A 144179-nucleotide genomic window follows, 5' to 3' on the forward strand; every position below is an offset into this window, starting at 1 on the left:
AACGTCACAGTTCACTGGAAGTTCACTTCACCCTGATGAAGTTTCAGCTCCTGTGTTTTTATTTTTTGTCAGTTAAAGGAGCTTCAATCAGAGCTTCCAGTCATTCAGAATGTGCCCATGTCAAAGCAACAGTTTGTTGGTGGAAGCATTTTTCTCTTTGTTTGTTTATTTTTGGATGTTTTGTCCATTCTGTCATAGACCCCTTCATGGCCTACATCATTGTGACATCACAACATTAGCTGGAGATAAACACTGTCACTGTCAACCAGGAAAATATCGTCTTGCTGTATTTTTTTTGGGGCCAAAACAGAAAAATCAAAAACACTTACTTTTTTTTTCTAACATTTTATCACATACCGTCCACTGTCAGTCGTAGACGACTTTGGTTTGGCTTTGGTGATTAAAAGAAAGGACGCATTAAAACAACGTGCACACTTGATATCAGGTCAGATTAATATGTAAAGCATCATCAGTTTCAGCCTGGATAACGTTATGTGTTCGAATAAACCTGGTTGAAATAATGTTAAGTTAATTCTTATTTAGGTTAGCTAATGCTAGCTGCTAGGTAGCGCAACATTAGCTAAGTCTTTCAGGGGTGTCCAAGCAGAAGTTGCGTTTACTATGTCACCCTCCACAGTGGTTCCACTTACTTCTTGTAATATCTTTGTTGGAGAGGCTTCACCTGGTAAAGACAGACCAGACTTCATCATTCATGAGTGAGAGTGGTTCAGTGAATATAGTCCCGTCAATCACAGTCAACTTTTTAAAATAACAGTCTCGGTCTCAGAGAGTGAGTATATTAGTATATTCTCTAAAATATACCTTTTCCTCACGATTCTCTCCAAAACAGCCCGTTGACACAAGCTACCCAGCGTCTACAAGCTACAGTGTTTGAGATGTTTTGCATCCAGTTAAGCCCCGCCCCTCAAAAAAATGTCACACTGTTTCCAAACCGTGAAGGGGTCTATTAAATAGTCATCAAATTTAGATACCAGACCACGTGTATGATTGAATGATGTTTGGTGTTTTTTTCCATCAGCTGTGACTACTGAGGTAGTTTACCACCACCAGGATGCGACTGTGTGAGCGAATGAATAATGTATCCAATGCAAAGCGTCTATGAGCGTCTATGATAAAGTGCTATACAAAACCGATACATTATTTAATGGGGTTAACTTAAAAAAACTATGTTCATAACTTTGATAACTAAGCACAAGACACCTAAACATTTATTTCAAATGACGTGAAGAAATAGTTTGGAACAACTTTAGTTTTATGAGTTATCAACTTAAATTATCGTTAGCAAATATTAAGCAAGTCTGTCTTTTGGTTAGAAGTTGTTGGAACTTAAAAACACTAATGGAAATTGTTGCATTTATTTTCTTTGTTGAGCCAAAAGATTTGTATTAGACAGGCAGACAGATGAAATAAGTGAATTGAAATAAGAGAATACATTAAAAAAAAAAAGGAATGTCCATAGTGTTATCTGTCACATACAGACGAGGAGTTGAGCAGGCGTATGGCTTGAGGCAGGAAAGATTTTCTGTAGCGTTTTTTGAGACAACGTTGTCTGATTTTCTTGGAGAAGGAGCTCCGTTGTCTATCTATCATCTGGTGGAGAGGGTGGTCAGGTTTATCCATGTCTGGTAACTGTTTATAGTCTTATTGCAGAAGAAAGCCCATCGATATAGACGTTTCCAACATTATGTTTGTCATATCCATAACTTAAGTATAAAAACATTTTATTCCATTATTCAGATAGAAAACATATTAAACACCTTAATCCATCACACTTATAAAATGATGCAGTAGTCTTGAAAACTGCCTCATTTTCTTGCAGCACAAAAATAAATCGCATCATAAAAAAAATATCAGCTGAAAAATCTGTTTTCCGAACGGGAACAAAATGTTTTCTGGCTGCAGATAACGTTGAGATCAAATCAGAAAAAAAAATCATTTTTCTGTGTAAATGTTTGTATAAAAGCAACACTTCAACCTCCTCACTGTTTCCTCACAGATTCACAGATTTTCCTCAACACCAGCCGCGCACCAGACGTGACAGACTCCGTATTTATCTCAGAAAACTGCTGTAAAGTAAGATTGTCAGTTTTGTCACATATTGTCTGGGGGAAAAAAAAAAGACTCCTTCCTCTGGGGTTGTACCTCAGATAGATATAGATGACAGGCTGCACCGTGAGAGTACGAATGCTGTTTTGAGACTGTATTCCTGGCGAGGATATATTTATGTTTGCTTTGGATACGGTTTAGTGCCTTTGCAAAAATAAATATATATATATAATGGAACTCAAAGAAAACGTGCTGTTGAGTATTTCTATCTGTGGAAGGTGAAGTGAAAACCAGGCCAAGATAGAGACGGAGAGAGACACGTCGAGAAATGGGAGAGACCAAGATAGAGCTGGGGAGTTAGAGGGATGTGAGGGGAGGTATTATTTATTTTGATTGAGAGAAATGGATGATAGACAGATAGGCAGAGCCGAGAGAGGGAGACGGTTGGTGGAGAAAAAAGAAAAGGCTGATGGAAAAAGACGTAAACGCTCCCGAACTCTTCATCGCCTGTTAAGGCCAATTTTTCTTAACTATTTCTTCTATTTGCTACTTCCTTTCTTTGGCTTTGTCACTTTCTATGGCCGTATTTTTATTGCTTCACACTTTTGTGTTAATGAGATGTGAAGTTTGACTTTGAAAGCATCACTTCCTGCATCCTTTTAATGATGAAAGAGCTGGAAACTACAGATCCTTTTATTTCTTTGGTGGTTAGCACTGATGGCTCTGGGTTCCAGACTGGGGCCTTTCTGTGTGGAGTTAGCATGTTCTCTCCAGGTACTAGCTGTGGGCAGATCAATACTGACATATCAATACTTCTGATACCAGGTCTTCATGCTCTAAAATCGACTCTCAAATCAAAATATTGATACTTGTGATACTTCAGTCATTGGAGGTAATGTAGGAACACAGTGGAAAGTTACTAAACTACTGAGTTGTGGCAACACAACAAACCTTGTGAAACACCTCAGGTTAAACCACAACACAGAATACAAGACATTTATGATGAGGACAGAAGAGGAGAGAACAGGGTCACAATTAAGATGCAAGGTTTCATTTTATAATGAATTTGAAACGGCGTTTTCACATATTTTGTATGATTGTGTCTCTGTTTGGTTTTTCTGTTGTTGTATTAGCTCGACTATATAGTAAATGAGGCCACTACCTCAATATACTTCAGAGTTTAAAATACATGAATAAATTACTCTGATGTCTTGTATTCTTTATGAAGCTATGATTTGTAATACACTACTTTTTAGGTTTACTAGTCACATTAGGGTGGATTTACACAACGTGTCGGTATCGGATCATTATTGCTGATACCAGTCTGAATCAGTATCGAATCAGGAAGGAAATCGGTGATATTATCAATCCCACCTCAGATCCTGCAGAAGAGAAGTGGTTATAGAAAATGTGATTTAGCGATTTGTTCCAAACATGCAAATGATATGAGAAAATAAACAGAAATGACAATTTCAAAAAAAGAACTAACAGTCGAAACAATCTTAAAAAAAAAATACGAATGAATACAAATAGAAAAGCAGTGCAGTTATTTATTTCCTTCTTTGTTTTACATTACAGTAAAATTACAGTTCATCTTTTAAAAGTAAACATTTAATGTGTTTTCTGGCCATTAGCAAATCACCGATCAACTTTAAGCGTGCCTAAATGTACAGTTAAATGAGGCAAATGGAGGCTGGTGGAAATATGGAGCACTACTCATGACGGACAAATATCAGTACAAATGTACTGATATTGCTGCAGCAGAGAGGGCGAGGCGTGAAGGGGTCAGGGGGTGCTGTTGGTCCAGTGGAGAAGATGAATGAGGTAAAATAGGGAATGAGAGGGAGAGTGGAAATGTATAAATTCGAGAAGAGAAGGGGAGAAAGAGAGATGGGCTGGTTGCTCTCTGCCAGCTGCATTGGATTTTCATCATTTCTTTTCCATTAGTCTCTATAGTAACTCTTTCAGCCGAGACCTGAGCTGAACTTTAAAAAGAAACACAGACAACATTAAATTTCCATCGCCGGCTCATGCATTTCTCAAAGCAACATTTATGAGTTCAAATTGAGGCGTCTGAATTTTTGAAAGCACATTTCAGGGCCGTGCAATACTCTGCGGGGTATTTCTGATGATTCAAATCCGTCTCCAGACATATTTTTTTAATCTCAACATTGAATCAAATCACTTTGTGTCATTTAAACTGATGATTTGTTCCATTAAATCAAGTCGGATACAGTTCCAGAGGGAGAGACTCGTTTTGCTCATTTATTTTGGTTCTTTGGCTCCAGGAATCTGTGAATCTGAACGGCCAGACACTTCAAGCAGACAGCAAAGGAACTACCGGAAGCAACAGCCAACTTCACCTCACTCGCGAGAAAAAAAAAAGAATTTTTGCCTTAATCCGACTTTAACTGGACAACATACTGAAAGTGCACGTAAACGTGTTACTCCGACTAAAATTGGAGTTCTCCTTATCTGATTCAGACACGGAGATAATGAGATTGGAAACAGATTTTCTCCGGCATGTATACGACTTAATTGGACTTAAACTAGACAATACGTGTGCACATGCTCCACAACTGCTGGTTGGATGCAGAAGAAGAAGAAGAAGGTAAACAGAGCCGGTAGAAGAACCATCTGAGGGATAGCGCCATCTATCTGCACCATAAGTAGCGCACAGATTAAAAAGCAACACTATTATCCATCTCATTTTTGTTCGAAATGCTGGTTGGCTGCATGAACAACTCTTGTTTATTATTTGATGTAATAGGTCAAACGGAAAGGGGGCTGTATTAACCTGCTGAAAAGACACAGATCGCCACCTAGTGTGGAGGAGGAGGACATGTTCCCGTCAGTTATTCCGTTTTCTCTGTTGCATGTGAACTGGGACAAGGACCTCATTCAGAAAGTTGAATTTAGAGCAAACTTGGCAAACTCTGAACTCTACCATAACTTCCATCTCTCACATGATGCATTCACTGACATTAAGGACAAAAAAAAACATGCTTCACAACCACAGCAACAATGTCAACTAATAGAACTGAACATAAACATATGAGCTTATCAGTACTGTTCCCTGCAGACATGTATGCCTATATAAGTGGCACTGTCAATAGTGTTCACTTCACAGGGTGTTGTAAGAAAGGATAATGTAGCCAGGATTCAAAAAAAAAACATTGTATCTCTGAATACTTCCATAGCAGCTAAAGGTCTAATAACTTTAGGCAATGAAATTCAAGAGCAAGTCATGGATTCGTCTCTCTGTCACCACAGGGCATTTGGTGAAGTTGTTAACTGAATCTTAAGTGAAGTATTTCCACACACTTGATGAACCGCTGCTAGCACTACAATGACCCTTCTTCTTCCACAAACCCCTACTCTGCACACAAGAAAACATCACACAGAGGAGTGAGATGGGTAGTATACCCCACTTCATAGTCAATGATATGGTGATTCCAGCAGGAGAAAACCATATTTCAGGAAAATCTTGCGACCATAGTGAAGCCTCCAGTGGGAGGAGATCAAAAAAGCAGCAAAAAGAAAGTGAATATTGTCTCTATATTCACCAGGCTGCCAGAAACACTGCTCAGATTAAATGCTAATGTCTCTGCTGGTTGACATTAAATGTTGATGTAACATTTGAGGCCAGTCCCAAAGAATTAAGCAGGTTGTTCTATGGAAGTACATCTTTTTTATCTTGTTGCACAGTTAATAGGATACAATGATACTGAGATGTAAGTGTTAATAGTACATTTTGGAGGATAAACATTTTCTATGTTAATTTTAGAAGGACAGAAGCAGCACTTACTTATTCATTAAATTCAAGTTGAATCATGCCAAAAAAATATTCATCACTGAGTTCCATTCTTCGATTTAAATTTCCACCTTCCACCTTACATGATGCTTTGAAAGCATCTTGTCTTGGGAATAGCTCGCTCGCCCTGATTCAGAATCTGCTGAGCTCCTCTGAGGACTGAACATCCGGCAGTCAGAGCAAGACATCACACGTCAGGGACAAGTGACAGCGGAGCAGAGACATATCACGTATATGGCATCAGAGCACAACACGCACTGACACATGGAAATGGGACGACGGGCCCTCAAACTGTGGCATCTGGCTGACGATAAGCAGAGGAGGAGGTCGTGAATCAAACTCTGAACGGGGAGAGAGGCATATGGTCAAACAAAGGTTGCATCAAAATTGACAGCTGAAGCACGGTGTCTTGATGTGTGTTCAATGCACTCCATTACAATTGTCCTGGGCGGTACAGTGGTGTGGTGGTTGGCACTGCTGCCTCACAGCAAGAAGGTTCTTGCTTGTAATCCTTGCTTGTTCTCTCCGGGTATTCTGGCTCCCACCCACCGTCCAAAGACATGCTCGTTAGGCTAATTGGTGACCCTAAATTAGCCGTAGTGCAGCTCTGCAGTAGATCGTGGCAATTCAAGTGTTTCCACCACTTGATGCTTGGAAACCGCGTCCATACGAGTAGATCGAATCATTCAGGCAGGAAGTCCTTCGTTGGAAAACATGAGTGGATCTGTGTGATTTTCAAAGTAAAATATTATGTGCAGACTTTTACTTAAAAACATCAACATGTCTTTCACATAAAGCAAAGTTCAAATCATAAACTAAAATGAAGTAAATGGCTCCTATGGGCAGTTCCTCTTCTCTTCTTCTAAATTTCTTAAATCATTCTGTTGCTTTAATGCCCTTCTTCCTTGCCAGCCATTCAGGTTCCTGCAGAGGGATCATGTTATAGTCATGCTGTGTTCATGCCGTATGGGCAATCTATTATTGTGTGACGTTTGAATCCTGCCACGATCTTGTGCAGCCTGAGACCTGTCAACGGAAAATGAACAACTGTGCAGTTGGAATGCCTTTACTAAAGCCTCAAGCAAGGAAAGGGATCGTTTAATTTTGGACTCTTTGTAGACGTCTGTGACACTTTAGCGCAAAAACATAAATTATGCATAAGTAAGGACCTTCTGAAAGTCTTGCATGAAGCATTATGAACAATCCCTATAACCACTATCTGCACAGGAACAGGGAACCTTGAGACACTCTGCTATAGCAGGGGAAGTATCTTCCACGGAGAAAAGAGGGTTGAAGGCCAAGATCAAGGCAACACAAAAATTAATTGGGTAAATGTCGGATCTATAGAAGTACAGCAAGCAAGACTGCAAAGTAAAAACTTAATAATTCTGGGACAATACTAGGAAAGCATGGGAGGGGCATCACACAACGCTATATATTTTTTACTGCAATCTTAATTTTGTTTCTATATTTTTATTCTGCATTTTATTTCATTTTTATTTTTAATGTTCTTATATCTTACTATGTTTTTATATGTCATCGATTTCTATGTATTTATTCTTATTTATTTACACTGATCTTTTATTATTTTAACATATTGTTATTTAATGTGTCCTTTTTACAATGTGCACTAGTCTTTGCGTCCTTTTTTTGTTTTTGTTGTTTGTTCCACTTATTTATATATTTTTGTCAATTAAGATGTCCAGCACATTGGATGGCATCCACTTGTTCTGAAAGGTGCTATATAAATAAAAGTTGACTGATATTGACAGATACTAGACTGATAACGCCACAGTGACCTGAAAACAGACTTAGACTTAGCTAAACATGGGAAATTGCTTGGTCACTGTAGTTTAGTTGCACATAAAAAACACTCTGAAGATCCACAAGTAAAAAGAACCTGATTAAAATAAAATAAAATCTCAGTAAAACAGTCAAAAAAAAAGAAAAAAAGTTTGACATCCACTGCTTCCTCAGGTGCCCCCACTCCTTCTTCCTGTGTGAGTGATTGTTTGAGTGGAAGCAGGTGTGTTGCAGTCGGAGCAGATCAACACCACCTGTACCTCATCACAGCAATCAAGGTCTCTACATATACCCAGGTCTGCCGCTACCTCCCTGCCGGTCCAGCTGGACCTGCTACCCTGGCACTAACGGCACCTGTCTAATTTTCAGCCCTGCTACTCCAACCTTCACCCAGAGCCCAGTTTGTTCCCAGCTCCCTTCAGTCCTTGTGTCTGCGTCTGGGGGTCAATTGTTAGATGCCCCACATAGTGAAGTACTATCAGGTGTTCCAGTGTCAGAACATGTCACAAAAAATAATCAGTTAATTATTCCTTAGGGCCATACTTTATTGTACAGTTTGTGCTGCTCCTTGTCCGTCCTTGTTGTAATGCAGAGACCTTTCATTATCATTTGCAGATTTAAATTTTTTTCCTCCACCAACTCTTTTGTAAAAGCACAGCTGGTGCAGACATAAGTATTCAGGTATCATTAAGTGCAATAATTGCATCTGAGAATATACCACAATCAGGCTTCATGTTTTTTTTTTGTTTGTTTGTTTGTTTGTTTTGAGTTGTTCCTGAAGCATTTTTGTGTGGAGCTGGAACAGATGTATATTAAATTAAGTAGAACTACTTCAGTAGTATACTTAAATATTAAAATGCTCTCTGTTCTCGACTGGAGTGTTATTTTATTTATTTATTTTTTTGTTTTGTTAAGTTTAATATTTTACTACGATACATTTTTATGTGTTACTCCTTACAACTGACCTTTCTCAAAACCCCGCCCCCAAACAGCCATCATCCAATCACACATCTAGCAACCGTTACTATGTAAACACGGTCCATTAAGCTGCCGACCTCCGACAAACGGAAAGGTGGAGCGGTGTGGTGGGACACTAGGTACAGTCATGTTATTCCCAACAGGAGCGGAGCCTTAAGTGGATTAAACATTGAGGAAGGACCCACTCCAGCTAAATCTAAGAAACTAAACAAGCTACATACGTCTGCTCCAAGGTAAAGCTAAAATGGGCTAAAGCCATAGTGATAGCTAGCTAGCTAACGTCAAGCTAGCAAGGCGCTCATATATAGAAAACTGTATATCAAAGTTATGGTTACTGTTGGTGAATATTAGTAATATTAGAGTCTAACGTTAGTTAACTTAATATTAGCTAGCTAGCTAGCGAGTTCACGTTAGCTACCTAGCTAACTTTAGCTAACTTTGTAACTTCTCAATGTCTCAATGGTGGGAGCTCTCACTAACATTATGTTTCATCAGTTTACGGCAAAGTTGAACATAGCGACACAACAGGCTAGTGACTGTACGTACATGTTCTCTATCTTGTACATTTTTGTCCTTGTGCTGCTGCTACAATCAAAAGTATTGTGAGTTCATTAGACTTAACATTTGAAGTAATATAAACAATGATATTCAAACTTTTGACCTCTTTCTTTAATAACTACAAAACACAATACTTGTACTTTTACGTTCAGTACTTGAAGTAAATATGAAAGTAAACTACTAGTAAAAAAAATGTTGAATACTTTAGTACTTCTACTTAAGTGTGGTGCCTAAACAACACTTCAACTTTTACTCAAGTCACTTTTTTGATAGAGTACTTGTACTTTTACTCAAGTCTGGGTCTCTATAGTATTTTATACCTGGTCAGATGATCAATGTTCCTGTGGTGTACCGGTATAAAATGAGACCTCAAAACATCAATTGCCCATCAACTCTGGGTAATTGCAAATAAAATATCTCTCTTATATCATATGACATTTATAGAAATAGGATTATTTTAAATGTTGCACCACGTATTTCAAATGTGCCTGAGACCTTTATCTACGTAAACTACAGGCTACTACTTTTTCTCTCTAATTACTTCTATTTATATTTTCACTCGTGGGTTGTCGCTGTTGTTTACGTCGTGATGCAGTCTGGGTGATGATGTCAAATGTTCCCTCCGCTCAGTTTGGTCAATTCACTGGTACCGTAGTTATCGGGGTCCAAGCAGCGAAGCTGCATGATGAAAGAGGTTATTGTTATGGGGGGGCCTCAGAGTAGATCATAAATATGCAGGCAGTACAGGATCCCAAAAAGGTTGAAACCACTACATTATAACTGGTATTTAATCCACTTGAACACATGGTTCGATCACATAAATGTCTGACCTTGGGTGATGACGCTAATGATGTCAGGAGTTATTTAGTCCCTGCAGCCTTCAGCTGAGCCCACCAACACTCAAACCAGGGCCTTGTTTTAGAAATACTTTTCAGATTTTCAGTCTGATCTCTTCAGAAAATAAACTGCACCAATGCATTTGCGACAGGCTATTTATTTGTTTGCTTGACTTCTGCATCTTGAAGATGAAGCCCAGTATAATTGCAATCCTGTCACACACCACGGAGTGAAAGAGAGGTGAATAATGGAGTCATTTTCCCCTTCGTGCATTGTTTCTTTTGGACAATTATCAGGTTCTGTACGCCGAGTGACTGTGAAATAGTCAGATATCAGCTACATGTAAATGTGTTGTGGAATTTGTGTGTCTCTTAATAAAAATTAAATGAGGTCTTAACCCATATTTTTCTTCTCTTGCAACCCAAACCATAGATGCTTCCATATTATTATTTAAATTAAATCTAATCCAAACAACCATTGCAGCTTTTTATTTTTATTATTACATTATTTATTTATTTATTTTACTATCAATATTCAAAGTTTCTTTGGTTTGAGGGATCCAGGACCTGAATAGAGTCATGTCACATACACCTGTATGAATCTTGGTTTAATGCAGGGACCTATTTATTATCATTAGTTGTTGTTGTTGTTGTTTTTTTTTATCTCTCCATCCACCAACTCTGAGCATTTTTTTTTATTTGATGTGTGCACTTTTTGAATCACTGACTGTCAAATCAGAGGTGGAATGACTGATCTTCAATGAAAAGGTAGTAGAAAGGACCCTGACACAGTCAGAGCTCGGTGCCAGAGAGAAGACACTAGAGGACATGTGCTAAGTGCATCGTCCCAAACAGGGAGCTGGTTCCAAAGGAGAGGAGCCTGACAGCTGAAGGCTCTACCTCTTATTCTGCTTTTTAAAACTCGAGAAACCACAAATAGTCCTGCACTTTGAGACTGAAGTGATATTTGGGACAATATGGTACTATGAGGTCTTTGAGGGCCTTAAGGGTATGTAAGTAATTTTAAAGGGAACCCATGAAATGAAGAAGGTATGCATTGACACCATGACCCCCTGACTGAAAAAAACATGGTGAAATGTATCAGTAAATACAGCGAGACCAGGGAAATGTGGATTATCAGATCAAATTAAGGACAATTGGACTCGACAATGATCCATACGAACTAGTATGGATTTAGAAAAGTGGATTAGCCTCAGTTTAAGTCAGTTTTAGGTAATTTCAGTTATGATAAATGTAGTTAAATAAAAGATGCTAACGCTAAGAGCTTTACTGAGAAGTAATGTTAGTCATACAATACTGTAGCATCTATTTACTTTGGCTTTCAGGAGCCTGTAACAGTAAATCTGACTTCTTTTCAGATTTACTGTTGGTTCAGTCAGTTGCCCAACAGCTCTTAATATTTTGTTTAAATTAATTTTACAGTTTGACGCTGTTAAAGCCTATGATTCAAACTAATGCTGCTAATCTCCAAGGTCACGTTTTGCCACTCAGTGGCCGTAACCACAGACACTTCAGCTAGCTGGATACTCTCTATACAATCTGGGCTGCTTTTAAAAAGCATCTGGAAAAAATATCTATCTACGTGAACCCTCACTGGTCCCTTGTTGATAGATTTTGACAGTCTTTTCATGATAGATGATTTCTTTCCTGCTGGTGATCCAAGTCGTCGCTTCTTTTTGGAATCATCCATGTTCAGCCTGTAACGTGTGTTCTGTATGGCTAGGTGTGGAACTCTGTACAAACTGTAAAGCCTTCATTCCTACCTTGCACATAATTTGTGCTAAACAAATAAACTAAGACTAAACTAAATAATCACACACAACACGAGTGTTCATTTAGCATTTAGTGCATTAATTGGAATCTGAGAAAACAAAGAGACTTGAAAACTTCCAGGGGAACTTTCTGGATTTACAAATCGAACTGTGTCAGTTCCCCAAAGTTTATTTTGTGCTAAACAAGCGTTTGAGGGGCTTGAATATTTAATTAGAAACTGTCTCTCATCAGGTTTGTGAAGCAGGTTTTGATCTGAGGTGTTTTAATCCTTGGGGCAAACCTGTCAAACTGCAAACGCTTTTCATTTTGCTGATTGTAACCGTGTGTAACTACATTAAAAGTGTTACATTTTTCACGTGGCGAATCCCCCGTTTTGCAGTTGCAGTTGTCAACTTTATCAGTTCCTCCGTGTTCTCGCAGCGTTCCCCACCTTGAAAAGCCCTCCAGCTTCACTTGGTGTCAGAGATCCTGTGAAGGTGATAATTCATTTAACTCTGGTGCTTATTAAGACGCCACGAACAAGAAAAGTTCTCCGCAGAGTAAATTAATCCAACCACATCTCTCCCTCTCCTTCCCCTCCTCCTCTGTGAGAGACTCCCCTCTGAAGAAATAATCATTTCCCCCTGCATTGATATGCAAGAGCCGTTGTGTTTGTGTGCTGGCAGGCAAATGGAAAATGAAAAGAAATGACTTGTATATGAATTGATGGACAGACTCTCACAGCGTGAACAAAGACTTGTATACTTCAGTCTGTCAGACTGTTACATTGACTGAATGGATTCAGATCTCTTGGTCATATTAATAGCGGCCTCAGTATACACTCACTGGCCACTTTATTAGGTACACCTTGCTAGTAAGAGGTTGGATCCTCTTTTGCCTTCAGAACTGCCTTAATTCTTGGTGTCATACTTTCAACAAGGTGTTGGAAACATTGATCAGAGATTTTGGTCCATATTGATATGATAGCACAGAGATGGTATTCTGCATTCCTTGGTTGGAACCAGTGGTTATTTGAGTTACTGTTGTCTTTCTATCATCTCCAACCAGTCTGCCCATTCTCCTCTGACCTCTCACATCAACAACTGTCGTCACTGGATATTTTATCTTTTTCAGACCATTCTCTGTTAAACCCTAGAGATGGTTGTGTGTGAAAATCCCAGTAGATCAGCAGGTTCTGAAACACTCAGACCAACAACCAGACCATGTTCAAATTCTCTGATGCTCGGTTTGAACTTCAGCAAGTTGTCTTCTACATGAATAAATGAATTGCAGCCATGTGATTGGCTGATTAGATATTTGTGTTAACAAGCAATTGAACAGGTGTACCTAATAAAGTGGCAAGTGAGTGTGTATTAACCTATTACTTTAAACTTTCATTTGCACACTGTAGCCAAGCAAAGCTATGGAGCTTATTAATAATAGTCAAAAAGATGTGTCTCCATCTCTTATTTCTGTGCTCCTAAAAAAAGAAACATATATTCAGTATTAAATATTTAAGCTTACATATATTAAAAATTAACGATAAGTACAAATGACTAATGACTAACGATTAAGAAAACATATATATCTGGAAGGCTGGAAACCCACAGTGGAAGTCAAATGTTTTCTGGAAAAACACTGAATTACTGAGTGCACTTAAATAATAGATAAATGAATAAAAACTCTCCACAGATTGTTCATTTAGGGAAAATATTTAAAACTTGATTCTCAGGGGGTTTCTAAGCTGCTGGGTGTAAAGTTATTTTAATACTTATTTCCCAGTGTTGGGTTATTGCTTCTTTTTAATGTTTGCTAATTGCCACGTATTGAAAGGGTCAAATTATCGTACATTACGAGATTTTTGGGATTATTGATCGCACAGAGGATGATATTATCTTACAAACATGTTAGTTATCGTACATCTGCAACTTCCCAGCGTTCAGCCACAGTTTGCATTTTTTCCATTGGTGAGTTATTGTAGTTCAAATACCACAAGTTCTTTTTTTTTTTTTTTTTTTTTTTTTTTTTTATCCACAGGCAGATGTTTCGGCCTTGAAGGGTTAAAGCATCAAGACATTTCCTTGTAGTGTTTTTGTATTTCTTCAAACTTGGACAAGAAACCACACAAGGCCGCTCTCACAGAGTCTTTTGTATTAGTCAATAATCGTATCAAGCTGCTGCAGATGTAGTATTATGGTCTTGAGAGGGATATGAACCACGAATAAAAGACCTTATAGAGGGTATGAACGTGATGTCACTAGTGGAAGTCTCCGTGGTTACAGACACTGAGTGGCAAAAAGTGACAGATGAACATGGATAATAGCAGCATTAGCTTGAATCACAGGCTTTATTAGAGTCTAAATTGTAAAGTTAAGTAAAAGAGCTGTTATCTGATTGACTGAACCAACAGATTTGAAAAGCAGTCAGAGATATATCTTATTTTTTTTACAGATATCTGCCAAAGAAAAGAGAAGTAAATGTATCGCTGCATTAGAAGAAACAACTGGAATCCAGACACAGAAACCTGGTGTTGTGGTTCACATTTAGTGTCAGGTTATATTAATTTATACTGTATTTTTTAGATGAAGTCAGACCTTAAGTTACTTCTTAAGATACGTTCTTGGAGGACTGTCAGATAAGTTTGTGGATGTTGTTGTTTTGGCGTAGTTATGAACGTTAGCACCTTTTATTTAGATGCTAACAGACCAGACCAGACCACCAAACAGACCAGAGGGCCTCCTGGACGCTCCTCGTTGGCCTCCTGGTGAACACTGAAAATGAAAAACAAAGCATGGTGACATGTTCACCATTTCACCGACACGTACTCACCTGTGCATGGGCTGAGAATAATGAATTCCACTCACAAATGCCAGCGTACCTTGATTGAAATCCTGGCATGATACACTCGTGGATGCACACTCGAGTGACTGATGGCCTTTCATGTGCCTTTTATACTTATCAGCATCTCACACACACACACACACACACCACAGATATGATGGAAAACCTTTGAAATGCAAAGAGCTCGATCTGACCTGCAACCCCTCCCTCTCTCAACGACGGCCGTGCGCTGATTCGACTTTGATTGAAGTATCGTGCCACTGATGAGCTACGATAGCCTCAGATGTACAGCAAATGTACCATGAATGATCCAGTTCTAATTCCAGAGAGGTGGAGTGAAGAGAAAGTGTCATGACTGGCAGGGAGGCAGTGGAGCCAAGAGGAGGAAGAGCTGGAGAGTTAATCTGCTGCTGTACCAGGTTCCAGTGTTTGAGGCTGTTTGAAGCTGCAGAGGTTCTCAGAGGTCCAGCTCTGATGCTGGGTGATAAGGTCCGACTCCGAGGCTCAGTGAAGGCGTTCAGGTTCACTTCAGAGCTGTAGAGCTGAGGTCAAGGCTCCGTTCTACAGTGAGTCATGGCTGCAGTGAACACTGCGGATGTAGTGTTGTTATTTAGAATCAATCTTCACATCAAAATATCCAAACAAAGTCCACTTTCACAAGAAATATTCATACTTTTATGTCACTGAATCTATAATCGGTATCACAGGGAAATGCCTCCACGCCTGAGACAGATCTCTTAAATTCAGAGAGGCAGACAGCATCCAGGTAGATAGTGAGGCTTATACAACTAGATCATGTAAACATGAATTCTACATTCTCTTTCCCAATTACATTCTATTTGTTTTTGTTTGTTCTAACCTGAAGACCTTCGTCTAATTCCAAAAAGAATTTAAGTCAGAGCGACTGTTCTTATTTTAATTTTTGTTTCTTGTTGATTTGCACAGATTGTCTTTAATTGCTCTGATTAAAGTGAATTCTGATATGTGGCAGCTTGTTTAGTTCTTATGCTGAGGTATAAAATACATTATTCATAATGTCATGGGTAGAGGTAGGTTGGAAGCTCCTCTCCTGCCTGATCCACCTGGATTGAGTTCACCTGCACTGGTTGCACAGCTGCAGCCGATCAGCCAATCAGCCTGGGTTAGAAAAGCAGACTGAGTCCAGCAGCTCAGATGTGTGAGTGACACCGGAGGGTAAACACCTTCAGTTTGCTCTCTCGGTTGTGTGTGTAGTGTGTGTTGGTGTGGGTTGATGTGGGTTGATGTGGCATCTTTATTTTGTGAAGAGGTTTATTTTCTCCTAACATCAAAACAGTAATTCCTCCTCTTAGTGACTGTTTTTTGGGCCTTTCTTTGTTCATCTGTCCTTTTGATAGATTTAGTGGGCGTTTGAGTTTGACTCCATCGCCAAAAGACCCAGTTCCATTATTTGTTTTTAGTTTCCTCATTGCGTCCTCAGTTTGTGATTTAGTTTGGGGGGGAAACGTAACAATTACATTCACAAATGTTCATTGCAAAAGTCATATTTTCTTATGGAGGGTATGCATGTGACATCACAGCTACACTGGAGATTAGATCACAGGCTTTAACAGCGTCTAAATTATAAAACTAATTTAAAAAAGGTGCCAAAGAGAAGTAAATGTATCACTGCATTAGAAAAGAAACAAGTGGAATCCAGGCACAGAAACCTGGTGTTGTGGTTCACATTTTGTGTCAGATATTAATTTATGCTGTATTTATTGATGAAGTCAAACCTTAAGTTACGTTCTGGAGGGCTGTCAGATCAGTTTGTGCATCTTTTATTTACCTGCATTTATCATAACTGAAAGGACCTAAAACTGAGACTAATCCACTTTTCCAAATCCACACTAGTTCATATGGATCATTGTTGAGTCCAGTTGTCCTTAATTTGATCTGATAATCCACATTTTTCCCGTTGAGGCTTTCTGACTTTTTCAAACACAGCAGAGGTGGATCATTCATTCATTTTCTACTACAGCTGCTTGTCCTCTGGACGAGAGGCAGGGTCCCCCTGAGTACTACCCCCCCGCCCTGCTTCTCACTCCCTGGGTTTATCTTCCATCATCCATCTACCCCCGTCCCTTCAGCTCCTCCCATCGCTCCATCCATTTCCCTCCTGTCCTGTCTACCATTACCGCATCTATTAAGGCGTGGTCTTTGTTAGTGGACAAGCCATTAGCTTTAGCTCTTAACCCGGTGACCTCTCGACTCTGACAGCTCCAACGCCGTGTCCTCATGACTTATGGCTGATGTTACCACTTGAATATTAAACAGTTTGCGTACACGATCTCCCATGAGCTCACCAGCTCCACTGAAGGCAACAAAATTCAAATGAATGTCCAGAATACTGCAGGCTTCCACACACTTATCACCTTGGAGTCAATTCAGTTTGATACAAGCAGGTTTAGATTGAAGAAAGTTGAAGTTCACATACGAGTTTTTGCCTGGTCACGTTGTACCATCCTCCCAGTGAGTTTAGAGGCTTCTTGTCGGTTCATGTCAAACTGCAGCTCCTCTTTAGAGTTGTCAGCCTTGCAGAGATTTATTTTGCAGTTTGACAGATTGCACTCTTGACAGGTGCCATTAAACCTTATCTGAGGTTTCCTCAAAATCCCCACGTCAGATAAGAACTTTAAAAAGGTCTCGACATTTCCCTGTTTTCACTGGCTCATACGGGAGCTTCCAGATGAGACGTTCCCATGCCAACTTTAGTTTTTTAAGTTAAGTTTTTTTTTTTTTTAAGTTTGTCTAGTATTAGTTTTTTTATTTATTTTTTTAATCAAGTTTCACGTCAGCTAATGGCAGACATACATTGAGTTCCGAGACATTTCAACGCTGCATCCACTAGAGGGTGCCAGACACAGAGAATTATCCCCCTGCACTGACTTCCTGACTACCTGCCTGTGTGACTTACCCACTGCTAAAGCCTGACCTAATGAATCACATTACTAAGGCCAGTAGTGTAATTACTGACCAGATGGTGCCTCTTTTATTTTCTTTTTTTAACTCGGGTGTGGACTGAGTGGGCTTGAGTGGACGGCAGCAGAGTCAGCAGAGTGGACTGGACAGAAATTCAATGACATGAAGTGAACTGTACTGGACTCAGGTGAGCTGTAATGAAGAGGCAACGAGTTGGGAAGTCCCACGATCCGCATCAATGGTGGCGCGGCTCCCGGAGCCGAGATGACAACTCTACTGTGCTGTCAGGAGGCATTAGGTCACATTAGTGTGTGTGAACACAGAACAGAAGCAGAAAAATAGGGTCTGATATGTGGTGTATGGACAACGGTGCAGCAACACGGCTCTGTGGCGACTCAGTGTATTTTTATATGCACAATATTTCTTTTACCTGTCTCTTTTTGGAGCATAGTTCTCCCCAAAAATATGAGTTTTTCAATTAATGATAACTCGTATTTCATCTTGATTAAGTGATATGACAAGACGTGTTTACATACAAACCTTGAACAGAGCAGAACTCATGTGGAAAGTGGTTCTGCCAACAAAACAAACAAGCAATATTTTATTTTTATTTTTTATTGACGACACTGAATCGATTCAAGATGTCTCCAACTTTGCCGTCTGCATCGATCCCAGCCTGGTTCATCTTTTTCACTTTTTTTTTTCTTTTTCTTCTGTGCCCCCTTATTCCAACCACATAGAACCCAGCTTATTAAAGGTTTACACCAGACCTCTAAATCTGACTTATTAACGTTCATGTAAACACAGCAATTATCCAGCACCCACCAGCACTCAACACGTGTCTAGTATCAAAACAAAGAGGCGTCATTTCTTCCTACCTGAATTTTTATTATTTCTGCAGATGTGTGCACAACAAGACAAATCAAGACAATCGATAGCCCTTTACAATAACTGAAAGGTACCCAGAGTGCTTTACAGCAAAGCCATAAAACAATACATAATATACAAGTACAAATAAAAGTGCTGCAAGGTGATACAAGCCTTCGAGAAATGCATAGAAAGGAGCAGACAAACTAAGAACAACTTCAGAAACAGGGCCACCCTGGTCAGAATCGAACGTCAGTCTAAAAAAGTGGGCCTTAAGCTTCGATTTAAAAAGGCTGAGTGCAGTAGTGGCGTAGCACGTACTTCAGTGGAGTCCGTGCAGGTGAAAAACTGATGTGATGTCACGTGTTTGCACGTGCATTATATTATATTAACCGTTTGCATTAATGTTGGAAAAATCCAGGAGAAGGAGGAAGGTCGAGTACAGAGACATCCAACCTGCAGCTCCTTCGTTGTGACTAGTTGAATTCCAATATGGCCGACAGCCCGTCTCTCTTACAAGGTTGTCTCCATTCGAGGACAGGATCTACTGTGTAAAAGTACTTAAGTTATTGTAGTATAAAATGTAACCTCACTATCGTCAGCTGATTGTGTACTGACTCCTTGCTGCAAGACTCCAGTGACTCTGTCATTCTTAATAAAATTTCCGCAGCAATTACTGTTGCAGGAGCAATAGTCCGACAAAGACCGAAAGAGCTAATGAGGCGACAATTAAAAATTCAGAAGAAATCTTTTTATTTTTCTCCTTGACTCATAGTTTTATGTCTGGTCACATTTATGTTCTATTATCTTGAGACTCTTGGACAAAACAATTTCCCTGCGGGGATCAATAAAGTGATCTTGAATCTTGCTCTTCGGTCTAACTACGACCATTTGCGTCAGCACCGGTGCTGTAAGATACCGAGTGTTGGATCCATTTCTAGTTAAATGGTAAACATAAAATAAGATTCCATAAGAAAATTCATTCAGAACGATGGAAACGAAGGTTGTTTGGTCCTGATGTGTGGAGAAGCTTTTAATAGACCAGTCAAGGTGCTCGGTCATTGTCGTTTCCCTGAGTGACTGGAAAATGAAAGCCCAGCGACAGCCTGGCGACTTCTCCTAACTCCGGTGGCACAGAGGCGCACATGCCGAGTTCAATGTGGTTTATTTACTGGAGACGTGACGTCTGCTGCAAACCTGCGATCCGAAATGAAACGTGTGCGGCCTTCGTTATGGTGGTTTAAATATGCAAAGTCTCACTGAGATCAGGACTTTAAGGACCTTGAAGAGAGAAGGACAATAAATGTCCTTTAATCTAATCTCATGGCGTGGTAATAAAGTCTGAGCTGGCTGTCTAATATTGGCCGCTGCAGGAGGGCGAAGGAGAGACGAGGAGTGTGTCTGCTGGGATTAGCTGAGCTGTGAGGACTTGAGTTTGAGTTTTTTTTTTTTTTTTTTTTTTTTTTTAAATAAGTGGATATATTATTATCGTATAAACTCGTACGTGGTGCAGTCATGTCTTTGTTTAAGGACGTATTTGTGTGTGTGCATGTGATGCTTCAGCCAGAGCCGCACTCCATCAGAGAGAAGACGAGTTTACTGAGAGTCTGTGTGCAGAGAATGAAGGAGTTGGGGAGGGAACAGACGGCTCCGAGTGTCACTCATGAGTCTTTAACTGTGAACGCAAACGATGAGTGAACGTCTCAGCGTGAGGCTGTTATTGGGTTTGGGTCGACTCCCCGCGGCAACGACGCGTGTGAAGAAAACAAATTAAACGTCGGCATAAATTTGTGTGTGACCTTTTACTGGTTCAGTTATAAATTATTTCAGACCTGACTCTAGTTAGACTTTTTACCTGTGTGACTCGGATCGGGAATTATTCATGACTCGATTCAGGAAAGATTGAAAGTGCTTCCTCAGAGAGTCGAGTCTTGACCTGCGCAGGCTTCAAAGTCAACGAACGCTGAACCAATTTGAATAGAGAAACTTAAATCACAAAGAAAACTCTGATCTCAATGGAGACGACATGGACCATGAACTCTGACGATGTCATAAGAGTTTATATTTTATTCAAAGGGGAAACGTTAAAAGCTGTTACATAGCATTTGTCTTGTGCATTGTCCAGGTCTGTGCAGTAGCTATGAGCAGCTAATGTAGCTAATCTGAGCTGCAGTAAAACGTTAGCGGTAGATGGAGGCATGTTCTTGTTTTTCCATCTGTCTTTAAAATAAAAAGACAAAATAGTCGCAGTTTGCACAGAATAATGTCCTAATAAAGTTGGCAACAAATATGAATATGGCCTGAATATGATTAAAAAAAATCTCCGTTTTTGCTCGAAGTCTCGGGAAACAACATTGGTTGTGTCCGTTTTGTGTTGGTTTAATAACATCGTACTCAAGGTAACTGGTGACATTTGGTCGCAAACTCACACAAACCCAAACAACTTGGAAATAAAGCTTTTAAGAAATGACCTGAACCTCTGCACATGTAGATTAAGGGTTCGCATAAAGTTTTTAGTGGATGACTTTCATTTGTCTCCATTTATGCTGATTCTGTTCATTTTCTCACGAAAAGAAACAAAAGAAAAGTCAAATGGAAATGAGGGGGAAAAAGAAAACTAACTTTGCGAGACCAGTTTGTTCTTTAAAGTGAACGACGTCGGGAACAGTAATCACACAATTACAGTCGGGTGAAATGAATTGAAGCTTTGTAAACTTTGGCACAGAACCAGAGAATTCCCTTGAAATTCTCCTGCACAAAAGAGGCCACATCAAAACACTTTAAAACACGAGAGCGATTCCTAAATTGCAGGAAGTGAAAGCAGCGTTTAATCGATAGCACTTCACGTTTGGTGAAACAGTTTCATTGTGGAGTCGGACTAGAAGCACTCAACACACACTCACAAAAAAAAACGTCAATTTTAAGCTGCACCAGTGTTTGTCAGAGATAGGAAAATGCACTTTCTAATAACTTCAACTAGTAAATGAATCCTGAGAATGAATATTCTGGAAGGTCAGGTTTTCCTTTTAGGTGTGTGACACTGCGATGTATCTCTGCACCAATTAAAATCTGTTAATTAACGAAGGAGTTAACGAGCGCGGAGCTTCACAACGAGGTCGTTAACCGGGCTGTGACTGGAGAGTGAGCGGACCAGATCACTTTTCTGTGTCGGTGCATGTTTATTTGCATGTGTGCGTGTTTAAAGGACCACGGTGGCGTCATACGTGACCGCCACCACCTGCAGCGACAGACGGCGGGAGCACGTGTAGTGACACCTGACGGAAGGTTAAGAGCTGTGAACGCTCTCCACTCACAGACAGAAACTCATTAACAGGAACCGTTTAAAGAATCAAAAGATTCATCAAAACATCAGAAATAGATGCAGGAAGAATGTAAGAAAACATGTGAAGTACCTTTACTTGCATTTGAAGCTAATTGTTGAGGCTTGTGTTTGTATTTTGTCTTATGTGTTTTTGAAACCATAGCTCCTAAAAACACCCCGACTCACTTCACATGATCTTCATTAGCTGCTGGAGTTTGTCGAGCTGTCGTGGAAAAGAAAAAGCTCCGGTTTCCATTTTGCAGAGCTCCCTATGAGGCCTCATCGTGGGTTTGTTCTCGGTAGTACTAATCAGAATCGGCTTTATTTTGTCAGCTTCTTATTGCGCTCAGCATTGAAGTAAAACGAGGAGGAAGAAACATTTAGGAACAAAAAGGGGGATACAACGATCAGCCACAACATTATGACCACTGACAGGAGAAGTCAGTAATATTTAAACCATATTTACTTTGACTGCTGTAAAATATATCAGATAAATATTTGTTTTGTTTTTGCTTAAATCTGTTAAACCAAATATTAAAAAAGAAAATCAAAATTTTATCCCTTTAAATGTAATTTTATTTGATTTTATTATTATTTTTTTAAAAAAAAGGTCAGATATGGGGAAAAATTCACACAAATGACCTAATTTTCAATATAGGAAAAACTTATTGGAAACTGTTTTTTTTTTTTGTTTTGTTTTTTTTTGTTTTTTTTTTATCCAGACTGTCATCACAGTCCTGGATATGTCAAAGATTAGGAACATCATTGACTTTTATACATATTTAGTTTTTGTGCAGCATCAGATTTTCATTAAAACTTCCTCTCCTGCTGTTTTTGCCCCATTGACTCCCATTATAACTACATTTATGAGTGAATGCACAGAAATGCCACTAAATAACAACGCATTTTACAATTTGTTCAGAAGGGTTCAAATTTGGCAATTTTACCGTTGATGACCAAATCTCACCAATTACACATTGCATAGGCCTGTCGTATATAAAGCTTGCTTTCTGTATTTGATATAATATCTGTATTTGCCCACAGTCTATTCATTGACCTATTGAAAATGATGAAATCATATTTTCAAAACTTATGTAAAATTAAGGTTCCTCACAGAAAAAATCATTGACATTTGGATGATACACGCTGCTTTGTCTTGGTCGGAGAGGAGACATTTCTACTGTACATGATCAGCATGTCGGTTTGAAGATGGTTTGCTGCCAGCTAGTGGCCACATGCGGAAACTGCACCTTTTTTAACATTTGTTCATTTTTCACTTGTGCTCATTTCTGACAGTGAGGCTGCAAATACATTCACATAATACATTCTCTGGCACCTTGGTCCTAACAGTTTTTTTTATTTATGCACACGGAAAGTTTTGACCTATTTTAATTAATTATGTGAAAAGTATAGGTTTTTATTTTAATATGTTTATGTTGTTTTGCATTATACATGTATAACGACATAAAGGCTTTCTATTCTGACAACACACATACACAAGGCAGCACAAGCTCACACAGCTTCTTTCTGTGGTGTTACAGTACAGATTTTACATCCACGTAACCAAATGGTTGCATAAGTCACACAAGTTCACAAAAGTTCAGCTTCAGATCTCAAACACACACACAGACTGGAGGTCCAGCCTCTAGTGCAGCAGTCTGTCACAGATGTGCCTGAGCTGAGAGGCCGAAGGCTAAAAAACATTCAGACGTTGAGTCTCTCATCTGGCTGAACAGGAGGCCTTAAATGGGTCAGAGGCATCGCAGACCTGAACACACACACACAGAGCAGAGCAGCCATATTTCACTATTCATAGGTCACATTTTACACATTCTTTGCTAGGCATCTTCAGAAAACATTAAACACTGTCTCATTTGTCATTTAAGTGTCTGAGGTGAAGACGTGGATGGTGTTATTCTCCATAAAGTGAAAAGTAGCAGCTGATAGCGTCTTTATTCTGGTTCCTGTCATCATCAATTATCAGCTGCTTTTACATTGATGTGTCAGAACATGTGATTTTCATTTTGCACATCCTTCGATAAGTGTGTGTGTGTGTGTGGTGTAAATATAGTGAGTCTGGAGGGAAGGAGTCGGTTCAGAGCTCCGGGTCCCTTCAGGCCTCGGCAGCGTCTGCCAACTCGATGTGGCTCCCGGGCGTTTCTCTCGCAGGAAGCGGCGAGGAAGAGGAAGCTGCCGTTTAGCATCCTTCTATTTTTACGGAAACACTTCCAGAGATGCAATTTAAAAACAAGAGCTTCCTTGTATTTATTTATTTATTTATTTTTTAATAGGACATGAAGTGTGAAGGATTCTGAGATGTGTTGGTCGGTTTAAGCTGGATCATAAGCTTCATGACTTTTTATTAGAGGTGTCTCCTTTGTGAGGAGGGGAGGTTATTTGATTCTGACCAATCACTGTGACCGACACATTTACCTGTTTGATGTCATGTCTATAGTCTGGAAGCACTAGCGTCTTTATTTAATCTCATCTCATCTTCTGTACCAATTAATCCTGCACTAGGGTCGCGGGGTTGCTGGAGTCTATCCCAGCTGGCATCAGGCGACAGGGGGGGTACAACCTGGACAAGTCGCCAGCCTATCGCAGGCTTTATTTTATTTATTTTTTAAAATGTATTTATTATTTATTCTGAATGCATGTATGCGTGTTTTGTCTGTTGTCTTTTAATCCAACTCCAAATAGATGCTCACTACAAATGTCATTGCATGTCTCTTTTGCAACGACAATAAAGGCATTCCTGATTCTGATTGTGACGGTAGAATAGATGCCCTAAAATGAAGCCAAAGCAAGTAGAGCTCCCCCTGGTGGCTGAAGGCTGCAGCATAGGTCAAAAGCTCCACCCCCTCAATGTCAGTGGGTGGGACTTTGGTTAAACTAAAACACTAAAATACATATAAATATAGTTAATATATTGTTGACGCATGTTCAAGTGACTTTTTTTTTATTGCAGTTTGTTTTAGTTTGTTATTTGATGCTATAGAAACAGCTATGACTAGCAGTTGCCATGCCAACCGCTCTGTACAGCGGTCCGTGAAAGTTGTAATAGATAAATAAATACTGCACAGACTCAGGCTCCAAACTCAACCCTTATCCCCTTTAGCCGATGCAAGGAAGTCACGTCCAATTAAACTTTAGTTTATTGTGATTCTCCATTAGTATTAATTTATAGTGGGTGGATGACACAACGATTACTCCTCTTCCTCATATGGCGTTCATGACATCACTCAACATTTTGCTCATTCATTTCAGGATAAATTCAGCCTTTTCTAACCAGAAGTCCCATCTCCATTAAGAAGAATAAAAAAACGCCCTCTTTCATAGAGCATGTATTTAGGTTCTAGACGTGGGCTCCTGCATTCACATGGAATCACATGGAATCTGTGAGCTACTGGTGACGACCAGGAACGTCGTGTACAAACACAACGGTGGTCATGTCATGGAAACACAGATGCAAAGAGGCGACTCTGGTCCACTGGAGCCTCAGGCAACACACTGCACTCCACTTAAGTTTTTGACTCGCAGCGATAACTTCTTTTGATTTTCAGTTTGGTGCGGTTGTTGAAAAGTGAGCCACTTTAAAGTTTCTCAGACCTCGAGGGCGTCCAGCTGCACCTCTGCCACCGCAAGGCAACAGTTATGTAACGAATGGTCATTTGAAATAATGTAGGAATGTGGTGTAATTTAACCTCCTGAGACACAAGCATTTGTTTGGAATGCATCTTAATTTCCTTCAGGTACGATTAGTTGGGATTAGAAGGACCTAAGAAGTGTATATATATAAAAAAAAAAAGCATCATCTTTGTTTTTTAAATAAAACACAAGGATTATTTCACTATATACTTAATTCATTTTTAAATTTACATCCCCATATGAGGACGCCAAGTCTCAGGGGGTTAAAGATGAGGTCATTGGGGGATATCGGCATGGTTCTCAGATGTTTTATAGAAGTGAATGTATGAGGTTGTGCATAACACCAGCTCATATGGAATTTTCTTGAAAACACTGCAAACACAGCTCACATTGATTTAGAGTAGCATTGTTCAACCAGTCAGTGGCCAGTAGGTATTATGACACAACTTCACAATACAATTAATTACTGCGATATTATGATATTGCAATATTCTACATAGTTTACTGATAAATTGTCAGATGACAGTGATATTTCATTGAACAAATTTAGTCAAAAAACAATATTAATCCAAATGATCTATTTTCAATTTATGTATTGTACATATTTATTGTTCACGATCAACCCAAAACATGACTTTTTCTTCTTTCTTTTGAAATCGTTTTTAAGACATTCAATATCGACATTGTATTGGAGAAAAAATTTGCGATATATTGTCATATCGATATTTCTTCCCACCCCTACGATGCATGATGCAATGATGAAATGATCTGGGCAACTGACCCACGGAGAATTGTTACTGTACCTGGTCAGATGTGTACTTTGATTTGAAACGGTACTTGTGCAGCAAGTCATGACACTTCACAATCAAACTTTAGTTCACTGCCAACACTTTAGACTCTGCTGGAATGTAATACAAATTGGAAAGACTTTGTGCAACATTTGTTTTTTTTTTATATATTTCCAAATTATTGTTTTGTTCTGTTGTTATTGCTGTCACTTTATAGAATCAACAAAACTATTTCCTTGAAGGATTAATAAAACATTTTGATTCTGACTGATTTGCTCCTTTTTGGAGCCTCAAGTGGCCACTCGGTAAACTGCAGTTTTTTCCACTTGACATGGGCTTCATTGCTGAGACCAGGAGTTTGGCAGTTGATCTTACATTTACAGCAACAAAACTATTTCCGTGACGGATTAATAAAGTATTCTCATTCTGACTGACATGAACACACACTAAGGAAATAACTAGACAGGATGGACATTTATCAGAGTTCATCATGTCTTCCTCAGACCCTGACACACCCACCTCACCTGTTCCTAGTTCCCCAATCAGTCCACCTGTTTCCACCCAGCTAATAAACCTGTCACTGTATAAACCTCCAGCTCTGCACCACTCATCTGCCTCGTTATCTGTGCTGTAGCTCATGTTTTGTTTTGTCTCCTTCTGTGTTTTTGCAGAAAATAGTCATATATTTTAAGATTAAGAGGCCAGGACAACACTGTTCTTCATATTTTTGTGGTGCCTGGTCTGGTCTAGGTGGGTGTTACATGTCTAAGTAACATCCACATTAAGGAATGCCAGGTCCAGAAGTTTCCCAGCAGAACATTGAATCTTCACAAGATGGTTGATGTCATTCACTTCTCCCGTCGGTGGTTTTAATGTTGTGGCTGATTGGTGTAATGTGCTTTTAAAACCCCCAGATCACCAGGCTAGAATTGGCACCACTCCTCTTCCTGCTGATACTCATTAAAAACACTTGGGGACAGAGGCAGCGCCGCGTCTTATGTAACTGTAGCCACGTCAACGCGCTTCATCTCGGCCTCCAGTCCGATCGCTGCCATGTTTAACGTCGAGCGTTTGCGAGCTCTTGGACGGAGGTGTCCCGAGGCGGGCGCTGCTACATTTGTGCGCATTAAGGATGCATTTTGCACAAAAATTCAAACCCAGTTTGCACATCAGAAGACCTCTACCCTCTTACGGGATCCTCTTCCACTTCTTTTGCAGCACCTCTCATTCCTCCTCCTCCCCTTTGGCTCCCGTTATCGCCGGTGCAGCTCTAAAGTTGTGATAAGAAGATCCTCTCTCTTGTTTCTGCAGAGACTTTTCCTCCTGCGATATGGTGCATGGAAGTTGGGAGGATTAAGAGAAAGAGAAAGGACCGAGCCAAGGCATAATGCCTCTTTGAAAATCCTCCACACCCCCTGCAGATGACTAATTTCCCTCTTTACTTAAACCCACTCTCCCTCTGTGTCTCCCCTATCTCCCTATCTGTGCCTCACCCACGGCGGTTCCCTCTCCCTGCCTCCCTGCCTCCCTGCCTCCTCACATCTCACTGCGCTGCTCTTAATGTTAACGCTAAGTCGTGTTGACATCATGTATATGATGTTTGTGCTCGTGTGACTAAGCTGATCTCGACGGCTGATTTCCTTCAGTTCGTCCCCGTGGAAAACGCTGCGCTCTGGAATTTTTGTCTCGTGACGTTGGTGCAGAAGCAAACTGACAGTGAACGCATCTTCGTGTCAGCATGTTTAAAGCAATTAATTTTACAATCATAGTAAGTTGCATATCCAACAGATGGAGGATGCAATTTGAAGTGATTCAAGATTTTCCACTTCTAGACGACGACAGAGACGACATTCTCCTGCTTCACAAACTGATTTCTAGCCTTAATTCTCTCTTTCTCTCTTGCCACATCGTCTTCTGTGTTTTCTCATTGTTCTCTCCGTCCTTAGCCTCCTCTGTTCACCTCTCTTTCATCCTCCCTCCTGTCCTTCGCTCAGCAGCAACCATCGTAATTGGTGTAGGGATTCACGGTACGGTATTGATAGCTCCAGAAAGCCACAACAATGCACACGCTGACGCACGTTTTTTTTTTTTTCTATCCAAGGACAGCCAGGCTTATGCACGTTATTGAAGGCGCGGTGTGTTTCACCGTTGTGCAGAAAAAGAATCGGGAAAAAGTCGAAGCTGATTTTTCTCTCATGGCTGCTGCTGGAGGTTTCTAAAGGTCACACAGAGGCCCAAACAGAGTGTGTCAAAGCACATTATTCTGTGCAATTATGAGTGCGTAATTGCATTGACGCTGACGTGCGGTGAGCTATGATGGTGTATTAACATTGGTGGAGAGGCGCGTGACACGACGGACGCTTCTCACCCTCGGTGGTCAACATTTTGGCTACATGAACGGCCATGAACCAATGTTCAAATTTGGTAAAAATAAATAAACTAAGGCAGAGAAGAAGCTAACTTTTAGCTGTGTTGTTTGGTTTCAAGAAGCCACTTGACTGGCGTCAGTCTGAGTTGGTAAATTCACACAAGATTTTCAGACCTGGGTCGATCCCCAATGATGTGCTTTCACATTGCCAGTAGTCCGGGGCCTGTTTTTTTTCCCCTCCCTCTCATATGTCATTGCATCGATAATGTCATCATTACAATGGGCGTCATGGTGCGTCCCATGCTGCTCCTCGAATATTTGAACTGCACAGTGCCCGATATCTGCTGCCGAATCTCCTCTTCTCCTCGGATGCAGAGCAGCTCGCGTTTATTATATGGTCCTGCCAGTGCGCTGCCATGATCGATAAAAAGAAGTGTGCCATATAGAAACTAAACACAGTCGCACATGCATTCCCCAATCGGTACGATTTCCCGAACATGACGTAGGACTACTTCATCCATTAACAATCGTGCAACAACACATTTCATTTGTTGGATTGGATAAAATGGACAAAAATCTCTGCCCTTCAGAGATCAGTCTCGGGGAGACAAATGGGAAGACTGATCTTATGGGAGTAGACCAAAACAGAGCAGGTCTATCAACATCATGGTCTAAATTAGTGGGTCGACACAGGACACCTGTTCACACTGAAGCTGAAGTCGATTGCTTGGTCATTTGACCTGGGTCGAAATTCCTTTTTTCCCGGGTGTGAAAGGGGCTTTGGAAACGTTAAATCTGTGTTCCAGGCTTGACTTTGTGGACAATGATGCTGCTTATGTGACTTACACCTCTTCCTTCCATTTTCTTTCCTGTCAAACACAACTAGAGTTCTTAACATAAACCAACGGCAAAATAATAGATGCCAGGAAATTGCTCTGTCGAGCTTTTATGGGTGGAACCTGTGATTAACATTATTTTCCGCATATGCTAAGATATATAACTTATCAGGCTAATTGTATTGTAATTATTTGGTTAATGATTAAATATAAAATGATTAAGGATAAACACATTGACAGAAAATTAACTTGGAAGGATGAAAGGATCATACTGTAGTCCCTCTGTTACTGTCTCTTTGTCATTTCCATCACTATATATGTGATTTGTCATTATGTTTTACAACAGACTCTAAACATATTTCCTCTCTGACGGCAGCCATTTTTTCCCCCCAAATTCCATGTCTCTCAGGTGAGGCGACTATTGTTACTCCTCTGTCCATTACCACAGAAAGCCCCGCCCCCAAATGATCTGATTGGCCCGGCAGATCTTTGCAGGAGTAGAATCAGTTCCCAACAGAGACACTCCAGAAAAACTTTTCTCCACATACAATTTGTAAGGCTGAAGCTGCTCTGACCTCCAGCCTGCTATTTTTTTCAACATTTTTTTCTACTACAATGATACAAATGTTTTATTCTATCCTCTTCTCCATTTCATTGTTATCCCGGCCGTCCTTTGGCAAATGCTGACCTTCCTGTTTGAGAATATTGAAGCAGCAAATTCAGTCCTTTACTCCTTCAGTCAATCTGCCTGAGTCATCCCTTTCTCCCTTGATCCAGTCTCTGTGTCCCGTGGCCTTGCCCATTTAATTCATTTTGTATGCGAGCTCATGCAGTACAGTAGATGAGCATAGTTTAAAAACGGAGGGAAGAAGTGAAGCCTTTTTTTTCAGTGCCGATATCTTGTAACTGGATTAGATTTGATTCTTTTTGTGGTAGTTGTTCAACTCGTGTCTAAAGGACCATGTTGCAAAATTAGTTTAGGAAAATATCACGGTTTGGGTTCAAATGGAATATTTTTAACTGATGAAATACTAATTTTTCATAACGATTGGCAGGTTGGTTGTTTTAGTCCTTAAGCATCAACATTCACTGAGTGTATTAGTACTTAGCTCTGCAACAGTCTCCTGGTTTGAAGTCGCATGCGTTGGCTCCTGCTTGTCGTTGCTGCTCCGTTTCAATTCAAACTACCTGGCTGGCTGTGAAAAGCAAGGCATGTGCAGTTATCACTCAAAGAACCGTTTAACGTTTTAAAAAATCGCAGATGGCTTAAACACTAAACCAAAATCACAGTCATTGTCCTAGTTAGGCTCCTCCAACCATATTTTTTTTTATATGTGACATTATATTGATGGCATATATGTGATAATGGTTAGGTAATTTTTTGGCAGAGTTGGTCCTCCATACACAAACCAGTCAGAGGCATTTTGTGGCAAACAAATTCGACTCCAGGGCCTGTTTCTCTTCTGTCCATCACCGCATTAAGCCCCGCCCCAAACCTTTTAATTGGCCCGGCAGCTCTTAAGTTCTTAAGCTTCCAGACCGACTTTCCGCTACAGAGATTTTGTGGGTTTGGGGGGGAGGGTTGGCGGCCTTCCAGCACTTTTCACACAACTTCTCCGGAGAAAGACTCGGCCACAGTGTCCTCAAGTCAACCGGCGGGTCTGTTACACACTTTGCTGTGAGACTGGGCTCTTCTGTCCGTGTCTATTTGTCAAGCTAATTGAACTGAAACCCATGCCGAGCTCCTCGGTGCATGGCTGTTGACACAAAGAATAGAACGGACTGGCCAGGCCACACAGTTAGGTTCAGTCCAGCAGACTCAGAGGACCCAGCGTCCTTTTATTTATTTTTTTTTATTTTTTTATTTTAATGTGTAATGGCAGGAAAGGATTATCATATAAGATTATATTTTCTTCTGGAAAAAAAGCAACTTCAGCATATTTCCACCTCACCTGAAGCTCCTGGAGGCTCTTGGAGGTCGCTCTTTTTTCAAATCACAGATAATGATGAATGTGCTGCATGGATCAGTTCCTCATAAAACCAAACATCTGGTTCATCGTTCCATCATCCAGACCCTTTCTGCATCTTCATGACTACTAAATGGAATTCATTTATCATTTGTATTCGACTCATGTTTATATCTCAGTATTTTTTTTAAATTATTCCTGCAGCTCTTTTCTTGGCTCCAACTGCTCCTCCTCAGCCTCCTCTTGTCCCCGCATCACCCGTTCATGTTAATCTCTTACTGATTTGTTTGTCTTTCCTTCCTTCCCTCTGTAACGTCCTCCCTCCATCGCTTATCTCTTCTTCCTCCTCTCTGTTAGTCTCATCCAAGTTTTTACGACTTTTTTCCTTCTTTCCATCTCCTTCCTCTCTCTTTCCTAATCGCATCGCTGCCAGACCTCTCCTCCTGTTTTATAATCTTCCTTCTCCTCCTCGTCTCATTTTCCAGGTGGAATCTCATCTAAAATGGCCGTCGTCACAGCAACCACATAATGCCTTTAAAAGAATTCAAAACGAGCTTCCATGGAAGTAAAAGCTTTTCCTTTTTTGTATTATTTTTCTTTGTTCGTCTCATACCTACTGTACATGACTAGTTCTGATTTTGTCTGTGTGGTTAAGGAGAAAAGATGCGACTCCTCTGTCGTCAGTACAAGTTTCCCAGAGGCTTGAAGATCAAACGACTTCTTTTATCCATCACCCACAGAAAATGTATGAATATACATTACATGCATGTTGCATTTCTACATGTAGCGCGGCCTAAATTAACGTGGCATCATTACCCGACTGCTCTCACCTGAGAAACGACGCTTTTTAGCTGCTAAATGTTCCACTTTCTGCACCAGCTGCTCGCAAGCTTTGTCCGCCAGCTATTTGGATTTCTGAAAGCTTCTTTTTAATTTATTTATTTTTAATTTTTTTTTTTTAAGCTTGAAACAGCTGCAGGCTGCTCCTAAAACTGGGACCCAACAGTGTACAATCAGTAAACGATGCAGAGGAAACCACAAAATCCTCGTAAAGAGGTTAATAAACCTGCAGACGTTTAATTACATTTTAACTTTTAACACTTCTGACAACGTTAAAATCGTCGGTTAATGGAGCTTTGAAGGAGTCGAGTGAGGAGGAATCTGCTTTAGGCCGATCAGGCATAACATTATGACCACCTTCCTCATATTCTGTGGGTTACGGTGACTCATCAGAGAATGGACATGGGCCTTCTAACGGTGTTGACTGTTGTTGGTGGGGAGGTCAGGTCAACACCTTTTTTTTTCTGTTTTTATTGTGCGTGTGCCTGTGACAGGCTGCACAAGGTTTCAAGGCTTTTAATGTCATTCCAAAGCAGGTCAAGTCATGGCACAGTTTAGATTTCATTTGGCTGCTGCTTCTATCTCCCATCTTCTCTCTTCGTGATCTCAATAGAATTCAAACCATTTCTCCTTTTTATTGAAGGATTCTGAGAAATGTCAGGTTCTGTCACCGTGCCTGCTTTTTGCCGGGCACGCGTAGCCAGTCAAACACACCAATGTAAATGTGTGCATAAACACCGATGCTGTAAATACGGGGAGCTGTATGTACAAGTGCTGATCACACACCCGCGTGGCCACATGGAAAAAAAAAAAACACAAACACAGATGAGTCGTTTGACATTTACACAGCTGACACAGATATTATGAGGGAGGAATTACATGCGTGCTCATGTCTTTGTTTTGGACGAGCCGACTAGTTATTTACGTAGCACGAACACAAACAGTAAAAAATGGTATTAACCTCCGGAAACCCTGCACATGTTTCGACATTAAGTTTAAGGTTCATGTGAGCGTATTGTGCTTCATTTAGACCTGTTGTCCTCATACGTAGACACTTTTGTCCGCCATCTAGTGGTAGCGGAGGGTCAATACACTAATCGGTGTAAAAACATGATAGCAGGAAATTCAGCAGCTTCATTCTCAAATGTGGACAAGGTGCAAAACATCAAATTTTGTGATTGACACCTTTTTAATTTAAGTTTATTATATTTTCTAGTTTGATAGCACATGCAAATTTATCAAATTCTATAAATGGTAAAAACCTACAACATCATTGTTTGCAATTCTGTCTTTGCACAGGTATCTTCAGACATGAAAATGAACAGCTTAGAAAAGCTTTATATTGAAAAAAAAGCCATATTTCAGTATTGAAATAGTTTTATTACCCACTGATCATTTTATTGTATGATACAGTGAAATAAGCCCAGTGTCCACATATGAGGACGTGCATTTATTTTCCAAAACTACTTCCTGTTTAATGATGATGCTTAGTTTTTATAGTTATTAGCTCCTAATAGTCCCAAAATACCTTGGGGAAATTTAAAATGCATACCAAACAAAAGCCCAGGTCTCAGGAGTCTAAAGGTCCTAATTAGAGCAATTAATAATTAACAGCCTATTTCATTTGACATTTGCATTTGCAGTGTTTTTTCTTGCACATTTTAAAAGTGTGCATTGCATTTGTGCATTGAATGTCACACTGCCAGACAGATGAGCTAATATCCAAAGAAATGCAACGTGTGACTAAAAGAATACATAGAGGCGTGAACCTAGAGAACCAGAAAAGAGCCAAGAGACGACCTGAAACGAGACAAATGCAGTTTAGATTAAATTTTAATTATGTTGTGGCATCGTCTTAACTTGTGTGACCAGCATAGAGATAAGTGATACTGCAGCTTTTTAAATACTTGTGTGTAAAAATCAACTCTGCAGGGATTCTGAGGCGGTTAAGTCACCAGATCAGATCAGCTCATTTTACCGTATATGTTCTAACATTTATATATATTATGTCTCATAAAGAAAAATAAAAAATCCTTCCAGTTATAAAATGCAGATGAAGGAAGGCGCTCAGTGCCCCTCATTACCACAGTGCAGGCGTCTGCATCCCATTGATGTCGAAATCCCTCATTTCAATGCTGCTGCTCACATGTGTAGATCAATAGCACTGCGGGCTATATATAGCTCTGCTCATGTATTGGATTTCCCTGGCAGGGAGCTATAAATAGAGTGCGAGGCGAAATAGAGGGGGCGAGAGGGACCCCACAGGAATAAGGCAGAAGGATGAAAGGAGGAGGAGGAGGATCTATACGGACTCTGCTTCCATGTACGTGCAGCTTTTATTTTAACCTCCTCCTCCAAGACAACTTTCACTCCGGTCACATTTCTGTGCTCCATTCAGTGATTCATACTAAATAAATGTAACTCACTTTATCAGTAGCAATTTTACCAAATAAAAAAACTAGTTAATGACATGAGAGAATTGTGTGACGTTCCTATTAAACCTGAAGAAACGGTTAAGTTTGTGGATCAGTGCCCTCTTATTCCTTCAGCATCCCGGTGCCAAGGGAGCTGTACTTCAGTTACTCCACAGTGGAGCTCTCAAAGGATGCCTCAGGCAGACGTAGTAGGTTCCCGTGTCCACTGGGAGGTTTCTCTCTTTTTTTTTTTTTTTTTACAAGCTGTGTTAAGCAGAAGCTTGTATTCAGAGCTGCTGATGCTGCACGGAGGCTCCCGGTGCGCGAGCCGAAGCAGCCGCAGCCTCTAGACGTCACAATCTGCAGCATTTCCCATTTAATCTGTGTTTAACCTGAACAGTGCGATCGGTGGTGGCTGCGTGCCGCCTAGGATGGGTCGGGTTTGTGAGCGAGCTGGTTGACCCCCGAATCGAACCGAACCGAGCCGTCATTAATACTCTTGTGCTTCCCTGCTGTGACAAATCAAAATGGCTGCCATGAAATAAGCTCATTATCAGGACGGAGAACAGCAGCAAACGTTCTGTATCAAGAGAAAAACTAAAAAGTGGAGCTGTATTTTCTGAGAGTGCAGATGAAATGTTGGTGCAGTTTGAAAATGTTCATCAATTCAACCCAGAGTTAGATTAAACTCGATTCAGCTTTACTGTCGTTGCATGTAGTGCGTGTACAGAATGCAGTGTGAGTGGTTTGATCACTGCTGTTGGAGCTCCTGTGATGTCATTGAATGGTTTTCCCTGCACATGTGGATCAGGATGAGATCAGTTCTTGCTGAAGAAACAAACCTTGGACGCCTAGATCTTGGTTTTCCTTCCAAGCTGTTGGTTCGTCTGTGTTTCTGCAGAGTGGATCTAACTGATGCATCTGCACTTTGTGGTGATCTGGAGGCAGCTGTTCCCTTCCTGGCAGAAAATCTGTATCTTCAGGCGTGTTTCCTGCGTTAGGTTCCTCATTTTAGCCATTTTTGTCCCTGAAGAACTTTCTAATGCACTGGCATCTTTTAATAAAAGCCACGGCCTTCACCAAAATGACCCAATACTCAAAATTTCTTCTGTATTTTTATGGAACCAATCAAGTTTTTAATGGCTGTTTTAGGATTTGTTTAGTATTTTGTCTGTTACTGAACTAAAAGAAATTACACTTAAAGACCTGAGAGTGATTGCAAATGCAATATTTCACAAATGCATGCTTTTTTCCACCACTATATTTTACAATAAGAGTATCTACACTCACCAGCCACTTTATTAGGTACACCTTGCTAGTAGAAGGTTGTAAAAGGTTTTGCCTTCAGAACTGCCTTAATTCATCGTGGCATACTTTCAACAAGGTGTGAGATGGTTGTGCGTGATAATCCCAGTAGACCAGCCCGTCTGGCACCAACAACAATACCACGTTCAAAGTCTCTTACATCCCTTTTCTTCCCCATTCTGATGCTCAGAGGTGAACAAGACAAACTGCTGAAGGTCAATCAATCTAAATGCACTGAATTGCCGCCATGTGACATATATGCAGTATGGACGGTCAGAATACCCACATATATATACATGTGCCTACACATACCTATCTACATGATATATATACATACGTACACCAATCAGCCACAACATTATGACTACTGACAAGAGAACATTGACCATCTTCTGACAATTCAGTGTTCTCCTGGGAAGCTTTTGGACCTGGCATTCATTGATGTGGATGTACACCCACCTAGACCAGACCAGACACCCCCAACCCATATTAATGACACTCCTTGATGGCAACTGATGAGCCTGAACTGTTTTGGAGGCACTATCATTAAGGTGGTCATAATGTTACGCCTGATCGGTGTATTTGTGTACATACACATGCATGTGATGGTGAATGTTATTAAACATATACAGTATGGAACGTGTATGTTCTTGTCCTGCATGTCACATTCTTACCCCCACTCATGTAACATTTCACATTTTATTGGTACCAGCTCAATAAACTCATCAATCCTAAGGGCCATTTTAAGATTTCCTCCGAGCCAATACAGCGTCCTCCTCTGAACTCTACCCTTTGTATAATTATTGATTATAGCTTTGTCTTTTAAAATAGACTTCTGCCTCTCTGAAGGGATATTAGTATTGATTCAGTGATATTTACTGGGCCTCCCGGGCAGAACCTTTTTCTTTAACTGTACGACAGAAAGCATGAGCCTTACGTAAGCCCTCAGTGTTAAAACATACGATGCCAAAGAAGGTCATAATATTGTTGTTTTTGTTCATGTTCCTTTTTTTAAATGAGCAGAAGGCGACAAACATTCACCATCCTTCATCCTTCATTCATCAGATCTGCAGCAGCTGGTCTGGTCGTGAACATATCCAAGCATTTAAGAGCGCTGATTTGCATCCCAGCGTATACGGTTAGTAACCAGGTGATGAAGGAAACTCATTTCTAAACTAAGAGGGAACTGTTTCTTTGCCAAGGGCCCCAACTTTCCACCAATTACCTCTCACTTCAGTTTCAACCTCCCAATTTGTAAAATTGCTTGCAAACATCTGTTTGCTGGGTGCACAGCTCACAGCGACTAAAAGTGTCACATTCCCACACAGGCACTTTGGATTTTAAGCAGCTGTAGCAAAAAAAAAAAATAATAAAAAATAGCGTAAAAGTGCAGCAAAGTCTGACGGCAGCATCTGTAGTTATTTTTTCCCTGATTTGTGCAGCAGGGGAAGGCAATTTGACTCTGGACCAGTTGGCCTGACTCGGGAATAACCAGTTAACTAGGCCATGTGCTCCCTTGCTGTTACTGTGTTTGTGATTGTGAGTCACACATTACACCATAAATGACAGGAGCTTCCTTAACCCTCTGTTGTTCTGGGCCAATAAGAAGGGGTGTCACCAGGAAGCCAAGGTTGAGCTTTGACCAAAGAAAAATTAATAACCACGATTTGGAACATTTTTAACCTACAGACCAATGTTCTGCAAAAACACCTTAAGGTGAAGACAATTTTTTTGTAAATAGAAACATAAAGAAGATGAAACATGTCAAGTCAGATTCATTCAAATATCAATTTCTAAGTATCTGACCTTATGTATCTAACATTTAACTTCCTCACTGCGATCACCAAAACACTTGCGGTAAATGAAGGTAAACTAGAGTATCATCGGCATAGTGGTCAACGGTAATACTCAATTTTCAGTCTCCTGTAAAGTAAATCAAATCATTTAAAAAACAAACAAGGGGAACTACCCATTCTAAAAGAGACATTTCCCTTTTCCAAACACACCAACAAATTACTGATCAACACTTTTACTTCATGCACTTTCGGTATGAGTCGTACAGCCGATGAAACAGTTCTCCCCTCCCGCTTATAGCCCTGCATAAGAAGTTTAGAGATTTCCCCTGAGAGTGGGACTTACGGAAGCAGATTGCTCGCCCTGTAAAGCTGTAAGATGAGAGCCCACCTGAAGTGTGGACGACCCATTTTGAGCCTGAACTTGTCTTTTATTTATTTATTTATGTATTTTTTTAATCTTAAAGCGCATCCTGTTTGAAACGTGTGAAAATGTAGGCCAGTTGGCTGCACAGAGCCAGCATGTACTGAAGGATGTGACTGCCAATGACACTGTACCCTATAGAAGCCACGCAGCATATGCTCCATCACGCTCCAGATTCACTTGAAAGGATGATGATGTATGAACATGGGCATGGCAGGCGTTGTACTTCCCACTTTAAGAATGTCACATCTCTTCTTCTGTTCTATGTTTTTTTTAAAAGGAGAAGACTTTAATGAAGGAAAATGTTTGCATATTGTTGTTTGGTGGTCTGGTTTTTCAAATGTGTGTGGATAACCTTGCAAAATGAACAAAGAGTGTTCAGGTTATACCGGTTGAAAGGTTTACATTCTTTGCCCAGGTTTTTTATGCATGATAAAACATATTTGTCTCCCTAGTATCTGGCTGTAGTACAGGTCGTAAGGTCCACCTCCTCCATGTTAGTGGGTGGGACTTGTGCCAAAGTAAAACACTAAAATATAGACCCACTCGCGGCTTGTAAAATAGAGCGATGTTTTTTGAGGGGTGGAGCTTAGCTGGATGCAAAACATCTCAAACACCATAGCCTGTAAACAGTGGTAAGCATATTGCAATGAACTGTTTTAGCAAGAATAGCAAGCAAGATGAGGAAAACGTATATTTTCAATGAATGTTCAAGTGTCAGTTGTTTGGATAAGTTTTGTTTCAGTTCATTTTTTATTTGACGCTATAGAAACAGGATGCAACATAATGGCGATAACCAGTTGCCATGCCAACCGCTCCAGGCCCACTGGACAGTGAGAGTTGTATTAAAAAAGAAAGAAGAAGAATTAGAGTTAGAGCAAAGCGTAGTATTGATTAAACGGAAACTCGAATGAGTCTGGAGGAAGTTTGGGCATTTTCCATATTTATATACAGTCTATGGTCTACATGCAGTAAAAATGAAATGTGATAATAGCCAACTTTCTTATCTCTCTTGCAGTCTGAGCTCAGTGTTCTGCAGTATTTCAGTTTGACTATTTCACTTCAATAAAAGCTGAAAAAGAAGCTTCAAAAAAATGAATCACGTGGAGCCTTTAAATCTTTATGAAATGTGATCATAGCAAACTTTCTTATCTCACCCTAATGTTGACAATGTGATGACTTACGGTTGAAGTCTTACTGAGAATCGACTTCCCAACCCTGCAACATTTTAACCCCAGTCACCCGAGCCCACATATCTTTTGGGTGCTTTTACTTTTTTCGGCTGTGCAATCAAGATGTCATAGTGTCCATCTGTTAGAGGCTGCGCCTGCAGGTTGTGAGTGGTAGAGGAAGATGTGACTCATGGGGGCTTTTATCAATATGTGCTTGTGTCCTTGTAAAAAGTCCCGGTCCACATACTTTTCCAATACGAAGTGCAATCTGACCAAGTAGAGTGCAAATACCCAGATGTGTACTGCTTGGTATGTCCTGCCATCCTCAGAAAACTGTTGGAGAATTTGTGTCTTGTACTTCCGAACTGAACTCGTCACGTACAAACTGCAAACTATGCAAGTCCACAGTTTGTGTCCTTGGTATTGATCAACGCCCGTTGCGTCTTTAGTTCTCTCCCTCAACTGAAGCTGATCCAGCTTAATTAGAATAATCCAGTAAATCGGAGGAGGAAGCTTGGTTTGCTTTCTCATCTCCTTCTTCCAGTAGATGAATGCAGCAGACAGAGACGTGGACTCGAGTCGACTTGGAAGGTTAAGACTCAGGACTTGACTCGAATTGATTGTTGTTCATTTCATGTTTTTGGTATGAATATGAAATATAAAATAGATATGTCTAGTCTGTAGTACTACCTGGTACGCTGGGAATGGTGTTGTAGTGATTGGATGATGACCTTGTCTATTGGTATTGTACGTCCTCTCTACCTACCTACCTACCTATGCCCCCCTCTCATAATCAGATAGCCATCGTCATGTTGGTGGGAGCAGGAAAGGTGCCAAATGTCTTTGTTTTGCACATTTTGCATTCTGCACTTCGTCGTTTCCCTTCATGTGTAGTTTTTAAAGCCAAAGGCAAAGATTTCAGAACAGCCCGCAGCCAACGTCAAACTTTGAACTTCAAGAACCATGCTGCCGAGTAAGTGCTTGTAAATTAGCTAATATTAGCCTGTTAGTTAACATAGTAGCTAATGTAGTTAGCCAACCATTTTAAAGCTTGATATGAGCATGGATACAACATTTTCAGAACTTAAATATGGTTTTAAAAGGCAGTAAAATTTACATGCACCATGGCTGTAGCACCCACCTTGTGTTATGTTGCTTGATTTCGGGTATTTTACTGAATATATTCAATATATCCATAATTAAAATGTACTTAATATACTTTTTAAACTAGATAAATTGGCCAATAGTACTATTTGACAGTTACTAATATCTTATATTTAGTCTTTATTAAGACCAGATTCTGCAGGTGTGATTGCAATAATGTGACTTGACTTGAACTTGCCCAAAGAAAAATGACTTGGGACTAACATGGGTGACTTGATGCCATCTCTTTCAGCAGGAGTGTGGCTCTTTGCCTGCCTCTTGGTTTATTGTGTTTGATGGGTCCAGAGATCTTATTTTTTCTTAGTTTCGATTAGAAATTCTGAGTGGAATTGGAGTTATAGTGGAGACACAACGTCCTGCTGCTCTTTGTGGGCTGGCCTGAGCGGCTCCTTGCTTTTCTTTTAGTAGTTCAAGTTCAGTTTTGTTGTGAATAAATCAAAGTTTTATTGCAACCTGTGTGAGACCTCTGTGCTGAGAGTCCGTCGCAACGATCTGATCTGCAGATATCTTTGGGTACAGACGGGTTACAGTTAGCGTTAGCTGGTGGGATGATTTCCTTATACACACAAACACACACATACAGTGGCCTGTGACTCACGCTGTATCAGACTGTGGGTCGCCAAGGGCTGACGGGGCCACTCATCCATGAAAGAGGGTATGGAGGCATGAACCACACACATAATCACATGCAAGAGCACAAGGAGACACACAATACTCTTAATTTATAAGCAAATATGTGACATCTTGTTCCCTCGCTGTTTCTACGCCAAATAATTCACCACTTCTCCTCAACCTTAACTCAAGGTTGTAGTGGTCCAAAGTTTTAATGCCCACCAACTCCCTCCTCACACACGCCACATTACGTGTGGAGTATTAGGCTGAATAATCCAGTGTCCTAAAAAAAATTATACACTACTGAGTCTGGGGCACTTTATCTAAAAATTCTCCTCCACTGCCGCTCTCCAGGCTGTACTCAGAACTCCGTCTTCTGCACATTTAAAACGAAATAAAAAAAAAAAAAAAACAAGAATCCAGTAGAGCCTTTAAATCCTTAAAGTTTCCTTAACGTTCACATAGTTTTACCAGACAAATTTGCAATTAGTGCAGTTGTAATTAATCCAGCTTTGATACCACTCCCCTCGCTCGCTCCCTCGCTCCCTATTCCCAGGCAGCGCAGCGAGTCTCACTGTGATCACCACCAGATAAAAGCTTCTCATTGCACAATCTGTTTTTAAGTACTTTTAAACTTCCCTGCGTTTCAGATGATGATGCAATGATCATCAATCATCCCGTGATAGTGATGAGGAAATAATGACATTCGCTAGCGTAGGTGCTAGCTTTGCTAACACTAAACCATCCCCACACATCATGAAGCAGTGAAACATGTTTGAGGCTTTTAGATTCTGATGGCATTTAGTCACTTTAAGTCAGGTTTGTTCACCTGGAACAAAACTGCACCGTTTCCCTGACACTGAACCTGACACTGAACCTGTCACTGAACCTGACACTGAACCTGACACTGAACCTGACACTGAACCTGACACTGAACCTGACACTGAACCTGTCACCTGTGAGTGAAATGTTTTACATCCCTTTTATCTGCTGATTTGGTTTGATGCCGTTTATTAGTCGCTGACCTTTTTATCTTAATTTAGATTTTGTTTGAAGATTAATATGAAGATTTAAAGTGAAACTGAAGCGCTGGTGACGTGGGCTGACGGCTTTATCTTTAGTTTTCCCTTTAAAGTGCTGACCTTCAAGTTGCCTTTAACTTATATTTAGTTTGTCTTTTATGTATTTTTATTCAGAGAGAACCCACCTGTCCGTTCCAGGCGCCGTCCTCCTCTGAGTTCATGTTCTGAATCAGCTGCACAACGTGAATGTGGATGCTCCTTTAAATCAGTCATGATGTTAGTCACACCTATCAGCCATAACATTATGACCACCTTCCTAATATGGACATAGTGTCTGACGTTGTTAGAGGAGGGGGGTTGAGTTGTTCCTAAAGGGTTTAGGTGTTGGCTGCATCCTGTTGGGGATGTCTGCTGTCATCTAGTGTCATTGCTATGGGGCTGGGGGGTCTGGTCTGGTCTAGGTGGGTGCTACAAACCTTAAGAACATCCATGAATGAATGTCAGGCCCAAATGTTTCCCAACAGAACACTGAATTGTCACAAGTCTCATATAAGCACATAAAGGTCAGTGGTCATAATGTTTTGGCAGATCGGTGAACCCAGTTATTGGTTATATTTCAGCTCATCACTAAAGAATTTTATTTTTTATTTTTATTTTTTTTTTAACATTGTGACACAACTTTAGTGGTTTCATCCGAGAGACGGACCACTGGACCCAAACCACGTGGGTTCCTTTCGTCCCCCTCTGGACATTTACTCCCCCTCCGCGCCCCCCGTCAATCATTTTCCTGAAGCACTCTCTCACTGCTGCCGCGTTTTTGTTCATCAGTGACTTTTAAAGCGACAGTAATTGTTGCTGTATGTTTGAATGAATCCGTCACGTCTCTGTGCGTGATGTGCCCTCGATTCCAGCCAGCGCGCTCTCATGCCATGCTGCCTTTCCCTCGTGCGGGTGCGCGCGTGAACCTACCTCCTTCTCCCTCTAGCCTACATCACTGTAACACCCCCCCTCAACGATGCCCCCCACCCCACCACCACCACCACCACCTCCACCCCTCTCCTCCTTCACACGCACCAGTCCCACCTCCCTGTGCCCAAAGTGAAGCCAATTCAACCGATTCTCCGCAGTGCTGAAAGAGCAGAGTGAAGTGAAGAAGGAGGAGGAAAGAGGAGAGAGAGGGGGAGAGCAAAGGGAGGAGGAGGAGGAGAAGAAGAAGAAGGAGAGGGGAGACACGAGAGAAAGAGAGAGAGGGGGAGTGAGAGCAGCAGAGAGAGTGAGAGATAAGGGGGAGAAACTGTAAATTTGGTCTCCGGGCTTCCAGAGCGCGCACATCTCGGCTGCAGCGTCCGACCAGCTCCAGCTCTGCAGGGTGAGTAGCTCTCTCCGCCGCCTCATTTCCAACTGCGCCTTCCCTTAAAGAGTCCACCCTCCACCCTCCTCCCTCCACCACCACCCCGTCTCACTCCATCCGCCTCAGATCCACGCTCACTCTTTGGGGTTTGTTCAGTGGACGCGAGCTCCGCGGCTTTTGCGTCAGGACTTCAGGAGGAGAAACGCTGCTCATGCATGTGACTGTGTCTTGGCATAACATTTTTTTTTATTGCGTCTTATAAATAAAAAAAGAAAAAAGAAATTGAAATTAAAAAAAAAAAAAAACGAGGCGTGTTGTGTGAGAGAGGAGTCTCTCCGCTCACCTCGGGCTGAGGAGATGAGGAGCTGTGTTCTGGTGACAGCCGCTGATGAGTGACTCTGCTCGGCTGCTGCTGCTGCTGCTTCCTCGCTGCTGATCACTGGAGGAATGTGATGTGTGTGTGTGTGTGCGTGTGTGTGTGTGTGTGTGTGTGTGTGCGGCGATTAGTGCGCTGCGTGTTTTTTTTTTTCCTTGTGGAAGGAGCGCGCAGTTAACGCCGTGCAGTCTCAACACGGTCTGGAGAAAAAAGAGGCACAGTAAAGCTCCCACTCCCAGCGGAGCGGATGGACAGAGGGAGGGTGAGGATGGTGCGATGCTGTCACCGTGTGTGTGTGTGTGTGTGTGTGTGTGTGTGTGTCAGAGAGAGAGGAGAGACCAGGAGTGAGGTAAATGTGTGTGTTTGCGTGCCCTAAAAAACTCTTGGCTCCTTCTCGGGGAACCCATCCTGTGATACTGTTCCAGCAGACTGCAGCATTTCTTATTGGGTCTCTCTCCCTCTTTACGTCCACGTGAATAATCTGTGGGTAATGTAAAGGACGGAGCAAACACCAGTGAGCAGTGAGTCCTTTATGCAGTTCATCTACAGATCTGCGGAGATCCAGTCAAACTCAGCTGAACACGATGATGAGATGGATTCAGCCTCTTGAGACCTGAGCTTTAGTTTGGTGGCATTTTTTTATTTCTCCAAGGTGTTTGTGAATAAGTAGGACCTAAGACTTATAAAAGCTAAGCATCATCTTTGAACCGTGTCCTCATATGTGGACGCTGGGATTATGTCATTATTTATACTATAATAAAGTCACTGATATGTGACAAAATATAAAACTGTGTTTTATAATTCCTGAACATCGCTGAAGTCCCAGCGTCCTCAAACGAGCACTTGCTAATTAACAAGGTTCGAGCTCGTTGCTGTCGATGAAATGTGTTAAATTTGTGTGTCGTATCAAAGTGGAAATATTAATAAGAATAAATAAGTTTTGTTTGTCGTTCACTTTCGTCCTTTGACCGTCTGTGGAACGAATCCGCCTGCCATCAATCATGCTTTTATCGACTAGTGTATTGACCCTTTGCTACCACCAGGTGGCAGACTCAAGCGTCCACTAATGAGGACAATGGGTTTAAATGAATGTCCTGCGTCTAAAACATCTTCTCTCTGGAGAAGGTGTGGTGGTTAGCAGATGCCTCAGAGTAAGAGGGTTTGAGGACATATCTGTGATATCGTGTCCTGTAAACGAGGCCTAAGCTGTGGTTTTCAGATGTTCAGCTGTGGGACATTTACAGTGGTGACTGGGACCTGGGAAGAGTCTATGAGGTAATAACTGAGAGGAATGTCTCAAATAGCAAACAAATGCCCATGTACTGTCGTCATAAACTTGCAGCACCTCCAAAATCCTGACAGATCTTCTTTGTTTTGTTTTTTTTTATCTCGTGTGAAAAAGATTTTCACTCGTGAGCTCAAACACTGTCGTTCACACAAGCTCCATATGCTGCGCACACGAGTTAACAGAGGGACACGAAGTGAGAGGCGAGGCGACGTCGTGGGCACGTTTAAAGCCCACTGCAAACAAATAACAGATCACAGAGAGAAACGGTGGCGGCCAACGCATTTAAAAGGAAAACGTCTCCTAAAAGTCTTGGTTTCGATGCCAGTTCCTCAGAATAAAAGGTTGTAGAGTTTTTATTTTTTGATACTGCTGCCATTTTGGAACCAGAAGGTGTATCCCAGAGACCAGTTCTCAGTTTTAAGTGTTAAAATGTTGAGATGAAGGATGGTGCGCTGCCCTCTCAGTAGTTTAAACGTCTCTGACATCAGCTTCATTTCCTGCTGTTACTCGAGGTGCCTTCAGGTGAATTAGGTCCAACGGAGAAACGACGGCGGCGCCTCGTTGCTGTCAGACATTAAGACTCGGCTACAGAATCAGTTTAAAGATTAGTTTAAATTGAGCCTGTAAACGTGTTTTCAGTGACTGTCGCCGAGGTCGAGGCCGAGCTCTGGAGACGGTGTAAACTCTGACCCCGGAGACGTGAGCGCACTCTGCTCGGAGCAGCGTGATTAAAACTGTACCTGACCTGAACCGTGACTAATGACACTAATAAATGAGGAATGTGAAGCAGACTGCGGTCTGATGCCTTCTGAAAACACACAAATAAATAGATTTAAACTGAGAACGTTGTGGCACAGCGACGCTAAACAGCATCAAACCTGAAGAGGTTATTTGTCCTTGGACCCGTACGAACACGGTGAAATGCTGCTTCAGGTTGTTGCTACGTCAGTCGTGTTGTTTAATTCCATGAATTCCATCTAAAATATATTCCAGATTAAATTAGAACTGGCAAACCGAGTATTATATGTGTAGTTTTCTGACTGACGACCTCTTGTGTGCAGAGTAATAACGATGAAGACAAGAAGAAAAATAAAGACGTGTGATTATTCCACATAACCTCTAACCTACGTACGTAGCCTACGCTGCTCCAGCGTTTTTCCACTTCTGTCTCGATCTGTAACAACTCCACCCGAACACTAGTCGGCGATGTGTCTTTTCTTTAATTTTTGTTTCTACTTCCTGCTTCATTTTCAACAATGGCAACTGAAAACCTTCACAGATAGTTGAGTCATACGAATGTTTGTGTCTCTGAACCTCCTCAGTGTTTCCACCGTTATTGATCCAAAACTATCAGTTAGAAACTTGCAGAGAGAAACACGTTAGCTAACATCATTAGCCAGTCGGGAGTAGGGTGCATTCAAGACAACTTGGGAATTATTAGATGAGCTCTGAGGTGTCAGACTCAGAAATTACTGCTTCCGAAATAAAAATAGCTCCTGCACATATTTAAATGTTCAGCAAACAGTAACAATAAACCAAACTGTGTCCAAACTGCAAACAAAGGAATTAAAAATAGTAAAATAATAATAATAATAATAACTACCGGCCCTTAGAGACGAACATCGCGTTGTCGTCTGTAGCAACACAAAAACAGAACCTGTGAGCACGTGGCTAAAACAGAGCCTGAGATCTTCCCCGTCAGCTGATCCTGACGTGTGGGGGTGGCGGTTCTGCGTCCTGTGCTTGTTAATGGTCGGACCAGTTGGAATTAGAGCGGACGGCTTGCGTTGGAGCAGCTGACCCCGTCAGCGTCGGTCTTCACCCAGCAGCGAGGCCGAGATTCGCCAATTAGGTCGAGTTCTTTCAGACTCCAGTTAAGAACCGAAACCCAGATTTTTTTATTTTTTTTTTTTTTTTTTTTCCCTCGTTTTGGAGGCGCTAGCTTTCCACAGCTGTGATGTCTTTTCTGTGGACTCATGCACGGTGGAGGTCAGTCGGAGCCCGACGTGACCTCAAACACAAATTATACAATATTCAGACCAGGCCGAGCGAAGGAGGGTTTAATTTCATTTATTGTATTTTTAGCCGTGAACGTTGCACATGTGTCCCGTGTAACACTCGCCTGCCAGCTCTGGTGCACGTCCGTGACGTAGAGCTCGGTATGTGCGAGCGCTACAAGGACTTTCCTCGCTTTTTGGGCCAAGGTCTTTCCCTGTGTGAGCTCTCCTCCTCCTCCTCTGTTATTCCTCCGCCGTATCTCCGCTTGTCCCTAATTCATCTGCCTCCCCTCAGCACATTAACAGCCAGCGGTGGGTCCTCTTTCCTTCGTGTGTGTGTGTGCGCATTTATTTATTTATTTTTTACCTGCTGCATAAGCTAATTATCGTTATCAGTCCAGCAGACGCTCTACGGGGTTCGTTTCCCGAGGCTTTCATCGTCTTAAGTACCGCTTTGAGAAATGAGACTTCTTCTGTTTGTGGATCCTACAATATTCCTAGAAACGTCTCAGAGAATTTTCAGCGCTATTTTTAACCCTTAGATGCAGAAGTGGTTGAAGAGGTTGTTTTTTTTGTTATATCTTTATTTTTATTGTTTGATCTTCCACAGTTTCCTCAAATACTTCGTCTTTGACATGAGGACATTTGGATTGGTGTCTAATTGTTATATTTTTTAAATAATTGCATTTTTTGTATCATACATAGGATCCAAAATGACTCCAAGCATTTAATATGGAACATCATAGGTTATTTTCACACAACAACATACAACGTACCATAACTCATGATATATGTGCTGTTAGAAACTATGAACTTATTTTTCCACATCCTTACATTTTGTGTGATAGTGTTGTGTTATCATCGTGAAATTACCACCAGGGCAGCTGTGATAAACTACCTCAGTGGTCTTTGGAGGTTTAGAAAAGCAATTATAAAACCGATTATTATTGTAACATAAAATGTGAAATCATTCTCGTTTTGAGATCATTATAGAGGGTATGCTGTGACATCACTTCCTCCTGAGGCCACGCCCCCTGAGTGGTAGAAACATGGTGAAATGTATCAGTAAATACAGAGAGACCAGAGAAAATGTGGATTATCAGATCAAATTAAGGACAATTACACTCAACAATGATCCATATGAACTAATATGGATTTGGAAAAGTGAATTAGATTCAGTTTCAGTTAATTTCAGTTCTGATAAATGTAGCTAAATAAAAGATGCTAACGCTAAGAGCTTTACTGGAACTGGAAATAGGAACTGAAATAGTTAACTTTCGGCCGTAACTACGACAAAACAACAACATCCACAAACTTACCTGACAGCCCTCCAGAATGTAACTAAAGAAGTAACTTAAGGTTTGACTTCATCAATAAATACAGCATAAATTAATATTATCTGACACTAAACACCAGGTTTCTGTGTCTGGATTCAGGTTGTTTCTTCTAATGCAGTGATACATTTACTTCTCTGTTCTTTGGCAGATATCTGTAAAAATATAAAATAAATCTCTGACTACTTTTCAAATCTGTTGGTTCAATCAATCACACAACAGCTCTTCATCTTTTTTTTTTTTTTTTTTTATTAATTTTCCAGTTTAGTCACTGTTAAAGCCTATGATTCAAACTAATGCTGCTAATCTCTATGTTTCACTGTCACTTTCTGCCACTCGGTGGCCGTAACCATGGAGACCTCAGCTAGCTGTGACGTCACGTTCATACCCTCTATGGGATTATTACCTTTTTCACCTAAACGTGAATAAAAAGTGATGAATGAACAAGTCAAAGATGAAATAATACAATAAAAAAACATTATCTTTAGTCACTATGAAAGAAATAAATGCATTGATTCTGGTGCAGGTATTAGAAGGTCGTGGATCTGAGGGTTCAAAGTTTTCTTTTCGGTGGGAGGATTTTAGCAGCAGTTATTCAGCCTTTCTCTGCTTCCACGTGACCTTTCTCCTCTGTTTCCTCTTTTCTTTCTTCCCTCCTCAAGGACTTAACAGCTTGCAGTTTGTTCCGTAATCCCTTTGACCACTACTTATGCCCTACGCGTCCTACCCCCTTTTCCTTTCCCCTAATTATTCCTGCTTACGAATTCATTTTGAATCCCCTCATCCAATAACCATTTCCGACCTTCCTGACTTTATTTCTTCCCTCCATCATCATTTCCTCCCCGACTCCTCTCCTCTCCCCTCTTCATCTCGTCCTTCATTCTTTCCATCTTTAAATATCCATCTATTTTCCTGCCAGTTGGCAGAGACCTCTCTCCTCTGACAGAGGGACATATTGCCTCCTCGACAGAAAACAGCCCCGACGCCGGGCCAGCTAACCTGGGAACTGCCATCTGTGGCTTCCCGCCCGGCACCGTGGGACGCGTCGTTTTCGTGGCGCTCCACACTGACCTGTAGCTCCCGCCGAGTCTTTCATCTCCGTCTCATGCGCTTTCCTTTTCATGTCTTTGCCATTTCTTGATTCAAGGTTCAAGCTCGCGGACCTTTACGAGAGGTTTTTTTTTTGTATTAGGAAAAACGCACCCTCACGTCATTTGTTTTCTTTCAAGCATCGATACAGATATGAAAAACTAATTTTACTGAACAAAAAAAACTAAAAATGGATTAACTCATTCAATGTTCTCTTAGGAAGGATTAGTGAAGACGTCTCGTTGGCGTCTTCGGCCGATGTTGCAGAGTCTGACACTAAAATTAAACTTAAAGGCCCTCGAATGAAATTGTCTCCGTGACACTGATTTCCCCTTTTTCACAGAAGGACGGAATGAGTCGCTCTCAACAGTTTTATGTCCCGATTTCACATTAATGCCTGATTTCCCCGCAGTTTCTATCCGATTAATACGGTTAGCTCGGTCTAGCTTCAGCAGGACTACGATTTGGGGAGAATAATTACCAATAAGGAAGCGTGTTGATAGCAGATAAAGACTATCTCACAGACTTTACTGCACAATGAGCTCCCTAAAGTAAAAAAAAAAATCCTGTTCCCAGAAATTAATTCAAATGTACAAAGCTCCTGATTACGAGAACTTATTATCACTCCTACACTGACATCCCCCATTTTAATGCCTTAATTAGTAACACGCGCTCATTCATTAGGTTCATTGAGGAGGCTTCAAAGCCTCCAATAAAACAAAGTGGAATTAATGACAAATCCAAATTAAAAAAAAAAAAAAAAAGCATTAGTCCAGTTGAAGCGCTCTGCTTCCTGGAGAGAATAGAATATTTCCAAAATAGTATGTAAATAAAATAAATGTGGGTTTGGATCATAGACTGTACGTAAATATGGACGACGCGTCTCCACGGCCGCGCGTTTACTAAAATGACATCATTTTCCCGGGAGTACGGACGGTGTCATTTTGAAAGTTTGGAGCAAAAATCAGTGCAGTGCGAGGGGGGAGCCACACAAAGCCGTGATATCAATGTCCCAACCACACTTCATACTCATACACGGATCACATCCTGTTTTTATAGCGTTAAATAACAAACTAAAATGACACTTGAACTTGTGTCAACATTATAAATGACAGAAACCATCCTTGAAAAATAAATGGTCCCATCCACTAACACGGAGGAGCTGGAGCTTATAACCTACAGATCCCTTCGTAGTTTGTAAACAGTGTGATGTATTTTGAGGGGTGGGGCTTAGCTGGAGGCAAAATATCTCAAACACTATAACCTGTAAACGCTGATTATCATATTTCAGTAGAGAGAATGGACGAGGAAAACACACTTTATCAAGTGAAGCCTCTCCAACAAAGATATTACAAGAAGTAAGTGGAACCACTGTGGAGGCAAACGTAGTAAATTAAACTTCTACTTGGACACCACTGAAACATACAACTAATGTTGTGCGCATTGTTGATTGTCTCACTCCAATCCTTTCTTTTAATTGCCAAAGCCCAAACAAAGTCATCTATGACTGGCAGTGGCTGGTATGTGATAAAACATAAACTTGGTGTTTTTGATTTTTTTGGTTTTAGCCCCCAAAATTCAGCAAGACGATATTTTCATGGTTGACAGCATTCGTCTCAAGCTTCCCTCTGTTTTGCTTCCAACTAACGTTGTGACGTCACAGTGATGTAAGACATGTAGGGGTCTATACCGCAGCCAGCCACCAGGGGGAGCTCTACTTGCTTTGGCTTCACTTTAGAGGAGCTGTTTCACCATCCATCTTTATACTGTCTATGGTTTGGATTGAAAACTGTGGACAGACAGTTTATGTGTTACTGTTTTCACAATTTGGCAACCACATAAACTAAATGTTCCTTAGCCAGGAAGCCAGCTTCTCCCACCATAAATTCTTTTTGTGGCAAAACGTTGGTCTGGAGTCCCGGCACTGGGAACTGATTCTGCTACGTCAAAGATCTTATCCAAGTCCTGTGGGCAGAGGCTTCATGTGGTGATGGACAGAGGAGTATCAGTTGTCTTACACATCATCTCATCAGCTCCGTGGAGTCGATTTAGTTTACAACTTATTTTTTCTCATTGGCTGGAGGACTGTCCAGTTTATTCTCTGATTTGGTTGAAACACACCTCATATGTTACCACCCTCTTCCTCTGACAAGAATTAAGTGCGGCTCTGTCAGGCCAAGTATTGACATGTGATCTTTGTCAGGTGGAGATCTTTGATTTTCTCAAGTTGTGCTGAAATCAATTCGAGACAAGAAGTTTTAAAAGCGTAAACATGTCATTTCCAGAATCTGAAATTGCTTAGTTTACTAGCAAATAGTTTATCCAGTTCCTGTGCCAAAAACTAAAACATATGCCTGTTACTCTAAACAGGAGAGTGAAAGAAACAGAATATACTCACTTGTGCTTGAATGTATTCTGTCATAACAGCCTTGACCTCACTAATGCTCAGTTTACGTTGAAACGCCGCCAGAAAGGTAGTGATTCAACTGGATTATATTTTAGACGATGTGCTTTGTGGCGCTGTTGAAGTGGATTGAATTACAGCCAACTACCTAAAATGTCAAAATAATAGGAACACGGATTATTGGTACAACGCGCTTCTTTTCAGTAGTTGTACAAATCACAGCCTCCGTAGAGAAAACACACGAATCAACAGCTCTCTATGTTATTTGAAAATAATGCACAATACCATATATATATATATATACACACACACACACACACATTATATATATAATATATCATAATATATATATGAAAGAGATATGGTGACCTGGCTAGAAAAGGAGAATCAGAGCAGTTGACTGTAGCGCGGTGAAGATTTCAGCACCACAGGGGTGGACAGCTCCTCAGTGTTCCTCTGTTCCTGAGGATATAAAACATTCTCTATGGAAATACTGCAGAGAAAAAAAGTATTTGTATTCAAATAAAATTCAAAATGGGTGTAAAAATCCATTTTATTGAATGACACTTTTAGGATGCAGTTTAGGATACGCATGTGTAAAAATAAATATCCCTTAATCATCCATTATAATAATTGTGGATGTATCTCCAGTATTGATTGATGTTTTGCATGAAATGCAGCTAATAGAGGTGATTTATTGACTGTGGTGATGATTTGGTCCTTGTCCGGAGACAATGGGGACGAGTGTGGCTCATTAGGGAGAGTGGTTAGTGGTTCGATCCTCAGAACGTGACACATGTCAGTGTCCTTGAGCAAGACACTGAACCACGAGTTGTTCCCAGTGTGTGGCGCTGATGTGTGAAGATGCGTGTGAAGCACTTTATGAAAGCAATAATCTGAATTAGTGAGCTATCAGACGTCTATATACTAATGTAACGTTACAGAATAATCTCCTGGTCAAACTCTGTTTTCTAAAGGTTATTTGCTGCCTCTGTAACACGGTTAAGGTAAAAAAGAAAAAAGAAGAAGAAATTATTGGACAGAAAACTAGTGATGCAGTTAAGTTGTGTTTGGTCCAGTCAGATCCTGTTATTTGTTACTGAGTCCAGACTTTTCTCCCTGACTCCTGAACGTCACTCAGTCTGGGCACAAGTACAAATATTCACTGAGGTCACATGAGGAAAAGCAGCTTTTTGATTGGATCGATTCGGGAATACGAATAATTTGAGAACTATTTGTTCAAATAAGTATTTGTAAAAAACACGTTATTTGTGGTTTGGCTCCACTTCTAACAGAGGTTATTTTCCTACATAGGAATGTTTATGTAAATGTCTTAATATATTTACAACAATTTATTTCTCATAGAAAAATTGCAGTCAGAGTCATGACGTTACACGCTGGCCAGGCCCATATCTACGGTTGTCATGGTAACTAATACAGCTGGACAGAGGAAACATCTGGAGTGTAACCGACGTGTCCTTGAGCCAGACACTGAACCCTGGACGTGTGAACGAGATGTAGATGTAGAAGACGTAGAAAAGTGCTCTTTAAAATACAAGTCATTCATGTGTTTGAGACTGAAAGCTGAAAACTACTGCATCAGAAGTACTATTGGAAGTATTCTTACGTTTTTATTGCTGTTAGTATAAATCTGAATGTAAACACGTCTGGTTTCACATCTATCAGGATAATTCAGACTCTCAGTTGTTTTTATTTCGTTCACCGTAAATCGCCTCCATTTAAACTTTAACTCTTCTTCCATTCATTTTTTTTTTGCTTCTTTTATCATCTTTCTTTAAATCCTTCTTCCCTCCCCTCTTCCCTCCTAATTGCTGCCTTCCTTCACCTCCTCTTATTCCTCCTCTCGTTCCCTTCTTCTGTCTCTGACCCTTACATCCGTCCTGCCATCTGGTCACCTTTAATCATTCCTTCTCCACCGTGCACCTCTTACCCTCCACCCTCACCTCTACTGTTTTTCCCTTTCTCTTTTCTCCCAGACCTGCAAACTTAAAAGCATCTCCCCTCCATCCCTCCCTCCCTCCCTCCACATCCCACCTTCCCCTCGGCCTCTTCTTTCCCTCATCATTACTGTTTGCTCCTTTGCTCCATTCATCTGTAATTCATTACATGGCCTCAGCTCCTGGACTGTCCCTGCACAGACACAACAAACACACACAGACTCAACAAACACACACAGACACAACAAACACACACACACACTGAGTTGGTTTGAAGCTGGTGCAGCCTGGGAAATGTGGTTACATCGTCAAAGCTGGAGCCACAAAGAGAAACTCATCTCGGCCCATTTGTTGACGTCTACCTCAGCAAACACAGCAAACCTGCTTCAGTGTGTGTGTGTGTGTGTGTGTGTGTGTGTGTGTTCTTATTTTTATGAAGTTTTGGGGGCTAAACTTATGCAGAATACTGGTGTTGTGGGGACATTTTATCTGGGCCCCACAGTGTTTGAAGGCGTATGACTTGGTTTCAGGGTTAAGGTTAAGCACCATGTTATCACAAGGTCCTCACAGAGAAGGAAATGTTAGTTTTTGTGTGTTTGTGTGTCATTCTCGTTTTACTGGTGTCCTGGGGACCTAAACAAGAATGTGTCTTATGGGGACAAACAGTCACAAACCTGAACTTTAAGGTGTTTAAGTGTTTTAAGGTGAATAAATGAAGGTTATATTTATAAAATAGGAAATGAATATGTCACAGCTAAATCCAAACTCTGCAGATTTTCTTTTGTTTTTAATATTTGTAGATTTGTCTCAAACGCATCTTACTGTTAACTTGGTTTCACACATGCAGAGAAGATTGAATCCAAGTCAACCTGTATTTAATTTATGTAGAAAATAAAATAAAATGGGCCCAGAAACTGATGGACATGTCAGTTACTCTCTTATCTTTACTGAAACAAATTATAGATCAAGCTACAAGTCACTCAAATAAATCACAACCTTTAAAAATGTAATTTAATAAAGTTTTTTTAAAGTCATGTCCTTCTCATCTTCATGTATTTATCTTCAAATCTATGGTTTTATATAAAACATAATAGAAATTAGAGCATTCAACAAGGTTTATGAAACATTTTCCTCAAAGTTTAAGATACAGTTGTTTATTCCTTTGGTTTCATTAGATTGTTTCCAGTTTCTACTTTTCAGAGAGTTACATTTAGTTGCTGCCTTCATCTGCTGAGCCTTAATCAGAAAGTGTCTGCGCTCTGTGTGTTTTAGTCACGGCGACGTGAGAAAGCCCCAGTGAATGAGTGTGAAAGCCCACAGAGCGAGACAATTATGTGAGTCCTGTAAGTGCAGGGCAGATGTGTGTGCTTTGACTCGGCAGCGCTGAGCAGCAGAACGCCTCTTGTGTTGAGCCTGACATTAGCAGCGATGAGACTGATGCTTATTCACACGAGCCGAGCACAAAAACCACCTCTGTCTCATCCAGAGGACGTGACTTTCTGAAGCGCTGACGTCGCCCAGAGTGGCAGACGTCATGTGGTGACGTCCAGTTTGAATGAGAAACTTAGAGCACGCGCTCTCTTTTTCCTTAAACACTTTTGCAGAAGGACACAGTGTAACTAATGCTGGGGGACCGAGTCTGAATCCCAGCGCTCTATAAATACATGCATCTCAAGGCCGCAGGAAGACTTCGTGCATCCTCACAGTGCTCACATCTGCTGGTCAGTGTCGTAAGCCAGGGTCACATTTGCTTCGTCCACTTTTACGCTTTAACCACTGGTCTAATTCCATCTCATCTGTGGATCAGTGCACATCTTAACCGCCTGTCTCTGCTGATCTGGAGACGCTGGTGATCACGTATGCTGCTTCATTGCAAAATATTCAAAATGTTCTCAGGGCTCTAGTTTTAAATGAGCTGGAGGCACAAACATCTGGCTGTAGACACTTTGATTCATTCATATTGCCCCTGTGTTGCAATCAGAATGTGAGCATTTCATTATGATGCATGTTTTAATCATAGACTGTATATAAATATGGAGGATGGGTCCAGGAGGAGAGCGGCGCCTCGTTCCAGTTCAGGCTGGGATCAGGAGCTGAACCGCTTATCCTCTTTTATCACTTGTATTTTAGTGTTTTATTTTGACCCAAGTCCCACACACTAACATGGAGGAGGGGGCGGGGCTTATAACTTATACTGTAGTCAGCCACCAGAGGGAGCTCCACATGCTTAAATATGGACTACGTATCCCCACTTCTTTGCATTAGCCAAACTGATGCTACTTTCCAGAGCCAGAGTCTGATCAGTACAGTCCAAAGGGGCGGAGCCACGATAGTGATGCCCCACCCACATTTCCTCCAGACTCACTCACGTTTTGCTTTAATTAATACGACACTCTGCTCTAACTCCACCAGTTACAAGGAAAGGATGGATTATATATTTTTTCAAACTCTCACATTCTTACTAGACCTTGCAAGAATTCGTGCTACTTGCTGTTGCTGCGTCTCTCCGCTAGGACGCTCCAGCAAAACAGATTTTTAATCTTAACCAAGTAACTTGGGTTAAATAAATGAATAAAAGCTTTAACTAAAAATATATTTATTTATACTAACATTTATGCACAGCCTAAAAATGATAGTTGTAGATACAGTCTGACTCTGACTCAGACCAGAAACGCACACATCTTCTTATAAGGTTTCAGATTTCATATTTTTGAGACTTTCTTCCTCATATCTCACATCATCAAATCATGGAACTACATTTCACCGTGTCGGGCGCATGTGTCGGGTCATGGCGATGCATTCTGAGCTTTGCTTTTTCAGATGCTTGGGGATCAGGGCTGAGGACAGTTGTAGGTGTTTCCTCTAAAATAACAGCAGTGACACTGAGTACTGAGGAATTAGAAATGTACATGTCGTCCTCTGTGTTTGCTCTGTTTGTTTTACATTCACATGAGAAGTTTTCCGTCACCACCACATACCTCCGTGGCTGCCGTCGTCTGCGCGGGGGGGGGTTTCTGATGACGGATGTTTTACTGTATCAAATATTTGTGAGGTGTGACTCATGCGTGAGGCAGCGAATCCTCTCTGACTCGGCTGAACGTGCTCGGCGGCGTCTCACTTGAGCGATGAGGTCACGCTTCGCTCTCTTCCCGCCCGACAGCGGCTTTTCTCTCCGCTTCTTATCCGTTCGCTTCTGATCTTGTCTGCTGGCTTCATTTTGTTCCCGGGCCGGTTTCTTCTCTCTCGTAAACAACATTTTAAGGATCGGCGAACCTCCTCCTCCGACGCTGCTCTGGATGTATGTGTTGGTAGCGTGACATCCAGTCCTGACCTCTAACCTCTGACCCTTCTGTTCAGATAATGTATGTGTTGAAATGTAAATTGTAGTTGGATTGTTTGCTTCAATTTAACCTGAAGCTGTCGGAGTTAATTCAAATACTTCATTTGACCTTCTGTCTTGTGTTTATCTTTTTCTATTGAAGTGAGTCTGGGTCAATTTAAATCTGATTTATTTTCTCCTTCTTTTTTAACGCTTGCTTCACTCTAATTGGGTTCACGTTCATCTTGTCAACCAATCAGGTTTTGTTTGTCTTGCATAACTTTTTATTTTTGCCCCTTGATTTTTTTTCTTGCATCTCTAAATTTGTCTGTTTTTGCTATTTCCTCCTTTTTGCCGTCTCTTCTTCTCTCTACGCTGTTTGCTCCGTTGTCTTGAATTGTTTGACCTTTAACCTTATAAATGTTTGAGTCCTCTTGCAGCTGAAGACACTGAGGTGTGTTCTGCCCAGAGGTTACAGCACTGGGGACAGTGTAGCCAGATACAACCCATCGTTTACGGCCTAAAAGCAGCTTAAAATCTACAAATCTGCCCAAACATATAAGATCGGTGCTTTGTTCAGTCCTTTAAACGGCCTGATTGGACACAGCTGTGTGTGAGAAGCAATGCAGCTGAAGCACAGGAATCATGCAACACCACAACTACTCACATGCAGCTGATAGGAAGACGTCTGAAGCTCAAACAACTGCACCAAACACCGCTCATCATGTGAAGGTATATTATAGTGATAATTCAATAGGTGGCAATCGAACACAAGTGTAGCAGAATAAGTTTGATCTGTGGAACAGGCCGATGTCTCTGCATCAGTCTGAGGGACTGATCGTCTCAGGAAGAAGCAAATGCACTAAAAAGATGTTTTTGCACCAAATTTCTACCCTAAAAATAAAATCCAAACCCATCAAGCTTTGTTTAAACCCACCTGGTCCAACACTTTTGCAGTTTGTGGCTGTTGTATTACGCCCTGTTTGCACGGGACTAGTTTTATCTGGGACCCCTGGTAAATTCTAATAATCACAGATTGTCTAAGATCTTAGTCCCATGTGAATCATCTATGTCTGTGATTTATAAAGTAAAAATGACACATCACCTGCCATACTTCTCGTAAATTAGAAATGAATACATTTCATAGTTAAACGAGAAACCTAAGACTTTTTTCTGCCTATTGTCTCTTAAGAATTATGAAGGATGTGCTATAATAGAAAGTTTGGATGTTAGAGATTTAACTGTCTCTGAACTACTCACCCGTTTAGAGCAGGGATGAATCCATTAAATCAACTGTTAATGTGTTCATCTGTAAAGGTGGAGCTGATTTAAATACTGACAGGTCCTCGGTCATTTCTTCCCCGGGATCAGTAATATCAAAAGTATATTTTTATCATCATTATAATTTGTAAATGAATTAAAACCGTCTGTGACATTTGGTGGAATGAGGTGGGGAGTAGCAGAGCCTGAACAACGGAACGGAAACTGAGTAAAACACGGAGTTTGTGTTTCATGTGGCGCATTCTCACGGGATAAAGGGATGTAGACGAGTAATATCTGAAGCCCAGGACGTCCTCAGGTAAAACTAACCCCGTGGGAGAAGGTTTTAGTCATTAACTCATGGATAGATCCTTTAAAATCTGCACAGAGAAGGTGAAACAATAAAGAATCTTTTTTTTTGTGTTTTATTTAAAGTCTCCAGAGAGACCTTAGAGTCAGATAAAACATCCCTAGAACCTCTAAAAACATAAAATCCGTTTTGAAAGTGGCCCCAGCTTTTCTGCTCTCAGCTAAAAACACATAAGACGCCATCTGTGAGCTGCTTCCACGTATAAATAACCTAAACCACTGCAGGAGGCGAACAATGACAGAACAAATATCACAGTTCAGCTCAGACGTAAACAGGGATTATCTGGGTGTTAACTGAGCCTGGAATCTCAGCGGGATCTAATGTCCCGTTCACTGACACCGCTGCATGTCATCTGTTTTTCATAAACGCACATGAAGCCCGCGGCGCGTATTATCGAACGGCATTAACGTGATTGGACTTCAGCTTTAATCAGCAGCGTGCGCTCTGCTGCAGGCGCCCTGTCACTTACTATCATCTGACGCAGGTTATTTCTGTGGACTGAGTGACGTCCATGTGAAAGGAGTTCACTCGGAGACAGATGTCGGACGATGAAGTAGAAAAGCGAGGAGGTTTTTGTGCCTGTGTTTAGTTGTGAGAGGGAGACGAGAGGCTCCTCCCGGTGAATGTGACCTCCATTTTGACTGGATGGATGAGATGAGTCCGTGTGTCAATCTGTCTCTGTCTGAGGAGAAGATGTTTCTTTCTGCACGTCAACAGTTGCGGATGCAGAGGCAGCGTTTCTGCCCCCTAGTGAGGCTCAGGCTGCACTGCACGTCACCGGGAGGCCTGACATGATCTCAGCTCTACGTCCAACACCGTCACCGTGCATCCAACTCAAACCTCACTGCAGATTAAAAACATAATGTTACACCACATTCACCACAGCAAACCAAATACTACTGGAGCACAGTATCACAGAGTAACAATATATCTAATAATAGTATATTAACTCCTTATTCCTCAATAATAATAGAATGTAGAAATATAAAATCCATGTTTTTACAGTTTTATACTGAAAACAGATCTTTTACTTTGAAACTACAAATGTTCCATTTCCAATTAATCCTAACTGACCCCTTTAGGAGAAAAAATTATGAATTTCTATTTTTGCAAAATCTAAAAATGTATTTGTTGCTATAAAGTAACTATACGTGAATATGAAAGTGAAACATGTACCAATACTGGGCCACTCTGAATTTACCCTGATATGTTTACAACCAATATATATTTTCCTGGAAGATAATATTTAGTTTTTTCATTTTACAAGTGACACTGTGATAACGTGTATTTCAAGATTCAAGATTCAAGATCACAAGTCTCAAGATAACAGAGAACATGAGTGTGACCAGACATGAAATACAAGTCAAGGAGAAAAAAAGTAGAATAAGATAAAAGTACAAATAAAACAATCTTAAAAATGGTGTAAGAATGAGGTAGTTTAGTTACAAATGTATATATAGTATAGTAATATATTGACATATTATGAACTACAATTAAAACTTTCCTCATTCACATGAGTCTGTAAAATGTAAAAGTAAAGTTTTGTTTTTCTCATGTCGTGTTTTCAATAAAAACATGTTTATAGATTAAAATAAAGGTGGATTTTCCACGTCATCATCATTTTTTAATTAATGAAACCCATTTTCTCATCGGTATCGCGTCTAATTAACGTCTCGTGCTGTGGACGGTTAATTATCAGAGAATCTGACGGGTTCGTTGATTAATGTTTTAAACAAGCCGGACTCAGTGTCGGCGCAACATAAACTCCTCTGCCATCTGTTCGCTTCCAGTTTGGACTTGTTTTCTGATTTCGTCTGATTTTTATTCATGGGGGAAAACTCCCAGCTGTTTGCATTAAACACCTCCTCCTCCTGCTCCTCGTTCTGATGTCTCCGCCGTGATGAGAAGAAACTCATCATTTTGCTCCGTCCCGAGGGTGGACGCCGTGTCTTTGTTGTTTCCGTCCCTCGCTGGTGACAGTGTGCGGTCCCTCATGTGTCAGAGCCTCGTTCTTAGTTTGATTTACTTCATGAAAAAGTTAATTTGAAGTTTTCCACATATCGTTTTTTTTGTTTTTTTCCTCTGGGAACGTCGTCTTTGTTCTGTTAATTTGAAGAATCACGCTGTGGTTTAGATACTTTCAACATTTAAACAGTTCCTCCAAAGTTCTCCACCCCTCTCTCTCTCTCTCTCCCTCTCTCTCATTCATTCATATTTAACAGCTCGAGTCAATGAAAGTCAAGATGGATTAAAATCAGCCGTCGCCCTCATGTCCTGCTCTGCTTGTGCATATTTTAAAATGTAAAAATCAATAAATCAAATCCGTTTCTCGCCGTCCTCTCGTCACCTTTTCTTGTTCTTCTATAAAATAAAATGCCTCGTGATGCTTCTGATCCGCTGATCCCTGCCGTCTTCTCCTCTTTGCTCCTCAGATGAGTTCGTTCAGCACCAGGGCTCTCACGCTGCTCTCCTCCGTTTTCGGGGCCTGTGGTTTGTTGCTGGTGGGCGTCGCCGTGTCGACCGACTACTGGCTGCTGATGGAGGAAGGAATCATCCTGCAGCAGAACCAGACCACCGAGGTCAAGATGGCGCTGCACTCCGGCCTGTGGAGAGTCTGCTTCGTGGCAGGTTGGTTTGATGTCATTCATTTAGTTTCTGGAAATCCCTCCTCATTTGATATTGCTCAGAACAAAGCTAAGGAACCCACAGCGCAGCGCGACGCCGCGGCGTCTTCACACCAGATTTGTTTGTCGGAGTGTGACAGTCGCCCCCTCCACCCTCTGAGAATCCTGCTGGTCCATTTTCACGCCGTTTATTTCGCTCTGTGGTTCACCATCACGAGTTCTTTTGTCAAAGTGTGGCTGCTTACTTACCGCAACTGTCAGGATGAAAGCCGGCTGGAAAATTGAGAAAGAAATGATCAGATGGAGGCAGGTGTGCGTGACGATGTGGAGATAGAAGCTGTGAAACAATCATCCTCTAAAACACTATTTTAAATAGGTGTATTTTAGTGTTTTAGTTTGGCCCATTCACAAACATAGAGGAGGGGGCGGGGCTTATAACCTATACTCCAACCAACCACCAGGGGGAGCTACTCATATAAATATGGACGATGTGTCTCCACTTCCTGTCACTGGCCAAACTGATGATATTTTCCCAGGGATACGGGCGGCGCCATCTTCCAAGTTTGGACCCAGTACGGTCTGAGGGCGGAGCCATGATATCAATGCCCCGCCCACAGCCTGCTCCGTTTTTTTGTTTTTATTATGACTACGTTCTGCTCTACCTCCAACAGTTACAAGTAAATGTTGGAAAAATGTTATTATAATTATGTTCCTATAGCGTCATATAACGAACTTAAACGAAACGTGACGTGTATTTCAGTGTTTTTTTTTTTTTTTGGTCCAAGTCCCGCCCACTAAAATGAAGGGGGTGGAGCTTATATGAACTATGCTGCAGCCAGACACCAGGGGAAGCTCCGCTTGCTTTGGCTTCCCTTTGGAGCAGCTGTCATGGCGTCCACTTTATATCTAATCTATCATCTCAAACGTTCATAAACGTGCTCGCTAGCTGGACGCGGCTGCAGCCTCTTCAATAAGTGCAAACCCACGGGAAGAACTTTAGCCTTTAGTTTTTGCAGAAAGGCGACAGAGATGTTTTAATGCGGTGGCAGGGGTTCAAGTCCAGCCAGTGACATTTCTCCAATTTCGCTAATTCGTCCAATAAAGACACACAAAAAAAATGTAAAAAACAATATGTTTGCACAATCTAGTTCATTAACTTTAATTTCAGCATAAATAAGAGTTGTGGAATTTGTTAACATAATAATTATTCCTGTTATTAGGCAGCTAATGATCTGATGCTTGAATATAATAGAGGCAAAATGTTCCTTTTTTAATTCACAGTCACACACCAGCAAACAAACAGCAGCAGCAGCACTGTGTGTGTGTGTGTGTGTGTGTAAAATAATAATATGTCCTTACTGCTGTCGCTGTGTGTGTGTGTGTGTGTGTGTGTGTGTGTGTGTGTGTGTGTGTGTGTGTGTGTGTGTGTGTGCCGGGTCATGATGCCGATGCTCTGGGGAGGCGGCCATGTTTTGTTTCCCTGTTGTCTGGTGCCTGGTACAAAAGGTCAGAGGAGGGAAAACGCTGGTGGCATTTGAAACAACCGAGTGTGTGCGGCCGATCTTTACATGTGTGCATCATTGTGTTGATATATTCTGAAGTGTATATTTATATTTCTACATATATGTGTGTGTGTTTCCTCTCTCTGTGTCTCTGCGCCTACGTTTTGAGGTTAATCGTTGCGTCTGCATTCAGATCCTCTCTCCTCTTCCTCCCCTTTCTCCCCCTCTCTCTGGGCTCAGAGCTTGTTTTTGAACCCCTCGACCTCCATCTGTCTCTGCCTCTAATTCACTTTTTCTCTCACTTCCATCCTCCCGTCTCCCTCTTTCTGTTTTATTCTCGCCATCTGCCATTTCTCTTCCACCTCTTTCCTTATTTGTTCCTTCTGGAGCTTTTTGTTTGTCTCCACTAGTGATGTTCGATACCACCAGTTTCCTTTCCGATAGTAAAATTCCATAATTTATATCAAACTCTGACGTATGTTGAGGTAGTGACCTCATTTACTATAAAGTCGAGATAATACAGCAACAGAAAAACCAAACAGAGACACAATCATACAAAATATGTGACAATGACAAAAACATTAAAATAAGAAATAAGTAGAATAATGAGACCAATAGTTTCCACCGTGTTCCTACATTACAAGTATCAAATGTATCGATATTTTTGATTTCAGAATCGACTGCAGAGCATAAAGATCTGGTATCAGAAGTATCGATATTTCAGTATCGTCCGTCGTCCTCTGGTGTTGGTTTTATTTCCTAAATGCCCACACTTCTGTGTTGTTTCTGACCCCAGTTAGTGCAAATATTCAACAGCTTCACTCATCTCCTTTCTTTTTTCTTTCTTTCTCGCTGTGTGTTCATTTTTTTTTATTATTTCTGTTTCCTCCCCCAGGACCTGAGAAGGGCAGATGTGTCGCTTCAGAGTATTTCACGGAGCCAGAGATAGAGATCACGACAGAAAATACGGCCAACATCCTCAGTGAGTCACGTCCATACTTGTTAGTCGTTACGTGTTTACTGGGATAATATGATTCAATTATGGCAATTTAGTTCATTTAAGTATAAAATAATTTATTTTCCTCTCGCAGATCAGCTTCATATACATTAATTATTCCTCAGTCTTCACAAAAATCACCTCTTTGCTCTTGTTATGAAAATGATTGAGCCAGACTCAATTCTCTTTTAAGAATTTAATAAATTTCTTATCTTCCTATCCACTTACATAGAGGAGGGGGCGGGGCTTATGACCTGTACTGTAGCCAGCCACCAGGGGGAGCTCCACATGCTTTTGTAGGAGCTGTCATGGCGTTCGCTTTTTGTACGATCTCAAATGAAAAACATTTCATGAACGTGCACGTTGGCTGGACTAAACATAGTGGAAGGATGCGACTTTAAGTGACTGAATCATTCTGGAGAAATCTGCGTTTATTCGTCTTTAAAGTTAAAGTTATTTTTCTGGCGGTATGTGGCTTCAAACACGTTGCTTCTCCAGCAGATTTTTGATGTAAACTAATGCAAATCTCTTCTGTCCTTCACCACCTAAAGTCCAGCGGCTTGAGTGGAGTGGAATCAGTTCCCAGCGGAGAGACTTATTATTTATTTAACCTTCCGAACGCAGCCTCCCTCTTTAAAACATGGAGACAAAACTTGCTGATATCCAAGTCTTTCAGAGTCTTTCAGAGTCCATTTAAAACTTTTCCCCTTCCAGTGGAAAATGTTCTGGCAAGAGAGCAGCTGCAGTACAAACCTCGGCTGAGACCGTGCAGTCAAGCTCCAGGGCGTAAAAGTGAAACCTAAAGGTTTAAAAAGCAGCTCCTCGAACGTCTACTTGAGGCCGGCTCCACGCATCAGTCAACCGGAAGAAATATGTTTACAGGCTGGTGCAGAGCTGTGCAGAGAACTCAGATTTTATCAAGGTTTAGAGATATTTAAAATGAAGAGCCTGACTATCTGCCCCTGCTCCTCACGCTCCACCTCTTCGCCCTTTTTTTTGTACTGGCCTCAGTTTAATTGGAGTTAATTGGAGTCAGGCTCGGCCAAGATGACGACAGCTGGAGACGTTTCACTATTTAAGGCGACATCACGGAGGTTTCAAACATCTTTCTGAGCAGTCAGTCACTGAAATGCACTGACATTAGACAAACTAATCGACATATTTTCCCATTTTCTAATTAATCTACTTAAACTCACAAAAGCTTTGGTTCCTCACCTGCAAATTTTTCAGAACCCAATCGTTTACACAGAATCCATAAAAAACTTTTTGTGGCACAGTGTTGTTTTGAAGCAGGGCCGTCACTAGGTTTTAGGGACAGGGGAGATTTAGCCTCTGGGTTTTTTGGATATTTTTTTTAAACGTATTTGACAAACTAACATTATAGAGACAACAACTACCTCATTGATACAGAACATTACAACACAAATACAAATGCTATGAACCCAAACACACCACTAAACTCTTTCCAGCAACAGACTTTGAAAAAGGAAAATAAATTAATGAATATATATTATAAAGACTCATTAACTTATACAATCTTCTAAAACACTGTTGAAACAACATAATCTCAGGTTCCAAGACTGATCATAATTTATTATTCTAATCAAGTTTTTAACCTCTTAAGACCTGAGCTTTTGTTTGGTTTGCATTTTAAATTTCTCCATTTCTCTTACCTAGACATATAAAAACTAAGCATCGTCTTTGAACGGGAAGTAGTTTTTGGAAAGAAATGATGTCCTCATATGTGGACGCTGGGATTATTTCACTCAGTATCATAATAAAGTTACTGATATGTGACAAAATATAAAACTGTTCATTTTCACGTCTGAAAGTCCCAACGTCCTCAATCGAGTACGTGCTAATTAGCGAAGTTATAGGTTGTTTCTAGGATGAAAGTTTAAATGAAGCAGAATGAGCTGCCTCAAACCTAAAACTTAACGTCCCCACATGAGGACGCAGGGTCTCAGGAGGTAAATAAAGAACTGAATCTATTTGTTCTGAAGAAAAAAAACAACTTGAATATTTTTGAAATGAGCAGAAATCAGTGTTTATGTGTTTAGGGGAAAACAAATCGTGTTGAATGAGTTGAATTTGTTTACGATGAATCAGCTCATAGAATCCGTCTGTTTGGAGTCTCGTCTGTTGTGAAAGGTTCTGGCGTCGTTAGGTCAGTTTTAAGGGCGACTGAATCCTCCCTAAAGTATTATTAAGAATTAACGCTACACCAGACTCGTAGTGTCTTAAAAAAAGTTGCAGAACATGAGTTTAATACTGTGTGTTTTGTTTCGCCTGCACCAACATGTATTTGTAATTCAAGATATCATCTTACAACCTCTGCGCCGCGAACCCCAGAGCCCCCATGAAACATTTATATTTAAGCACTGAAAACATATTTTTTCTGTGTTTCAGTCGATCTGTGAATGAATTCTGAGCTGGAGGAAGATCCCCACGGAGCTGTTTTTGTCTCTGAGCTCTTTTAATCATTTAAGGTGTTGACTCTGTGAACCGGCCTCAAAGTGTTTCCCCCCCTCCCTCCCTGACTCCGCGGTTTGTTCTGTCTCTTTGAAGTAAAGCGAACGCCGTTGTTGGAGACACCGGGAGGGGAGTGGGACACATGTGGTCCCGTTTTAACGCTAGATAAATGTCCTCAGGTGGGAACACAAGTCATAACTCTGCAGCGGCTCGGTGGGAGAGGCTCCTGAATAAATCATAGGCCTTACTCAGCTCAACTCTGCAAATAAGTGCACGCTGGAAATCACGCTGTACCTGAAAATGCCTGAAATACTGAATGTTCGATGCCACCGATTTCCTTTCGGATCCGACGCTGAGTAGAATTCAGGCTGGTAACAAAAATCAGAGCTGCACAAAGAATACAAGACATCAGAGTAACTTATTTATTTGTTTAATTTATAGCCAAGCTAACACAACAACAGAAAACCTTTACCTTGAATGACTGAAGTATCCAAAGTATCGATATTTTGATTTGAGAATCGATTTCAGAGCTGGTATCGGAAGTATCGATACTTCAGTATCGATCTGTTAACTCTTGTCTTAAACAAACAGTTGTGTTGTTAGATATTCTGATTTTCTTTATTTTTAAAGTCATTTTTCTTTTCTTTTGTAAAGTGAGGATTGGTCCAGTCTCTGAATCTTCTTTGACTTGCGAGCTACTTTTATAACAAGCTTTACACCCTTCTGTTTCTCAGGTTAATGTTTTGCATGATCCCCTGACTTAGGATGTTAAGATGATGGTTTTCATTCTGATACAACAGACTGTTGAATGATAATTCAGAGGGAATAAGTCAGTAACTTTTCAGACAATTTTTTCAGGTTATTTTTTATATGTTTATTTTATTTTTTCGTGTTTGCTGCATTGTAATTTTTGCCCGACCTTCTCTCGCTTCGTCCTCCAGAAATGGTTCGAACGGCCACTCCCTTCCCTATGGTCTCCCTCCTGTTCGTCTTCACCGCCTTCGTCATCAGCAACATCGGACACATCCGTCCACAGCGCACCATCCTCGCCTTCGTTTCCGGGATATTCTTCATACTGTCAGGTAAATAGAGTATTTTTTTAACCTTATTTTTGTATTATTGCAGCAAAAAAATAGACAGGGTCATTATAATAATCAGATAGTGTGAGGTTGAGCTTGGCTCAAAAAGAAACGAGTTACATCAGGGGAAAAAACTGCACTTCTTTTGCGTCCTAATGGTCAATTAAAACCAAAATCAAAAACTAATACGTTCACGTTGTCACATGACATCCAGGTTTTCCAACATTCTCCTCCTTTTTTGGTGGCGTATCTTACAGAAAACATAATTCTTCCCTTCTGTGAATTTCTGGAATAATTAGTTTTCATTCGATGATTGTTGGAGGTTCTTTACTCAGACATTTTTTTAGCTTTTATTTGCTACCAGCCAATAGTATCTGCAACTCACTTCATGCTCTAGACTTTGTTCTTGTGCAGAGAAACATGAACCAGTCACAGCACTGATTTTAAACGTCCGTGGAACGTCGACGTGCTGCAGAAGTTTCTCGTCACAGTTTTTCTCCTGATTTATTTATTTTTTTTGAGCTGCAGAGTCTTGTTGTCGCTGCAGTGCACCCTGGGAGATGAGCCTCAGTAGGCAGCTGTCAGAGGATCTGCAGATGGAGGGTCCACAGAGAGTTCTAGCGATATGAAATTCAACCTTCTCAGTGCGTCCAAACTAATTGGACGTACGCTGCAGTGTCACACGCTCTCCGAGGGGAATGCTTCTCCCCTTCGAGGTCAGTCCGGCCTCGCTGTGCTTTAAAGTGTTGGGCTTTGCAGGCGTGATGGTGAAGATTTAAAACTCATCACGGTGCAGAAGATAAAGGAGGCTTTAGAAAAAGGCTCCGTCAGAGATTAGAGGCCGAGGCTGAGGTCACTGTTTTAATATTAACACCTTCCACCTTTGATTGTGGCAGATATTTCCTTCTCGCTGCCCCGGACGACAGAAAATAAGCATGAAAGTTAAAGCAGAGACGTTTTAAAGACTCAGAAATACTTTATATTGAGCATTTCTGATTTGTCTCTGCTTCAACTTCCTAAATATAGAGTCATGTTCTCCAACATACATGGAGAGTGTGCTCCACCATTAAACATGTACTGGGTACATGAGTATATCATCAGTATAGATGATGAACCTATGAATCTCAGATTTTCTAAATCCAAAACATCTTAGAAAAAACGTATTTATTAAAACATCTACATTTAGTGACATCCACCTTATTTTTACTTATGAAGTTGTAGATGGACAATCATATCATAAAAAGGTTTTTTGGCTTTTAAACTATCACAAGATGTGTTTCCGTTACAGTTCTTCGCTAAATAAAAGCGAAATATTTCTGAAATTTTGATAAAAGTAGAACTGCTGTTTGTACGTGTTTCCATTTTTATAACTCTCTTAAATTCTCATCAACGGGTCACATGACCCCCTGCATCATCTCCGGTGACGAGGAAATGGCAAAAAAGTGTTTTCATTGCACTTTTGTGATAAACTTTTACATCGATACGTCTGAAAAACCACCTCATGAGAGCGTGAAGTGTTTTAGCTTTAGATATTTGAGAGTTTTCTTTTTTTTGGGATTCTCTTTTGCAGTATTTAGGTTTTGTGCATGTCTAGAGGGAATGGAAACGCAGCAACTGATGCGTCACAGCCAGAAGGTTCTTGGTTCTAACCCATGGACCGACTGGGGCTTTTCCTTCTGGGTGGAGTTTGCATGTTCTGGCTTCCTCCCAGTGTCACATGCTCGTTGGGTTCATTGATGGATCTAGATCTAGATCGGTCGTAGGTGTGAGTGTGAATAGTTTGTCTCTCGTTGTTAGTCCTGAGATAGACTGGAGACTGTCCAAGGTTTGTTCCTAAGCTTAATCCTCTCCCAACCCCCTAGACTCTAGAGGATGAATATGAACAGATAATAAATGAAGGAATGATTATATCACCACCAGCAGTTCTAGACCAAGATGACAGGTTGTGTTTGTTGTGGATGTGTCTTGTGATTCAGAAAACACAGCTTCAGCAGCCGTCGTAGTGAAGACTTTTACTGTTGCCGGGTAGAAATATATATTATATATAGTCTATTATATACAGTATAAACCCTGTGTGAAGAAACTCACCTGTCGGCTCAACTAAGACATTAAAGAGCAGCGGAGAGAAGGGAGAGCGGTGAGCTTGTTAAAAGTCGACATTCTCAAAGGTTAATGATAAAAGGCTGGTGTGGACCGGTGTGGACGGCTCCACGGCTCCTCCGTGCTTCCCCCAGCGGACCGCCTGTCAGACCGCACCTTGTTCTCGCTGCCGGCTCAACAGTAGCTGCGATTTAATTTCAAATAATTGCTCTGTCTTTGCTGAGGAAGCTGCAGGGCGGCGGTGATTTGACGTTCCGCTGCGGGCTTCCCTTGCAAAGTTTAGGCTTCGACCGAACGCTCTGGAAAGGGACTTTGTTGTAGTTTTGACATTTCAATCGGAAAAGTCGGTAACGAGGAGGCAGTTTTTTTATTTTTTTATTTTTTTCCCTCCAGGATGACGTCTTCCTGCTCTGAGCCATTATCTGGCTGCAGTGAGTGGACTGGGCATCAAGCTTCAGTGCTGTCAGATTCTATTCCAGACACGTAGCCGAGTGGAAAGTTACCAGATGAAATGTTTGATCACGCTCTTAGGGTAAAAAAAAAATCTGCTATAAAACAGATTCACCTTCAAATCTGTCAGATTGGACTTTGTGGCTAAAAAGGTGCAGACAACCCTCTCCACATATCCTGTGGCTTCAGCCTGTTTCTCCTTGTTCAGGAAAGATTTAACCCAAATTTTTCCTCTTCATTTTCACTGTATTAGTGCAACAAAGTCTATCTCTAAAAAAAAAAAAACGACCAGACTCTTGTGCCCTTGTTGTCCAAAAACTTGACTGATTAATATTGTTTTCTGATTTTTTCTGCATATATCTCTGAAACCATTCCAGCACTTAACAAAACTAAATCTATCTAAAAAATCTATAATTTTGAGGAATTTTAACCCTTTAAATGCCAGTTTGATGACTTGAAATTACTGTTGTTTTTGTGAAAAACCTGAAAAATGAGCTGTTGTCCGTGAAGCTAATGTTGGGAGGTTAGGGATTTTATTTTCAGATCAGTCTTGGGTTTGACCACGATTGTCTAAAATATTGACTTGATTGCATTATTAGTTTTTGTGTAGCATCAGATTTAAAATGTACTACCATCTTGTGACCAAAATGTCCCATTGACTCTTATATATTATTATATATATATATATATTATAACTCCATATTTTAATCTCTCAGCCATGACACAATAAAATCATTAATTCTCTAATATTGGGGTTTTATTTATGAGAAAAAGAGTCAAATTTTTAGTGCTTATCATTAAAATCAGCCCCATTATTACGTCCTATGCATGAAATGTTTATGTCATTCGTTTCTATGCTTGTGTTATTGAGCGTAGCGGCTAATATGAGGTGTGTGTGTGTGTGTGCGTTTCCAGTGTTCAAAAGCACCAAATAACCTGCACAGACCCCGACCTTCATATAAAATTAATGGTTTAACTAAAGCTGCGACTCCATCGGTGCCGCATGATTTTGTGAAGTGCTCAGTGAGGTTTTCAGAGCAGCCATTGACTGTATCCAGTGGTGCCACGGAAGTGTCAGACATGAGCTTTTCTCTATATATCACCAGCCTCCTGATAATTTGTAGCACTCTCGCCTCTCGTGTGTGAAAGCAGCACCATCGTAGCACTCGTTCAGAATGGACTGGAGTGTTGACTGTGAAGCGAAGCCTCGTACCGGACTCTCAGATACTCAGCAGCAGATCCCTGCAGCCAGATTCCAAAACCATGTAGCAAGCTTTTCAAAGGCCAATAATGCAGAATAACGCCCCTGGGTTTGCAGAGACATGTCCAACGTTCAGTTAGTAATTAGCTGTTCACGTAATTTCGTGTTGTGTCGGAACAACAACCAGACTCTTCTCGCCAGGAGGAACTCAGGAAGGAGAACTTCAGCGATGATATTGATATTTGGAGCAATATGTTTTGCAGACAAGCTGTAAGAGACTCCTGTGATCAAACTTCTGTGGCAATAAACAATCCAATAGCAAATGCTAAAACACTGCTAGCTAGCTAACTATAGCCTCCACACATTGTTTCTTAATCTGTGCAGAACTGATTGGTGTTGATTAAGATATCTGGAAGACAGAATGTTCCCTGAAGGCAGCAGTGTGACGTTGCTTCTGTGTTTTTTAGTGCAGGATTATTTGGTGCTGCTACTGCTGATAAAACACTCGGACTGACAGGACGTCCAGTTTAGGTACTTGGAGTTTAGCCCAGTTGTTCCCAGTGAAGCGGTTTAGAAATGCTAAATCAAGCTAAATCTGAGGAGTCCTGAGAAGATTAATGAGGAAGTAACGTGACCCAGGACGTTAAAGACCATGAGCTGAGGTCAAACCACCTCCACACGTGGTTCAGCTGGACTCTAGCGATGGACGGACATTAATGAAGTGTCCTTTGACCGTTTAGGTGCTTGTGAATATGCGAACCTCCGTCACCCAGCGTGCGAGGGAGACGTGAGGGTGGAGGAAGCTGGAGCTGCTGAACGATGAATCCTCCGTGTCCCTTGTCCGTTCACGTTTAACAAACACGGTCGTCTGTGCCACATCAGCGCGACACCAGAGCTGTGAAACCTTCCGCTGAGATTGCGTCTCATTTTTTTGGTGAAGAGTCAGAGTCGGTGCAGCTGGGAGGGTGACATCAGCTCCGGGTGACGCTGCAGGACGGCCCGGTGACGTTTGCACTCAGTTTCCTCCAGCGCAGGCTGAGACGTTCAGCTGATGTAGGTTTTTTTTTTTCTCTCTCTTTCCTCTGAGCAGCATTACATCACCTTTTTTTTTTTTTTTTTTGTTATTATTATTTTTGCATGAGGGAGCTTTACCTCACAGCTGCTAGCTTAGCATGGTGGACTGCTGACTGGACACATGATGTCATCCGAATGTCACCGAGCCAGGACGGAGGAAAAGCACATTCATGCATAGAAGTGCACACAAACTCAAAGACATGCAAAAAACCTATGCAAACGAGAGACAAACTGTAACGTAGTTTATCCATTGAATCAGAAAAGCAGCATATAAGTGCAGCTCGTTAGCCTCCTTATAAATGGTTTTTGGAAACATTTTCCTCGTGACTCATATTTCATGCTGTAGTAGTTTCTTTAAGTGCACACAAATATGAATATGAACGAGAAAAACTGAATAAATCTGTAAAAACATGCAAAAAAAGTACATTAGGAAAAGTATTTTAAAAACACTCAGATTATATGAGGATGCTTTTTAGGGGCGGGGCCTCTGAGGATCATCCCACAGATACTATATCAGTTTAGGATCTAGTGAATTTGGATTTTTTGAGATGTTCTTGGTTGTGTTTTATTTTTTGGCTGCGTCCTAGTGGGGGTGACTGCTGCCATAAAGGGGTTTGGGGGGTCTGGTCTGGTCTGGGTGGGTGTTTCATGTAAGTAACATCCACAGGAATGAGCACCAGGTCCGGACGTCACTCACTGGTCATAATGTTGTGCCTGATGGAGCATTTTTCTCCCGTCAGAAAGAATCAGGCCGTTTTATTCCCTTTGATTCTTGCTGTTTCCCGTAAACAGAGCGTGTTCTCTCCTAGAAAAGCGTCGCTGCGAACACTTTGTTTCAGAGCGGTTTTACGTGATTGCAGCAGAAACTGTTCGTCTCAGTCAGCATCTGCTCATTCTTGTCATGAGAACTGCCCGTCAGTCAGAGAACACCCCGGGGGTCCAACATGGTGGCTGTGGACCAGCTGTTTCCTCCCTTTCCTCTCCTCTCCTCCTCTCTCTTTTTCTCTCCCTCTGGTGCTTTTTACCCTCCTCCTCCTCCTCCTCCTCCTCCTCCTCCTCCTCCATGAACACGTGGAGCTGAGTCCTGGAGGCTGTTGCTGAGATTAAGTCACGACGCTGCCATCTGATGGACGACAGAGGCAAATACAGCCCTCAGTCCTGCTCTTCACCCCGTTTTAATGCACAAAATAAATGTAATAAACTAAAGAAATCTACCATTAGAATTTATTCTCAGTCTTTAGATTCCTAGAAAGCTGAATTCAGTCAGAATTATTAACTGCAGTCTCCAGTTGTCATGTGTAGATTAAACAAATAATTCAGTTTTTTATTGACGATATATTTGGCTGTAACAGCTCATAGATACAAATAATCTTTTTTTCTTTTAGACTTATCTTGAATGTTTTAAACTTTTCTCAGAGACAATGACATTAACATGATGATGATGCAATAAATACATTTTAATGTATAAAAGCTGATATGTTTAAATTTTAGAAAATATAACATACAGTTTGATCTCAGATGGTTCTTTGCACCAGTAATATACTATCACACTTTCATAATAAGGTGTGAATAACATCTCAACGTGTTTCTCTTTAACATTTAATGAATTATCTTTTTACAAAACGCTTTATGAACAACCTGCAGGAAAACAAGTACAGATTTGTCTGAAACTTCTTCTACTAAAACCATGTTACTTCTGCTCCAACCAGGAAACACGTCCAGTAAAAACTATCAAGTCTTTATGGAGGCAGTTACATTTTAGACAGAATGAAGAGGAAACCTCTTTATTTACATCACTGTAATGTCCTAAAAAAAGTTTGATAGATCATTTCCACCACTGAATGAATTCACCCAGAGAAAAAAAAACTTTAACGAGAAGTGAGTGTGTGACATAAGAGCAACACAATCCTGGAACAAGTTACTGTCACACGTCAGAAACTTTTAAAATCAAATCAAATCTCAAACACTGGTCAAAACAAACCAGACGTGCACTCACATAACGTGAATAATGTTCTGATGCTGATACTCTCTGGGTTCTGGGTCCATTAGTGTGTTTTTATATAATTGTCAGTCAAATGTTTTGTCATAATATTGTCTGTCTGTGTCTGGTTGTGATTGTCTGTTTTGTGACTGAAACTTAGCATTTGTTCTAAGTCCAACTCATTTACGCTGATGACAAACGAATCAGTGTTGATTAATGTTCATTGTCCCAGTTCAGTGAACTAATAATCACTGAATTATTTGCAGTTAAAGTCTTAAATTAGGACGTTTTGACACGTCTGCACCTGTAGAGGATGAGCTGGATGGAAAAAAGAAAGAAAGAAAGAAAGAAAGAAAGAAAGAAAGAAAGAAAACGTATAAGCAGTGAGGATGAGGAGCAGCTCACGTCTTTCTGCTTTGGTCTTTAATTTTTTAAAAACTCAATTAAAATCCTGGTGTCGCCTCACAGAGGTGGTTTCCATCTGCGTGGCCTTTTTCTGGGCTCATTTCTTCCACATGTGTGAATCTAAGTTTGTGCGTCGCCTGCTTCTCTCCCCGCTGGATAACGGCTAAATAATATATCAGATACATTTCATCATGTGTTGAAGACGGAGAGAAATGTGACAGGTTGTTGCTGTGAGCTCTCAGCGACCTCCGTCCGCCTGGACTCCTGCTGGGCTCGTAGCTCGTACATCGTTTATGTCGTGAACTAATGTCCCTCCCGCCTCCTTAAGGAACCCCCCCCCCCCCCCATCTAAAAAAAAAAAACAAAAACCAATCTGTCCGCCAGGTATTTCACTCAGGACCAGATGTCTCTCTGCTGCTCTGTTCACGGGGGCAAAGCGTCGCACAAATTGACTGATAAATGCGCGGTGTTGTTTACAGCGTCGCCGCCCTGCTGGAGCCTCTGATACGTAAAAAGACACTCAGTCAATCACAGCTGTGTCTCCGTGTCTCCGTGTCCTCGACGCGCTGCTCAATTATTTAGACACGAGGCCTAAATCTGGCTTAACACAATCTGAAAACTCCATGTAGGCTACTGCTATTATTATTTATCACTTTATGTATTAATGTTGAGATGAAGCGTGAGGCGTTTAGTGTGTGTGTGTGTGTGTGTGTGTGTGTGTGTGTGCGTGTGCGTGTGTGTGTGCGTGTGCGTGTGTGTGTGTGTGTGCGTGTTTGCAGGTCAGCTGCTGCGGCTCGTTTGTCGACAGGGGAGGAGCTGACATACTCTGCTAATGAGGCTCCGCTCTGTGTGTTGTTGTGTGTTGTTGTTGTGTGTGTTTGTGCGTCCTGTGCTCTGGTGTGCGCCTGCATCTCCGCGTGTCTTTGTGCGTTGCTGCTTCTCGGGCCGGACGCCGACGTGCGCGCGGGTGAACGTCCTTGTTTATCTCTTGAGTTCGCTCCGTCTATTTCCAGTCCAACCAGGACACGTTATCATTAGCGAGCGCACAAACGCAGACACACTAAAGGCCCGTTCAGGGATTAACACAACAAGGTAACGAGGGAGACGCAGCCTCAGCTCCTCCGCCTGCTTTACTGCTGGTGTTTGTCAGATAGAAAAGAAACCAAATGTCAGAACTGGTCTGACTGTTTCTACTGGACTGAACTTTCTTGTCTTATGTTTTTCTCTTCCACTCATTCACATTAACTCATGTCCCACTTAAAACAGCCTCCTCAGTGATTTGGACCAGGGCGGTAAAATGTAAAATTCTTTTTTGCTGCATAATCAAGTGTTCATAACATTTTCTACAGGTTGAGAGAAGAAGTACTGCAGTAGATTGACTTAATGAACTACTTCGTTGTCATAATGAGTGAATATTGTAGAATACAAGTAGTATTCTATACTAGTTTTACACTAGTAGTAAAAGAGGTTTGTGATTTGTGATTCTAATGAAGTGAGGAATCAGAATTCAAAGAGTAGGAGTCCAAATTCAAATTTCACAAACATCTTTTAGAAATCCAACACAGGCCCTTAAGGTTTTGTACTTAGCTTCTTTCTTTTTCTTTTTTTTATTGATCAATCCTGAGGGTGAAGTGTGTTTGTCCTTTATTAGAGTAAAATGCTGATAAATTATCTTCAAACTCCTTTAAACCAAATAAATAGTTTTATTTTTGATTTTCAGGACAAAAACATAAATGTTGAAGCTCTTCTTTACATGTGCAGCATTTCGCTGTTATCGTGCAGCCATTTCACCTGGCAACAAGAAATACTGTTTTCTGATTGGCTGATAGGTCACTGACTGTAGAAGCAGACTGACGTGGCCTCTTCCATTCATTTATTACTAATCTCTTCTATACAGTTTATGTTTCAACCTGTGCAGTGACTTTTATCACTTCTCAACGTGAGACATGTCGTATGGGCTGTGAAATTATTTAAATACGTGTGTCTCACAACTTTGAGCTTTGCATAAAAAGTAGACACGACTACTTCATCACGCAGCAACACTGACAAGAGTCCCATCTGAAACAGTGCTATATATTAAAATCATAATCTAATATCATAACAAAAATATACACCAGTATCACACACACCAGCCCCAGTTGCACCATAGCGAGAGTTTAAAATGGACGAAGGGTGATTGATACGTTTGAGGTTGAAGGATATCGAACAAACAAAGCTGAAACAAGAGCGACTGGACTTGTAGAGTTTCTTCAAGACGTCTCATGTTTGGTTCTAAAACACTGTTGGGGAGTCAGGGTTTAGAAAGGACCATCTGTGGTTGCAGCCCACCTGAAACCCACATGTCTAGAGTCTGTTGTCAACTTAATCCTCATACACTTAGTGGAGCTTTCATCCTCTTCTTCTTGAACTCAGCTGCCCAGTTCTTCACCACCTTCTTTCAGTGTTGCTCCCGTGTCCTTAACGACTAAGGGGCCATTATTGTAGAAGAAGCATTTGTGAATCTGTATTTCGATCCACAAATGTGTAAAATAAATACATTTGCAAATGCGTACGTTGATTTATATGTGTAGACAGATCTGTAAATATGTGATCTGTAATTATCAGACCTCTAGATTGTTATTACATGTGACATTTGCTACACTTATGCTGCAGCAGATCCACCAACGTGTGCAGCGATTTGCAAATGTGTATTGAGGCTTGTGTGCCTCCTTAGCTATACAGCTCCGTACCATCAGGGGGCGCTCACACTGACAGTATCAGCCACCGCTACCTGTCCTGACCGGACAGACTTTACGGCTGAGACGAAGGCTCCAGGGTGGAACTGTCGACCTCCTTGGTTGTTGATCCACATTTATCGGCTAATCGAGGTGAAACCTAACAAAGTTGATCCAAGCTTTGACCAGAGCACAGGTACATTCATCAGCCGTAACATTATGACCACCTTTCTAATAATGTGTAGGTCTCCAAAACAGCTGTGGTGATCAGAGAATGGGCGTGGACCTTCTGAGGGGGTCCCGTGTCCTTTGGGTCCCATGGGTCCAGGTCAACACCTTGTGATGTTCTTCTTTGAGTTGTTGAGTTGTTCCTAAAGTGTGTGTGTGTGTGTTTGTGTGTGTTTGTGTGTGTGTGTGTGTGCGTCCTGCTGCTCAAAGAGTCTAGGACGGGGTGGAGGCTACATGTCTAAGTAACATCCACATGAATGAATGAATGAATGAATGAATGAATGGCAGGTCCAGAAGCTTCCCAGTAGAACACTGAACTGTCACAGAATGGTTTAAATGTTATTTACCTCACCTGTCAGCGGTCATAATGTTGTGGCTGATCGTTGTGTAAACGCTTTAATAGCACGAGTTTAAACCGAGCTGCACGTCTGCAGAGAGAGAAGCCTGTGATGACTCACTATACAGCATGAGTCCTCTGCATTTGTCACGATATACGACTAAAATATCCAACGCGTGTTTGTGTGTGTTTGTGTGTGATTGTGTGTGTTTGTGCTCCTGCAGGCCTCAGTCTGGTTGTGGGTCTGGTTTTGTACATCTCCAGCATCAACGACGAGGTGATGAACCGACCCCGAGAGCCCGAGCAGTTCTTCCACTACCGCTACGGCTGGTCCTTCGCCTTCGCCGCCTCCTCCTTCCTGCTCAAAGAGGTGATGCACGTACACACACACACGTACACACACACACGCACACACACACACAGTTATACATGCACACACTGCAGATGTGTTCGGGTAAATGCACAGTCTGAGCAGCGCACGGTGACGCAGACATGACCTGATGCTTTGCAGTCACCAGGACGTGAAAACACAGATTGTTTTGCAGTCGGGGCTCGACAACGGCTGTTTAGCTAAACGCACACACACAAACACACACACACACACACAATGAGAGTCACTCAGATAAACGCACACATTTAGAAAGTGGCTGTGCAGGCGCCCGTCATCCTGCCTGCATCAATATTCATAGATGTTAATAGCCTGAATACTTGAGGGCAGCAGCTCCGTCGCAGCTCTGCTTCATATGCATCTGAATGCTCCGCCTCCTTCATCCCTTTCTTCCTCCTCCTCCTCCTCCTCCTCCTCCTCCTCTCTTCTATATGTCCTCTACTTTCATCGTGCCTCTCCTCTCTTTCATCTCCCGCTCTTTAATCCTCCTCTCGCCTTCTGTGTGTTCATTTTATCTCCTCGTCGTCTCTCTTTTGTTTTCCCATCTCCACGAGCTCCGCACTTTTACTTCAAATCTTCCCTTATCTTTCAGCCTCTAATCCTGTTTTCCCTCTTCCTCCTCCTCCTCCTCCTCCTCCTCTGTTTTCTTCTCCCATTCCTCCTCTCCTCTCCTTCTTATCTGATCCATTTTTTTTCCTCCTCATATCTTTCCGTCTCCCTCTGCGTTTTTTCTTATATTTTCACATCTCTTCCTGATCAGGACGTTGCCATCGCCTCAGTTTATTCATAGGTCACCTACCCATCCTCTTTCGTTTGTCTTCTCTTTTACTCTCTCATCATGTCACCACCGTTCATCCCTTCATCTAGTTACCTCTAGTGAAGGATACTGAAATATCGATACTTCCGATACCAGATCTTTATGGTCCAAAATCGATTCTCAAATCAAAATATCGATACTTTAGATACTTCAGTCATTGGAGGTAATGTAGGAACATATTAACATAAAGCATCGGTATCGGATCAGTATCGCCGATACCAGCTTGAATTTATTTTTATTTTTTTAATATCGGATCCGAAAGGAAATCGTTGGCATCGAACATCACGAGTTCCCCCCTCCTGTTAAATTCTTCCTTTTCATATCTCCTGCTCTCTTTCCCAACTTTATTCCTCCTAATCTCTCCCGTAGATGGAAAACACTTTTTATTTTTTCTCCTCCCCTCATTCACACGAACATCCAGTCTCGGGGCCGTTGTAGCGATGATGTTGTGTATGAATAGTGAATGAGCTGTGAACGCTCGGCGGAGGCCCGAGTGAAAACATGAATACATTATTAGATAATAGCTCCTTCCACAGAGGAACGCCGAAGACTTTTTGTTAACGCTCTGCAAAATTATCGTGGGCTCATTAACATTTTTTTGCCCTTCTGATGGCGGCGTGCTGCGGTTTAGGGAGGAGGAGGAGGAGGAGGAGGAGGAAGATGCTGATTTTGTTGTTTCCTGAATGGTTTTTGCATTTTGGATTTCGCTGAAAACTCTGCTCTGCGCTTTTGGAATCCCTGAGGCAGTGCAGATGTTGAGTTCATGGAAGGAAGCAGATGAGCCACAGATCTGTTTCACTCTGATGAGGCTTATTATTAATTTTATGTCATTTAATTGAATTGTTCCTCATTGTTATTAATCCCTGATGAGGGAATTCGTTCCTCGCCTCCTGTGCTGCACCGGGTGGAGCAGTTTGGGGGTTGGAGGTTTTCTCGAGCCATGGATCTGGTGGTGGGATGCAAGTTGTTGGACTTAACATTTAATTTGATTAGTTTTAGACATTTTGAGATTTTGTGGTTCATGGTAACCATATATGTATCGTGTTCTCAGTCATCCTGGTCATGGAATAGTCAAAAAGAAGACTGTTGGGGCTTAAATATGAACATCTGTAGGGGTTTCCGACATGAAAGGGGTCATTTAAAGACCAGATACTTGTAACTGGAAGGATCTGTTCTCTGTCCACCTCCCTTTTATACAGAGGGGGGGTTTTTCAATCTGATATTTGCTGCATTTCCATTTTCCCTGGAACTGGTAATGGAAACGCCTACATTTTGAAAAACCTCTCAAATATCTAAAACGTTTTTACCCTCATGAGGTGGTTTTTCAATGGAAACACTTTTTTTTCGTAAATCCCTCCTTTGTGAGAAACCGCAATGGAAACGCAGCTATAGATGTCTTCCTGTACTCCTCTTTCAAACCGTCTGTCTTCTCTGGATAAAATGTGAAGTCAACCTCAAAGGAGTGTCCTTGGTCTTTTAGGTGTAGGTTTTAGTGTCCATTTGTTTTGCAAAATCATGATCAAACCACACGACTAATAGGTGGTTTCTGCGTCAATTTGATGCCGTAGCTAAACCCTAAACGGACCCTGACCATGTAATCTTCCCAGAAATGTTACTACCCAGAGCTGTGATTGGTCCAATTGGTAGTCACATGTTTCTGCTTAAGTATTTCCAGCTGCTTCTCCATCTCTGCAATTTTTGAATTGATTGTTTTGGATCAATGAAGATGGGACACGTTGAGGAAAGATTATCTGAGGAGGTTTGACTTGACTTCGGCAAAATTTCAGCGAAAGTTTCAGTCGCCATTGTTAAAAGTGAACCAGGAAGTTAAAACAAAAATGAACCAAAAAAAAAGACACAGCGCCGCCTAGTGTTTGGGAGGAGTTGTTACAGATCGACCAAACACATCATAAAGAGTTTCTTTCAACTAAGTACATAGAGCAACTCTTAGCAAACTGCACATATCCAGAGAAGTAAATCAGTTTCAAAGTTTTATTTAAATAAATTCTCAACAGGCTTGTTTTCTTCTTAAAGCTTCATTATAAATTGTTGCCCAAATGCAACGATGCTTACATGTCATATCCACATTATATCCACCTTCTCTTTAGTTTACGCTGATAACGAGTAAATGTCCAAATGTGTAAAATTCGTTGATAACACCTCCTGTAACTCTTGTCTTTTTCTGACCTTTTTGCTTTTCACCTCGCTTGGGTGACCTAGAGGTGTCCTTCAGATGTGTCAGAACGCTGTGACGTTACTCACATGTGCAAAAAAAAAGCACACTTGCATAGATATAAAAGTGTCCAATGACACAATGAACCGTCACTTTCCCAAACTGCCTTTTTTATAAGCAGCATGAATCTGCAGAACATCTGGTCGAACGCAGAGTCACTTGTTGTCAGGTGTGACATCACTGTTCAGAATGTAGCGTGAGACCACAGTGGAAGTGACTATGTCAGCTCTAACACTGTCTTTGTTGTGCAGAAGGTGGCAGACAGTCAAGAAGAGCTGATGTGTAAAAAGCAGAACAACTTGTTCTTTTTATAAAAATAGTTGCCAAATTGAGTTTTGTTCAGATGATCCAGGGCCCACGAACAACAAACAACATAAAACAGTGTAGGAGTGGAGTGTAGGAAAAGTGGACGCCATGACTGCTCCTCTAAAGTGAAGCTGAAAGCATGTAGAGCCCCCCCTGGTGGATGGCTGCAGTATAGGCCATAAACCCCGCCCCCTCCATGTTAGTGGGTGGGACAAATATGAGTCATTTTAGCTAGGTAATATAATGTTGGTGTTGTTGTTGATGTTGGTTAAGGTGTACTCGCATGTCCCATCATTTCTTACTTGCTGCTGCTGGCTAGGCTAGTTAGCTGGTGTTTTCTAGCGTTTTACTTCTGTGGCTAGGCTAATTAGCTGGTGTCTGTTAGTATTTTATTTCTGATCCTAGCAGAAGGGAGAGATGTTTGGTTGAAGTGCAGTCACATGTCCCATCAACTCTCATCACCTGCTGCTGTGGACTAGGTTGTGTAGCTGGTGTCTGGTTGTATCTTATTTCTGTTACTGGCAGAGGGAGAGATGTTTGGTTGAAGTGCAGTTGCATGTCCCATCATCTCTATCACCTACTGCTGCTGGCTAGGCTAGTTAGTAGCAGCTGGTCGGTTTTCCAGCTGGACTGGGCTTCTAAAGAAGTTTTGCCTCACATCATGGCACAAGGGGTTGTAACATATCATCCTGTGTATTAATGAATATGTTCAAGTTAAAATTCCTCAGAGAAGTTTCGTTTTAGTTTGTCATTTGTTGCTATAGAAACGGGATGTGACGTAATTTTGATCGACAGGTAGCTAGCTTACCAGCTAGTCTTCCTGGGGTTCAAGGAAAGACATCGAAAGTACAAAACAGTCAGTTACGTCATAATATACCACATTTATAGAAGATAATGAGGAGGATCGCTTTAATTGCTCTGTAGATATAAGAACGTGATAAGGTTTTTATTTTGGGATAAGCCACTTCCAGCTGAACATTGCTGGGCCCTCTAGTGCCGTAGTTGTGCACAGAACTTCCAAACATAATTAGTTTGAATCTCTGAAGTGTTGTTTGTGCTGCTCTGTCTCAGGGTGCAGGCGTGATGTCCGTCTACCTCTTCATGAAACGTTACGCCGAGGAGGAGCTCTACCGGCCCCACCCGGCCCTCTACCGCCCCCGCATGTCCGACTGCAGCGACTACAGCGGCCAGTTCCTCCACCCGGACTCCTGGCCTCCGCCTCAGAGGGGTCGCAGCGCCTCCGACGTCTCCTCCGACATCTCCATCCAGCTCAACCAGACTCCACCTCAGCAGCAGCAGCAGCAGCCTCCCAAGGGGGGCAGCAGCTCCCAGGCGACCCCGTCCTCCTCCGGGCCGTCCTCCGCCGCCAGCTACCAGCTCCAGCCGGCCTCCTCCTCCTCCACCTCCTCCTCCTATCCGCACCCCCTTCACCCGGGCGCCACCTCCACCCTAACCAGGGTGTCCCACGCCCACGGCCACCCTCAGTCCCACCACCACCACCCCCACCCCCACCCGAGCGGGCCCCCACCTCAGTCCATGCCGATGGCGGCTCCACCCTCCGCCGTGCCTCCCCCACGCTACCACACGCACATGCGGATGAGCGCCTCGCCGTGCTAGGCTGCAGGGAGAGGGAAAAACAGAGGGGCGTGGGGGTTAGATTACAGCTCTTTAGACACACCACACGACAAAACACACACAAAAATCCTCAAAGTGCGTGGGAGGAGGGCTGCGGCAGAGTAGCTGAGGGAAGGAGGTTTAAGGAGATCACAAAAAAAAAGGAAGAAAGAGGAGGAAAGAAAAAGAGGGGGAGGAGGAGGAGATGACTCACTGCCGATGCCGAGCCCGAGACAAAGACAGACACTTAACAAAACTTTTAACACCCTGGTAGGAAACATGGGAGTGGAGGAGAGAGGGATACGATGGTTAGTAGCAACAAGACGTTTGAGAGCTTCCTGGCGGGTGCGTTCATCATCATCAGGTAACAGAGTGGAGCAGCGCGGGAAACACGATCCGTTGGCTTTTCCTCAGCCAGCGGCATCAGACACACTCCTTCTTCTGTCCTGGAACCTTTTTGTAACTTCATGAACACGGTTGGGAAAGGTCCATTACATTAATAACAAACGCACAAACTTCTAAAAATTAGTTGAAAAGTAATAAATGACATTTGATTTTGCTGCACAGGTTCGTATTGGATTGACCGGACGTCTAAATTCAGTCACACAGACCATCCATGAAACACCGTGCAGTCTGGTAGGTTTAATAAAGCCTTTATTTGGGCTCAACATTTAACTTTTAATGAAGGATATAGTTGAATTAGTTCAGTTTGGGAAAGTTGGACGTCACACCAAATCATTTTGCACTTAAAATTTGATGCATAAGAATCAGTGCCACATTTGTGAAGCCTTGAGTGTGACACTTTTTGCAGTCGCCATCTTGTTTTTTTTGGGTAAAGCTTGTTACATACTCCGCAGGACATTAGTTCTCGCTCCTAGGGCTGCAGAACGGGAAAAAAAAATCTTGTTTTGGTCATTTATACTTCACAAGGAACTCAAATGCCAAACTCTGGCTAGGTCCTCATAGGCCCCTCCCACTGCAGCTAAGGATCGTTTCGAATTATTTTCCGATGTCCTTCTGTCCTTCGTCGGATTACGCCATTCGTTTGGAATAAACCCAAACACAGTATAAAGATCTCTACCCAGGAGAGAATATTAGCATCTGGGAGCTCACGGAGTAGCCGCCAGCATCTCAGTTTTTTCACATTAACCACGCCCACTTCCAATTTCTGACCAATCACAGAGTAGTTGCCAGAGACCACACAAGAAATAAGTTGTCTCTGCTGATGTGTTTAGAGCTAGAGGTGTTCAGTCGTCCGATCCGATACTCGATACAATTCAGGCTGGTATTGGCGATACCCATTCGATACCGATACTTTGTGCAAACCTAAAAAAAAGTTTCAAATCATAGCGTCATAGAGAAAACAAGACATCAGAGTTATTTATTTATTTATTTTAAACTCTCTTTTTAAAAAATGCCTCGTATTCTGTGTTTGTTGTGTTGCCACAACTCAATAGTTTAGTAACTTTCCACTGTGTTTCTACATTACCTCCAATGAATCATGGAAAGTATCGATATTTTAGCGCATAAAGACTTGGTATCGGAAGTATCGATATTTCAGTATCGCACTATCGAAAACAAGTGGCGAGAACTGGAGTCTAAAATGAAACCATTTCATTGTCGCTTCCACCGGAGTATGCAACAGCCTTTAGAATCAAAACATCATTATCATTATTCTCAACCTTGTTCATGAGGAACTACGTCTGAAAAGAAGAAATGAAAGAATGTCTGCCTCCTGTATAACCAGTGAACCATGACCTACAAACACGATACAGCTGACACACCAAGAGTTAAACTGTGTTCGCATAGAGATTTATACTCCACCTGTATAGACACCCCTCCCCCACCCCTCCCTCCCCCCTCTTCTACTTTCCCGCCTAAACAACAGTTTCCAAACCTGATCCCGTAACTTTTAGGTGTTTTAGCTCTTGGATTTTCTAAGTTGTTTGTATTTTAAGACGGAGGCTTTGTGAATGAATGAATGTTCAACATTTAGCGGAATGAAAACGAGAGACTTTTTAAAGATGAGGAGACGAAGAGACTCTGCGGGAGCTTTTCCATCGGGTTTACTACGACCCCCGAGCAAACGGGGGCTGACGCCTTGAGGCCCTCATCACCAATGGTACAATCAAAGTGGAAGTAACAGTTAAATGTGTTTAATTGTCTTTAGAGAAACTAGATCAGGTTCAGACTGTATTCTATTTGAGTCCATACCATTCAGAAACAAATAGGTAACTATAAAATATGCTGTTAGTGGTGGAACGTTCTCAGCTAGCCGCCTCTCAGACTTTTACCGAGCTCAAGTAGATTTCTATTTTTTTGCTGAACTAGAGTGCGTTTAGAAGATGGAGCTCATGGAACAAAGCAATCAAACTACAAACGTCCTGGGGCGTTGTTCGGTTCGTCTGATCTGACATGGAATATCCTTCCGCTTGGCTTTAAATGGTGACGAGAGGGTTTATATTAGGAAAACACTGAATTAAAAGACGTGGCACTTTGACGAGCACGAGATTAGACGGGGAGCAAACTGAAAATCAGATGGTTTGACCAGATTATTGATGGATAGTCATTTGAAGAAGGGACTCAGAAAGGCTCAGAATGTTTAGGTACGATAAGTCAAACAAGTTACAATATGGCCGACCATGATTGGTCTTCAACGCCCACTACGCTCTGCTCTACCTCCAACTGCTACAAGGAAATGTCGGATTACACACTGAATTTATTTTTAAAAATAGTTTTTACATCTTTCACTTAACGGAGCTGAAAGGGAAACACAACAGTAGTGATGACAAATAAAGAGAAAGACATGACAATGGAGGTGCTCCAGCTGATAGGGTAACGAGGGACAGGTGAGAGCAATGACAAGGGAACATGAATGCAGGAAATAAGAACAAGTCTGAAGCTTGATAAAGTACTGGTCAGTGTATTTTTTTTTGGTATTTCAAGTTGTTTTTAATATATAAATATTAATTTAAATCCGAAAGGTTTCTGTCTGCTAGTGTGATGTAAAAAATAAAAGTGCAACAAGTCAAACACGACAGACCAACAAATTCTTCTAACGACTGTTTCCTCCTTTACTTTTCTTTATTCATATATAAGATATTAGTATTTTAGATTCTAAAACCAAAAAAAAAAGTGCACGAACCATCTACGCGACCTTACAACAGGACAAAAAAATACTTTTTAATGAATCTGCAGCAGCCCTGAGCATCTTTAGCTCCTCCCACACCAGCTGAGATCATTTAAATAAGACACGTGTGAACCGGAGCTTTTCAGTTTGCTCTCCTGTTGCACAGCGACTAGAACCGACTGCTTGTTTTTTGTAGCATATTAACGATGGGGCCGAGCGTAGGGCGTCGTTTGTAGCGATTTTTAGACCTAAGAGGGAAAATGTCATGCTTACAACCTGTGGTATTGTTAAAGAAAATAAAAAAAAACACATTGTAGCTAATTAATTGCAGTGTTAACGGCATATTTTATGAATATTTGCTATGTAAAAAAATGAAATAGGAAATCATTTTAGCAGCTGACTATAAGAGCTTTTGCTGATGTTTTATTTGAATTGCCAAAGCTGAGCATCCATGCTGTGTAGTGAACACACACACACACACACACACACACACACACACACAAACACAGATATATTTATGTAGCTGACCTCTGAGGATTTTATTTTTTTCTCCTTGATATTAAAGAATCAGAACCAGCGCAGGGACGTAGTAGCGCTCCGGTGCAGTGAATAACTTTCTTTTGAAAATGTTTACCTCCTTTTCTTTTTCCGGTGCAGGCGTTTCACTTCAAACTGTGATTTGGGTGTAAATATTCACACTGTACGTTTCTGTATGCAGACGTGTTTACATGGAAAAAAAAAAAGTAGCCGAATTTTACACCACGCTCATTTCTGTACAAGCTCTACAAGGTTACGTTTGACCATAGACTGTATATAAATATGGACAACACCTCCCCACTTTCTCTCATTGGTCAAACTGATGCTAATACAGACGACTGATCAGTACGGTCCGAGGGCGGAGCCACAGTATCGATGCCCCGCCCACACTCCCTACAGACTCACATTTTCGTTTAAATAATATTACGCCCTGCTCTATCCTCCACCAGTTACACAGAAATGTTGGATTATTTTTACTATTCTGGATTTACAGAGTGGTTGTCATGGCAACTGGTTGTTGCCATGATGTCACATCCTGTGTCTCTACCGTGAAATAATGCGCTAAAATGAAAAATTAGCAAAATATAAAACTAAACCACATAAAATGAGAGAAACCATATTTGAAAAAGTATTTTAGTGTTTTAGTTTGGCCCGCCCACTAACATGGAGGGGGTGGAGCTTATGACCCATACTGCAGCCTCCAGCCATCAGGGGGAGCTCTAGTTGCTTTGACTTCACCTTTGAGGTGTCCATATTTATACAGTCTATGTAATAGACCGAGACAAAAATCGATCCTGAGACACTGTTTTTGTTTGTTGGTTCGGTTGTTTGTTCCGCAGACAGAAAATGTTCCAGGATTTTTAATCTGCCACCAGTGTTTTGTTAAATTTGAAAACCAATAAAGCTTGCCTGGTTCCAGCTTCCGCTTCAGTCATTTGTTAATCTCATATGATCAATTATTATCAGAAAGAAATGGGAAGGACACAGTGAAGGACAAGAAGTGAATAAAATCTGGTTTAATTTTCAACTATAATGGATAAAATTTCATATTTGGATATTTTTGATCCACTTTGACTGATCTATTCATGTTTTTTTTTATTTCTAAGAGTTGAAATTGTATCTTTTTATCTGCAATAATAGGTCTGTTATCAGATTGTTTCCTTGCTGCGTTTCCATTGCGCTGAAGATAAAAATCCAAAGGTTTACAGGTTAAAACATGAGTCAGAACCTGATGATATGAGAGAAAACATGTTTACACGTCTTGTTTTTTTTTTCAAGCAATTACGTAACAACTGTCAGCGTGAGTATGAACTGAGTTATGGTTCACTGTTAAAACATGTTTCAGAGTTTTGAATGACACATCTTCTTACTGGATCATTGTCATAGTTTACGCGGACGATGCAGCGCTGTATCAGAGACACAGCTACCGCTCGTCTCACTTCTTCTGTCCCCTGCACTTCATTTCTAAATGTTTGTGTTTCTGGCCCGGACATTGATTTCCTCTCTGTCTGTCTTTATTACTTTGCCTCCCCTCCTGTGAATACCCCCCCCCCCCCCCCCCCCCCCCCCCATGCCCTGGCAGCCCTCTCATCCATACCGACCATCCGTCTTGGTTTCGGCTCCTTATTAAACCTGTAAAGTCTGTCTCTCTCTATCTGTCCGTTCTCCTTTCCGGCCTCATTCTTCTCTCCTTCCTTTCTTCTCCACTTGTCCACTTCACTTATCTCTTCTCCTTCTTTGAAGCAAGCGACCAAAACAAACCTAATTAACCCGATCGAATCTGACTGCTTTAATGTCTAGTATCTGATCTGATTTCAACATAATGTCAGTTTAAGTGTTTTGCAGAGTTTAGTTTCACCTCTTCAAAATATTTAACCAATGTTGAGTTTTAAGCTAATTATGTTGCTGTGCAGACGCCCTCATTGATTTTATTTCATTTGTTATCAGCCGCTTTGTAGGAAAGGTCTCTACTAAATATCCTAAAATCAAAATGATGCCACTGAAGTTTAAATGCTTTTTTAATTTATTTATCTATTTTTAAAAGCCACAATGTTAGAAACGTCCCTAACACTGTGTTTAGATTATCAGACGCTCTGGGCTTCAGCTTTAACCTTGTTGTCAGGAGGATTTCTAAAGACAAAAACACATACAGCCTAGTTTGTGGAACGTGTACCTAATGTTTTGTCCACTATTAGTATAGTGAGTTCACATCAGGGCACTGGAAATATTGTCTTTTATTTTGGTTCATTTTTCACACTTGGAAGAGTTCATTACAGTAATCTTCTGCCAATGATCTTCCAAAAGCATTACACTGCAAATACTGAGAATTTTAGTATCGATCCGATACCAAGTAAATGCAGGGCTAATATCACAGATACCAATACCTTTTCTTGAAATGTCACGATCATTGAATAACTTCATAATTTTGCTTTTAGTTCCATGATTATGATAAAATTCAGGACAGATATTTAGGCGAATAAACCTGTTTTTCTTAACTGGAAACTATAACAAAAGTATCGATCTCATCGTCCCAGTGTCGATCCGATACTCACCTTGGTATCGATAGTATCGGTATTTGTATCGATACGCCCAGTCCTGCTGCACAAAGTTGAGTAATTCTGTCCTTATATGAACATTTATTCAGTTTGGGGCCCCTGTGCTCATGGTACTGGATCGTCTTGTCCTCAGAGGTTTATGGCGCATGAATGCACCACTTGAGTTGCTGCTAAAAACGATTTCTTTAATATTTTTATCAGAATCTGTTTTTAATCTGCGTTGGGTGCCTCAAGTTCAGGCACTTTGGGGAAATCAGTGAGCTACAAGTTACCATCCTCCAGGTAATTCATGATGGCGCCTTGTAATTAATCTGTAAGGAAGTACATTTATTTATTTATTAAAAAACCTACAAAACCACTAATATTTTAATTTCAGTCAAGCTCAGGTTAACTCAAGGCTAAAAGATTCAGATTTAGATTTTTTCCACCATCCTCCCACTGAATGACAAACACGTTATTTTGCCTCACTACTGCACTTTAAAGTTGTGTAATTCTGACGATGTGAATCAATCGATTCACATCGATTTACACTTTTTTTACACTTTTAAACTGCAAAAAAAAAAAAAACTAATAATAAAGCAGCTGTTTCCTCAACCTGCAGCCTCCACACATCACATGTCCACAGACACAGATGACGCGAACAGGAAAAAATGACACAAAATCCTAAAAAATGATGTGCGCATTCTAACTCTGTGACCATCTTCACTGGCTGCAGAAGTTCTTCTTGCAAATATAAGAGTAAAACTAGAATCGATATCATTGCTTAAACGACCGTCACTAATCCGGAGCTTTCTGGTTTCTTCTTCTTCTTCTTTTTCTTTTTTTCTCTCGTCTTTAATTATATGACATCAATTGGAGCAGTGTGCGCATGCCCAGAGCCGCGGAGGAGCGCAGCACATGTACAGCTTGTACCGTGGATCAAATCACCGCGCACTGGTTCGTGTTTAAGCTGCTTTAAAACGGACCAAGCTCCGGGTGAAAGGAGACGTTTATTCAGGTAGGAACAGAACAGAGGGATGAGAGGGAGGATGTTTAGAGGGACAGGAGACATGTCACAGCTTCATCATCACCATCAACTTATCTCACACAGAGTCTTTAATATGGATCATTTGATTCCATGTTAAATAACGCCATTTATGTCTTTATTTATTTATTTATTTAAATGGCAGCATCATCGTCTGTCCTTTGTGAGAAGCCAGTGTGGATCCTTCATGTGTGGGATGATGTGCAGAGCGTTGGCTCCAGTCTGGGTTTAGATTCTGAGTCTGTGTGTTGAATACTGAGAAAGAAAATGATCCTAAATGAGCTTGTTGAGTTTCACTTTGCTTTGCTCCACCTGTAGTCTGCACCAGATCAGTGTTTGACTTAAACAAATATATCAAAAAATATTTTATTTTATCTCCATTTAGAACCAAAGACTTTCATTAAATCATTTTAGTAATGTCAATGAACAGTCAAAATTTTATCGTCAAATGTGTCAAACATTTCTGGCTTTGGAAAATAACATAAAGTAATATTTTTATATATATATAATTTGTCTGAAGACTCACATTATGAACATCACTAAAGCCAGGACAGGGCTGTTTATGAGGGTGTTAATGTTTGTTGCTCCATCTGCTTGGAATTAGAATTAGAATTAGAATTAGAAACCTTTATTTGTCCATCGACGGGGAAATTGCAGGTTGCAACAGCGTATACATAAAGAGTGAAACTGCATAAAAGATAAATAACAAGATAAAATAGAATAAAAAATATACAAATGCTGGGATATATACACAAAGTATTGAAATGCACAGATAATGAATGACCTACAGAGAACGGTTAAACTACGATGTTTAAATGTGTAGAACACGAGGCTACTCATAAATATCACAGGTGGCTTCATTAGGGCATGAAATTGCACCGTTTAATCTGTTTAATTGTTTTATAAACTGTATGTGCTGCTGCTTTCTTAACCAGGTCTGTCCTGATAAAGAGATTTTATATCTCAATGAGACTAACCTGGTTTATTATCATTATAATGTGGACAACATGGTTCTGTCCATTTACACAATGAAAATGAAGTTTAAAATAAAGCTCAAACAGGTCCAGTCTGAACCAGCCTGTATGAGACGTTCCTGCCTCAGTCTTTATGTCCACATACATATGGTGTGATTCACACATCAAACCCAAGTGGGTCCGTTCCACCTCTGGTCTCCGCTGCTCTTTGGTGCCGTCATAATGTTTGGACGAGCTGCTGTGGTTTGTCCACGTCCCTGCGTCTGCTCTGTATTCACAGCAGGATTCAGACCACGGCTGCATTCATGATGCCCAGCGTGGCTGATTCGCCCTTGAACTTTTCCTCCTCCGTGTTTGTGCTGCCGCCAGCGAGTCCATCGAACATGTGTTGAGCTGCAGGAACACCCCCTCCCCGTCCTCCCCAGTCCTCCCCCGTCCTCCCCCCTCCTCCCCCAGCGCTGTCAGTCTGAACGAACAGGTTTATTTTCAGGCTTCTGAGCACAAAATCACAACGTCTGAGTTCCTGTTTGTGTTTGGTTTGTTGTCACTGATTGCAGACCTCCTATGGGCTCCTGCGGGGCTTTCAGGGACAATCATGATGAAAACTGGAAGGTTTTCCGCTGCACTTCCTCTAGCGACCACCAGATGGGCCATCCCAAAGATTTACAGTAGTAGCAAAACTATTATTTCTAGCCTGTGGACCTCGATCACATATTTCCTTTCTCTGTATTTGGTATTAAACAAAATGTTTTGTGTAATTACTTTAAATAATTTTGCAGAGATCACACATGTGATGCACGTTGCATAAGCTGCACCAACTCTGTTCAGTTTTTAATAAAATCTACATGCACATGCAATCTGGGAGAGTTTCTTCTCAAATGTGACCATTCATTCGCACTCACAGGCAGAATCTAGATGAGGATATTAACTCATGCTCTACTGTATCTGCACATCAGTTCTCATGTACACGTCCTGATGCGCTGACTAACAATGAGACGACGCCGCAGTTACACACAAATCTTGCAACTGTCTCATCCGATTATGCCAGAAATATTCATCTTTTCGGTGCATGCAATAGCGACGAGCAGAAACTCAAGCTGCTGATTAGAAACTGAAAAAGGTGATGAGTCACGTCTTAGATGTGATATGACAGTGATTCTCTTCTGTGTTGGTGAGTCCCGACCAACAAGGACACATTTAAATGAGCAAAATTCTTCCTCGGGGGGTTTTCAGGAAGGACTCTCTGAAAGTTTCACAAGCTTATCCACATTCCCTGGAGGGGGGGGAGGTGTTGAAGAGTTCCAGCCAGCGTCTGCCAGCGTTTTTGTTTTTTATTTATTTATTTATTTTGTGGATGGACTCTTTTGCTCACTTGCTGCTGTAAAAAGCTTCGATTTCTGCCTGTTATTTGGGTTTTCTACCGTGGACCTGGAACAGCTCCTGCCAGTGATCCAGAAGTTTCCTTTTAGAGCCGAGAGGAGACCCAGTTTGGGTCCATGGCGGCCAATGATCTGACCGAGGGGGAGCATGTAGATAGTGAAAAGTAGAGGCCCAAGGACAGAGCCTTGAGGCACGCCATGTTTGACCAGGGGCGTTGACCAAACTGTGTCCTGTCGGCGAGATATGACTGAATTTTGGCTGCCATGATTAAATGAATCTGGTCGTTGGCGATGTTTACATTTAAATACGGGTTCTGCTGCATATCGAATCAACCAGTAGTCAGCCAGCCACCAGGGGGTGAACACATGGTTAAGGCTTCATTAAGCTGCCTAAATAACAAGCCTCAGGCCTCAGGTTACCTGGTGTGCTAATGAAAGCAAGTCATTCTTGTTTTGGATTTAGGGCGAGTGACGTGAAACAAGAACAAGTTCTATGCAGCAGAGTGTCTGACCCACAATTCCCTGTTCATCAGCCACCCAGACAACCATTTGGGTAAATTTTATTTTTCATTATTAAGCATTTATTTGAATTTAAAGTTTCATGTTGCAATGACAACTGTTGTAATGCGATAAAAGCACAGATTTTTCCCTACCATGATGAATAATCATGATGAATAATCGTGATGAAAAATCATGATGAATAATCGTGATTACAATATTGATCAGAATAGTCCTGATTATCGTTTTGGCCATAATCGTGCAGCTCTGGTATTACTGCGCTGCAGCCTTTTAATGTTTATCATATAACAGACAGAACATCCAGATGTTACACTTTATTTAAAAAAGAAAAATGTGCCTGAAACAGTGGCTGCATGTCAGTAGTAGCTCCATGAAGAGTAACCTGTTTAGGTTATTCTGAGTGTGTTAATGGTTGTGTTTTTGTCTGACTTGTTCTTGTTTTTTATGTGACTTGAACCAATCAAATGTTTTTTGGTCGTTTTTTTGTCTTTTTGTTTTTTTGGCTGTGTCGTTGGTTGTTGGTTGTGGAGTTTGATCGTTGTGTCTGTTGGTGTGTTCCTGCTATTGGCTGCTAGCGCTGCTAGCATTGTCCCCTGAACTGCCCAGAGTGAGCTAAACTTCAGAAGAAGTGCTCTGAATGCCACAGTTGGTGGTGGAGGAGCCGTCTGTGCTCACGGGGGAAGTGAGGTCTTCGGCAGCAGGATAGATGGACTGTGTGCACTTGATGGGACTCAGATGAAGTGTGTCATGAGAGCTTTGGAGACATCGTTCATACAGTAGGACCATAGTACGTCTGTGCCCGGCTTCAGGACTCTACAGACAGACACGCTCTGTTTGAATTTACATCCCTCCCTCAGCCAATAAGGAAACACCATTATAAACAGTGAATGGAAACACCATGACGACATGATCCAAACCACTGTTGCTATGCAACCAACCAAACATCCACATCCCCTTGGACACTATTTTGCCAACTACTTTTGTATATTTCCATAATGCTAATTTCGTACATTTTTTGATTACACTGCTCATTTTTATTTTACTTTAATTTCATCTCGTTTTATTTTATCTTTTTTTTTTATTTATCTTTCCTGTGGTTTTGAACGTTTACTTTTATTTGCAGCGAAGCTATGGTGACGAAGTGATTTCCTCCGTGGATCATTAAAGTCTAAACTGACTTCGTAGCAAGAATTAGCCTAACTCCAACCCTAGCAGTCACATTCAGTTCTTATCGTAAGTCTGGTCACATGCCGTTTAGATTTCATTACTGCTCGAGTTTCAACAGAGGGAAACAAAAAGGACTTTGCTTTAGAATATTTCTGTGAGCATCAGGACAATGGAAGCAGAACGTTGTGTGGAACCCTCGGGGTCCGGTGTCCTTCTTCTGGAGAATATGTCTTTCTGCAGTTGTCCCCCAAGTAATTCATATTAGCAACTCATAATCAGTAATCAGGCAACGTCATTTATGTGTCGCAACATTTTGACACAACAAAATCTTGGTTAAAGGACGGAAACTGTATCTGTGAGTAGCGTGGTGTAGCCAGACTTAATCTGTGTCACATCTGATTGGTCTGGCAGGTCAAGAAGATACATATTTTACATTCATTATGACACAGGATAAGATGTTATGATCCTTTGTGCCAGAATCTCAGGTGAAACACATTTCGAAGCCCAGTCCAACTGTAAAACCAACCAGCAGGCTAGCAGTTAGCTACCAGCTAGCAACCAACAAGAAGACACCAGATGTCCAGCCTAGATCGAAGGCAGCAGGCAGTATGCAGCACATCACTGGGGGTTCCTTAAGCTGGAATAAGCTGTAAAATCATTTTCTCCCTGGAGACACACACATTATTTATTTTTTTATTGATTTATGCTCAGTGTGTTATGCTTGTTACATACGCCATGAGAAATTTATTCTTGTTTCTTCTTCTTGTTGATGACCAGAAGCGTTCAGGTCCTCATAGGCCCCTCCCACTGCAGCGTACATCACACACGCTAAGCATTGTGGGAAATGCATGAGGTAGACGATGACAGGTACTTTTCTCATCATTTTGGGATGTTGATCGTGCCGTTCATTCAGCACACACCCACACAGATTAGTGATCACTGCCTTTTCTTGTCCAACTACTTCACATTTTCTGGCCAATCACAGAATAGTTGTCGCACATCACACGAGAAAAAGCCTCTGCCTGGTTGACGGCATTAAAATGACGTCATTTTGTTCTCGCACCCCGGTGTACAAGAACATATTTCTGGCGTCTTTAGCCCATCTCATATCATTCTGGGGTGTTTCAACAGATACAGAGGAGAAAAAAAACTTCTGCACACGATTGGATGGTTTTCCAGCCAATAAAAGCTGTTTAGTGTGTGACGACTGTTACGCTTCTGTCCATCAACACATGAACCGCAAAAAAGTTGTGGGCTGGAAGTCGCTCTCCCTTTGAGGCCAGTTTTTCCTGTTAATATCACAGGAGGAATCCAGCTCTGACCTCACTCTGTTCTGAGGTTTGACCAAGATTTTCTGGTAATTCTCTGAATCACTTGAGGCTTTTTTTTTTGGGATTATCCCAAATAATTAAAATCTTGAGAATTACATCAGTATTGTCACAATAACCAGCGAGGGAACAAGTCTACGAGGACACTGCATTCCAACACATGAGGCGACTGTTAGCCGGCGCGCGGCTGACGGCTAAACTCTCGCCTCCAGTCCCCTGATGATGACCCGGTCTCTGCACCGTTTACTCATCCACACTCACGTAGTCTTCACACATCTCTGCTCGTTGCTGCTTTTAAAGCTTCGACTTTGAATAATACCCATGGTGTGTGTCGAGCTGTTATTTTCAAATCTTGCAGCGTGTGCACGGTAGATTGATAGAAAGATTGAACGCTTTCTTTTCTCGACGCAACCTGATTTAGAAATTGGATTTGTTGCTATGGTTACTTACTTTATCTTAACTTACGTTTGCACCAAGGAATAGATTAAAATTGACTGCCTTGCAGACAGTCTGAGTCTGTGAGGAAATGACTGTCACCTTTTCCAGAGGCTTTTTGTGGCGTCTCTTTACTCTTGCAGCTGTGAATGCCCACTGATTAAGTCTGTACATTAGATGCACTGGTCAAGACTTTTCACTTCATACCTGCATCTGACCAGGTTTAAGGTTTAAGGCTCATTTAAGGCTCTGTAGGAGTGGATGCTGTAACCTAGTCTGGCTGGCTCTGTAACACCTCTACCCAAACAGTAGTAGGCGCTGTGTTGTTTTTACCAGTCAGGTTGATTTTTGTTTCTACTTCCTGCTTTATTTTCAACAGTGGCGACTGAAACTTTAGTCAGAATTTGTTGAGTCTTACAAACGTTTCTATCTGTGAACGTTTCCTCCATTTGTTCCATCGTTATTTATCCAAAACAATCAGTTACAAAATTGAGGGGCTGGAAAAGCAGCTGGAAATACTAAAGCAGAAACACGCTACTACCAATCAGACCAATCACAGCTTCTGCAGTTTGCGTCGTCAGGAGGTGCAGAATTGACGCCTACTAGTGCCAAATGTAGAGTTACACCTAGATGGAGCAACAGGTGTTAATTCTACTTTACATCCATCTTACTGTTACCAGGGGGTGTACGTCCAACTGATGCACCCACCACCACTGCTCTACATGACGCTAAAAACACACGGCTAAGCTAGTTATTGATTGAAGCTGGATCAAACTGCAGAAAACAGGAGGTGACACTTGAAAATGTCTAACTGAAATCATTTAGACCGAGGATGTACAACTTATACGACTAGAGGGGGCACATAGGGCTGTGAACTTTTCTAACCAGATATATGACAAAAATGATATTTTAAATAAAACCAAAACGTGTGCATATGTCTGTTCTTAATTGAACCAACAAACGTTACAGTATTTCAATTACCACATACTTTGATTTTTTTTTTTCAAGTGCAAGAGATGGAACAAAACTACAAGAACCTATTTTGTTCATTTTTACAATTCAAATATCAATATTTTTCCTGCATAGCTGTTCTTCCTCGCCCCTAGAGAGTCGGTAGGACTGTTTCTCTTTTAATGAGAAACTACATTGACTGTTTAAACAAACCCATCATGACGTCACCCACTGGATTCTGAACCTTGAAAATGAAGCTCAAAGTGGGCGCCATGTTGGATGAGCTTCACTCCGCCAAATGGATATTCCAAATATGGATGTGGGGGGGCTGTACCAAAGAATGAGACCTGCCCACCCAGCTCTCCACTAACGCCTGTCACTCAAAGCAGGAAGAATTTTAAAAAATAAAAAAATTTGTTAGAAAAATATACAGTTGTCATGAACAGTGAAATTAACTATTGAGACCAAAATAATTTTTTGTACCAGACTGTAAACATGTTTAATAACGCTGTAAAGTTGAGCTTTTTAACATGGCGGTCAATGGGGATTTGCTCCTTTCTGGAGCCTCTAGTGGCCACTCGATGAACTGCAGTTCTTTGCAACTGGAGGTTGATGCTTGGTTGGCTGTTGAGTTTTCTTTTCGCCATGGCTTGACCTTTCTTCGCTGATCTTCCTTCTCTCTGGTGTTGAACGGCAGCATTATGGCCATTTATCACCACATTGTGCTCTATCACCACCTACTGGTCTGGAGTTCGTCTTCGCTGATGGAGATGGAGCTATATGGCCTGCCATCTAGCAGTTAACTCTGATGTTATAACTTAAATATGTTTGGCATCCGTAGATGAAATGTTCTCATAATTTTCAAAAGTTAATCCGATTTAGACAACCAAATCAGACAACAAAAGCGTCGTAAGGACTCCCCGGGTCGCTTTTGTTCAGCCATGACTCCTGTGAGCTGCCAGAGGTTTGTGATTCAGCTTCTGTGTTCAACTGCTGGAGCTACTCAGACATCTGAACAAAGGGCTGCTGTTGTCTCTCAAGCTCTCAGACGAGGATTTGTGGTCAGAGTCGCCTCTAGATGTGTGGAACGACTCGGGATCCCCCGCTGATGCTTCTGCTGGTGCCTTTCATGTCGACTTGTTTTTTTTGGGGTTCCCTGCAGCTTGGAGAGGATTAAAAAAACAAAAAAAAAAAAAAACAGGAAAAAACAGCCAAACCTGACCTAATGTGAGCTTTGGTGATGCTGGTTGGGGGATTTTCTCTTGTGCTCATCAGAACGTGGGCTGAGAGAAAAGGCTGCGTTGTGCGTTTCAGTTGCGGTGCTCGTGAGGAGGAAAGTTGGACGGATGAAACGCACCGAGACACCGTGACCGTGCCGCTAATGACTCACAAGTCTGTCATCTCTCCTGTGAATGTTCAATCCTCACGTGTCACGTATGACATCCTCTGCACCACCAGTGGAATTCAAACACTTATTATTATTATTATTATTATTATTATTATTATTATTTTATCTCAACAAAATCCTCTCAGCTGCTACATCCACCCTTCTACAAACGCATTCACAGGAAAAAAAAAAAAAAAACACACACTCACTCACTCACCAGCTCCACCATAGGCTTTGGAATTCACTGTTGCCATGGCGATGGGATGGAGCACGCTCTCTCGCATCGCCTGTTCTTTTCTGTTGCTTTATCTCGCTCTGTCTGTGGAGGCAAACCAGCTTCTGTTGTGTGACTGGGAGGGGGGGGGTTGGAGGTGTGTGTGTGTGTGTGTGTGTGTGTGTGTGTGTCTGTGTGTGTGTGGGGGGGGGGGGGTCGTTTACTGTTTGTTTGTTTGTTTGTTTGTTTGTTTTTCCTCAACTGCCCTCGTCCTCAGGTAGAAAACATGTTCGTCCTGCGTCTTCAAGACTCATGTCACGTTTGTTAATCGAAAACCCGACCCCCCCTCCCCAACCCCAAAACCTCAACTTCTCATCCTCCTTTTTCTCTCTCATGTGCCCCCCGCCCTCCCCCTCCTCACCCTCACCCTCACCCTCACCCTCCCCTCCCTTCACCTCTCTCTCGCCTCCCCTCGCAGCGAAGATGCCTGCTATGACAATTCAATAAGACGAGAGAGGAGGACGGCGAGCAGGAAAGTGTCCGCCCCAGCAGCTCGTGGAAAAGGCGCGAAGGAGTCCTCAAGGTAAAAAAGCAGAGCAGGGCGAGGAGGAAGAGGAGGAAGGAAGGAAGGAAGGAAGGAAGGAAGAAGAGAGGAAGAGGCAAGAGAAAAGCGGAGGATAAACGGTGGATGGAGGCGGCTCGGACCGGGGCTACGGAGCGCTCTTCACTGACGAGGAAGGAGGAGAAGAAGAAGAACAGCAGCAGCAGCAGCAGCAGCAGGAGCAGCAGGGGGGAGAGGAGATGGAGGCAAAAGGGAGAAACATGCCCTCAGGTAACACACACACACACACACACACACACACACATAAACAGCTGTGCATGTGTACACTTCTGCACACAAACAACCAGACACACATGTGTGTTCCTGCACAACTTGTTATATGCATGAGTGACATATGTTCATGTAGATGAAGCACACACACACACACACACACACACACACACACACAGAGCGGATGCAGATGTGAACAGACGGTTAATCCGCGCTGGCGTTTGTGTAACTAAGCTAGATGCTTGTTCGTGTGGCTGAGGGGGCTGGTGACATATGTGGACGTAAGGCTTAAGGAAAATGAAATGAAATAATGAAATAATCTGCCTCCACGTTTGCATTACACGGTGTGTGCGTGCACCGTGCACGAGGAACAGCTGCTTGTTTCCTCTTTAATTGCCTGAATGAGTTCCATGAATTCCTGGAGCCCGTCCGGCTCCGGTGCCGCCGGGATGCGCAGGTCCGCGTCTCCTCTCGCTGTGGATGCAGCACAGTTTAGTTTTTAATTTTCTGCAGCCGGAAGGAAACTGATTTCTTATTTTGAACTGTTCCAGCATGAAGCTGCGTGGGTGGGTTTGATGTATTTCCATAAACGTATTTTGTACCGTTTATGGACGTCCTACAACAATTACGTAACTGTGTCAGACAGGTCGGTGGAGAAGAAGAAGAAGAAGCTGCGTTACTGATACTGATCAGACTGTGATGCTTTTTAGTGACTCTCTGACTGTTATTTGGATGGGGGGGGGGGGCTTCACCGTGAACTTTACCGTAAAAACACGAGTGCAGGAAAACAAACGAAACATTTTATTTTGAAAAGCCCCTTTTTGAGAAGCATTTGTGACAAGTCAAATAAGTCAGTAAATATTGACCTAATTCATTCAGTAATTTCCTTTAATCAAACTAACGTGGTCCAGGCCTGGACCTGCTAGGTGTTAGCATCCCTCAGATAAGGTTTAGTTTTTCCTAATATTTTTTGAAAATATGTAGATTCAACAGATTTTATGAAAAAAGAAAACGCAAATATATATATATATACATATATATATATATATCTATATCAAGAGAGAGAGAGAAGCTAAATTTGCTACCAAATATAGTTCGACTCACAATGACTTTACCATTTGGAGCAACTTTATTGACATAAAAAAAAAAAACAAACATACAAAAAAAGAAAATCTGAAACACAAGTCAAATAAAAGAAATAAATATTTCAAATATTTGGATTTTATTTTTAAATTAAAAATTTAAATTCCTTAGATTTAAAGATTTGGAACTTTGACATAAATAAAAAAACTAATAAAAAGTGACTGGACACTAATCTCACTGAGTTTTTTGTTACATTTTATATTTTCATTTTATCTTTGATCGTGTTTTTTGTTCTAATCCTGCTTTTTTAAAATTTTTTAAATTCATTCAATTTTAGAATTTCCTTAAATCAACTAAAGCAGTTCACTCCTTTATGCTACATATCAGCTTCACTCAAACAAGTTTGAGTTATAGTTTACATTTTTATCCCATTTATTAGAGAAATAAGCAAGACAAGAACAAAGATTTTGAAAGAAAAAATTAAAAAATGCTTAGATTCAGATTTAGATGCTGTAAATGTTTTAACTTTCCAAAGTGTCCATGGACGAAGTAAATATGACTGAAAGAGTGAAGTAAATACGGTGCAAATGTAAACTGGAATTACAGGATTATCTATATTTACATGATATTAATGTAATACAAGATAAATACTTAGGTGAGTTGAAAATAGTAACAATGCAACTATGATTTAAAAGAGTTAAGTTTATTTAAATAAAAGTAACTTTATTCTCATCACTCGATCAACAAAAACTTATTCTGGTTTTCCATCTCCAAACATTTAATACTTATAATCTTATTTCTTTTTTTAGAAATTTCTAATCCTGCTTCATTACTTGAATGAGCAAAAAATAGTTTTAAATTAATTCAATAATTTCCTTCAAATCAAACCCAAGTCGTCCGCGTTGTGATGCTCGGTCGGTCTGAGCATCTTCCAGATTTTAAATTTCAGATTTTTTTTCTAGATATTTACAGAAAACCTGCGACAAGAGAAAATGAAACGACGACAAACAAAAAAACTAAATGTTTGGGTGAAATCAAACTGGTTTCAGATCAGTTTGATTCACAGTGCAACAGTTTAAAAGAACTGGAACAAGTTCATTAAAACGAATGTGAAGACAGAGAAACGTTTGACGTCTTCGGTAAAGGGAATAAATGTGAGGACGTGTCCCTCCGTCCCCTCCGTCCTCTCCGTCCTCTCACCTTTATTATTGCGTATTTATTCCAGCAGGCAGGTCACTCGTCAGGGTCAAAGTAGCCGTGGTCTCTGGTATTTTTGGGATCAGCGTTGCCATGGAAACAGCTGAATTAGCCTTTCAGTGTAAAAGCCCACACAGGGATCCACGTCCCCTCCCCGTCACGCCATCGATTGTTTGCATTAACCTCTCAATTTGTGACTGTTTTCTGTTTGAACGTAGACCTACAGTTACAGAACAGTACCCCCCCCCCCCCCCCCCACGCCCACTCATTCCTCCCTTCCACTTCCATTTCTGTTTCCTGAAGCACAGCAGATGTGTTGCATCTCAATTTTCCTCTTGTCGTCCCTCTCGCTGTTCACCTCTCAGCTTAGATTTATGTCTCTCCTCCTTCCTCCCCTCCACTCGTCTCCCCTCGTCTCATCAGCCTCCCCTCTCATCTCACACCCTCCTGTTTTTATCAATGTGTACCATTATCACAGTCTTCCGTTCTCGCTTGTCGTCGGAAGGAATTTAACCGGTTTCATCAGCTCCAAACGTTCCCTGCGCTGGTTTTCAGCCGCTGATCGATGCAAGAACCCAAACCTTATTTTTATTTAGATTTCCTCCTCCATGTGTTCAGGTTTCTGAAGCGTTATTTGTAGTTTGATGATTTTTTTTTTTTGCAGTCGGCATTTTGTTCTTAGCTCCAGGCTTTATGCGCTGTTCATATTTTCCTTGATTAAAACTTTTCCAGTGCTCTCCCTGCTACACGGTGTGTAATGGAAAGAGTCAAACCCACCAGTCACCCACACTCCCCATGAGGGACAGTATTTTGATTACTGCATAAATATTTGACAGTCTAATGCATAAATCGTGAACCAGGTGCAATGCAGAAATTGGTTCCTCATCTTTAATGTGGCGTTTAACCTTTGAGCACCAGCGTGAACCAACTAAGTGAAATGAAATAAAGTGGAATTGGATTATTGGGAAATGTTCGAGAGTTAACACCTAACAAGACAAACACCTTTATTGATCCCTGCAGGGAAATTATTTTGTCCAATAAAAACGAAATAATAAAATAAAATGAGAATGAGGTAGAAGTAAAAAATAACTAAAGTGTCTCAGTAGAAACACAACGAAACCAAAACAAGAAAACACTTTTCACTAGTTTTAACCTCATCTTCTAATCTAGGCCTTAATTTAACCCTGCAAGCAGAGATACACATGGATTTTAGATTTTTTTGATTCTTGAACTTTGTTGCTGTACGTTAAAGGTTAAATCTTTACAAGTCTGTTGTAAAGTAAAAGATATTTTTTTTGCGTCATAGATTATTTGAGCTGTTTTGAGTTTTACCAGATCCTGAAGCTTTCAGGATGTGTGATTGTTGTATCTCATATTGTAAACTATTCTTATGGCTCTTTCCTGTGCTATACACAGAGGCTGCAGATTGTTTTTTATAGGTATTTACCCCGACACTTCGACACAGTGGCTCAAATATGATATTACAAAAGAATAATTGGCAGCTTGGAGCGCACACAACCTACTGTATGTTTGGTTTCCAGCAGATTTTTTCATGAATTATCACTCCAAGAAAAGTTGTCTCTTGAACTCTACTAATAGTTTCATTAACTATTATAATTAATATTATATTATATTATTTTTACATCTTCCAAATAACATAATTTTTGTTTTCTCCAAATTGAGTGACAATTTGTTTATGTCAGCCCAGATTATAAGTTTAATCATCTCACATATGAATCGTCACCAGAACAAATAATATTTATATCATCAGAAAAAAATAATAATAATAATAATAATAATTTCATGAATTTCATGAATCCCTGATATATAAGATAAATAGTATCGGGCCTAGTGTTGATCCTTGGGGTACACCACACTTGATTTCTCAGCCAGTGGAGCTATGATTCCTAATTTGGAAAAACTGTTGCCTATTTTCTACGTAGCTTCTCTGCCAGTTCAGCTCAGTTCCCCTGATGCCAAATTTCACCATTTTCTTGAATAAATAAAACTTTATGTAAGTCCCTTACAGCCTGCTGTAAACACGGGCCTCATCGAATTTGAACTATTTTCTTCACGCACTCTGAAATTTCCAGATGTAGTACATTTTAAAACTGCTCACATTTTATTTAAAGCTTGGAATGACCTCTTACCAAAAACCATTCAAAGAGTTTTTGAAAAAAGTGGCAACTCATATGATTTAAGAGGGCAACTACAATTCAAAAAACCCACAATCTGTTTACTACATAGAAAAACATGTGGGAAAATGTGGGAAAAAAATACGGAATGATATGGAGGAGTGAAAGAAAATGTGCAATAACATCACACAATTTTTAAAACTTAGACTATTTTACAAAGAAATTCTCTTAATTATGTTTAATGTTTAGGACGTTTAGAACAATAATGTATGATTTTTGTTTCATTTTTGTGCGTAATAACCGGATATAGAGGCGACAGGACAAGAAAAGCTTAAATTCATCCTGTCCTTTCTCGAACTAGATGATAATTATCATTATTATTATCATGAAATTGTTTTACATTGTTGGAAACTGATGCAACTTGTATTTGCTTTTATGGGTTGATGGTTGGAGAAAAATAAAGATCAGATCAAATCAAGCCTCTCAGCAGACGAAACAAAGGATGGCGTGGGAAGATAAAGCTTCAACAGAGTACAAAACATCCGTTAAGAAAACTTTTCCTCGATAATGTTCCCGTAGGATGGGCTGTTAAATGAGCAATTAACCATTAAGTGCTGTAGAAATGATTGGCGCCCGATATGGTCCCTGAAGCAGCCGCTCGCAGCTGTACGGCTGACGTTGTGATTTGTGATTCTTTTGGGGAAGCTTGAGATACCGCTCTGTGTGGAAGCATAAAAAAGCTGTAAACGTAGTCACCTGCGGCCACTTTACAGAGCTTCATCTTGAGTTTCTGACTCTGTTCTCGTCAGATATCAGCTTCCTTCCCCGCCCGGCCATGGTGTGGTGGGAGCGAGGCATTCAGGTGCTGCTGACCACCATGGGAGCGTTCGCAGCTTTCGCCCTGATGACCGTGGCCATCGGTACGGACTACTGGCTGTACGCCCGGGCGTTCATCTGCAACAGCACGGCCAACTCCTCCCAGGAGGACTCCAACAATAAGGACAAGAAAGACCCCGGGGCCCTCACCCACTCTGGGCTCTGGAGGATCTGCTGCCTGGAAGGTACATGTGGTGCATGGGCGTTTAAAGCCAGGGAAGCCTTTCTGAGTCTGTGTGTGTTTGTGTTTTCTCATGTGTTTGTCACTGGCGGGTCTTGCTGAGGTCATTGTGCTCATCAGTATAATCAGAAGAGACATAAATAGGTGTTCTCCTACTCACCAACACAGTCACACACACATACTGGAGCAAACGGTGCAAAATATCACTTTGCTTCAGTTTCTTCTCTTATTCAGCTCTTTAACCTTTATATCATAACCTTATATATTTATATTTAATCAGATGTATTGAGTTTGTTGAAGTGTACTCATGTGTCTCAGATTGTTAAAATCCTTGAATATGAGGGAAATAATTCCAGAAAAATGTAAAAAGTGACATTAATATGATATAAAATTGCACAGGTTGACAAGGTTGTGCCTTTGCCAATAGATAAGTTGCGTGCTAGCATCTCAAGTAGGGATAAGATTTCATTGATACGGATGCTATTATCGATTCCGCTTATCGATTCTTTATGGATTCTTCCTGTGAATTTTTTTGTCTAGAAAAAGCAGGCATTCGTGATTTAGTGAGTTTCTAAACAAGAGATTAGAGCTTGTGTAAGAAACAAATTTGTCTCTGGATCCTCACTAACTCTGCTCTGCTCAGACTTGTTGACAGGAGATTGTCAAACATATGACACTCTGTATTTAACGCCGCGCATTGTCGACAAACGCCTCATCATGTTGGATGGTGCTGCCGTCCTTGCTTAAAAATTATGGCGCATAAGTTGCATGTTATGTTGTTCCAGTCCATTCTAGTGAAGCGAAGCCACTTTGGACGGCTTCAATCTCTAATAAAACATCTAAAGATTCTACTTCTCTCGTTTTATGGCGATTGGCGAACAACTCGCAAAAAGTTGCAAAAAGAACCGATAAGTGGAACTGATAAGCATGAAGGCTTATGATATCGTTGAATTGAACCAACTGGAACCGGTTATTGATGCTATCAAAACATTTTTTAAGGCTCATTTAGGGCACTACAGGACATGTAGTTTACTGTAATTTATGAGAGCACTGTGTCTTTTTTGCCGGTTGGGTTCATTTTTGTTTCTACTTCCTGCTTCGTCTCAACTATGGTGAATGAAACTTTCACCCAAACAAGTTGTACTAAACGTTTCTATCTCTGAACCTCCTCAGTTAACCTTTCCTCACTGTGTTCCATCTTTATTGGTCCAAAACAATCAATTTGAAAATTGCAGAGATTCAAAAAGCAGCAAATACTAAAGCAGAAACATGCTACTACCAAGTGGACCAATCACATCCCTTGCGATCTGTGATGCGTACTTACATTTTTGGAGATGTCACTTATGTCTAATTGATGCCAAAGACCAATACATCTCAACGAGTCAGGCTAAACTATGAGAACAGCAGCAACCAGCGAGTGGTACAGATCCTTGGTTACCAATGTAACCTCAGTTCAAAATGCAGAACACCAATAAAATGCCATCTGTCTAAAACCTCCTTCAAATCTTCAGTGTTACGCAGATCTGAAAGGCGATAACCCAAGTAAAATCAGCTTCAGCTATAAACAATATGCACCATGATGTCATGGCTGCTTCATGCTTTAAACACGATAATGAGCTCATATAAAAGATGAGATCACATTAGAGGAAAGTTTTGCCTCAGTTTTCCTCTGCTACACACGAGCTCTTGAATACTGTATATACAAGCAGAGTATACATTACAATACATTCAACAGAATGTGTTGGATTTTTAGAAATGAATGTAGAAGAAGTCGGGCAGATTACTAATTTAATGACAGTTAGCTTCAGTTTTAAGTGAGTTCCTGAACTCTTCAGATGGTTAATGGTGTTCGTCTGGTAGAACGTCACGTGGAATTCATTAACCTCCTGAGACCCCGCGTCCTCATATGGGGACATTAAGTTTTAGGTTTCATTGCAGCTTATTCTGCTTCATTTAAACCCATTGTCCTCATGGACGCTTTATTCTGCCATCTAGTGGTACCAAAGGGTCAATACACTAGTTGGTAAAAAGATGATAGCGGGTGTTTCATCAGATTCATTCAGCATCACGGGACAGAAGTGGACGAGGAACAAAACTCCATCAAATTCAACAGTTAAAACTTATTTATTTATGCTTATTAACGTTTGTAATTTGAAATGAAATAACTAATTTTATCAACAGCAACGAGCTACAACCTCGGTAATTAGCAAGTACTTGTTTGAGGACGTTGGGACTTCATTGTTCTGGCTTTGCTCAGCAATGTACATGAATTAAAATAAACAGTTTTATATTTTGTCACACATTGGTGACTTTATTATAATATGAATAATGAAATATGCCCAGTGTCCACTTTTTTAAAAAAAACTACTACTTCCTGTTGAAAGATGAGGCTTAGTTTCATACATTTTTTGATACATCTCAGGTTCTACTGATCCTAAATACCTTGTATTAATTAAAGCTGCACACTAAACTAAACCAAACTCAAGCTCTGGTCTCAGGAGGTTAAGGGACGTGTGAATGGGGAAAGTTTGGGCGAACTTCCCTGGTTAAGAGAGATCTGTTTTTGGCCACTATGTCTCAAATAAATACCGTGTGCATAAACACTAAAAGTGCTCTGGAACATTAACACAAACAGGCTGTTATTTGTTTAGTGCAATATGGAGGATATGGAGGGGAAGACATGAAGTAGTAGAAAAAGAAAGATTATGATTTTTGCTGTGGTTGGAGAATAAATACTATAGATTTAAATATTTCTTTCCTCATTAAATCCCTTACTTCTGTCTTCCTCACTCCGTTCCTAATCTCTTGCCAGTTATCCATCCTCTCTATGTTTATCACTTTTTATCACTCCTTTTTTTCTTCCCTTTCTCACTGTCTTTTAATATCTTTTGAAAGCAGCTAGTTGTTCATCACCTCTCTCTCTGCTTAATTAACGTTTCTGCCTGTCTTTCTGTCTTTTTTTCCTCTTCCTCGCGATGGCTGCTCTATTTTATTCCCATGTTCTTCTTCCTAAATCTCCTCCTCCTCCTCCTCCTCCTCCTCCTCCTCCTCTCTTCTCTTTGTTCAGGTTTGAAGAGAGGTGTGTGTTCCCAGATCAATCATTTCCCAGATGACGCAGACTACGACCAAGATGCCGCCGAGTATCTGCTGCGTGAGTGACACGCAAACGCACGACAAACACACACGAGCACATGTAGAGACGTTAGATAATGCACACAAACACACACGCACACACGAAGTGAAGCAAACAACACACACCACATGCACACACCACAGTCTCCATCCTGCACAGATACAGAAAGGACAGAAGGGGATGGTGGGCGGACATCAATGCACGGATGTCAGATTCAAGCAAAGCTTTTCTGAAGGTGTGTGTGTGTGTGTGTGTGTGTGTGTGTGTGTGTGTGTGTGTGTGTGTGTGTGTGTGTGTGTGTGTGTGTGTGTGTGTGTGTGTGTGTGTGTAAATGCCCAGGTGCATGGGGTTGGGAGTCTGGGGGTGTACAGAAAGCATTTTTCTTTTTTTTTCCCACAGATTTTAAGAACAGCCTTCACTAATGGATTATTCTCAGCTCAGGATTCAGGTTTCACATCCTGCTGCATCGTGGAAGCAGATTCTGCTCACACGGCCCTGAACCTTTTTCTGTTTTTACAAAGTACATGAAGCTCCTCCTGTGTTTTATATAAAGAAGTCTATTTCTGATAGACGGGCTGAGATGGCGTCTTAAATTCTCACGTCTGGACAGAAGCAGAAAGCTTTTACCTCTCTGAAAGCTGCACAGTTCATCTGATACGTGCTAATAACGGAGCATATTTATCTAGTTGTTAACATTTATTTGAACGTTAATGTCAGCCCATAGCTTATGAGAGAAGATTTAACATGCAACTATATTCATTGTCGTAAAATGGATCACGGACGGTGAACCAGAACTGATCTGAGCTGAGATCAGTTTCCATCTGTTTCTCCAGTCACCAGTTTCTAAGCAGCATTGCATTTGTACAATATGTAGGGCTTGTAGTATCTCAGAATTGTGGCATTTGACTTGTTAATGTGGGATATTGTAAGGTTCCAGCAGGCATCATGCTTCCAAATCACTGCTTCCAAACTAAAAATAAATATCTGCTGCACATATTTTAATGTTCAGCAAACACTGACAATATACCAAACTTATTTTTTCTTGCTATGATATCAGAAGTCTTAAATTTCCAAGCTGAAATTTCGGAATTTTCCTGAAGGCATCATGTAAAGCGCTGTTTTTTCATCAAAGTTACTGTTGTCGTTAAGATGGAGAGTAAATTTATGAAGCTAGGAGAATGTGTCCTATCTGCAAACAAAGGACTTAAATATAGTAAAAATAATAAATAATATTAAATGTTGTTGAAGTAAATTTTGCAATTTAGAGTTAGAACATGATCTACAGTCATGTTTGTATAAATTATATGATAAACTGAATTAAATGGTTAAATTGTCAATCAAATAATTCCTCAAATGAATCATCTTGCACACCAGGCATGATGCATAATACTCCGCATGGTGCATCTGTTTGTATCTGCTTTTCTTAGATACATGTAGAAAAACTGATCTACTGCATCAGTTTGTCTTTATCAGCTGTTTTCTGCTCTTCAAACTAAAACTTCAGCCTCACTGGCAGGTGTTCACATGACTCACTAATCTATTCAGGTTTTGTCTCCATGGTCAGAATATCCAACAGAATCTACAATTGAAACTCCTCCCTGTCAAATAAATAAGCTGTGTGGAGGAGGTGAACGTCTCCAACATAAAATAACTCCATGCACCTGACGCTGGTGAAGAGGTGCGTCTTGCACCTTTCTCTTTTCACGCCGGAGGCAAACGAACGCTGACGCATCTCCATCAGTCACCTTGAGATTGGAAAGCCTCTGCTTTTCCTCCTGTTGCCGCCTGAGATGGAGCTTCTCGGCTTTTTAATCTTGCATGCGATGGAGGTGTCTGCAGAGGGTCTTTCATGTGATGCAGTCGAAGCTCCTGAGCCGCGTCCAGCTTAATGACTTGTTAGTTTTGAAAACGGAATTAATCATTGAGTTTGATTTTCCAGGGCTCATAAAAGAACTGTTCATAATCCAGACTTTCTTTTCCAAAAGCAACTGATAGTTGATGCTCTCCGTCTTGACGGAGCCTCAGAAGACATTATGCACGACACTAAATATGTAGATAGACAGACGAGTGGATTCCTAAGCCAAGTTATAGTGTCGGCTGCAGCGAGTCTTGGTAACACTTCTCTCCCTGGAGTGTCACGAGGCTGTTAACTTTGCACCTCCAAATGGTGTTGAACCTCGAGAAAAGAAACACATTAACTGTACTACAATCAGAATTAGCCGCATATCAGATGCAGCAAAGTCCACAGGAGGCTGAAGGCCGGTGATTCTGATGTGCACGCTGTTTTCTGCAGGTGTGGTGAGAGCTTCCAGCATCTTCCCCATCCTCAGCGCCATATTGCTTCTGCTGGGAGGAGTGTGCGTCGCTTCCAGCAGCTTCTACAAGAGCAAGAGGAACATCATTCTCGGTGGAGGGATTCTCTTCGTGGCTGCAGGTGAGCTCGTCCGCCAGAGACGTCTGTATCTCCACTTACAGCTCGGAGAAATGTGCTGTAGCATTATAGCCCCAGCCTGCTTTGCATGATTTGCATGTGCTCAAGGCAAGACATTACAGGTGAATAGGGTTTAATGTTTTAACTAATAGATATCAACATGAAACAAATGAGGCGCTATCTTCTTAAATATGCACTAATTTGCAAAGATTTCCTGAATAGAAATAATGGATAAAGTGATAAGTTTTAGAACCAATCACATTGTCAGAAATTGACACCAACCAATGAGAGTTTAGCTTCAGATCAGCCTTTCTGCTTTCATGATTTGTTGCCAGTAGAAAGTATATGACCATATTTGGACCAGACTTCTACAAGAGGAAAAAAGCTTCACAACGTTACATCATATACCAAGACAGAGACCAGGCTCACAGTAGAACGATGACTAAACTAGACAAAGTTACAGACAAAGTGTACTGAAATGAACTCCTAAATGTGCATTTTGAACACTTTTTTAAAACTAGTTTGATAGAAAACATGTTAATGAAGCAAAATGGCAAAAAATCTCAAAATTGATCAGTGGGTGAAAAAACTGTGTTTTTGCTGCAGAGATTCATCCTTAAATGCTTTTTATCACATTTAAATGTTTCACGTCTATCGAACACAATCATAATGAGAAGATGTACAGAGACTGAGTTCTTTATTGTGCCTGCCTCCTCTCTGTATAATTGAAAGGAAACACTACCCCCGCCTGCAAAACAGTTTAATGAAGCTGCAGGTTAAGCTGTCTCCGAGGAGCACTTAGCAGCCTTTTATATTTCCTCAGGACTCAGCAACATCATCGGAGTGATCGTGTACATCTCTGCAGCCTTGAGCGACATCTCCCCCAAGAAGGACGAGGACAAGAAGTGGCACTACTCCTACGGCTGGTCCTTCTACTTTGGCGGCCTGTCCTTCATCCTGGCCGAGATGGTTGGCGTCCTCGCCGTCAACATCTACATCGAGAAGAACAAGGAGCTGCGCTGCCGCTCCCGCACCGACCTCTTCAAGAGCACCACTCACGCCGTGCTGCGCCTGCCCAGCTACCGCTTCCGGCGGCGCTCGCGCTCCAGCTCGCGCTCCACCGACCCGCCGCGCTCGCAGGAGACCTCGCCCATCGGAGTTTCCAAGACCTTCAGCCTGCCGCCGTCCGCGCCGCCTTTCTCCGTGGCCACGCTGCCCAACCCGCACCACACCAGCAGCGGCGGGAGCGGAGGGGGCGGAGACATCTCCATGTACACCCTGTCCAGGGACTCCAAGCTGGGCAGCCTGGGTGGTGGTGCCCCACCTCTGTACGGCACGGTGGACCGCGCCACGCTCTACCAGCTCCACAACTACTTCCCGAAAGATTCCAGTGGCGGCAGCGGAGGAGGAGGAGGAGGAGGAGGAGGTGGAGGCGGCGGCGGCAGCGGAGGAGGAGCGGTGATAAGCAGCGGTACGCTCCCATCTCACTCCAAGTCCAACCTGGCGGCGGCAGCGGCGGCGGCTGTTTCCCAGAATGCAGCGCCGCTCAATACCTCCACGTCAGCCGCTGCCCCGTCCCAGTCGGCCCCCATATCTACAGCCACCATGGAGAGAGACCGGGGCAACGTGGGAACCCTGGACCGGCTGACGGCCAAAAGGGACAGGGATAGCAACTCAGATACACTTAACAGGAAAACCACGCCAGTTTAAAACTAGACCTCAGAGGGCAGGAGGGTAAAGGGAGGGAGGAAGAGAAGGGCTGAAAATGTGCGGGTGACATTACAACGTGTCTGTCCTGGAGCCTGAGGTTCCACGCTGCCATAAATACTAGAAATCATAAGCAGTCATAAGAGAAACCCTGACGTCCAACATGCAACAAGTTCATGACAACTGCCTTAAATTCGGTCATGACTTCGAATGCAACGGCGCAACCGAGGATTCGGGAGGTTTCGCTTTTCATGCACAAGTAGTCTCAGAGAGCAGCCAATTTCAGTTTCTCAAAAACAGACACAGGAAGCTTTAATCTTGTGTGTTTTACGAGTGATAAGACGACGATAAGGCATCTTTTCACACTGCAAAGCTCTTAAGTAAACCGTAAAAAACCAAAATGGCTTTTTCAAAAGCAGGCGCCACACACGGGTACATTCTGCCAAGTATCGGGCTGCTCCGTGATGAGTCGACTGACAATTTAAGGTCGACGGTAGCTACTTAACCTCTGGTCCCAGGAGGGCGACCTCAGCCATATCTAACCTATTACCACCACACACAGCACAGCACAGCACAGCACAGGAGGCTGCCACACTGTGAGCCTATTTATTTTTCATTGTGTGTCAAAGGTAATTACTGTGACAGATGGGCATTCACCACGGTCCTTGTGAAGGGAACAGCCATTTGACTTCAAGTGTCAACCCCCCCACCCCCACCCCCACCCCCCAAAACGCCTCCATTACACCACGGCCGGTTGCCACATTCTGGTGAAATATCGCCACATGATTTCCATCCGAGCAGAGTAAATTCGACCGACTTTGAATCTCTTTGTTGCTTCGCTATGACCAAATGGACGTAAAATGCACAAAAATAATCAAGATGCTATAATAATTTGTGATATTAAGAGCATTAATTCACCCTACATTGACAAATTCAATGATTATACATCTTTAAATCCTAGTTTTCTAATATATCTTTCCAAAGTATCTGCTTTTAGTTACACTGCAACCTCTAAAACATCAAAAGTAAGAGCAGGATTATAGTTACTTTTCCTACATGCAGATCACAGGTGAATTATGGTAATAATCAGGAAAGTAGAAAAAGAACCAACTTCAAAGTCGACGAAAGTGCTTTTGCAGATGGACTTTTTATGTGTGATATGTAATTCCTCAAAACTGATATCAGGGTGCATATGACTGCTTATGATGATGGTGATCATTTGATATCAAAGGCTCCAAGGCAGCGTGCGTTGAGTGCTCCCACAAAGGGCTGCCAAATAAAAGAAAGAAGGAAAAAATAAGAAAGAAAGGAAGGAAGAAAGAAAGAGGGGGAGGGTTGATTCAGTTTACACTCAGGGGACGGGAGGTTTTAGTTGGAATTAAAAGATTAAAAAAAAATAATAATGTAAAAGTCACGTGTTACTCGAAATCATAGACTGTATAAATGTATGGACGGTGGAAAGTGAAGCCAAAGCACGTAGAGCTCCCCCTGGTGGCTGGGGAGAGCAGTATAGGTCATAAGCTCCACCCCCTTCATATTAGTGGGTGGGACTTGGGCCTAATTCAAACACTAAAATACAAGGATTTTCGGTAGTTAATATAATGTTGATGCACGTGAGTTTAGTTTAAGTTTGTTATTTGACGCTACAGAAACAGGATGCGACACCAATGCCGACTACCCGTTGCCATGCCAACCGCTCTGTAAAGTGATCCTGGCAAAGTGAGAGTTGTAAAAAGAAAAACAAATAATAATTAAAATAAATTCAGTGTGTAATCCAACATTTCTTTGTAACTGGTGGAGGTAGAGCAGTATTAATTAAACGTGACTGAGTCTGGAGGAAGGAAGTGTGGGCGGGGCATCGTTATCGTGGCTCCGCCCTCAGACCGTACCGATCAGGCTCTGGCTCGAGGGAAGCGGTTATTCATATTTATATACAGTCTATGATCTCAATCTAATGTTAGATACAAAAGCATTTAATTAAATGAAAAAAATCCTCAAAAACAACTCGAAGCACATCATTAATTATGAAAGTTTCTAACAAACCAATTAGATTTTAATTGAAGCATATTTACTTACTTACACACACACACACATATATATATATAGTGCACAATGTTTTGGACCAAAATCCTTGATGTGTTTTCAATATAAAACATAAACCAATATTAATAATAATATTACTATTAATAAAAGTCTGAATCAGCTGAGAACAAAGTCAACTCAACCCTGAGTAACGACGAGGACAGAGACAAGAGCACAAACGCCAGCTTCTGTTCCTCTTCCCTCCGTCTCTCTATTAGCTAGAACTATATACTATTTCCTAGAATAATAAATGTTATTATTAAGTATATTATCGAGCCATTCGCACACAAAAGCACATAACGTCTGTAAATGGTAATCTTTGGGTTGTCTCTTCATTCCGAGTGATTGATTCTCATCTCTCTAGGTTACGCGATTGTAACTCCTCGAGTATTAATATCATGTTGCTGGTGTTTCTATGATATGATCGTAATGGTTATTGCAGGGTATTTATACTTTTTTGGAAATCTTTTTTTTGTTTTGTTTTTATTTTCCTCTCCTTTCTTTTGTATTTTTTTATATTCCTTTTCTCTTGCTTATGTACACAGTGGTGTCACGTGGAAAGCATGTGCACAAAATCCGTGAGAGGGTGATATTGTTGTAAATTATTTGGTTTCGTCATCCTTTTTTCGTTCCGTGTGCAGGTGGGTGGAGTTGACTGAGCGTGCATGCTCCTGGAGGTGGAGGGTGGAGGGTGGGGGGGGTTATCGTGCCTTGCTCGCGGGCAGAAATAAAGGGTTTTCCATCTAATCAGGTCCACCTCTCATTCCAAATCTAAACGTGTGCATTATTTTTACTAAATGTTATTTTCTATGTCAATGTAATTATTCTCTTTCTACGTTTTTTTTCTTTAATATTCTCTGAATCTATTTGAATTTCTCATCTATATATTCCAAGTTATTTCTAATCATTTGTTTCGTCCGTGTGTTTTCCTTTCTGGACATTACCAACGTAGCCTAATAATCAGTGTTTTTTAATGTTCTGACTAGTGTGTAACTGTAGGCGATAGACTTTATATTAATCCGTTTCTTTTGGTGGTGGTACATGTAGATATTCTTAATGTATCGTTTCATACATCTGTAACTATAAAAGGCTATAAAATGGGGGGGGCTCAGTGGGGCCTCAAAGTGAGCTAGATGTGGTGTGTGTCGGTGCCGTCAGTAGATTTATTATTTTTTATATATATATATACAGTAAACATTAAGTGCATCATGGTACATCGGCCTCATGCTTTAGGGGAAAAAACAAACAGACAAAAAAAAACGTTGTCTCACCTGGGTTTGCATTTTACCCGAAATCATGTGAAAGTCATTTTCTAGCCAGTGTGAGTCACCAACACTTTGTCTACTGACACAAGTCAAACCTGGAACTCCTCTAACAGACCACTGGTGTGTTTCGCGACATGTAAAGGACAGCGAGGGAGGAAAATGGGAAGCAATACAACATCCTCACTGGAAAAGACAAAAAATATATATATATAAACGGTATATATACATATATAAATATATAGATATATTCAATAAAGTTCTCTATGAAAAAACTAAGAATGGTTGTGTTGTGTCTTCTCTTTAGTCCAGATGAAATATTGATTGAATCAATAACCAGAAGGTTTGTATGTTTGCAAGGACAATATTTCTCCTTTTAGCGTCTTTAGAAATAGAGAAATAGACTTTTGACTTTTCCCAAATATATGGAGATAACAAATCTAATAGAAGATGAACCAAGAAGTTTAGTTTGAAAATGTAAAAAAAAAAAGCATTCATATCTCGCCTCCAAACTTCTCCATAATTGAACCTTGTCTAAGTGTTCTGTAGTTTAATTTTCCCCTTAAATTATAACCAATCCATTTGTCCGACGTTGATGTTCGCATGGATTCTGGTTTTGTTCGACTCATATAGAAGGAGGAGGAGAAATAAGTAAGAGAAAGAGAAGAAGAGATCTGAGAACGACAAAGGAGGAGAAGTTTTCCTTCTCTCCAGTCCTGAATGTGAATCAGTAAAGGATCAGAAGATGAACCATGATGTCTCCATCGTCTCTGTCTCCATCTTTGGTCCATCTTTTGTTTGTCTACCTCCATGTTTCTGTTGTTGCAGCATCATTTCTCCTAAGATAAGATTTTAGAGAGTTGAGCTTTTGTCTTGAATAGTTAACATCTTTGAGTGGCCCAGCAGATCAACGTGAAAAATCTAGTTTTCTCCCTGAAACCACTCAGCATCGCTCAGTTTGTCAATTCCCAAAATGAATCTGGTTTTCATTATGGGTCATGTTTACAACTGGTAGGAGGAAGGAAACACGTCCGCATGCAAATGTATAGTCCTTCTACGGAAGCTCTAAGCGGCCATGACGCGTTCACATATTATTTTTTTCATTTCACGTAATAATTAGTTAATTTCCTTTGTTTTCTCGAGATCTCAGGTTAATTATCTCGTCGTCTCAAAGTTTGTTTTCACGAGATGTCGATATATTTAATTCTAGAGAGTTGCGTCATGCTGACTGATGGATGCCCTGTCTACACTATGATGCAGTAAAATAACCAAATGTAACATGTCTACTGTGAGTGCTTTAATGTTCGCTAGAGAACAATTAAGTTTGTGGAGATAATGAGATAATTAACTCAAACAGAGGAAATTATATGTATGAATGCATGGCTGCTTAGATAGATAGATAGATAGATAGATAGATAGATAGATAGATAGATAGATAGATAGATAGATAGATAAAATGCTGCAGGAGAGAATGAGTTCACGAAGTCCTACTCTCCTATAAAAGGAAACAGTACAGACTGTGACAGGCGGTAATTAAGACGGTGCGGTCCCTTAATAATGCTGAGACGACGTCTTCTCTGGAGAAAAACACAGGGAGGGACGTCAGCCCCGGGGAAATGTGACAGTTTTTAATCCCGCTGACAACAGATCTGCTGGCAGAGCTCGCTGGAGACTGAGACGTGTTGGGTTGAAGCAGCAGCGCCGACAGTGATGCGGTGTCAAAGTTTTAATTAGTTGGCCTCCTCTCCTCCCCACCTGGAATCGTCTCCTTGCTACAGTGTCGTCCTCACGTCTCCGTACAGCACAGACTTTTTTAACCACCCAGAGACACGAGGACTCTGGTGTTTGTTGTGACTCGCTGTTCTCTGAAGGAAAGAGGAAACTGGCTGAACTCACTCAGGGTCATCGCTCTGGTTCATACGTGACAGCTGCACTTTAGGCCTCATGAAGATGTGACATCACATCACATCCACCCACCTCATTAGAAACGAAGCGTCTCACTCGTTTTTGTGATTATTTGTGCAGGTTTATGTCATGATTCCATGAGTTTCTTGTTTTAGTCCTTTAGTTTCCTGTTTTGTGTTTTCCTTTGATTGCTTATTGGTTTCTCCTTGTGTGCTCCGCCCTCATTAGTTTCACCTGTGTCTCATTATTCACGTGTGCATATATGTAGCCCTGCCTTTCTCTTTCTTCCCTTTCGCGTCGTTTTTGTCTCCATGCCATGTCCATGACTCTTTCTGATTTTTGTGTTTTGCGTTTACCTGCCGTCTGCAGCGCTTTCAGTTTCAAACCCTGGCCGCTTTATGGGGGTTTCTGGAAACCCACACATGTGCCGATGACACGTGACACAACATGTTACTCTGCAAATGCGACATTCGTGTGGGAAATGTATTAAAAACTCCCGTTGAACACGTAAAACTCATGGGAAATCAGAAACGCTTTCATTGGGGAAATGTGTGAAACTCATCAGTTTAAAGGTTATGGTGACGCATAGATGTGAAAACGTGATCTGCAACATTCTCTGTGTGTCTTGCACATTAGATAGAACATCTTCAAGAAACCCCACAAGTCCATGTCAACTTTTAGGTTTTTATTCCTTTAAGTTCTTTAAGATTTCCACTTCTTTGACTGGTTGATTGGTTTCTCCTTGCAGGCTCCGCCCTAATGACTCTCACCTGTATCTCGTTAGCTCCTCTGTTCATTGGTGCTTACTGAATATGACCCTGCTTTCCCTCCTTTGTTCTCTGTCAGGTCATGTGTTCTTCTCCCCTGTTTGTCCTGCACTTGTTCTTTCTGTTCCTGCAGAGCCTTAAATTTATTCATTTTCTTGCCTTGTTTTTCCTCCTTTGCTACAATTTGACAGAAAAACCAAACGCGGCCCAAAATACTCAAAAGATCATCACACCATGACAGTCCAGTTTCCCATGTTTCAGCTTTTTTTTTGTGGGGGGGAGTTGTGAGGCATAACCAGTCCAAGAACTTACCAAACACATTCCACAGCAAGAGGGAGTTTCTTAAAGGAGCCTTGAGGACTCTTTCTTTTTGCTGGTCATCAAACATGGCTGCAGCTTCTTTCGTTCAGGTTTTCGTTTGGGAGTTTTAATTAGCGTTCACTCTTGTTTTGCCTGATCAGCAGTTTGATCAGAGTCAAAGGCCCATTGATCTGAGATGAAAGGCTCCGTCGTAGTGATGCAAGAGGTTACCGACCTGTGCCTACACTATAAACCTTTACTGTTTTCCCTCTGAGAAGCTAATTTAGCTAATTTGAGAAATGCTGACATGTGACATTTAAGAAGAACATCCTGGTGAAACAAGAACTGCACAACATGCAGGTTAAACAAACAGGAAACTCACATTTAGTCGTAGCTTTTCTGTCCTTTGATGTTATTTCACTGTCAGTATCTTTTACATCAGAAGCGAAAGTAGAATCTAAACAGCTCTCTTCATCAATGGAAGCCATTAGTCGTACATGAATTCAGCTCCACGATACTCGACCTGGAGTTGACCAGGAGAGACTTCAAACAAACTTTTCACCACTGAATATTTGTATGTGTGGCGGCTTAGAGTCTTCGAGGTTATGGCCATGTTTCCTCACAAGCCACATTTAAACAAACGTGTATAAAATACTATAGAGACCCAGACTTAAGTAAAAGTACAAGTACTCTATCAAAAAAGTGACTTGAGTAGAAGTTGAAGTGTTCTTTAGTAGAAGTACTAAAGTATTCAACATTTGTTGTATTAAATATTGCAAGTAGTTTATTTTAATATTTACTACTCAAGTACTGAGAGTAACTGAGAGTTATTAATGAAAGTGGTCAAAAGTCTGAATATCATTTTTTTTATTATTTCTAATGTTAAACCTAAAGGACACACAGTACAAGTACAGGAATGTACAGGATAGAGTACATGTACATGTACAGTCACTAGCCTCAGGAGTAGCTGTCCATTCACAAAATACTACACGAAAGATGAAAACAAAATCAGTTTAAATTACCTGTTGGGACGCTATCTTCAACTTTGACGTAAAATGACGAAACATGACGTTACAAAGAGCTCCCAGCATTAAGACATAGCTAAAGTTAGCAAGCTAAGGTGAACTCGATAGCTTGCTAGCTAACATAATGTTAATTAACAGTGACTATTATTCACCAATAGTAGCAATAACTGTATACGTTTTTTGTATATATGAGCGTCTTGCTAGCTTGACGTTAGCTAGCTAGCTATCACTGTGACTTGGAGCAGACTTATGTAGCTTGTTTATTTTCTTCAGTTTTAGCTGGAGTGGATCCTTCCTCAATGTTTAATCCACTTAAGGCTCCGCTCCTGTTGTGTTTTCAATGTTGGGAAAACTCTTCGGAGACTTACTTATTATATACGATGGACACACAACTTCACCATTTAGCTTGTCGGAGGTCGGCAGCTTGACGGACCAAGTTTACATAGTAACGGTTGCCAGGATGTATGATGGGACAATGACTATTTGGGGGCGGGGTTTTGAGAAAGGTCAGTTGTAACGAGTGACGATATCAGCACATAAGAAATGTGTTGGAGTAAAAGTATGAAACTGAGAAATAATATGCAGTGGAAGTAGGAGAAAAAACAGAGCATTTTAGTGCTGAAGTATAGCAATGAAGTAGATGCTACACATCTCTGTATTTAAAGTGCAGTACTCCAACAAAAACTCAAACTTTCTTCCTCTCATCTGTTTTCTGTCTATGGTTTCTTTTTAATCTACAAAAGTTTGTTTAATAGCCTATTTTAATTGCATGATACATGCTGGCAGGTTGTGGGAATGGAACGTTAATGAGTGAGAAAATGAGGAAAGATGAACATTTGGCATGTGTGCAGGGCGAGCTATTTCTGATGGATTAATTGCCACTATCTTGGAGTTTTCTCATTTTGTGATGTGGAGTGGATGGGTTGATGTGTGTGTGTGTGTCGGGGGCGGGGGGGAAGACATAATTGCATGTTTCCCCAGACAGACAGTTTTCATGTAGGTGTAGTCAGGTAGGAGCCTCCATCGTATCAATCCTCTGCGGCCAGCGTTCAATAAAAACCCTTCATAGCAGACCTGTGTCTCCACCGGGGGATCTCCCATGATGCCTATCGTGTATTATTATTATTATTATTATGTCTGCAGCGAGCAGCAGCGTTGTCTTCCATCCAGTTAAGAACGATAATAGCAACCGCCTTGTGTCAGCTTTCCTGAGTCAACAGGAGGCTGCCACCTGTGAAGACATTCTGCATTTTAATTTCCTTCCCCCTGTTCGTTCGTTCAGGCTGCAGCTTTCCTCTCCTTCCAGAGCTGTCTGGAGGTGCAGGGCGCACGCCTGCAGACGCTGATAACGGCTCCAGGCTCGCTGACAGACATCCATATGCCGGTGGGGAGGTCTGTCACTCAAGATAACGCCCCGGCTTCCTCTTGTCCTTGAATCCTTCGTCGCTCCCAGAGAGGGAGACCCCGACACAGGGAACCTGGACTCTCCGAGCAACGCTCCAACACATGTCACAGAAATCTAGTTGTGCAACGTCATTCAGGATGTGCACGGAAAAAGATGTATGATTCAGATCATTTAAGTTTGTAAAAGCCTTAAGGACATGTGTTTTGATAATAATGAATAAATTACTACAAGAATTCTCCCTGACTACACATGACTTTTTATTCCAGCTTTATTCTTTTATTTGTGTACAAGAGTTAATCACAGTAAGCACATTGATTCAAGATTCAAATGTTTTTATTGTCTCTATATTCGCAGGACATACAGAATAATCAGAAAAGACCTTTTTCACCTTACAATAGCAGCATAGATATAAACCTATTAATTAGATTGTGCCTGAATAATGGCGTATGTTGTATTTTATTCTTCTTAAAAGCACCACTGTGATGGGTACCTTGCAATTTCGTTATATCATGCAAACAATGACAAAGACTTTTCTAATTTCTAAATAAAACACCCAAGAAAAATAAAATATAATATGTATAACCAACCTATGTGGAACAGTGGTGGTAGTGCAATATGGTGGCAGCTTGTTGAGACTTGGTGTAGTGCACATCCAATCCAATACAACTGTATTTATAAAGCAGAGGGTATCAAAGTGCTGTACAGAGGAATAAATAAAAGACATAACTCGCACAAGGCATGAATACAAGATAAATTACAGGGTGTCAAAGGCCAGGGAAAGGGAAAAGGTTTAAGAAAAGATTTAACAATAGATCAAGAAGAAGCTTCTCATGTGTAGAGCCAAACTGCAGTAACAGTGAATGTAAATACATGAAGTATTGACCAATCAGAGAGCCTACAAAGACTGACACAGGTACAGAAATCGGTTCCTCATTATCAGACATTTACTCATTTTTGAGCGACTTTCCATCATCAGTTGCTAACGGAACATGTGTCAATGGTGTCCAGTGGTTAGACTCAATTCTGGCAATGTTTTCACTCGATGAAGACAGTCCCTCTGGGTTGGTAAACTTACTTTAAGTTAATCATTATTTGGGGGATTCTTGTTACATGTTAATGCTAATGCTAACTGCTAGCTTGCGCAACATTAGTTGTGTGTTTCAGACGTGTCCAAGTAGAAGTTACATTTACTACGTTACCCTCCACAGTGGTTCCACTTACTTCTTGTAATATCTTTGTTGGAGAGGCTTCACTTGATAAAGACAGACCAGACTTTGTCCCCTCTGTGTCCTCATTTGGTCGAATCGTCCATCCAGTGTGTGAGAGTGTAGGGGTCAGTGAATACAGTCCCATCAGTCAGAGTCAACTCTTTAAAATAACACTCACAGTCTCAGAGAGTGAGTGTATTAGTATATTCTCTAAAATATGCTTTTTCCTCATCCATTCTTGCTAAAACAGTCTGTTGAAATAAGCTAACCGCCGTTTACAGGCTATAGTGTTTGAGATGTTTTGCCTCCAGCTAAGCCCCGCCCCTAAAAAATGTCACATTGTTTACAAACTGTGAAGGGGTCTGTTGGTCTCACCTCATCTCTGGTTATTCCATCAGCCCTTGTGTGTATGTGTGAGTGTTTGTCACGTCCTCTGTGATATTACCCTGTTTGTCCCGTTGTTCAGTTCCTCATGCTTCTGTCTTCTCTGCCTGTTTTTTTCTATTTGTGTGTTTGGATTTCCCTGTCATCCCTGCAGTGCCTTAAGTTCTGGTTTCTGAGTTTTGTTTATTAAAGTCTTTTTTTGGCTGCTGCTGCATTCCTTCAGTGTCTTCCATTTGGGTCCAACATTACCAGAAACGCGAGAACAGCGGGCTTCAGTTTCAAAGCTGTAACTGTGAGAACATCATGTTGTGTCCGTTTGCTTCAGTGAGCTGTGACTGACATGGAAGGCACGCATCTCCAAAGCAAAAAAACTTTCAAATGTTTAGCTTCGTGCCATTCTGTTATGTACTGAACCTAACACAATAAGTAGCAGCAGTTATCTTTCAGACAGAACTGCACACACCAACAACATTGGCAACGTTTGTATGGATGATGTATAAATAATAATCAGAAGAAAATTTCCTGATCGGGAGGAACTTTTAATCAGACTGAGAGTGGGTGGTGTTAACCTTCAATAATCTGTTGAATTCAAAAATAAACACTTATAATTAACACATCTGATCCAGTAAATCCTTTCTTTCTCAGCATGTTTGTTTTCTTCAGCAATACATCAGCAAATTGTCTTTCTTTCTTTCATAATTTTGTGCATGCAGTAAAACTAATTTGAATCTCTGTCTGAACAGAAGCCAAACAATTGAAAATATCCAGTTTACTAGCACTTAAGACACAAAACTGTGAATTTTGAGAAGCATTTAAACACAATCCCTGAGTGTTACTGTGGTCAAACAGGCTTTATTTACAGACTCTAGCATTCCTCTAAAAGTATGCCTTATTATTATGATCAGGAGTAATTTTCTGCCTGTAGTACTGTTCTCCCTCCTGCCTGTAGGGGTCGCTGCTCTCTTTTCCCCCCCTGTCTTTCAGCTTCCTGTTAGCTGGGCAACGATAAGAGGAGAACTAATTGCTGAGCAAACATTTAACAAACATTAAATCTAGTGGCTCATCATACTGTCTGCTCATGTCAACATTAAGGGGAATTAGCAAGTAGATGTATTGGCTAAACAAGTAGTGAGGTGTGGGAACATAGTAAGTAAAACTGATCAAATCATATACACACTCAGTGTAGCAGGAGTACAATAATAGTGAAACTATATAAACAAACTGGGGTTGGGAGACACATGATCTGAAACTAGAAAGAAGAAAACATCCCACATTAAATTACACATCAACAGGAAGGTGAACACACCAGAACAAATTGTAACAATTGTAATGTAATCATTGAGGAGGATTGTGGTTTTCAATATCTGGCCTCTTGAATAATAAAACCACCTGAGAATGATGTTACGTAATTTATCTCTTAAAAGAGTAAGATTTACATAAAAGTTTGTATTTTTTGTTTTGTTTGTTTCATTTCGTGCTCCATCCTCCAGTCCAGCTGGTGGCAGTAATGCACTTTTTAAGCCATGAAAGGCAAACAAAGACTGTTGTAGGAGAGACTTCACTTGATAAAGACAGAAACTCTGTGTCCATATGGACAAAAGTCATTGTTCAAATTCTTCTATTGCAAAACTTGCACATCTCCATTCAAGACATTGTTATGGGCGTCTAACGATTTGTATGTCTTCAACTTTTCTTTCCTGTAGACGCTGGGCTTCTCAATTAGTTGCATGTAAATTTCCTGTCACATGTCATTATTTGAGGGATTTTTGCTACATGTTAATGCTAATGCTAACCACTAGCTAACTCAGCGTTAGTTGTATGTAAGCAGAAGTCACATTTACTACGTTACCCTCCACCGTGGTTGGAGACAGACCAGACTTCGTCACACTATTTAGAAACTGTGAAGGGGTCTTTAGCAACAGGTCATATATTTGAGAAACGTCCATGTAAAAAAAATAAAAAAAAGTCACATTTTTGGCGTAAACACAGACAGTTTTGGATCTGAGATTTTAAAACTCACCTGCAATTACCACATATCACCATAGGTGTCGCCAAAGAGAAGACCAAACAAAACAGAGCTTTGAGCTTTTATATTTCTTCATAAAGACTTGACATTCATGCTCTGACAACCAGATGTGCCTTATAGACCTGCACTTGATTTATTTTGTCCTTTACCTTACGACAGCCGTGTAATTGTATGTTCTACCTTCTCTCAGGCTCCACAGACGTGTACAGTAGCGGGTTATTCTGTGTTGGACAGTTTCAAAGTGCATCTGGGTGTGTGTTCAAGAGTAACTGTAGAGAGAGCAGATAGGAATGTCTATCTGCTAGCCTCTCCCACACACTTCTGTTCTGGATTCAGTCCAACAAAGCTGCAGACATTTAAGAGCTTCAGATCAGTTTTCGTTGAGTACACTCTTTCCTCGCGGACTTCTCGTATTTATTGGAGGAGCGGATTTTCTTTCCGGCGGATTGGATGGTGTGAGAAAGGAAGAGACTTCAGGGATTTGTGTCCAAAGCTGCCACGTGACAGTTATATGACTAATTATTTGATCTGGTCAAAGTTGGCTTCTGGGACAGATGGTAAAAATAGTTGGAAATGTGACTGCAGCTTGGGGTTATTGACCTGACCAGCTTTTTTTTTTTTTTTTTTTGTTGATGTTGACGCAAGTTACTTATGAGTTTGAGGCTATAAAAGTACACGAGGGTCATATTAAATTTTATTTCAGCAACAATCCAGATCAACTTAAGACACTTTTCAGGAACGAGATCCTGAAAACCCCCTGAGTAAGCGTGAAAGACGACATTAAACTTATTGAATAAACCTATTCAATCTAAATAAAAAGTGAAGTGTTTGACAGCAGGAGATTTTCCCAGTATCTCAAAGAGAAAATATGTTTAGCTTTTGGTATATTAGCTAGTTTGCTGCTTAACATGGTGGAGGTGTCCAGCAAATCAGCATGAGTGACATGTGCTAGTAAAAACTTGCCCAACACATCGGTTGGAGGAGGAAAATTAGGAGACTGCTGACTCGAAGAGAAGTTGCATCTTAGGCAACAGTTTAGAATCTGTGCTCACTTAACTTTATAGCTTCTCCAATTAACCCAAAGATGATCATCTGATTCTCCGTGGCACAGTAAAGTGGATAGAGTGACGTCGGGAATGTATGATGTCAGGGGTTCAGTTTAAAACAGGTTCTGTCTGGACTGACGGCGTGGCCGCCGTATCCGTGTGGAGGAATACGAGCGCGCACATGTACGTGAAAGCGAGTGTGTTCGTACGCACGGCTTGTCTCCAGGTTTGTGCTTCTGCTGCTACGTCAGTCTCATTGGCCACGGTCTATATTTAGCCAGGAGGTCGCAGCCAAACAGCGTGGGAGACGGTTCAGAGAGACGTGAGTCTGGAAGGAGGTCAACACGGTGAGAAATATTTGCTGTAAGCGGGATAACGAGAGCCCGAGCAGCGGTAACACATAAGGAGGGTCGAGGAGGAGGGACAGGAATCACAAGTCTGAGCAATCCGAGCGCTCTAAACGCTCTCCTAGCGTAGCTTAAAGCTTTTATCTGAATACTTCAGTGATCCTCTGTGGCATTAACTTGTTCCAAATGTTGGAGCACGAGATAGTTGACTTCAAGGTGATAATGCAAAAATGATTCAGCTCGTCCAAGATCACCCGGCAGGTTACGCAACGATGCCGAACGTATCACAGTTATGACTTTAAAGGCTGTTGCTGATAGAAACAAGAAAATAAGAAGGCCATACTGGTGGTCCGGTGGTCTAAATACGTACTGTATCATATAACAGCATGTAACATGCAACTGAAACATCCTGAGTTCAAATTTAGCCAGAGACCTTTGTTGTATGTCATTGCTCTCTTCTCTTATTTACTGTTGCTCTTCAGTTAAAAGGTGGAAAAGATGCTTAATGTTATAAAAGTTTTAATTTTCTATCCATCCTCGTGGAGCAGAAAATATTGGGAATATTCTTTTTTTTTATATCTTATTGAAACACTGGTGTGGAATAAGGCTGGCGGTGTCCTGGGACGGTGAGCGAACCTGTCGTCAGCTGTTCAGCTCAGAAAACCAGAGCATAAGAAGTGATGAAACATCAAACAAACATCAACATCTAGAAATGATAATCCGTAGACCAAGTGATCAGCTCGGTTTCCTCCTATCAGAATTTGAGTCTGAATTTGGATTTCACTAAGAGGAATATTTCAGACAATCCAGAGAAAAATAAAGAATGAACTGATTAGAGTTATTTTGTTGTAAATAACATGTTGATCAAATGATGTGTATGATGCATCGCTGGTAAGGTTCATTTAAGGCACTGGAGGACATAGACGCCATAACCTGCATATGTAACTTATGCCGCTGGGAGCCATTTATACCTGTGCCCTCGTCCGTCTGTCTCGCTCTGTAACAACACCAACCAAACACTAGTTGGTGCTGTGTCTTTTTTTGACAGTCGGGTTCATTTTTGCTTCACTTTCACCAATGGCGACTAAAACTAATAATAATCGATTTTAAAAGAAAAATTCATCCACCTCTGCTTTTTCTGTACAAGTGCAATAAATTGTAAGTTGATCATTTGGATTAATGTTGTTTTTTTGACTCGATTTGTGGAGTTTAAGCTGAATTTATAATTTCTCAGTGAACTATGTAGAATATTGCAATATATCGCAATATCATAATATCGCAATATTTTATAGTATCGTGATACGTATCGTATTGTATCGTATTGTGAAGTCCTTGCCAGTACCCACCCCTACCTTGTACTGTGAACTATATCCCAAATAACACCATTTGCTAAAGTCAGATATTAAAAAGTTGTTAATTTATTTTTGGTCATTTTGCACCTGGCCTCCCCTTGCTGCCAGGGAGTCGACATTTTGAAGTGAGGTAATGGAATACGTCACGGGGTTGGTTGGAAAGAGACCATGAGCCTGGTGTAAATCCCACTGGTTATTCTTTTTAACCGATATAGTGTGGAAGCAGTGCAGTGCTTCCACTAAGAGTGGACGAAGTGGTGAAACTGGTGGTTTGGAGAGAAGGGTGTGTTGGTAACACTACCTGGTGTCAGTGTGGCTCAGTCCATCTCTGGACCATTTAATCCACCGTCCGTCCTCTACTTTCCACATTTTACGCCAGGAGGTGTTGGAACACGTTGGAAGTGGAAATGGTTTCAAGCTAAGCTAGCTGGAACTACATGTTAAAATGTGACACAAAACACTCTGACTAAAACTATCCATCTTCCGCTTACACCTTTCACCTTTCACTGTCTGTCGCTATCAGAATCACAAACCCCATGAGAACATGGGCCACAGTACAGCAAGATGGTGGATTTTTTTCCTTATATGCTAACATTTTTTAGTATTGTTATATATTGTTGGTTTCCATCAAATTGCGGCGATGGAGAAACAGCCAGAAATACTGAAGCAGGAACACGCTACCACCAAGTGGACCAATCACATCCCTAGAAGCCAAAAACAAGTTTTCTGTCCTCCCAGCAGATTTTTACAGGAGCATAATCAGTTCCCAACGTGGAGATTCCAGCTCTTCCTGCTGGTACAAAGACTACGAAGAATGAATGTACCAGCTGGCTGTTGGCTGTGGTCTTTGTGATGTGTTCAAATTTAACTTTTTTTCCAGACCAGTTGGTCTCAACGTCACAGTTGGCCTTTGTTGGCGGTTGTTCTATGAAGTGGGTCTGGTGTGTCCAGGTCTTTAAAACTGTATAATTCTTTCTTTTACAATAAAAACTTAAACAAAGTGTTAAGCCAGCTGAGTGCAGTTTTTTTAAGAGTTGCTGTTGGTATTTTGGTTAAGCATATATTTCACATGACATCGCAGCTCAGTGGTCATGAGGCTAGGACTCTACCGCGTGACTAAAATGCTCAACATTTCCTGCCTACTTCCATTGTGCCACCTAAATAAATGACTCATTACAGCTAAATCCAAACAGGAACATACTGTTCCTTCCGTACTGAAACTTGTGAACAGTGGTATTTAAGTTTGTTTGTCTCCTGATGTATTTAAATTAACGTTTCATGAAGATTTAACGTCAGAGCAGCTTAAATAGGGACTTGGAGATTTATGACTTTGATGCACAAATACCTCAATTATATCTTTTGTCTTAATTTAACACTATCACTGCAAGAATATATTTTATTTAAACCGTGACAGGAGCAGAAACCAAGACCTTTCCTGTATTTTTAAAAGATTTGTACTTAAGAAGCCCAGGAACTATTTCCTGCAGGATATATATACAGGATTTATATATTTTTTAATGATATTAAAGAAAATCAAAATGAACTTCAATCAAGTGCGTTAACCCACTCAAAATTGTTTTTACAGCTTGGACAGAACGACTAGTTCTACGACTGAAATAATCATTTGTGACATTTAAAACGAATAAATTCCCAATTAACAGGGCTGAACGTGTCGAGTACAGGATGTAGCCAGTTCACACAGTGAGTTTCATGATGGGGTGTAAAGTGGGATGGCTCATAAAAGCAGCTATTGAGGAGGCAGCGACTGTAATCTGAGAACGTGTCGAGAGTGCAGAGCCGGGAAAGAAGTGCAGTCAGAGAGAGGATGACATTAAATATTCATGTCATGTTTAATAATAAAATGAGCTCATTCATACTCAATCGATTCAGTTCACAGGAAAAAACAAAAAAGAGATGGTTCACCTTCCGTTCAGACTCGGAGAAGCGCTTTGTTCTAACATAAAACACTGAAGGTAAAAACATGGCAGTCACACACCTCAACTGATTTAACACTGAGTCGCTTCTACACCACAATGCAGCTACCGCATTTCTAACTACGTACGTGTGCAGATACACAGTTTTACCAGTGATGTTGCGGTTACAAATGTTCTAGATCCACGTGAGAGTCACAGGGAGGTGGTGGGGGTGGATGACAGGTGCACAGAGCACAGTTGAGCTTAGAGGCATTTCATTTTGAACTGGGAAGTTTCTAAGTTTCCAGAAGTAAATATAATACGATGACGCCCCCACAACTTTGATTTTGGACTCAGACAGAAGGAAGAACCTCAGCAAAAAAAAAAAAAAAAAAAGTTTTAAAATCCAAGATGGCTGCTGCGTGCATCAACCATCCTCCTGACCAACTTTGATCTATGGACATGCTGCTACTATTGACTCATTGGTAACTGTCAGTTGCTATTACCAAGAATAACTAACTAATAATCTCTCCAGTTTATTTTACTGGAATGACGTCCAACCTCCCAGGTAAAGGAAATGCAGCGTTAAACCATCCATAATCCACCCTGATCACACCCTGTGGTTGGTTTTCAGCAAATATATTAATCAACAATTCAGCATTAAGTTGTTAGAAAAGCTAATCTGCTTGGCTCTGTACCGTAAATGAGGAGACATCTATCTGAATATAGACTGGATCAACAAAACATTCACTATGGACAACCAGAAGGTGGCTTCTGCACATCACTGAGAGTAAACTGGTTTCCTAAACAAGGTCCCCAGCTTGGAGGTCAGTGCAAGACTCAGTTTAGTGCTTTAGATGGTGTCAAAGTGTTACCTGAGCAGAAAGAAGTGGACTGTTTCAACACAAATGTGGAATTTAACACGTAACTGCTTGCTCCTGCATTTAGACCGATTTGCTCCTGATGAGGATGAAATTCACCAGAACAAACACAAAAACACACAGACATAACAAATGAGGCATTTGAATATATAAAAGAGTAACTGGAACCATAGACTTAACCAAAATAATGGCAAATGGTTTAAAGTAGCAGAATAATTATCATTATGACGCGAATCAGATCAAACGAGTGGCTTAAATCCATGTGTGAAGCTCTTAGACCGTTGAAAACTGTATTTCTTGAGTTTATGAGATTGTTTTCTGACTTGGTTGGATGATTTCTTTTGTTTATTTAATTTTTTGTTTTAAATAACTTAGTGAACTGACAGTAAGTTGCCTCCAAACCCTGCAGGATCATTATTAAGACAATACAAGAGTGTTTCCCAAACACATCTGAGCATCGAGATCACCTATATATGACTAAAGATGCATTTGACAGCTGCAGTATGTTGCATTGGTGATTTCTATTGTGACCAAGAGAATAATACACCAATCAAGCATAACATTATGACCACCTTCCTAATATTGTGTAGGTCTACCTTATGCCTCCAGAATGGACATGGACCTTCTGAGGGTGTCCTTTTGTGCCTGGTAACACAATGTCAATGGACCTCTGGGTCCTATAGATTGAGGGGAGGGGCCTCTGAGGATCACCCCATAGATACTTGATCAGTTTGGGATGTGGTGCAGGGGTCTTCAACGTTTTTCAGCCCAAGGACTCCCAAACTGATGGAGAGACTAAGTAGAGAACTCCTACCTTTCTTAAAATTTGATATTTTTTCTCCAAATTCGGTCTTTTTCTCTTGAAATGTTTTTTTCTTGAAATTGTGACTTTTTCCTCAAAAGTTTGTCTTTATTCATAAAATTTTAACTTTTTTTTCTCAAAATTTTAACTTTTTTCTTAAAATTGTGACTTTGTCCTTGAAAGTTTGTCTTTTTTCATAAATTTTTTACTTTTTTCAAAAAAATGTGACTTTTTTCCAACATTTTGACTTTCTTCTTTTTCTTCAAATTTTGTCTTTTTTTTCTTAAATTTTGATCTTTTTCTTGAAATTTTGACTTTTTTGTTAAAATTGCAACTGGCATTAAGAAAAAAAAATCTACCTCTACCTTCTCTCATTTTCTTTCCTCACGGGTGGCCCTAGTACTCTTCCCTAGATGGCTGCTGCCATTGAAAAGAGTGTCATTGCTATGAGGTGGGGGTGCCTGGTCTGGTCTCGGTGGGTGCTTCATGTCTAAGTAACGTCCACATGAATGAGTGCCAGGTCCAAAAGTTCCTCAGCAGAACAATGAATTGTCACAAGATGGTTTAAATTTTATTTACTTCTCCTGTCAGTGGTCATAATGTTGTGGCTGATGGAGTCACCGTGCAAGTATAATAAAACTGGAAAAGAAACACAAGAAAGAAATATCAGAAAGAATTCTCTTTGCAAAGACATATCTGGGAAACATTGTGGCCCCCCTACATGAGGGGCTGAGAAGGTGCACCTCCGGTGCCACTAGCTGTCATTGCTTTCCTTGTGGGGGAGACACTTCCGCCAGGGGCTATAGGGCAGCGCAAGGAGCAGAAAGAAGATCCCACCTATGATGAGGACGGCCCCCGCGCAGCCGAGACACGACACTGACCAGGAGAGCTCGTGGTGGAGGGGGACTCTGTGGTCGCTGGCCAGGAAGGCCAGGACGGACTGGTGGAAGACCACGAGGGACAGAAGCACCAGAATACCTGCAGAGGACGAAGACACGTCGGTTATCAGACGGTAACTGCCTCACCTCGGCTTTCCCAGTTTGCCGCTGCCTTCACTGACCTGACAGGATGAAGCAGACAGACGCTGGTTTGAGGAAGAACAGGATCTCTTTACTGAGAGACATGGTGATGCACATGGCTCCCATCACCATCAGGAACAGGCTGAACAGGGCCAACATGGCCGCTGCTACGTTCAGATCTGCACAGTAGAGGAGGAGGAGGACGGTTAAATAAAACGGTTAAATAAAAGCCTAAGAGTGTGAAAGCAGTCCTTTCATTGTAGAGGAACACCAGCTGTTTGTGGACAGGACAAAACCAAAAGAAGGCATTTCTATTGATCTACTTTTATTTGAGTGGGTAGTTGAGTGGCTGCAGCACAACGTTATTCTGTAGCAGCTGAGGATGTTGTGTAATGCACGACTGGAAATGGCACTTTAAACATCACATGCTGAGAGTAGAAAAATGAATAAAACAGAATATACAAGAACATCATAGTTACTGTATCAGATGGAGTCTTTTGTATAATGTTTGTCGTTATTTGTGAAGCATTAAAATGAGCAAGAGGAATAATTTAATGTCTTGAATCACAGCTTCAATGTTGGAAACATGGTGAAACATTCATATAGAGTCCAAAATGTGGCCCAGGGTCCAGTACCAGCCCAATCTGGTCCAGTAAAAATTACATAGAAGACTTTAACGGAACATTTTTAAATAAAGGTAACTGCTATTGCTAACTTGCCCATGAAGGATGACATTTTTTCAGGCTTGTTTGAGATCATTGCACCGTGCACAGATCATCCACAACATAATGACCACCTTCCTAATATCGAGTGGGTCTCAAAACTGTTGTGACTCATCAGAGAATGGACGTGGGCCAAATTTTGACGTTTTCTTGAAATCTTGACTTTTTCTTGGAAATTTTGTCTTTTTCATATTTTTTTCCCCAACATTTTGATATCATTCTTGAGATTCCATCTTTTTTTCTCGAAATTTTGACTTTTTCCTTGAAATTTTGACTTTTTCTTGAAATTTCAACTGGCATGAAGCAAATCTACCTCCTCTCATTTTTTCCTCATGGGTGACCCTAATACTCTGCCCTAGATGGATGCTGTCACTGTTATGGGGAAGAGGGGCTTGGTCTGGTCTGGTCTGGTCTGGTCTGGTCTAGAGCTACATGTCTAAGCAACATCCGAATGTCAGGTCTAAAAGTTTCCCAGCAGAACAATGAATTGTCACAAGATGGTTTAAATGTTATTTACTTCTCCTGTCAGTGGTCATAATGTTGTGGCCGATCGCTGTATGTGGCCCAATGAATAAAAAATTTGTTTTAGAAGAATTCAGGACATGAAACATACATTTAATTATTTTATTTTTTTATAAACTATTAAGATTTATGGACGCGTCTCTGACTTTATTTGTTAAATGATTGTGTGTTACACTTAGATTTGAACGTACGTCTTTCTCTCTTCATGAAGGAGTACGCCACTGTGTGATCTCGATACATTATGTAGCCGCCGGTGAAATGAGAGGTTAGACGGCAGCTCAGAGACACTCGAATGCGGCGTAGGCGGATTACATTTCAAACACTCAAAGAGCAGACAATGGCCAACCTGAGAGGGCGAGGAGGTGAGGGGAGACGCAAAAGGACAGAGATAGAGAAGGAAGGGGGGAGCTGGCAGGAGGCAGGAGAAGAGAAAGAAGAAGGGGCGAAGAGGGGATGGAGGGAGGGGGGAAAGGAGATGGAGTGGGCGGACGAGGTGGGACACAGAGGCCGAAGGAGGTGTGCATGACTCACTTTTCTGTGTCGTCTTCTGAAACAGCACAGCATTTTCCCCCGTGGTGAAAAACTTGAAAGAGGTGCAGTTTGATTCTGGAGGAGGGACAAAAGATGGAGGACGGGGGGGGAAGAGAAAAGAGCTGCTGTTAAAGACACAAACGCTGACAGGCAATCTTGACAAGCATCTTATTGAAATTCAAGGGATCCACATGGCTCCTCCTTCACATCCCACCTCTGTGCACTTTACTTTCAATTATTCTCCATCAAACATAATCAGCCGTGGACGTCAAAGACGAGCTGAAGGTGACAATCCAAAGCTTCCTGCGCAATTTGTATTCCTCCGTTCTGACGGTGCGTTACAGTAATTAGAGTCTGGCCGTCAAATAGATTGTGACACCTTTATCTGTTGTCTCAAACACACACACACACATCGCTCTTAATTAGTGTGATCAAAGCCGCATCCTCAGAGTGTTCCAGTTACTTTTTATCCCCCAGAACAGCAGCTCGGAGACGAACGCTCTCAACTCCAGACACATCGAAAGACATTCAAATGCAGCCTGCCAGGCGGACTATAATTGCAGTTTCCTTTCACTGACCACAGAACATGTGTACACCTTAATCCCCCTAAAGGAAGACACGGTCGCTCCATCACAGGTGTCTGGCTCAAAGAGGCGCCCACATGTGTTGTGATGACTGAATGGGGCCCTGAATGACACCTGAGCCTCATTAAATTGATTGGAAACATTTCTGAAACAGATGGAGTCTAATCTGGTCTTAATATCAATTTAATTTTGCACCTGGCTGATATGTAATATTGACTAATTTTCCTGAATAAACACGTGTAAAGTTTCTTCCAGTTCTCTGTTGTGTCACTTCGTCTCTTCCTTATTTCTCATCTCATCTCATCTCTTCTTCTACAACCGCTTAATCCTCACCAGGGTCACGGGGGGTTGTTGGAGTCTATCCCAGCTCCTTATTTCTCTTCTCTGATTATTGAGGACTTTATGAAAAAACAGCGCCACTCTAAAGAGTGGTGAAATACGGTATTGCACTATTGTTCAAAGGGAAGCCAGGCAGAGTTGTTCTGGTGACAGAAAACAGAACAGAACTGTCCGACGCTGCATTATTAAAAACCGGAAGGATAGTGGGGAACCACTGTTATGGGGCATCAGGGGAAGGAGAGAGAGGCCCCATCATGACTAGTTGTCTACTGTACCAGTTTTTCTTCTATATTCTGGAAGATGGAAGATGGACAATGCCAGGATTCATGGGGCTCAAATAATACAAAAAGTGGTTCAGGGAGCATGAGACCAGATCATTTTCACCACAGAGTCCAGACCTGAACCCCACTGAGAATCTTTGGGATGTGCTGGAGGAGGCTTTGATCAGTGGTCATGCTCTTATGATGTGTTCACACCAGCAGAAAAGAAGCTGCAGGACACAAATCATGACGCCTGACGCTTATCGTGTCCGCCTGATGGACACGACGTGAGACAAATCAAAATGAGCCGCCTACAGCTGTTTGAAGCGCTCCAATGACACGGTGACGTGTCAACTAATCACACGTGTTCGGATACGAGGCGTCAAGACTGAATGTGGCGACACCGCAACACAGATATTTAACCCAAGAATGATCATGTTCATACCACATGTCTGAAGAACGTCTTCAAGAAACTCTACAAGTCCTACAAGTTGTCTTTATTCAGCGTCTTTTGGGTTACCGTGACCTGGGTGACTGAGAACCTTCACAGACATACGTACCACATCATTATATAGAAAGACTAAACAGAAAATCCTCAATAACTTTACCAGACACAACGCAAGTCCTTCCTTCTGTTTCACTTTCTATCCCAACTGTCCAATGAAGGAACACAGGCCAAAAAAAATAACATTAAACCTTTTTTGTCTGCAACAAAACAACACAAAAAAACAGAGTTTCACAATCTTTTCCTGTCTCAAAGTCCCAGAGCTCCCTGCTGCAGCCCTGTCATCCTCTGAGCCGGTAACCCTGAAAAACTTCCTTGCTTGTTTTGATGAAAATCAAACAGATACTTCGCCTGAAACCGGACGACAAACACATCCGGATGTCTCTGTGGACAGTCTTTTTTTTTCCTCAAATAAATTGAGTTCACACAAGTCAAGAGTCATGGCGAAAGGGAAGAAATCCTGCAAATAGCTTTGACAATCGTTTCCCTCACAGACTAAAAGAAAGCCCAAGATGTCCGAATGTCACCTTTAATTCACAGCTTTGTCTCATTAGCATTAGCTGCTCTTGCACCTGAAATAAGAAGATTACTGAAGTTTACTGGTGTCTAACCCTCACCATCCCTCCTAAGGACTTTCTCTGACCTTAACGGGGCTTTAATCAATGAAACAACATATTTAATGAATCCACAACAATGAAAACAAATGCATTTATCCTCGCGCAACTGTGAACACAAATTGTAACTCAATCGTTTAGACGCCCGCACCAGAAGCATCGGCATCGTTGGCCAAGTATCCCTTCACTTGACCCCAAAACAAGCTGCGGTCCATTTCACTCAGACTAACAATGACTCAGCCAGTTAGTCAGACAGTCCACTCAGCCGGCCATCAAACGCTGAGCCAAGCACCATTTGTCATCCCAGGAAGTCAGGTACAGAGCGTTCATTCATCCGGACTCACTCCCACAAAATGAGCCGTCCAACGAGCTCGACGTTTTGACAAACGTCCGCTCGGCTCGTTTTTCTGTCAATCACCTTCTTGAGCCTCCTTTACCTCCAACAGTCCAGGCAGTCAGCCATCTTAAATATCACACAGACATCCACCTAGACAGTAAATCTTCCAGTCACCTCCAGGCAGTTCAGCGGGTCCACAGCTCTCTCTTTCTGGGTCAATATCAGCCACCCACAGGGTCTTGGTGCAGCCCTTCCACAGTCCGTAGTGAGCCGTCAGGCAAGTCTGCAAAACCAACACCAGAGACATCACAAAACAAGATCTGCAGCAATATTCTTCTGCCATTCATCGCATGGGTGCAGCTCTTTGAAGCAGCCTTTCATCCCCCCCCCAATACTTTTACAGATTAATTATATCTGAGACACATCTGTAACCTGCTGCCAGATGCTTTGGTGCACATCTGGGAAATTGTCACTGGGAAAATACCTGGCAGGTGATGTGATGAACAATCTGTTCATTTCTAAAGGCTGCCACAGGATAACTTGAGTCAAACAGAAGCGTGTCCTGTAGTAGGAGCTGGAGGTTAAACAGAACAAGCTGCGCTCTGTAGATCATTAAGCTGCGTGGTCGGAAAGTGTCAGGACTCTCACAAGAATCCAGCTCCCAAGGCGCTGATTTTGATGTTTCACCTGATTGTTATAGAAATTCTTCGGGGGCGACAGCTCCACCCAGAACTCTGTCCCGACCCCGAGGACGGTCAGGACGACGCCCACGATGGCGACGAAGAACGCTAATTTGATCTACAGACAAAAAAATAAATAAATAAATATATGTCAGTTAATTTACTGAATATTTTTATAAAAACATGTTTATGAGCAGAGTTCTGTGGTTTCAGATAAAACTGATTCACTTTTTGATTTTGTGTATTACGAGTTAGTCAGACCATGCTCAGGTCTTTTCTTCTGTGAAATGAATGAAGCTTTACATCCTTTAGCTTCAATAACTCCTTATCCACTATTAACACACATTAGTAGCTGTGCATCCAGTGTATTGCTGAGCTTCCATTCACCCTAGAAATGCACAAAACCTCACAAAAACTGGTAATGGAAACGCTTACATTTTGGACAAACCTCTCAAATATCTAAAGCTAAAACCTTCAACCTCTCGTGAGTTTATCGCAAATTGCAATAGAGATGACGCAGGAGGTCATGTGACCAGTTCATTCCTCAAAGTGAAGTCTTGCGTGAGGAGAATTATGGGATATCCCAAGACATTATGAGAGTGAGAGCTTATTTGAAAAACACCTTTCAATGGAAACGCGTACAATGAGCAGCTGTAGTTTATCGAGATGTCAGAAACATCACTGTTATTATGCGAAAAAGTGTAATGGAAATGCAGCTACTGACATTCATGTGAAGTTCTTGCAGTCTTTATAAATTTCCCCGTCTCTGTGAATGTGCCAATTTGTGGATTTGTGTCAAAATGAAAGTGAGATTTAACTTTTATTAGTGCATGCAGAGTGACAGACTGGTTCCACTACAGTAGCTGCAGAGAAGTCGCACATTCACACAAAAATAAAAACCCATCACCTTTCCCTCCTGGGCCTCGCTCATGGCCGGTCCCGTTGACGTGGTCCTGCGGCGCTTGCCCCCTCCAAACGTACTGCGTCCAGTCATCAAACCGGCCAGACCCCCGCCACCCTGGGGTGCTGCTCCCGGTGCAGCCGGGGCCGCCCCCGCCGGGCCCACCGTGCCCTCATCGCTCACAAAAAACGTAGACCACATTTTGTGGGAAACAGAAAAAACAAGCGGCAAAAGTTCCAAACTTCCTTAAAGTTCCAGTTTCAACAGGAGACTAGAAATAGCAGCAAAGCTGTGTGTCAAGTTTGTGTCTCAAGAGAAAACAGTCAGTAAAATACTGTTGTGTCTGTTGTGTAAGAAGGAAGGGACCAAGAAGAGCTAACTAACTAAAAGGTAACATCCAACGTCTCCAAAGGCTTTAGCAGGGAACGGTAGGAAGCAGCCTCTCCTTGAGAAAAAGCTTGAGAAAAAATGGTGGCTTTGACGACAGACAGAAAACTGATAAATGAATCATTGTGGAGAAAAGAAGAAGAAAAAAGCAGTGAAGTGTTTCTGCTGGGCCTCAGCTGAGGTGGAGGTCAGGAGTGAAGGGACTTTTCCTAGAAACCAGAGAGCAAAGAGGAAAGGAAGGAAGACAAAGTGAAATGTCAGGTAAACTCGTTTTAAAGTGTAACTGAAATCAGTTTCCTGTTAAGATCAAGTGTTAATTGCTGCAGCTGAAGAAGACACAGATCTCTGTTCAGTTTTATTTATATTTTGTTCAGAGATGAGAAATTTGTGCTTTTTTAAGAGATTTTGTCAAGCAAAACCATCTTAACCCATTGGCTGATTCCTTTCTTAATACAAGATGATTTGATTGAATATAAGAATATTTTGCTTCTTTCTTGTGATTTTTTCTATTGGTTATTAAAATGTATCAGAGTTGCTTTGTTTTCAGAATATACTGATAATGCACGATAAATTAAATTCAATAATAACTTTACTGACATTTTACTTCTGATCAAGTATATTTTAACACTAATGCATTATTTTGGGTGATAAATGTTCCCAAAATACAGGAAATAATACACATTAACAATATTTAACTAGGTCTTAAGTACAATTAACTAGTTTAACATAACTTTTAGTATAACTATGTTTAATATATAAAAAAGTAAAAATTTCACTGTAATTTTCAATATTCAATCAATTCATTTATTTGCAGCTGCAACAGTGACATGTTAATTCTAATTAAATATCTGTCTGTCTGTCTCCTTTAAAAGGAAATACTTGAGCGTAATTATCTGTTGTTAGTGTTGCATATGAAAAGCATTCTGCTTTAGTTTATGGGCACAAATGAGACTCAGAGGTTCAACGATTAGATCACACAGTGTGAAATATCAGACCAAAAACAAGAAAGTGCAAAGTGAGAGCATGCGACATAACTCTACTCCTGGATGACACCGGGCTGTAACTCCTCATTAAAAACCCACAGACACCTCCTGTCTCCTTATCAGACGTCACCATTAATACAGTCATTAGAATAATAATAGTGATTTCTGATGCACACACAGTCTTCAGTTACAGTTAATCTAGCTCTTGTCCTTTGGGCTTCAGAGAGCACCTTCTAAATGAGTGTCATGTGATGAGTGTATCAGAGGTGTAAATTAATTCCTGCAGATGCAGATGCACTCGTGTTCTTCCAGGTGCCGCCTTTATCTCAATCTCCTGCAGGTGACTGAGTGCACCTGATCTCACTTAGTTCATCAGAGCTGAGAGAGAAGCACAGCCAGCTGCTTTTATTATTATTATTTATTTATTTCAGGGATCATGTACAAAATGCATTAGTTACATAGTGCAAAAAGATGCTTTGTACCAGATTTAGCTAAAAGTTAAGAAGCAACAGTGGACAGTCTGTGTTTCTTAGTTCAGTACGTTTCTTTCATCTTTAGACAATGAGGGTATTGTGATGTTTTTGTGCATCTACTGTTACTTATATTGACATGTAGCTGTTATTTTTATTTCTAGTCCTCTCATTCCCCTCCTCCATCCCCGGGGAAAAGTACAGAACTGGAGAGAACTTAACAAATAACAGAAATCACAAGTAATTATCTGAGAAAGAAAGGCTAATATTAAAGTGCTTAGCATAGTGGTATCACAATCAATTATCTATTTTAAGATGTTATGTGACAGCAAGCACACACAGAAAACAGTCAGCATACTGAAATCACAACCTGCCATCTATTCTGAGACACTTTGCTGTACCTCAGCTGCACAAAAACACTTATCGTGTTCGGGCCATAAACAATTAGCCGACATTCTGAGACGCTCTCTGAGACGGACGTGCAGAAGCCGGTGAATCGAATCCCGAACCTTTCTGTCTGCTGAATAAATGAAACAGCTGTCCTGCCGCGTTCTACTCAGATGTGGTGACAACAGACGTGACATGCAATCCTCTCTCTTGTTAGCGAAAAATGAAACGCATCCCCCCGGGGAGAACGCACAACTTTGCTTTCACGTCAGCGTCTGCCTTGTTAACAAGCTGCAGAGACGCATGTTTGGAGATGTTTTCGGGCACGTTTGCAGCTTGTTAGACGTTTATCCAGAAAACAAAGGTCCGTACAGTTGAGTGCAAACACAATCTTTAGTGCACAATCCACATGTTTCATATCCGACTACTTCAATGACACTTCAAGTGTTAATGCAATAATAAAATAGGACATTTTGCTGCAGGGTGCAGTGTCTGAAGTATCGCTGCACACTGAGGCATCATGCACAACTATTAATGTATTTGATGCAAACACCATTTAGGGACGAATCATTTATGTCTCAGCTGAGAATAAAATCAGGTTTTAAAGAGTCTTAGCACTTTGTGCTACTTGGAAATATCAATACGAAATAGATATTTTCGTAAAATGAAAGTTCAGACCAATTGAAATAATTCAATGTGACCAAAATAATTTAGCAGTCAGCTAAAGACTGATTAGAAGTCAAATCCAACACTGCAAGTAATAAAAATGTTTCACACAGGCGTTGACGTCCTTGTGCAGTATGGAAATATTCATTGCACCTGCAGCTGTTGTTGTATTAGACCTGGTAGCAGCGGTTATAGCAGTTTGTTTTTAAGATAATGTGCTAATCCAGAGAGATATGTGAGAAAAAATTCCAAACTTATTCTGAGAAGAACATTTTGGTCAGTGTTTGCATTAGTCCTGGGATCAACCGTGCAACATTTAACAATAATACGAAAGTGGAATTAAATTAACTAATCGGTCTGTAATACAGAAAATACCTGAGGCTGACGTGTAGCTATGAAAATAAAATGCAAAAAGGTGTATTTTACCCAAAAACTGGATTACATGCGGTTTCTCAAAAAGACAATAATTAAAAATCTGTCTTTATGAACTTACGTGTGTATAAGGAGCATTCGCAAGCGGATTAATGGGCTTTAAAATACATGTTAGTGGCATAGAAAGAAGCAAAATGTGCCGTTCTCACTCATCAGATCTGATCGGCGCTCTCCTTATAAGGCTTCCTATTGGACCCGTGTGGAAAAGCAGCATTGAAGCTGGAGGAAGAAACTCATTACAGCAGCTGTGAGCAGCGTCAAAGACACCGTTTAACAGGTTCGCCCCCTGAACTAATCCGTCTTCTCTTCGTCTCCCGAAATAAGCCAAACTGGATCAGCACCAGGGAGAAATGTTCCTGTTTTACATCGCACGGTCGGCAAACTGGGCTCCATGAACACCGAGCACTGAGAGCGGCTTGAGCAACATGTCAGTGAAGCTTTATCACCCCCCACCACCACCTCGCCCAACGCCCCAAACAGTCCAGCAGCCAAAAAAGAAAAATATATATATATTTAAATATATATATATGTATATGTATACCGTGCTGAAATTAGATGCATTAGTTTTATTTATTTATTTATTTTTCACACTTTTTAAAAACGTGCTTTTCGCAGTCGCCACTTCACAAATATCACAACAATGATATTAACAAGTTGCTGACCTGGTTTTTGTGTGTGTGGCTCCGCTCGGAGCGACGGAGGGCGAGGTGAGGCTCGGAGAGGGAGCGAGTTAGGAGGGAGCAATGAACGCATGGGGGAGGGACGGGGTGGGAGGGGTGGGGGGGGGTAAAAAGGGGGCGGAGGTCAAAGTGGCTGGCAGTCACGTCTGAGGGAGGATATTTTTTGTGGGTTGGGGGTGGAGGGAGGGTGGAGGGAGGGGGGTGGTTGTGCGTATGTTTGGAAGTAGAAGCTGAAAAAGAGCATCAGCTAAATGTGTGTGTGTGTGTGTGTGTGTGTGCATACCTTCATATGTGTGTGTGTTTTCATGTAGTTGTGTGGACCAGGCCCTGATGAAGCACCAACGTCATGAGGACATTTATAATTAGGAGGACGTTTTAACAGATCTTCACTTTTTTTTGGGGCTTAAATGAAGTTAGGGTTGGGCATCCAGTTGGGATGGTTAGCTTGTGTGTGTGTGTGTGTGTGTGTGTGTGTGTGTTTATGTGTGAGGTATGCAGCCACTCAGTAGCTCCTGTAAGTGAATCTGTTTGTTTACGCTAACATGGACAGTTGTGCTGGATAGCTGTCTCAGTTTAATATGTACTTGTGTGAAAACGTGTCACACTGCGCACACTCAACTCTATTTCTTCATCTGTGTGTGTGTGCAGTGTGTGTGGTTGTGCGTCCGTGTGCCTCCTCTATCTATTTTTGCCCCCCACCTGTTAATGACATTAAAGCCGACCCAGGAGGGGAAAGGGCTGGGGCCAGGCCGGGTGGGTTGGCGGTGGTGGTGGTGGGTGGGTGGATTTGAGGGAGGGGGGAGGTTGTTGGAGGCTTGTGTCAGCTCGACCCAGGCTGTGAAGCTCATGTCTGCGGCCGCCGCTACGATCCCGCTGATTGAAGGGGGAACTGTAGAGTCAACACCTCGAATGCGCTGCAGGTCGGCTGCCGCTGGGGCTCACGTGGTCGGACGCCGGAGCCATGAGATCGGCTCAACCAGACAGTGGAAACCTGATCTCCTGCAGCCTGTTGACGCAGGCGATGCACTCTATCCACCGTGAATCATTCCTCCAGGACGACTGTTAATTCTTAAAATTCATCTATTTGGTGCTATGTGTTGTTCCTCTGAAGGGGGCGGTCATATCATACCCCACTAATCAGACGTACTATAAACAGCAAGCACCGAGTATGTAAGCACAGGACGAGATTCAGTGTGGGGAAGCTTTCTGACTTGTGCTTGTGAGCAGTGTTGACCTTTTACGATATCCAGTTGGCAAACAAGCTAGCACCTTGCATTTGTCAAGAAAATGCCATTTAAACAAAGTCGCCTGAAGTGAGTGTGAACTGTTTGGTCGTAAACATCATCTCAACTACAACTTCCTTCTGGCGTCTTGTTGGACTTGTTGGACACTGTGACTCTGGCACTGAACAAGGAGCCTTGACCCAGATATATGTTACCTAGCACCTGGATATCCAATGGTTCCACTGGAACCGTTGTTTCCACAGGAGCTTAGCCAATGAGCTGCTGACACTGTATTACAGAGGATTCAGAAAGTGGACAATGCACCATCTTGTGACAATTAAACGTTCTGCTGGGCAACTTTTACACTCCAAAAGCTCGTTTGTCAATCATGTTTGGACGATTCTCCACAGTCGCAACAGCAACAGCTTCTTCATTTTGCATCCTCACGATGTGCCTCCCTACATATAATCACTAAAAGTATTTATTGAATCCATTTCACATGAATCCAATCAGAGGGTCAGTAAGTGTCTAGTCTTCCTGCCGCCTGAGAAAGAGAGAACACTGCAGTCGGATGTGCCCGGCATTGTGATAAATGGTGTATGCGCAAGCAAGAAGGTCAGACAGACGGAGGCAGACA

At 41.3% G+C, this 144179-nt stretch overlaps 3 protein-coding genes across 6 annotated transcripts; 2 read left to right on the forward strand and 1 right to left on the reverse strand.

Moving 5' to 3' along the window:
- The first annotated feature begins 8771 nt into the window (after positions 1-8771).
- cacng7a (calcium channel, voltage-dependent, gamma subunit 7a) lies at positions 8772-83920 on the forward strand. 2 transcript variants are annotated; one of them, XM_047605840.1, is made up of 6 exons: positions 8772-8895; positions 61331-61526; positions 63920-64006; positions 67435-67575; positions 78287-78432; positions 82878-83920. In XM_047605840.1, exons 2-6 carry the CDS (start codon positions 61331-61333, stop codon positions 83421-83423), a joined length of 1116 nt encoding a protein of 371 aa, XP_047461796.1. In that variant the 5' UTR covers positions 8772-8895; the 3' UTR covers positions 83424-83920. The 2 variants fall into 2 exon arrangements, with proteins under 2 accessions (XP_047461796.1, XP_047461795.1); XM_047605839.1 differs by lacking the exon at positions 8772-8895 and adding an exon at positions 43258-43521.
- Positions 83921-90496: 6576 nt separating this feature from the next.
- Positions 90497-113899, forward strand: LOC125020479 (voltage-dependent calcium channel gamma-4 subunit-like). Of its 2 annotated transcripts, none has more exons than XM_047605836.1 (6): positions 90497-90639; positions 99499-99852; positions 105077-105328; positions 108392-108475; positions 110751-110891; positions 111712-113899. In XM_047605836.1, the coding sequence occupies exons 2-6, from the start codon at positions 99822-99824 to the stop codon at positions 112596-112598; spliced, it is 1395 nt and encodes a 464-aa protein (XP_047461792.1). In that variant the 5' UTR covers positions 90497-90639; positions 99499-99821; the 3' UTR covers positions 112599-113899. The 2 variants fall into 2 exon arrangements, with proteins under 2 accessions (XP_047461792.1, XP_047461791.1); XM_047605835.1 differs by having other exon boundaries at positions 90520-90639; positions 99504-99852.
- Positions 113900-131569: 17670 nt separating this feature from the next.
- On the reverse strand, positions 131570-142384 carry LOC125020484 (voltage-dependent calcium channel gamma-6 subunit-like). 2 transcript variants are annotated; one of them, XM_047605842.1, is made up of 7 exons: positions 142302-142384; positions 138321-138910; positions 137421-137531; positions 136908-137016; positions 134095-134169; positions 132361-132498; positions 131570-132278 (listed from the first exon to the last, which is right to left on the reverse strand). In XM_047605842.1, exons 2-7 carry the CDS (start codon positions 138513-138515, stop codon positions 132055-132057), a joined length of 852 nt encoding a protein of 283 aa, XP_047461798.1. In that variant the 5' UTR covers positions 138516-138910; positions 142302-142384; the 3' UTR covers positions 131570-132054. The 2 variants fall into 2 exon arrangements, with proteins under 2 accessions (XP_047461798.1, XP_047461797.1); XM_047605841.1 differs by lacking the exon at positions 142302-142384 and adding an exon at positions 141789-142054.
- Between the last annotated feature and the right edge of the window lie 1795 nt (positions 142385-144179).

Source organism: Mugil cephalus, chromosome 14, assembly GCF_022458985.1.
Source record: "Mugil cephalus isolate CIBA_MC_2020 chromosome 14, CIBA_Mcephalus_1.1, whole genome shotgun sequence".
In the NCBI taxonomy this organism is placed as follows: domain Eukaryota; kingdom Metazoa; phylum Chordata; class Actinopteri; order Mugiliformes; family Mugilidae; genus Mugil; species Mugil cephalus.

Bases quoted from the DNA above. Each gene is read 5' to 3' on its own strand.
- LOC125020484 (XM_047605842.1), bottom strand. From the start codon at position 138,515: ATGTGGTCTACGTTTTTTGTGAGCGATGAGGGCACGGTGGGCCCGGCG. The intron at 137,017-137,420 runs GTGAAACATCAA...TTGGTTTTGCAG, and splicing joins AGAATTTCTATAACAATCAG to ACTTGCCTGACGGCTCACTA. The intron at 132,279-132,360 runs GTCAGTGAAGGC...CGTCCTCTGCAG, and splicing joins TGTCTGCTTCATCCTGTCAG to GTATTCTGGTGCTTCTGTCC.
- cacng7a (XM_047605840.1), top strand. From the start codon at position 61,331: ATGAGTTCGTTCAGCACCAGGGCTCTCACGCTGCTCTCCTCCGTTTTC. The intron at 61,527-63,919 runs GTTGGTTTGATG...TTCCTCCCCCAG, and splicing joins GAGAGTCTGCTTCGTGGCAG to GACCTGAGAAGGGCAGATGT. The intron at 78,433-82,877 runs GTGATGCACGTA...GCTCTGTCTCAG, and splicing joins CCTCCTTCCTGCTCAAAGAG to GGTGCAGGCGTGATGTCCGT.
- LOC125020479 (XM_047605836.1), top strand. From the start codon at position 99,822: ATGGAGGCAAAAGGGAGAAACATGCCCTCAG. The intron at 108,476-110,750 runs GTGAGTGACACG...TGTTTTCTGCAG, and splicing joins TGCCGCCGAGTATCTGCTGC to GTGTGGTGAGAGCTTCCAGC. The intron at 110,892-111,711 runs GTGAGCTCGTCC...ATATTTCCTCAG, and splicing joins GATTCTCTTCGTGGCTGCAG to GACTCAGCAACATCATCGGA.